At 32.4% G+C, this 144179-nt stretch overlaps 1 protein-coding gene across 1 annotated transcript; it reads right to left on the bottom strand.

Annotated features, from left to right (window-relative positions):
- Positions 1-141198: 141198 nt before the first annotated feature.
- Positions 141199-142593, bottom strand: LOC127541379 (probable E3 ubiquitin-protein ligase TRIML1). Its single transcript, XM_051966665.1, has one exon. The coding sequence runs from the start codon at positions 142591-142593 to the stop codon at positions 141199-141201; it is 1395 nt and encodes a 464-aa protein (XP_051822625.1).
- Between the last annotated feature and the right edge of the window lie 1586 nt (positions 142594-144179).

Raw genomic sequence — 144179 nt, 5'->3', positions numbered from 1 at the left:
TGAATCTCTCCCTAAAGGTAATAGAGGGGCTTATAATGGTGAGCAGGATGAAACATTTTAAACATAGAGAATTACACAAATATGACTTCAAGGATATTATCAAGGCAATATGTCTTCAAAAATGATAAATCATGTCTTGAGTATGAGGTATGAAAGGACAACTAAGTTTCATTGACGTGATGATGTCAACAGAAAACAAAAACAAAATTGTCAGGATGTTAGGACTTTGCATAAAATTTGAGGAGGAAAGGGAGTTATGGCCCAATATCACACAGAAAGATCAGACAGGAAAATGTTATCATGTATAATTTACATTGAAGTGAAGTCTCAGATTAATAAAATAACAATTTTGATAAAATATAGGGATTTTGCAAACCGCAATACATCTACATTACTTGTCATTCCTATCCTATTTTTTTTTTTTTGGAGTAGTCCCATTCCAAAACTAGCTAACTTATTAGAAATTCTGATTTATTAATTGAGGGTTGGGGGAAGGGATCCTCTGTATTTATACAATCAGCTATTCAAATATAAAGGAAACTTGTCACCTTTCTTGAATAACACCTTAAGTATGAGTATTTTAGCTTTAAGCAGTTTCTATCACTACCCATCCATCAACAGGATTTTGAAGAGGATCTGCTATTTATCAAAAAGTAGAAGTAAAAATAAAAGTCACAGATTGTAAATGGAAGTTGTAAAGAGAATTTCAATTCTTAAAGAATTTATTCTTTCACTCCTCTGCAAATACTTTTTAGCCATTGGGGGAGATTAAGATCCATAATCATAAGATTAGTAGAGATTAAAACTTTAATTAATTTTTGCATTCAGTAAAAAGAATATTTAATGCTTATATTATACCTTACATCCTAATATCTCAAAGGAAATAAATCCATGAAAGCAGGAAGCATTCCTATCAAAAATCTTGTAAATAGTATCTTGTTTATTTATATAGTCAGAGTGGCTAGAATTATGTATGATTTACTCCAAAAGATGAAGTAAAATCTCTGAAATTTTAGAACTAAGTATCAGGATTCTTGATTTATGGTAGGCTGTCAACCCAAAGATGAGGTTTTTTAGCTTCTAAGGATTATTTTTTTAAAAAAATTAACTATTATGAGTCCAACATAGTTCATGAGATTATGAAGAATTTTAGAGAGACAACAGGGATATAAAATTTCATATTGAGGAGACCTGATAATTGAGATAATGATTACTATAGTAACTAAAGAAGATAATTTTACAAGTACCTAGAAATCAAGATAAATAATCAACTTTTCCCCCTAAATTATCCAGAGAATAAAAATGATATATACTAATTATTTAGTTATGGTTGATGAGTGAACCCTTGATCACTTGAGTCCCTCAATCTATTTTATTAAATTGTAGGATGTCAAATTATTGAATGCTGATTTGCAGCAAGTAAAGTAATAGACAAAAATCCCTTTCTGAACTCCAGTAGTCCCAGATACATAAATTAAAGGGTAGGTAGAAGAGACAATGACTTGTAGGAGTATACTCCAATCAGATTTGAGATACCGAATTTGCATATGAAAAGAACAGAAAATAGGTTTAATACTGGTAAAGAAAGTAGATTTGTCCCTGGTCCCAGTGATTTTATGTCCATTCATTCAATAAATAAACGAATGGAAGAGCTTGAGAGATTGAAAATGGGAGAAACAGTCTTAAAGGAATGAATCAAGACGATTCTTGAGTTTATTCACAGTTTCTCCTATACGTAAAGGAAAACATACTATTGAGGTTAGGTCAGCCAACCCTAAGAAATTCATGCAAGGGTGCTACATTTTATAAAGTTTGTTACATGCATTGTCTCATTTGATTAGTTTTGTTACTTTCAATAGTCATTGTAATTAGCTCTCTTCATAAGAGAAGCATGTACCGTATATACTCAATTATAAGCTGACCCGAATATAAGCCGAGGCCCCTAATTTTAACCCAAAAATCTGGGAAAACTTATTATATCAGTAGGTTTAGATAGCGCACCGGTGCCCGCAGAGGAGGAGAGCTGGCGCCGGTATACGTATGTAGAGCGGTTGCCAGCATTAGTATACAGTCCGGTTACTGACTGTGATACTACAGGAACAGTCGCATCACCGTAGCAACGGCTGGCCCTGTAGTATCACAGTCGGGGCTCGCGCTGTATACTACACAGCAGGGGGGCATTCAAAGGGATATTTTCATATGTTTTATCTAGTGACTCGAGTATAAGCCGAGGAGGGGATTTTCTGCCCAAAAATTGGGCAGAAAAACTCGGCTTATACTCGAGTATATACGGTATGTATATATGCATTTTGTGTATTTACATGTATTTCATAGGTGAAAAGAAAAATAAGCAGTTGCTTATGTGTGCTTATGATAATGTCTAATATTTGAAAAATTGCTAAAAGTACCACCAAAATTGAAGTAGGTTTGGAGTTCACAACAATTCATTCAGTGCGTGAATCATATAGTAAATGATGACAAGGAGAAAAGCAAATGACTTGAAACAGACTAGGGCAAATACTGATATAATAAACTATCTGTCCCTTTTCTCTAACCCCCATTCCTAGCTAACTGTTATGATAAAAATTAATCCTCAGGTCCTCTAGCTCTAAATCTAAGAATTTTCTTAGAATACAATGTTGCTTTCATTTATCTCCTTTCTATTGTAACACTTGCCTTATAGAAGCTTTGCTCTGTTTTTAAAATGGAAATGAGAGAAAATATAGAAAATTCTTATAAGTAATGGAGTCTCTAAATGATTCACATGATTTCTGAAAATATGTTAATTATCTATAAACTGTTATTGGTGTGGAAAGCTAATTATTCCAAATTAATTTGATAAATAATTGCATATCTATCATAATATATAATATGATATAATTGATAGAAAACTGGCTTTTGAGTCAAGAATTTCTGAGTTTGCATCCTGTCTCTGATACAAACTAGCTGTGTGATTGTGGTCAAGTAATTTATCTTTTCCATATCCTCAGGCACCTCTCTGAATGTAAATTGAATTATTAGTCTTTGTAGATGAAGAGACTTTCTATACTGGAAATTATTAGTACTGATGGAATTTCTAGTCTGAATACCTTAAAATATTATAGAAAAAATTAAATGTTTAACAACAAAAGCAAAATGCTCCATTATCACATAATATTTAATAGGTATTGAATTCCATTGCACTCTTCTAATGTGGCAAAATATTTACAGAAGCTGACTGAAATATTTTAGATTACACTGCATCATCTTGTGAGAGGATGATACAAGGAGACTGAGAAGCCATTGCATTGTCTGACCTCTCTCCTCTTCCCTCTGTTTCCATTATCTCATTCCCAGTCTTCAACATCTGTGTCAGTAAAGGTTGCCTTGCATCTCCTTCAGATGTTATGTTAGTTCACAGCTATGGAGACTCTTGGAGAATTGACCTGTCCCTTAACAAATTCTGATGGACATGTCTCTTCAACAATGAGATGATTAAGGCCTGTTCCATTGACCTTGTGATGAAGAGAACCATCTACACCAGAGAGAGGATTGTGGGAAATGAGTGTGAATAACAAAATAGCATTTTCACTCTTTTTGTTGTTGTTTGCTTGCATTGTATTTTCTTCCTCATTTTTTTTTCCTTTTTGATTTGATGTAACAAGATAATAAGATAGCAAGATGTAACAAGATAATTGTATAAATATGTATGCATATATTGGATTTAACATATATATTTTACCATGTTTAACACATATTGGATTACTTGCTATCTAGGGGAGTAGATAGAGGAAGGGGGGAAATTGGAACGCAAGGTTTTGTAAGAGTTAATGTTGAAAACTTATCCATATATATTTTGAAAATAATTAAAAAAAAAAAGATTTGCTTAAAAAAAAAATGAGGCCTTTACCAGAAACACTGGTTGTAAAATTTCTCTGCCAACTTTGAACTTATCTTTTAATCTGTTGGTTAAATTCTCTTGGTTTTGTAAAAACTTTTTTTTATTGTTAACTTTTTATTTTCAAAATGTATGCATAGATAATTTTCAACATTCACCCTTGCAAAATCTTGTGTTTCCAAATTTTTTCCCCTTCCTACTCCCCACCTTTCCCCTAGATGGCAAACAATCCAATATATGTTCAACATAAGAAATTCTTCTATACATATTTCCATAATTATCATGCTGCACGAAAAATCAGAAAAAATGACCCAAAAAAATGCAAGCAAACAACAATAACAAAAGAGTAAAAATACTATGTTGTGATTCTCACTGAATCCCTATAGTCCTCTCTCTGGGTGCAGATGACTCTCTTCATTACAAGACTGTTGGAACTGACTGGCTTGAATAATTTCATTTTTGAAAAGAGCCATGTCCATCAAAATTGATCATTGTATAATCTTACTGTTGCCATGTACAATGATATTCTCATTCTATTCACTTCAGTTAGCATCAGTTCACATAAGTCTCTCCAAGCCTCTCTGAAATTATCTTGTTCATTGTTTTTTATAGAACAATGATATTCCAAAACATTCATATAAAACTTATTCAATTGATGGGCATCCACTCAGTTTCTCCTAGTGTTTCTTCCCTCCCTTCTATCCATCCCCTCCCTTTTCTTCATTCTTTCTCTTCCTACTTTATAGAGTAAGATAGGTTTTTTCTATACTGAACTGAATGACTTAAGTTGTTTCCTCTCTGAGCCAAAACTGACAAGATTAAGCTTCAGGCAATGTTTACTTCCTTCATTCCCTCTATTGTAATAGTTCTTTTGTGCCTCTTCATATTATCTAATTTATTCCATTATACTTCTCCTTTCCTCTTATCCCAGTACAATCTTTTTTTCCATTCATGAATATCTTTTTATTTGACATCATCACATCAAAGTTCATTACAACCACACCTTCGGTCCATGTGATTCTCCTCCCTGCCTGCCCCTATAACAGATTCACTTCTCAAGAGCTACAGATACCATTTTCCCATCCAGGGATGTGGACAGTTTAACTTTTAAATAATATATATTTTCCTCTGTTTGCCTTTCTATGCTGCTCTTGAATCCTGTGTTTGAAAATGCAATTTTCTGTTTAGTCCTGTTTTATTTTTAATAGAAATTATTGAAATTTTATTTCATTGAAGATCCATCAACAATTCTGAAAGGTGATGTTCAGTCTTGATGGGTCATTAATTCTTGGTTGTAATTCCAGGTACCTTGCCTTCTGGAATATTACATTTCAGGCCCTCTGATCCTTTATTGTAGATGCGTCCAGATCCTGGGTAATCCTGACTATTTCTCCTTGATACTTAAATTGCTTTTTCTGACAGTTTGCAGTATTTTCTCCTTGATATTATAGTTCTGGAATTTTGCAGCAATGTTACTTGGGGACTTTCTTGTGGCATCTCTTTCAGAAGGTGATGGATGGATTCTTTCAATGATTATTTCCATCACTGTTTCTAGAATATTGGATCAGTTTTCCTTGGTGATCTCTTGAAAAATGTTATCCAGACTCTTTTTTAGGTCACAGCCTTTAAGGAGAATGAGATTTTTTTAAATTGTCTCTTCTGGATCTATTTTCTAGGGTTAGCTCTTTTCGCAATGAGGCATTTTACATTTTCTTCCATTTTCCTTGATGTCTCATAGAATTGTTAGCTTCCATTTATCCCATTCTAGTTTTTAACATGTGATTTTCTTCAATTAGCTTTTGTATCTCTTTTTCTATTTGGTTAATTCAACTTTTGAAGGTGGTGTTTTCTTCACAGGAATTTTTTTTTTTTTTTTTTTACCTTTGGCCTGTTATATTTTTTTTAGGAGTTGCCTTCCTTTCCCTAGCTGTTGACTCTCTCTTGCATACCTCTTTTTTTTTTCTTCTATTGTAATGCCAGAGAAATTGAGGCAGGATAGAGATTAGAGAGTATTTAATAATTTATTTAATAGGAGAGATTTACTGGGACCAAATGGATCCATGATTTGGTCCCAGGTCTGAATGAGACTATTGTCTCCAAGAATCCAGCCCACAATGACATTCTCAATGACCTATATACACATGGCTTAGACTCAGGGAGTACACTGAAGCAGAGACAGAATCAGGATGCTGAAAGTGAGAATGGAACTCTGACAGGGTGCTGTGAGCTTCTGGAGATGAAATGACATAATCGGGGGAGGCACCCAGACATGGGGAGAGGCATCTGGATAAGATGATATCTGACATTCTGATAGTTTGGGATGGGGAGAGGCATTCTGTTATTCTAAAACATAAAATATTTTATCCTTATCAAATATTCTGATAAAGAGGGAGGGGAGGTTTTGCAGGACTGACCTTTGAGAAGCAGAGAGACTGAGTCAGGATAATTGGAGAAACTGTCAGGATAATAAAAGAGAATTGTGGCATAACACTACCTCTCGTTTAGTTTTTAAAGTCTTTTATGAGCACTTCAACAAAGTCTTCTTTGGGCTTGAAATCAATTCATATCACTCTTTAAGATTTCCTCTCTGGACATTTTGTCCTCATCTGAGTTGGTCTTTTGACCTTCTCTGTCACCATACTACTTTTCTATGATCAAGGTTCTTTTCTGTTTATTTCTCATTTTCTTTCCTTTTCTTTTGGTATTTCCTTCTTATTTTATTTTTTTGGTTGAACTCTACTCCTGAGGTAAGTGGGGTGCTGTGCCAAGCAATCAGTGCAGATATGAGCCTTGAGACAATTTGTGTTTGCAAGGGGTAATTTTGCTTGCTCTTTCCAGGAAAAGCCCATTTTCGCAGAATTTGCCTTCTGATTTGGGACTGGAGACTGACTCACTGGTCTAGTTCTCTACTGAGCCAGGACTGACTCTCCCTGACTTTCCAGAGTTCATCTGAGTTGGACTGTGTACTCTTTTAACCTCTGTGAGAGGGACCTTTTTCAAGTTTTTTCAATCTATCTTGAATAGAAGAGTGATTTCATGGCATCATACTGTGTTCAGAGGTTGGTTTCATGTGTTTTGAGAGGGAATCTAGGAGAGCTAGGGCAGTTTTCTGGTTTCACTCTGCCATCTTGGCTCCAAGCCCAGATGTCTCCCATTCATTTTAGCATGGGGTTTTCTGTGATTTGTTCAAAAAACTGCCACAAGGACATAAATGGTATCAAGATCACTTACCTTATTAATAGTAAACAATGTTAACTTAAAAGAGCTACAAACAAGACTAAAGTGAGGGGGAAGTTAGTGCATGATTTATTTTGCTCTTAGATGATTGTATACTCAAATGTTGGTTGTGGAAATCTAGAGACATCTCTATCTCAAATGTTCAAATGAACTATTTGTGCCTGACCTGTGGTAAAGTATTTCAAGTTCAAATTGCACTGATCATCCATAGTCAAAAATACTGAATCTTGACCTCAACATCCTGAAATCATTGGGATTTTTTTGAGCACAAGAACAAACAACAAAAATGAGGATTTAACTTGTTTTGTATGTCCTCTAGCACTATAGCAGGTATATGTTGGAAAAGAACAAATTAATAATTTTTCTCTAAGGAAATATTCACTACATTTCTGTTATACTGTTTTGATATTTTATCACCAAATTTTGTATACTTTTGCTTATTTCATTATGTCTATTCCTGACCTATTTTTATTATAGACTACCCCCTGAAATACTCAATAAAAATTTCTAGACATACATTTAAAAAAAATTTACTGAGTAGCAAGTACATCATACAAGTAAAAAAATTTTTATTTTTCCCTGTATCTCAAATAATTTTTCACTTGACCAGATTTTGAATGACAATGTCTGAGCAGTTATTTGCTTGGCTTTAGGTTCATGATTTGAAATACTGATCTTTCAGACAGAAGAAATAATAGGGGGTAAAGTTTGATTTATCTTAGCCAAAATAATGACCTTTCTCATTAAATTCTTAAAAATATGCTGTTTTGTTTTAATTTTTTAACTCTTCAAATGTATGGATTGAAAAGAAAAGTATTGACAATATCCACTATATAACCTTCTAGGTTGCTCATATTAACACAATATTTACCACATCTCAAATTTACTTTTGTAAATCATACAGAAGTTTTACCTATGCAATTACAGTATTTGTGAATGGAGAGCATATCTTTAATTTTCCTCAAATACAATAGACACTTTGATGAATTCAATTGATTACTTGGCAATCATCTATACAGAGTACTCAAGATTGAAGATTCAATGTCTCAGTTGTGCAATGTAACTACCTGGACTCCCAAGACAGCTCAAATATTTCATTCCAATATGATTTAACTATGCTTACATGAACATGGTACATGTTAAATGGATTTGGCAATGGTTGACTAATTTAAATCAGAGTATTGTCGGCCAAAAAGAGAGTTTTAAAAGAAGTGTTACACAGCTTTATTTTTACTTTTCTCCCTCTTTATCCATTACTTTTATGGAAACAAATATGACATATTCATCAAATTTATGAACCAAAAAAAAAAAGATGGAAGATATAACTAATATGTTGGAAGATGAAATAGGAATTTAAAAATATCTCAGCAAAATGAAATAATAAGCTTAATCTAATGCAGTGAAATTCAACTTATGCGTGTTACCCAAATGCTCACAATGACAAGAACAACAAAAACAAAAATAAAAAAGCAGCAACAAAAACGTATTATTGTGAGAAAAGAGAAAATTAAGATACCCTGGGGATATATAGGTAGTCTAATTTGGGTCAAGGGACAACCTAGTGATACAATGGATAGAGTACCTGTTCTGGAATCAAAAAGACCTGAATTCCAATACAATCTCAGAAATTTATTAATTGTGACCATGGACAAGTCATTTATCCCTGTTTCCCTCAGTTTCCTCATCTGTAAAATGAACTAGAGAAGGAAATGGCAAACCACTCCTTTGTCTTTGACAAGATATACCAAATAGGGTCACAAAAAGTCAGACACAATTGAAAAGTTATAAAAAGGAGCACTTAATAGTGTTACTTAGAATCCCCCAAATCTAATTCAGTCAGATGATATTAGCAGGTTTAGAAAATAGGACTCTTCTAGGGTTGTTGTCATTTACCCTAGTCAGTTGATAGCTAGATTATTGTGTATAAGTGGGGAAAGATCTGTATGTAATTTGAGGAATGTAGGTAAAAAGTTATTAATTACATACTTCAATTATAATATGGTAAAGTAAAATTCCAAGATAATAAGCATTATTCTGGTAGTAGCTGCTAGGCAAAAAAAATAGAAATTGAAGAGATTTATTTACCTGCAACAAATAAGCATTCTTGTCTGTTTAGATTCACAGTTGGAGAATAAAAAGTTATTGAAAGATTAGATTTATTTTTGAAAGACCCTAATGTCTGTGCATGTAGGATGGTCTGACTCACACAAGAACTGAAATAGTCCCACAACTCTGAGACTTCTTTTTTTTTCTTCAATAGGGAAACATTAATAACTTTTGTATGAGTTAGCCCCTAACTTCAAGACTACTCTAGTTCCTCTGTGACTCAGAATTACAAATCACATCTAGGAAGCTGAATTAATAGTCTCATTCATTCATTCATTCATTCAGTGGTTTACTTTGCATTGCTTTGGTTTCATTTAGAATTCTCTTTGACTCACATCATTGTCCTGGAAGCTAGAACTGCAGAAATGTAGATTACCCTAAGCCTTTACTTGCTAATATCACAGAGGAAATTTTAAGCTAGTGATTATTGTCTTCCTTACCTTTACTATACATAAATATATCATCTCCCCAGGCCCATTAGAGGTAACCAATATATATATTATTTTTTCTCAGAATTTAACATTACTTTCACAAAATGAAAAAATGTTAAATTGAAAATTTAAATTCCATATAAATTGCCATGCCTAAAATTTTTTAAATGTATTAAAATCTTACGTGTTGCTTGTAGATAAAATTAATTCTTTAACATTTTAGGTCTTCACTTGGGGGTTGATCCTTTTATCAGATTGCTATGCACTTAGATGCTTCTAGAAGGATAAGTGAGGCAGGTGACTTTATACATTCTTTCCTTATTTAAATCCAATTCATTTGTACCTCATGGTATCACATGGTTCCTCAAAAATGAAGGACAAGCAACAACAACAAAAGGAATTATCATAAAAAGTATGGGAATTGGTGAAGTGATTTTTCCCCTCTTCTGCCAACTCTTATTATATATATATATATATATATATATATATATAATATATATATATATATATACTTTTCCTAGTATTCTATTATTCAAAAGTCCATATTAAAGTAAATTTGAATTATTACAGAAGTACAAGATATAATCTGTCTGAATAGACCTACCATGTTGATTGTAGAGTTACAAGTCTAGTTGCTAAACCTATGAGCTTAATTCTTTTCATGATATTGAAAAAGCACATGATTAATTGAGCTGACAATATCTAGTAGATTTTTATCTATTTATTTTTGTTTCATTGCCCTACATAGAATCAGTATGGGTTAGAGTACATTAACTTTTCGACTAAATATATGACACATTGCATTTGTGTTTCCCTTTTTTCTCCTAGTTACACTACTGTTGTCCACATTTCGTTTTGTTTCATTTTCCTAAATCACCCTTTTGATTTGTTAAGAAATCCCAGTGAGAACTAACAATCCCTAATGGATATTTGTTCAATATACAAACCATTAGGTTGTGAACAGAAGGTCAACTCAGCCAGAAGCTACAAATGTGCTGCTCCAATGGATATCATTAGCCAGTCCTCAGAGTTTTGCTGTAATATATATTATTCAATTTATGAGTTTAATGGAAGTATCATATAAGGATCTGAAGTCACCATTTGGTTCAAAAACATATTTTTGCATGAAAAGATTGTAAATAGCTGTGACAATGATAAGTAATTATTTGTATGTATAACAAAAACACAAAATAAACTATATATTAACCATAATCTAAAATAGGGTTTATATGCATTATGAGTCTAAAAGAATATATTTAACTATATATGATATTAGAGATGCTACTAACAGTTTTGAAAATAAATCAGATCTCATTGTCATATACATAATTAAAAAATAGAAAACAAGGCCAATTAGGCAGTATTATTGATTGAAAAATATAATTAACAAAACCAGAAATAATTATCACAATAAACTCAGTTTAAAAGGTGATAGGAAAATTTTACTTCACATGATAAAATCCACTTTATAATATTCTTCATGCATTTAAGCTAATGCTAACAATGAAGATTGATCTAATTCATTAAAAAGAACCAAGTTTAATTATTTTGTTTATTTTTATGATTGCACATAATTATATTATTATAATGTTTTCATATGATTCAGTAATTAGCAGGAAAAAAATAATGTAGTCTAAAAATAATAAGGTGGAAAGATAATTAAAAATCATGTGTTTGAACATCAAGCACCGAGAGATCATTGATAAGGTCAAGATACAATTCCTAGTTTGAAATATACATACATCATAAATTCACAACAGTTATTTGATTTGCCAAAAGTTAGGTTTATTTAGAAGAGGTTACAAACAAATGAAGAGGTAAAACAGGCACCACAAACGGTAAATGTGAAATAGATTTGGGAGAGCAATAGTGTTTCCAATGGAAGGAGTTTGGAATAATCTATTAAAGGAATATGCCATGAGGCCTGAGTATGCCATTGACTGGGAGGTTAAATCCATAGAGGAGTTTAACAGACTAATCGGAATTAGCTTTAGTAAAGAGAAAGGTGTCATAAAAGGGAAGACACAATGTGGGAGAGAGAGAGAGTACCTTATGATTGGCTTATTTTTAAAAAGACTTAAAGATTTTCACCACAAGCACATTTTTTAAAAGGGAAAATGTAACTTTAGGGGGTTATTAGGGGAGGAATTGAAGTACCAGGGAAGAATTTGGCAACTCTAAACAAGCAGGATAGTCTGGGACTTGGTTAAGCCTGATAATAGCCTGCTGGGCTTCTCTCTGACAAGGAAAGAGAATAAGTCCAAAGACCACATTACCATGAAATTCCTGCAGACTCTGCTGTAATTTTCCTCATTTCTCTTGCTTAACCTCCTCATAGAAACTCTATGACCTAAGTTTTTATGTCTATAAAACACAATTTAACTATATAGTGTCCAATTTTCCTTATGATTTTGAAATTCTATAATTCTATTATTATTGATGTAGAGCAAATGATGGGACACTTGACTTCTTTTCTCCTGTCCCAAGGTAAAATCATTTATCTAAATGTAACAGTAGCCTAATGTTTCCATTAGAAACTCAGGCACATTCTTCTACACAATCAGAGTGCCTGTGGGGAAGGAAGACATATTTAGAATTCACAAGGAGAAAAAGCACCATTTTCGAGATGCGTGTGGCCAAGGCAAGGGTGTATTACTAAGGACTTTATAATTAGCTTTGGGAAGAAAAAAAGTATACAAAATGTATTGAGTTTATTCTGTATTTTGAACATTTTATTCATAAGTTTTCTAACTTCAGACAATAAACAAAATAAAACATCTTGCCCAGATAGGTTACATTTGCCAATATCTAACGTATAAATATTTACACTGAAAATTTACAACTGGCTCTCCTAAAAAGACTTCTGCAATACAGTTTGAGATTCAAAAAGTCACTTTTCCAAAAACATGCCCTTTCAGGATAAGTGCAAATTTATTTCTCCTACAATGACATTTTTTTTTCTACAAAAGGTACATAATGTTTGTCTGTTAGTTAGAAATATTTGTATTAAATTCCTGTATCTGATACCAATTTTGTGACCCTGAAAAGTCATTTAAATTCTCTATTTCTCAGCTTCATCCACTATAAAATGTGGATAATTAAATGGAACTTATTTCAAGACACCTCAAGAGTTTATGTGATTCAAATGAATTTCTGCATGGTAAATATTTTGAAAATTTTAAAGTGAAAAGTAAATATTTCATTATTGTCATCACCAACATTATCATTATCATCAAACTTACTAGCATCATTTTTTGGTCAACCTCTTCTCTTCCATTTATTCCATATATAAGAAATATTTGAAGAAGTAGCTCTCCCTGGAGTCCTCTATGTCTCAACCTCAGCATAATTTGAAATTCTTGTCTTTTCATTCCTTCAGAGCTCAGAGAAAGTAGAGAAACATACAGAGTAGGAGGACTGGAGGAATAAGAGATTATAAGATACCTAGATATCACCAGAACATTTGTTTTCTAGAAGAGTATGTGATAAAACATACATACTTAATGCAAATATAATGCAAATATAATAAGTTGTTATGAGAACATATTACCAATAGGCAGAGAATGAGACAAAACTCTGTTTGGGTTTGTTTTTCATTTTACCACTGTGTAAATGGGAACAAGATACATGATAGCCTATTACCACATATAATTGATTTCCTCATTTCCCCACCATAGACTTTGTGGTATTTGTGTGTGTGTGTGTGTGTGTGTGTGTGTGTGTGTGTGTGTGTGTGCGCGCGCATGCGCATGGGTGTGTGCGCTTTTGTGTTGATTGGGAGGAGGGCTATTGCTTAGCTTGTAGTTATACTAATCTTTGTGTCTGTTTATACAACTCTAAAGATAATCAATGGGCTATATAGCTTTTAGTACTTATTATTGCCATCTTTATTTTTATTATTTGTATCATGACAAAAAAGCAGAGAGACTTCAAGAATTGCTTTAGTTAAGTTGAATGTGAGGCAGTATTCTTCTAGAAAATACTAAATTGAATTCAATATATTTTGTTTAAGGTAGAGGTATTTGGATCGTATACACAGTAAATTTTACTCAACTGTACTAAACAGCTCATAATGACTAAAAGATAGAATAATGTATCACATAAGTAAAAGAGAACAAAGCCATTTCTCCTTCCTGTTAGTATAAGAAGTTTAACCTGAAACAATTAAATTTAGTCCTTATTAGGGTAAAATAAAATAAAATTGTGACATATTCCATTATAATCCCCCCGAAATGTCACTGAGTAGAAACTGAAATTTCCATTTGCATAAAGACATACAAAATCTATTTTTCATAATAAAATTCATATTTGACTATTATTGGCTGTGGTCTTGGATAGTTGGGAATTATTGAAGATTAGTTCATATAGTATTGGAATTTTAACCTGAGAAAAGTTTTCAATGAGAGCAAATGTCATAGTTTTAACTGTTGTGAAGGAGAGAAATCTCGATTAATTTGGTCTCCTCCAAAATCAATAATCTGAGTTTCAATTTTCTTAAAGGGAATCTGAATTCTTTCATTTTCTCTCTGGCTAAAGGAATAAACTTCCCTGTATGCTGTCATATGATTTACAGGTTGTTGGCTTGAGACACTGGGGCAATAAGTCAATAGTCTCTTTTGAAAATCCTGCTGAGAATTGGGATCACCTAATGCCAGACATGCAATCAGAATCAATGTGCTATTGAGGATCTGTGTTCCCTGCCTCAGTCAGAATCACCACCCGGGATAATTTCCCCAGAGCTTTTGATAGTTTTCATCAGTGCTCACTAAAAGGCAAGGAATAAAAGCCTTTAAGTCAATGAAGAAGGGTAGATGTATGATATTTTCAATACTTTTTTCTTTAGTGTACAAAGAGGGGCAAGTCACACACAAGAGATGGTTGGAGGTTGTAGATAGATAGTAAAGTGTATGGATCCTGGATCTGAAGAAATAGAGTGAATCATAAAGGAATATGATATTCTCTGTAATTACAGCCACCTCTTTTTAGAACTAAGCATAACACCTTTTAAAATTTTTAGTGTTCTGTTATCATTCTGTACTCCACCCTGACCCTCCTTATTTTCTTTTTTTTTTCATGATTAGAATTCCTTATAGTCAATAAATATTTGTTCCAAGGTTACAGCAGATGGAAGAAGCAAAATGATATCAAAGAAGGATTCAAAAAATAGTACAGCAGCAAGTCACTAATACAGAATCTATCTCATCAGCACCTTCTTCAACAAGAACAAAAACCAAAATTATATAAATAACAAGGTCCTTTCACTCAAATAATTATTTTAAATGTGGTTTTAATAATCTTGATAATTTTATTTCCCAGTCCATAGCATATATGAATTGACAAATTAGAATAAAGTAACTACTAGAGGCAGGGATGCTGGCAAACAATCAAGTAAGCACTGATAGCTGACAAAGAATCAAAGAAAAGAGAAAACTATTTTAAAAACAGACAAAAGGATTGGAAACTTACAATATTAGTTTAGTGTAAGGGCAAAAAAAGGGCAATCATTAACAGAATATTAACATATTTTGTCATAAAAATGCAGTGTGTATTTTTTGTTTGTTTGTTTTAGTGCTAAGTAGGCATCAGAAAGTTCACAAAACTCAATTCAGAATTGTGTTCTAAAACTTCTATTTAAGAAGTCACAAGAATATATGATTCACTTTATAAAGACTTCTATTTAGAAGGTAATATGTTATAGTGCATACAACTGCTGGGAAAGAAATACTGAATTCAAGTCCCATCATTGATATTTATTGTGTGTTCTTCTGTAGGATTATCTGTTTGTATTGGTAGATGGAGTGCCCACAATGGAAGTTCTATACCCTCTCAAAATCACAAAACATTCATGGATTCCATCTAGGGTAATTAAAAAGAAATATTTTCCATCTAGGGTAATTAAAAAGAAATATTTGCCTAAAGCATTAATCCTTTTACTATGTAGAAAACTCAGCAATATAGGATTGCCCCTTGTATGAGCATTTTTAATTGCTTACGTTTTACTGAAGTCCAAAAACTATCTAGATTCTATTAAGTAAAGGAATTCAAAATTTTCTACAGAAACAATTTTGTAATCTTTCTCCATTTTGTTGTTTCTGTTGAGACAGAATGCTCACTGTGTTTGGGTGCTGGACCTGAAGGCAATGAGTTCTGAGTTTGAACGTGGCATCAGACACTGACTAATTATGTGATTCTGAGCAAGATTCTTTTTCAGTCAATAGCTGCATTAGTGACTTAGTTTTCCCACATTCCCTCCAACATCCAACATCCATCTTTTTTTTTTTTTTTTCAAATTAGCTACTGTGTGAGTTAGTGTCTCAGATTAGTTTTAATTTTCATGTCTCTAATCAATAGTGTTCTAGAGCACTTTTTCCTATGACTATGTTGGATTTCTTTGAAAGCTGTCTGTTCATATCTTTTGACCATTTATCAATTGGGGAATGACTTGTATTTTTAGAAATTTGACTCTGGACCAGCCATGAAGTAAGGTGGACCTGAGTTTAAGACCTGACCTGACCTCAGACACGTAACAATTCCTAGCAGTGTGACCCTGGACAAGTGACTTAAGCCTAATTGTCTTAGCCAAAACAAATAAATAAATTTTTAAAAAATTGACTGTTCTCTCTCTATGTGATGAAGCCTTTATCAAAAATGAATTCCTAATGAACATAGATAGGAAAATTTTAAGTAAAATACTAGCAAAGAGATTACAGCAATCTATCACAAAGATTGTCCATGATTACCAGATGGTATTTATACCAGGAATGGAGGGTTAGTTCAATTTTAGAAAAACTATCACTCTAACTTACCATATCAGTGACAAAATGAACAGATATCATAGAATAATCTCAATATATAAGGGGAAAAAAAACTTTGATAAAAGGCAATATCCATACACAAGAGATCATAGGCATAAATGGAGCTTATTTTAAATTGATAAATAATATTTATCTAAAACCATTAGCATACATTATCTGTAATGGGATAAGCTAAATATATTCCCAATATAATCAATGTATAGGTGGTAAATTCACCCTGTTTTCATTTTTGATACTAGTAATACTAGGTTTTCTTCTTTTCAAAAATTGAACTATCCAATGATTTATTGTATTTTAACCATAAAAGCAATTTCTACTTTTATTTCAAAGGTTTTCTTTGTTTCGATTTTATTAATCTCTCATTTGATGTTTTAGGATTTTTAATTTAATTTGGGATTTCAATTTGTTCTTTACCTAGTTTTCTCATCTGTATGTCCAATTTATTGATCTGCTTTTTCTGCACTATTTTGATGGAAGCAATTCGAGATGAAAAAATCTCCCTTTAAGTATCACTTTGCCTATATTCCATAAATTTTGGTATCATCTCATTTTTGTCATTTTCTTTACTGAAATTAACAATTGCTTCTATGATATGTCCTTTTACCCAGTGGTTTTATTGAATTAGATGATTTAATTTCCAACTAATTTTCTATATCTCTTTCTTTTTTCTATTATTGAATGTAATTTTTGTTGGAATTATGATGTTAGAAAAGTATTCTTGTATCTCCTTCTTTGAAAAAATAATTGAAGGCAAAATATTTTCTTGCAGATAGGATTTTTTCTATGTGGTCACTTTCTTGCATTTTATTTCCCCTCAGTAACATATTAAAAAACAATTTTAACATTCATTTTAAAATGTGATTTCTAGATTATTTTTCTTCTTACCTCTTACTTCCTCTCCACATTGAGAATGCAAGCAATTTAATATGCTATTTATATATAGTCAAGCAAGGTATTTCCATAATAGTCATATTGTGAAATAAAACATAACCAAAAAAAAAAAAAAAGTAACAAAAAAAAAAAAAAAACTAAAGAAAACCCAGGCGGGGAAGGGCGGAGAACTAAAGAAAACCAAAGAGAGGGGCACAGTCAAGATAGTAGAGAGCAGACATGACTATCTGTGACCTACTCCAACCTTCTCTCAAACCAACAGCAAATTAAGCCTCTAAACTGGTTTTGGAGTGACAGAACCCACAAAAAATTGGAGTACAACAAATTTCCAGAAGAAGATACTGTGGAAGAACTTCAGAAAATGTCTGTTTCAAGGCAGGGATAGAGGCTGCCAAGCTCAGACCACAGTACAAACTCCAGGGCAAGAAAAGAGGCGGGGAGCTAGGGAGTGGCTTTGTCCTTGCATGAGGAATTAACTACAAGACTTTTAGGGTATCTGTCCTGGTTGCAAATTGAGAGCCTCGGATGTCTGGAAGAATGCAGTTCAACTGTGCTTTCTCAGCCTTGGAAGCCAGTTAGTAGAGATGCCCCAGAGCAAACTAATGCACTATTGCCCCTTTGCCTTGAGAGCAGACCTCAATCTTAATTAATCTACTTATTCAGTGCCATGCCGATCAAACTCCCAAGAAATTATTTTAGAGATCTAGAAAAAATAATAACAAATTTCATCTGGAAGAACAAAATGTCAAGAATTTCAGGGAAATCAATGAAAAAAATGCAAATGAAAGTGTAGACAAAATTAGAAGAGAAACAATAAACTGGGAAAACATTTTTACATTCGAAGGTTCTAATAAGGTTTCATTTCTAAAATATATAGAGAAAGGACAAATTTATAAGAATTCAATTGATAAATGATCAAAGGATATGAATAGACAATTTTCAGAGAAAGAAATTAAAACCATTTCTAGTCATATGAAAAGGTACTCTAAATCACTATTCATCAGCAAACCGCAAATTGAGATACTCTGAGTTACTTCTACCACCTCTTAAATTGGCTAAGAGGACAGGAAAGGACAAAAATGTCAAAGGGGATGTGGGAAAACCAGATCACTAATATATTTTTGGTGGAGTTGTGAACTGATCCAACCACTTTGGAGATCAGTTTGAAACTATGCCCGAAGAGGTATCAAACTGTACATGCCCTTTGGTCCACAAGTGTTTCTATTGGGCTTCTATCCCAAAGAGATCTTAAAGAAGGGAAAGACTGACATGTGCAAAAATGTTGTGGCAGTCCTTTTTGTAGTTGTAAGGAACTGGAAACTGAGTGGATGCCCATTAGTTAGAAAATGGCTGAATAACTTGTGGTTTATGAATGTTATGGAATATTATTGTTCTATAAGAAATGATCAGCAGGATGATTTCAGACAGGTCTGGAGAGACTTACATCAACTGATACTGAGTGAATTGAGCAGGACCAGGAGATCATTGTAAAAGGTAATAGCAAGATTATATGATGTTCAATTTTGATGGAGGTGACACTTATCAACAATAAGATGATTCAGACATGTTCCAATGACCTTATAATGAAGAGAGCCATCTATACCCAGAGAGAGGACTATGGGAACTGAATTTTCACTCTTTCTGTTGTTTGCTTACATTTTATTTTCTTTCTCATTTTTTCCCTTTTTGGTTTGATTTTCTTGTGCAGAAAGAAAATTTTATAGATATGTATGTGTACATTAGACAACATATATTTTTGCCATGTTTACCATATGTTGAATTACTTGCTATCTAGGGGAGGAGGTAGGGAGAAGGAGGGGGAAATTGGAGCACCTTGTTTGGAAGGATTAATATTATATCTTTTGAAAATTAAAAAGCTTTAATAAAAAAGAAAAAAACAAAGAAAAATAAAATAAAAATTATGAATTAATCTACATGCAGACACCATTAATTCTTTCTCTAGATATGTATAATAGTTTTCATTATATGTCTCTTAGAGTAGTCTTGGATCATTGTATTGCTTACATTATTGCTATTACTTTGTACACAGTAAATTTCACTTTGTATCAGCTCATCGAAGTTTTCCTAATTATTCCTGAAAGCATCCTGTTCATCATTTCTTATAATACAATAGCATGCCATCATAATTACATATCACAATTTATTCAGCCATTCCCCAATTAATGGGCATCCCCTTAGTATCTAATTCCTTATCCTAGAAAGAGTTTTAATAACTATTTTCTGCATACATGGGTCCTTTTCCTTAAAAAAAAAAAATCTGGGGGCAACTAGGTGGTACAGTGGATAGAGTACCAGCACTGAAGTCAGAAGGACCTGAGTTCAAATCTGGTCTCAGATGCTGAATACTTCCTTTCTGTGTGACCCTGGGTAAGTAGCCTAACCCCTATGGAAACTAAAGGGAAAAAAAAAAATTTTCTTTGGAACTTAGACCTAGTACTAACATTCCTAGGTCAAAGGCTATGTATGTTTTTATAGCAGTTTAGGCATAGTTTCAAATTGCTCTAAGAATGTTCGAATCAGTTCACAGCTCCACCAAAAAATGCACTATTGCCTCATTTTCCCCACTTCCCCTTCAACATTTATCACTTTATTTTTCTTTTTTTTTTTTTTTAATTTTTATTTTTTTTTATCTATTTTTTTTGAACAGAAACGAGTGTCAATATAAAGTAACACTTTATTTTTCTATCTTATTAACCGATCAATAGATATGTATCAATATCTCCAAATTGTTTTAATTTGCATTTCTTCAATTAATAGTGTTAGAAAATATTTTCATGTGGCTATAAATAGTTATAATATTTTTTGATCATTTATCAGTTAGGAAATACATCTTATTTTTATAAATCTGATTCAATTCTCTTTATGTTTGAGAAATGGAGTTTTTTTTTTTTCAGAGAAACTATCTTCAATTCTTTTTTTTTCCCCCACACAATTACTATCACAAACTATACTTCCCCTTTGTTTATCCTATTTGCTCTTTCTTTTCACCTTGTTTCTCTTTAAAAAAAAATGTGTTGCTTCTGTCTACCTATGTCCCCTTACCTTTTTGCTCTATCACACCCAACCCTTCATCCCCTTCCCTTCTACTATCCTATAAAGTAAGACATATTTCAAATGAGTGTGTATGTTATTTCTTCTTTGAGCCAATTCTGATGACAGTGATGTCTCTCCACTCCAATATGAAAGCTTATTTTTATTGTCCCCAGTTATATGTAAAACAGCCCTCCTTTGGTTATATATGTACATTCATTTTGTACATATTCCCATATAAATCATATTGGGAGAGAAAAATCAGAATATAGGGGAAAAAACATGAGACAAAAAAAAAAAGAAAGAAAAAATGAAAAGTGAACATCAGTCTCCATGGTTCCCTCTCTAGATATTGATGATGTTTTCCATCCAAAGTTTATTGAGATTGCCTTGGATCACTGCCCCATTAAGAAGAACCACGTTTATCATAGTGATCATCACACTATTTTGCTCTTGCTGTGTACAAATTTTTTTTCATATCACTAGAAATCACAATTTCTTCATTTGAAAATAGTCTGTTTATATTCTTTATCAATTGGGGGTAATTTATTATCATAAATTTGAGTGAATCTCTATATATTTTATAAATGAAGCCTTTATTAGAAATACCAATTGTAAAAATTGTTTCCAAATTTTCTGTTTTCTTTCCAGTCTTGTGAATTGATAGAATTATAATTTTCATTATTATATTAACTACCAGTGAGCACATAATATTTTTCCAATTATTGAAAACTGACTTTATCTGCATGAAAAGTTTTTTTTTTGTTTGTTTGTTTTGTTTTGTTTTGTTTTTGTTATTGTTGTTGTTGCTGTTGTTGTTGTTGTTGTTGTTTTGGTAATAGTGTTTTTATAGTCCGGGATTTGTCTTGGCAGATTTTTATTTTATCTACAGTTATTTTAAATGGAATTTCTCTATCTCTTTCTGCTAGGCTTTGTTACTAACATATAGAAGTGCAGATGATTGGTATGAGTTTATCTGATATTCTGCAACTTTGCTAAAGTTTTGAATTATTTTTTTAAAATTTGGTTGATTCTCTAGGATTCTTTGAATTTACCATCCTATTATCTGTGAGTTTTATCTTCATACTAAGTACTCTAGTTAATTTAATTTATGTTTGTTTTCTTATTTCTAAAGCCAACATTTTAATACAATATTCAATAATAGTCATGATAATGGAATCCTTGTTTTAACCTGATTTTATTGGGAATGCATCTAGTTTCTTTCCATTACAGATAATGCTTGACAAATATTCATTCATTTCAAATAGATATTTAGACTTGTTGACATATAATTGAGCAAAAAAGTTATGATTGCTTTAATTTGTTCTTCTTTGGTGGCAAGTTCACCCTTTTCAGTTTTGATGCTGCTAACTTTTTTTTTCCATTTTCTAAAGATCTCTCTCACTCTTTTTTTTTTTTTTAAATAAAACTATTTTATTGATTAGTTCAATAGTTTTCTTACTTTCAATTTTATTAATTTTCCTTTGATTTTCAGGATTCTAATTTAATATTTAATTGGGGGGAGGTTAATTTGTTCTTTTTCTAGTTTTTTTTTTTTTTTCATTGCATGCTCAATTCATTGATCTCTTATTCCTTAATTTTATTCATGTTCTATTTAGAGATATAAAATTTCCCTTAAGGACTGGTTCAGCTGCATCCCATAAGTTTTGGTATATTGTCTCATTATTGTCATTCTCTTGGATGAAATTATAAATTGTTCTATGTGTTGCTTGACCCAGTCATTTTTTTGAATTCATTTATTTAATTTCTAATTGTTCTTTTGCCTATCTTTCCCTGACCCTTTATGAACTTTAATTTTTATTACATTGTAATCTGAAAAGGATGCACTATTTATGACTTTCTAAATTTTATAATGAGGCTTTTATGCCTTAATATATAGTCAGATTTTGTGTAAGTCGTGTTTTCTTATGCGAAAAAAAAATCCCTTTCTATTTTTATTCAGTTTTCTCCAGAAGTCTAGCACATCTCATTTGTTTTTAAAGTTCTATTAAGCTCTGGAATTTCTCTCTTCTATTTTTGTGGTTAGATTTATCTAATTATAAAAGTGAAACGTTGAAATCCCCCACTAATATCATTTTGCTATCACTTTCTTCCTGTAACTGGCTTAATATTTTCTCTAAAAATTTGCATGCTCTACCACTTGGTGCATATATATTTACTATCATTACTACTTTGTTATTTAAGGTACCCTTTATCAAGATGTATTTTTCTTTCTTATCTTTTAATTAGATCTATTTTTGCTTTTCTTTGTCTGAAATTAGAATTGCTGTCCCTATTTTATTTCATTTTTTTTCTTCAGCGGAAGCACAGTAAATTCTTATTCTCTATGTATCTCTGTTTCAAATGTATTTCTTGTAAACAACTTATTGTAGGATTCTGTTTTTTAATTCACTCTGCTATCCATTTCTGTTTTATGGGAGAGTTCAATCCATTCACATTCACAATTATAATTACAGCTGTATACACAGCTCCATCCTATTTTCTCCCTTGTATATCATTTTCCCTTCTCTTTTTACCCTGTGCCTCCTTAGTAGTGTTTTTTTTTTTTTCCTAAGCAACCCATCATCTTAATCTTTCTCCCTTCTATGACCATCTTCTTTTCCCTTACCCCTTTCTCCTTGTATTTCTGCTCCCTTTCTATCCAGCCCCTGAATTTTCTTTCCTCTTTTTCCTCTTACTTCCCCATTGGGTAAGATTAATTTCTATGCCTACTGAATGAATATATTATTCAGTTTTTGAGCAAAATGTATATAATTATATCTTTTATTTTTAGAACCTCAGGGAAGTTTTCCTTGATCATTTCTTTTTTTTTTTGAAAATTGTGTCTGGGCTCTTTTTTTGATAATGGATTTTAAGTAGTTGGATACTTCTTAAATTCTCTTGTATCTAATTTTCAGTTCATTTGTATTTCCAATTTTTAAAATTCTTTTCATTTTGTTTGGTTGCTTTTTAATTTCTCATAAAGTCATTAGTTTCCTATTGCTGAATTTTAATTTTAAAGAATTATTTTCTTTGGTGAGAATTTGTATCTTTTTCCCCCATTTGCCCAATTCTACATTTTAAGGAATTGTTTTCTTCAATGGATTTTTTTTTCCATTTAACCTTTTTTTTTTTTTCTTTTGAAAGCATTCTTCAGTTCATTGGTTTTTTTGCATACCTTTGATGTGGTCTGTTTTTTTTAAGGCATTGTTACTTTTTCTTGTGTGGTTGTGCCATTTACTAAGTTATTGAATTGTTTTTTCTATTATTTTTTTTTTGTATTTCTATTATTTCTTTTTTCAGTTTTTCCTATATCTCTTTTACTTGATTTACAATATCTTTTTTGAGCTTGTCCATAGTCTGAGACCACTTCTTATTTTTCCTGGAGACTTTGGATGTATTAACTTTGACTTTGTTATCTTCTGAAAGTATGTTTAAACTTTCTTTGTCACCTCAGTAACTTTTTATGGTCATAATCTTTTTTTTTTCTGTTTGCTCATTTTCTCAGCTTATAATTTGACTTCAACACTTTGTTAAAGTAGAGCTCTCCTTCTAAGATGGAGGGTATAATGTCCCAAATGTGTTTCTCTTTACAGAGATACTTCTGGGAATCTGTAAGTTTTCAGTTTTTCCAAGATGGTATGATCTAAGAACAGATTTGAAATGTACTCTTGTCTGTGAGTGACTACAAGTGTTCTTTTTTGTTCTGGAGGAAATCCTTGCTCCACTGAAAACTCTGATATAGAGGATTTCTGAGGATGGGGCCAAGATAGTGAAGTTAAACCATGAAGCTGCTTGAGCTCTTTCACATTCCCTCAAAAACCACATGAAACCAAATCTTGGAATAGAGTCTGACAGAGAGAAGACACTCCAGTTCAAGATAGACTGAAAAAAAAAAAAAAACTGAAAATAGGTCAATGTCACTGGGATGAAAGTAGTATTCAGTCTAACTGAGAGTCTGAGAAAGCCAGTGAGATCCTACTCACAGCAGATCAACAACTAAGATCCTTAGGCCTGGCTAAGTAGCAGAGCAAATTAATAAAGAGTTCCCAGTTATAGCACAGAAGGAAAATTTTGGAAAACCAGGATGTTTTCTGGAAAGAACAGAAAAAAAGTTATCCCCTGCACTCAAAGACAAGGCTCAGAGCTGCACAGGTAGCTTGGGACAATACTACCTTCATCCCAGGAGCAAAGCTAGACTATAAAAAAAAAAAAAAAGAGAAGGGGAGGGAGGGAAGGAAATACCAAAAGAAAAGCAAAGAAATGAGCAAGAAACAGAAAAGAAACTTGACTAAGAAACATACAATGGTGATGGAGAAAACCAAAAGACCAACTCAGATGAGGACAAAATGTCCACAGAGGAAGTCTCAAAGAAAGATATGAATTTGTCACAAGCCAAAAGAGGGTTCATAGAAGTGCTCATAAAAGACTTTAAAAAGCAAACAGGAGAGGTAGAATTAAAAATTAGAGGTATGCAAGAGAGAATCAACAGTTGGAAAAAGGAAGGCAATTCCTTAAAAATACAATTGGTCAAAAAAAAAAAGAAAGAAAGAAAGAAAAGAAAAAGAAAATACCTTCAAAAGTTGAATTAACCAAATGAAAAAAGAAGTACCAATATCTGAAAAAATCTAAAAAAAAATATAAAGTATACACAATATAAAGTAAAGTAAAAAAGTATATATTCTATAAAGTAGAATGGAGTAAAGGGTAAACTAGAACGAGACATCGAGAAACAGTTAAACAAACTAAGAATGGAAAAAAATGAAGAAAATGTAAAATGCCTCATTGGAAAAAGAGGTAACCTGGAAAATAGATCCAGAAAAGATAATTTTAAGAATTATTGTTCTACCTAAAGTCCATGACCTAAAATAGAGCCTGGATAATATCCTTCAAGAGATCACCAAGGAAAACTGAACTAATATTCTAGAAACATTGGTGGAGATAATCATTGAAAGAATCTATTCATCACCTTCTGAAAAAGATAACACAAGGAAGTTCTCCAAGTAACATTGCTGCAAAATTCCAGAACTATAATATCAAGGAGAAAATACTGCAAATTGTCAGAAAAAGCAATTCAAGTATCAAGGAGAAATAGTCAGGACTACAAGAAAGGATCAGAGGACCTGAAATGTCATATTCCAGAAGGCAAGGCACCTGGATTTACAACCAAAAATTAATGACCCAGCAAGACTGAATATCACATTTCAGAGGAGCTGATGGATCTTCACTGAAATAAGAGAATTTCAATTATTTCTGTTAAAAACAAAAACAAAAAATCCATCTTCAAACACAGGACTCAAGAAAAGCATAGAAAGATCAACTAGAGGAAAATATATATTATTTCAAGATTAAACTGTCTGCATCCTTAGATGGGAAAAATGGTATCTGTAACTCTTAAGAAGTGTATCTATTACTGGGGCAGACAGAGAGCAGCATCACATGGATTGAAGGTATGGTTGTGAATTGACTCTTATGTGATGATATCAAAGAAAAAAGATGTTAATGGGTGGGAAAAGGATTGCACTAGGATAAGAGGAAAGGGGAAATATAATTAGATAATATTATCTACAAATTAGATAACATGAAGAGGTACAAAAGAACTATTATAATAGAGGGACAGAAGGAAGTGGGGTGAATGTTGCCTGAAGCTTGATCTCATCAGTTTTGGCTCAAAGAGGGAACAACTTAATAATTCAGTTGAATATAGAAAATTATCTTACCATATAAAAATTAGGAGGAGAAAGAATAAAAAAAAAAAAAAAGGTTGGGGCTGGATAGAAGGGAGGGAAGAAATACTAGGAAAAAAAGGTATAAGAGAAGCTGGGATGTGTGAAAGGGCAGGTAGTGGGAGGGGTGAGTTAAAAAACAAAACACTACTAAGTAGGGAAAGATGCAAAGAGAGAACACAAGTATATACACAGGAGTGAATAGGATGGAGGAAAATACAGAGCTGGTAGTCATAAGTATCAATGCAAATAGGATGAACTCTCCCATTAAAATTAAGCAAATAGCAGAATGGATTTAAAAATATAATCCTACAATATGTTGTTTAAAAGAAACACATTTGACACAAAGTGATACATATGGAATTAATGTAAAAAGCTGGAGCAGAATTTATTATTATGCCTCAGCTAAAGCAAAAAAAAAAAAAAAATAAATAAAAAAAGCAAGGGTGGCAAATCTGATCTCAGATAAAACAAAAGTAAAAATAGATCTAATTGAAAGACAGAAGAAAGGGAAGTACATCTTGATAAAGGGTACCATAAACAATGATGTATTAATAATACTAAATATTTATACATCAAATGGTAAAGCATACAAATATCTAGAGCAAATATTAAACCAGGTACAGGAAGAAATTGACAACAAAATGATATTAGTGGGGGGGCCTCAACCTTCCCTTCTCAGAATCAGACAAATCTAACTACAAAATAAACAAGAAACTATGGAGGTTAATAGGATTCTAGAAAACGTGGATATGATAGGCCTCTGGAGAACATTAAGTAGAGACTGAAAGTAATACACCCTTTTGGGGGGCAATTCATAGCACCTAAAAAAAAAAAATTGACATGTATTGACTATGTATTTGGGCATAAAAACCTCACAATCCAATGCAGACATAGTAAATGCTTCCTTTTCAGACCACAATACAGTAAAAATTATATTCAATAAAAGACCAGAGAAATATAGACTAAAAATCAACCAAAAATTGAATAATCTAATTCTAAAAAATGAGTAGGTCAAACAACAAATGGTGGAAACAATCCATAATTTTATCCAAGAGAATGACAATAACGAAAGAACTTGATAATGCTAAAATTCATCCAAAAAACCTACTGGAAACAATATTTTTAGTAAAGTTGCAGGATATAAAATAAACTCACATAACTCATCACATTTCTATATATTAGTGACAAAACCCTGCAGCAAGAGACAGAAAGAGAAATTCCATTTAAAATCACTGTAGACTAAATAAAGTACTTTATGGTCTATCTGCCAAGACAAACCCAAGAACTATAGGGATACAATCATAAAACACTTCTCACACAAATAAATTCAGATCTCAACAACTGGAAAAATAAAATATGTCAATTCTGCCTGAATTGGAAAACTTCTTCAGTACCATAATAATAAAAGTACCAAAAAATTATTCATATACAACTGTAAAATAAATAATGAAATTCATCCTAAAGAACAAAAGGTTAATAATATCGAGGAAATTAATGAAAAGAAAAGTACAAGGGATGGTGACTTACCAGTACCAAACCTAAAATTATATTATAAAGCAGCAGTCATCAAAACAATTTGATACTGGCTAAGAAAAAGTGATGGATCAGTGGAATAGATTAGGTACACATGACAATAAACAAGGCCTGTAGCAATCTAGTATTTGATAAACCTCCAGTCTCCAACTTCTGGGATAAGAACTCACTCTTTGATAAGTCTTGCTAGGAAAATTGGAAAATAATATGCCAGAAACAACACATAGGCCTACATCTCACAATCCATATCTGAGTCCGGTTTACCTCCCTGGAGGCCTCAGAATCAGCTGGAGTCAGGATAAGCAAAAGTCCTTGGTCTTTAGGGGGAAAAGTGAAGGGGATGGACAAAACCATTATAAGCTCTCCACCAACCTTTCTTCTCCTTATCCTTCTCCAAAGTGACTGGATTGTCTTACTCCACCCCCTAATCCCTCTTTTGATTATCTTTATACACCAAAAGATTGAACCAGCACAGAATAGTGAGTAGGGCCATTTTTCCATGCATATGCTAATAGAGTCTTGTCCAATAGGTAATTAGCCTTAAGTGCTCAGGTGTCTGATTCCAGTGCATCTATTCAGAGATTCAACCCTTTATACATACCAATGTATAATTAAATGGGTACATGACTTGTGCATGAAGGATAATACAATAACCAAATTAGGAGAGCAAAGGATAATTTATCTATCAGTTCCTTGGAGAAGGGAGGAATATATGACCAAAGAAGAACCACAGAACAAGAGAACATTATAACAGACCAAATGGACAACTTAGATTACATTAAATTAAAAAAAAAAAAAGTTTTGCACAAGCAAAACCAACAGAAACAAGATTAAAAGGGAAATAGAAAGTGGGGAAAAAATTTTATAACCAGTGTTTCTGATAAAGGTCTGACTTCTAAAGTATATAAAGAATTGTGTCAGATTTATAAGAATACAAGTCATTCCCCAATTGATAAATGGTCAAAGGATATATAATTTTTTTCAGATGAAAAATTAAAGCTATATAATAATTATATGAAAAAATATTCTAAATCACTTTTGATTAGAGAAATTCAAATCAAAACAACTCTAAGTCACCACCTCATACCTCTTAGATTGGCTAAGATGAGAGAAAAAGATAATGATAAATGTTGAAGGGCATGTGGGAAAACTGGAACATTAATGCATTGCTGGTAGAATAGTGAAATTTTCCATCCATTTTGGAGCAATTTGGAACTATGCCCAAAAAGGCAATAAAACTGTATATACCCTTTCACCCAGCAGTGCCATTACTTGGTCTTTATCCAAAGGAAGTCCTAAAGGAGGGGAAAGGGCCCATGTATGCAAAAATGTTTGTTAACAGCTCTTTTTTAGTAGCAAAGAATTGGAAAATAAGTAGTTACACATCAGTTGGGGAATGGCTGAACAAGTTGTTCTATATGATGGTAATGGTATATTATTGTTCATTAAAAAATGATTAACAAGGGGCAATTAGGTGGCACAGTGGATAGAGCACCAACCCTGAAGTCAGAAGGACCTGAGTTCAAAACTGGTCTTAGATACTTAACACTTCCTAGCTGTGTGAACCTGGGCAAGTCACTTAACTCAAAATGCCTCTGCCAAAAAAAAAATAGTAATAATAATGAACAAGATGATTTTAGACAGGCCTGGAAAGATGTATATGAACTGATGCTGAGCAAAACAAGCAGAACCAGCAATACATTGTATAAGGCAATCTCAACAGACTTTGGATAGAAAATGCCACCCACATCCAGAAAAAGAACTATAGAGATTGAATGCAAATCAACACATTCTATGTTCACATTTTTTTTTCCTGTATTTTTCCCTCTCCCAAGGTTTTTTCATTTTGTTCTGATTTTTATTTCCAATTTTATTCATAAAGCAATATGTATTATAAATAAAGAAAATCAAAAAAGAAAAAAAAAAAAAAGAAAGAGCAAGAGAGCAAGAAAGAGCAAGAGCGAGAGCGAGAGCGAGAGCGAGAGAGAGAATTTAGTATAGGTGTTCTCCTTGCCTTGGGACTGCTACTCAGGACTATAACATAGATCTGATTCCAGGAAAAGCAATAAAGCTGAGTTCAGAGCTATATGGATATAGCCTATGTGGGATTGTACTTCACTCTCACCTTGATGAAAACTATCTTTCTTCCTGACTTTCTAAGTTATCCTGGCCTGGAAAATTATTTAACTCTATTTGTGGGTTCTTCTGTTCTAAAATGTGTTTAGTTTCATTATTTAAAGATATTTGGAGGAGTTTGTGGGAGAGTCCAGGTGAATCCCTGTCCTTAATCTGCCTATTTCAAAGTGATCATTTTCAATCAACAACTGTCTATAGATCATTTCAGAGAATGGATAGATAAGAAGTAATTTAAAAATGGCCTGATACAAAAAGAAATCAATTACTTTTTCTTGTGTTCATAACTAAAATATGTCAGAAACAAGATTTGAATTCTTCTTCCTAACTCCAATGCTTCCATTTTTGCCACTACGCAATACTACATCTATCACAAAGAATATATTCATATAATAAAATTTCTTATAAGTTTACATGTATAGATTATTCTTTTTCATAAGAGAAGGATAAAACTATCTTAATTCAATGAGAAATGATGAATTATTGATTTTTCCCCTTTTTGGATAATGAGCAAAACCCTACAAATGTGTCTAAGAAACATTAAGATGTAATTATGAGACTCAGCACATCTAATTGATTATGTTTATTGTCTAATTATGGAAGTGACTAGTCTGGCATAAGTCAAAAGAATCATGGGTTAAATAGACTTAAAATGCCAAAGTTAAAAGCTTTTAGCTTTTTGCACAGAGGATTTGATTCTTACTCAGACTTCAGTAAAGCCATTCTAGATGTATTTATCAGCAACAAATGCTTTCCCCCAAATTCATCAATTCAAGTTGGTTAAAGTAAGTCTATCTGTAATACACCAGGAAAAGTCATTGGTCTTCTGACAGTATTTTCTGGTTTACAGAGCTTGATTAATTTCTTGGCTCTGATATGAGTGAGCTAGCAATGAGTTTGATCCCTCATAATCAATGATCTATGGCAGCTACAAAGGTGAACTATCTAACCTCCAGTGGCTGAGCCAAAAGGCAACTTAGACTGTCATTTATTTGCTGCCTCTCCAAAGAAGCATTTTAATCAATGAGCTCATAACACTGACAATTTTCATCTGACCTTTTAAGAAAATCCCATCAATTGCATAAATCTCCAATTGTAAGTAATTTCTAAAGACTGTCCTAATTATCAGACAAATGAAGTTTACGTGAAAATATGAACTACATATTTAACTATATATACACACACATACACACAGATGGATATCTGTACATTGATATACTTATATCAAGTCTTTTTCAAATATGTTTGTACATATGCATATGAATATGTTTAATATATATGAAAGATATTTGAATGATTATATAAAATAAAATATATATTTATGTAGTCATTCAATCAACCTTCTTTATGTACAAGCATATCTATATTTATGAGGATAACGATAGGTACCAGACTTGTGATTTCATTGGTATCAGAAATCACTAGATGATAAATTATCTTTAGTAATATAACTTTGAGAGACATCTAGGTGGCACAGTAAATAAAGCTTTTGATTCAGGTCAAATCCAACCCTGTGTAGTTATTAGCTCTATGACCCTGGACAAGTAATTTAACACTAATTGCTTCCAAAAACAAATAGAAATAAACAACAAAACAACAATATTTTAAGTTTTCTTCTCTTTTCTTTCTTTCTTTTTTTTTCTTTCTTTCTTTTTTTTCCCCCCTGAGGCAATTGGGGTTAAGTGACTTGCCCAGGGTCACACAGCTAAGAAATGTTAAGTGTCTGAGGCCAGATTTGAACTCAGGTATTCCAGACTTCAGGGCTGGTGCTCTATCTACTACACCACCCAGTTGCCCCTGAAACATTTTCTTAAAGAGTTTTCTAGATCACTGAAAGCTTAAGTAACTTGCCCAAAGTCAAATGGTTAATATTAGAGGTAGAACATGAAGTCTAGTTTCTGTCTTTAAGGCCAGATCTCCATTTGCTTTTCTACATTGCTTCTCAATTATCTCTATGTGCTTCAACTTCAAGTACCAGTGAATATGGAAACTTATAGCCATGGATATCGGTAAGGACTCTCTTTGACATTTGTCAATCTTTACGATTTTATCACCTTATAGTCCATCTGGATGATGGATGTCTCTGAATTTAGGTGCATTGGTCTTTTGACAACAAAGAGATTGTCATTTGGCCCATACTCAAAGCATATCCTGGTTTAGGGGATCTAATAGACATTGGACTCCATAGTCACTGATAGTTGAAATATTGAAGCACAAAATTCTTGAGAATCCTGAATTATTTCCATATTATGATGCATCTGAGAAGGGATATTGGTCAGAGTATACACATGCTCAGTATCAAAAATATATAAATCAGAAGGTCAAAAAATTTGAAGTCACATCAAATTCAGAAGCATCATAGTTTCATTTTTTTTTTTTTGTCTGATCACTATATAGCATATCTGGAGATATAGGAGGAGTATGTAAGTGTGTGTGTTTGTATGTGTATGTGTATACACATACATATACATACGCGCATGCATTTACATATATACATACATATACCGATATATACATAGATATATAGACATATAAATATGTACAAAATACATATATATGTTCATACATATTCACACAAATATATGTACGTTTATATTTGTGTCTGTGTGTATAAAATCTATAGTCTTCATCATGATCCACATCTTTCAGTGTCCCTCCTATGACAGTAATGAGTTCATTTCATCAATTATCTCTAAAGCAAGGACACATGTTGTAGTGCAACTCAATTTCAGCCAACAAGCATTTTTTAAGTGTTTATTTATTACCAATTTGCACTGATCTCAGTTCTGAAGATACAAAGACAAAAAAAAAAATCATACCAACTTTTTCTCTCAAGGACCAATCACAATTCTAGAAGAAAGCAATATGAATCCATATATTTCATTGTTTATCAGACATGACTGACTGTGACACCATTTCTTGGTGAAGATACTGAAGTAGTTTTTCATTTCCTTCTTCAACTCTTTTTACAAATGAGGAAACTGAAGTAAACAGGTTGAAATGACTTGCCCAGAGTAAATATACACACACTTGAACACACACGTATATGTATGCCCATTTACACATGTATACAGTGTGCATATACAAAAATGTGTACATCTACATTTATTTGCATGTGTATACATATATATTGCATGTGACACACATGATATGCACACATGCCCATATATCACCCTTTTATTTCCTTTTCAACAACTCCTTATAGCATATCAATCCTAGTCATTTTTGACCTCTTGCTATGACTAAATGATTTTATTTCTTGCATTGCATGACTTTTGGAAAGCATCCAACCAGGAAAGTCAAAGAACCAAAGATTTCAAGATGGTCTAGAATATTATAGGTAGATAGATGCATAGATCATTAGAGATAGAGATTTTGTTATGGGCCAGAACTCTGAACTTGAAACAAAGGATTCTTACAAAGTGGTAGGTCAGTGGAATTGATAGAGACAACCGTTATCTAGTTTAGGATGGTTCAGTATGATAGATTTAATCTTACAACAAATAATGGTTTCCTAGTGATATAATGATTGGTTTATACTCAGTGTAGAGCATAGCTGGGACTCAGAAAGCTTTCAGAGACAGAACCTGAGAAGACAAAGGACTAGTGGCAGGAGCTTAAGTTCTCAGAACCAATGGGAGAAATTCAATTCGATCTTCGATCTTCCTGGTAGCCAGCCTGGACTTCTGCACTTCCCCTACTAAGACCAAGGCCAGACTGAAAGGCTCTCTAGAAAGCTGCCCAGCATCAGGCAAAGAGTTATCTTTTTAAAGGATTTGGACTTTAACCCCTGGCTACTCTTCTGGTGATGACTGAAATGAAATGAAGGCTACTCCCAGAGATCCCAAGAAAACCAAACTAAGGAAAACATTACAAGATTTTATTTACATATATATTTTATAAAATCTCTATCTCTCTATATCTATATATCTAAATACCCACACATCCATACATATATTCAATAACACACATATAAACACATGTATATATAATATTCACCCATGTACACATGTACATTTATACATGCACTGTGTACACACAAATATGCATCCACAAAATTATGTCTGTATATATGTTTGTGTGAGCATACACACACATACACACACACATATATATTAGTCCTTTCCCCTCGTAAATTAGAAACCTATTGTTCTCTTTATGATACAATCATTTTTAATGGTCATAACATATATGACATGTGATCAGACTAGTCAAGGGCTAAATTGGAGTCAAAATACATTCTGAAATTGGAAAAGGGCATGTCCCTTTCTCTTTGCCTTTCCTAAGGGCTGATTCATTCTTCAAAGCAGCATCACCTGAATATCAGAGTGTGTTTGCTGTTTAGCCCTTTTATTCTTTTGAGTCCAGATTCATTACATCTGAGTATAAAAGGAAATTTAGATCAAAAGCAAAAGCCATCAGATCATCACTGCAATCAAATACAGACTTGAGCCTAAGAAACTATTTTTCGCCTTTCTAAATTTACCAAGAAAAAAGATTTAGAATGGAATTGGGACCAACTATGGAGAATGACTTCAGTAATATTTTCTGTGGGTTATATATTTATACTTAAAAAAAAATACCACCTGTATTTTCAATGTTGCTAAAATATGCATTTTATTTAAGGCCTATGAGCAGAATTCAATATATTCTCAAGTACTGAAAAAAGCATTGCCCACTTTAAAAACATCTATCTTTCATAAGGAAGGGCATCATGATACCAATTAATAAAACATACACATCTAAAACTTTTTAATTGACAATATATCCTGCTTTGGTTATAAATAGTATATATGTATTTTTTCCCTTTTAATCATGTCTCATTACATTTTGACTAAGATCATTATCATATGAGTGAAATGTAATCTTTTTGAGGACAAGGACGGTGAATTTATAAGTGCTCCCCTTCCCCCTCTGCATGTTGGGTCTAGTAATACAATCTAATTGAATGAGATTAGATTGGATTAGTTGAGGCTAATAGTTTGACTATTGTGACACAATTAATCAGCTCATTTGATTAAATGATTGACTGAATGGTCTAGCATTTTATGGTCTTCAGAATCTAACAATTGCTCTCTTTATATAATCCATTAGTCAGCTTTTGTATTTTGATATAGACAAGAAAATTTTAGGGTTGCAGGCAAAAGACCTAGATTTGAATAATAATCACAGATATGTGACCTTGAACATAGCATGGAGCCTTCCTGAGATACTATGCATCTTTAAAACAGGGGAAAATATCTGTACTGCCAACCCAACAGTTATTATGAGGAATGTTCTTTTCAGAAAAAAAAAAATATATATATATATATATATATATATATATATATATATGTATGTATGTATGTATGTATGTATGTATAGTGAGGCAGTGTGTATACCATCATAGAAAGAGGAGGAGACCTGGATCTGAGATTTTCATCAAGACTTACAATCTTTGTGAGCATGTGAAAATGATTTCATGTCTTTGGAATTCTGTATCCTTTTCTGTAAAAGAGTTTACATGACTTCTTGACTCCCTATGGTACTAAAAAAGAGATTGTGTTACTCTAATAATGCCTCATTAGACAAAAAAACCGAGATAGACAGACAGAAAGAAAGACAAATAAAGTATATTGTGATGTAAACAGATGGGCATCATTCAGATGGAGTACTTGAGTACTTTAAGCAGATGAGAGGCTGAATGGTCAGAAGATTAAAAGTGATTGTGATTGATATCAAACTAACAAATTGAGAGTTTAAAGAGACCATGCTGTTTCCCATGGTGGTGGAGGAGTTTGTGTAATGTAAAGGTTACTGCCACTCATTTAAACAAAATGGGCATTTTATGTACCTCTGCTGTCAGATAAAATACAATTGAGCAATGCTTTTGTTGAACACTGAAAGAACATGAATGATGGGGGTGGGGCGGAGGGAGGAGGTTGGGCGGGGAGGGGGGGGGGTGTGCTAAGGAAGAAGAGGAAGAAGGCTATTTTATCTATTGATGGTCATTTCACCAGATCCATTCTGTTCTGTTCTGGTCTATTCTCTTACTGTCTCTCTGTCTCTTTCTCTGTCTCTCTCTGTCTCTCTCTCTGTCTGTCTCTCTCTCTCTCTCCCCCCTCCCTACTTCCCCCTCTCTGGTTCAATATTAAGTGATGATAGCATTTTATCCTCAAATGAAAATCTTTATAATGTGAAGAATTCAATAAGGGGTATGTATGTGTGTGTGTGTGGGGGGGGTAGTGGGGGTTGTATTTCACTATCCTTCGGCTAGCCTCAGTAAAAAGGCATCTGACATATCTATATACTCAGTAGCCTGCACAGCTTAGAACATATTACAATCTTCAGTTTGATAATTGGTGACTAATGATAATCTTCCCAACAGCCACTTTACAAGGCAGATTGACTGTGATTTCTGCTTCTGTGGCTTAAATGACAGAAAAATAGGAAACAGGAATTAATCCTTTAGTTAGCTTCCTAAGAGTTGCACAGTATTTTTAAGGCTATTAGTAAGGTTAATGTTATTTCAATGTTATAACATAAATATCAAAGATTGTTTCAAACAAACTGCTAGCAAGTATGTTATATGCTTGTTATGTGTTTGGATCTGTGCTAGACTCTGTTTTATTAAAAAAATAATATAATGGACAAACTTTAAAATAGAAAGAAATTTTCTTGTTTACGAAATTTATTTTTATAATAGAAAAAATTCTTATGTCTGACCTTGATCTACCAGACTTAGCTGGCTTTAGATCTATAGATTATTTCATTTTTTCCCTCCCTTTCTCTCTCTCTTTCTTTCCTCCCTCCCTCCTTCCCTCCTTCTCTCCCTCCCTCCTTCCCTCCCTTCCTTCCTTCCTTCCTTCCTTCCTTCCTTCCTTCCTTCCATCCTTCCTTCCTTCCTTCCTTCCTTCCTTCCTTCCTTCCTTCCTTCCTTCCTTCCTTCCTTCCTTTCTTTTTTCCTTTCACATGGGATGGCTCACTATACAGAGAAGAGTTAAGATTATATTCAAAAATGAAAATAATAAATTATGAATAAAAATTAAATCTTATTTAAAATTAGATTGAAAATTGACCTGTAATGTCTTATCTTAGTAACACATATACACTAGTCTTCATGCTTACTCCCACAAGCAATGCCATCAGTTCAACTTCTGGAAACTCCTTAACATATATTTATTGCAGTAGATCTCTAATAGACTATCTGTAAATCTTGTACTTGAAAAATTTACTGTGCAACATCACCATAATAAGTGAATATAACACCCAATGACTATGTGAACTCAAAACCTAATTAGTTAAAGTTTCACTTTTTTATTAAAGCTGATCACTTCATCTGTCTAACATGAACTCAATCAACTAAATAGTGCTTCCATCATTGGTAAAGCCAGGTTCAGGAATTTGTGCCAAAGTAGAAGAGAGGTTATTACTTTGTGAGAAGACAAAAATATTCTTATCCATGGTGAGTTTCTGTTCTGGGCATATGGCATATTTTGGCTGCCAACAAGGAATGCATAAGTATCAGATTTCTGACTTTGAATTGTATTTCAAAAGTGCTCTGTGTGGGGTATGTTGGGTGAGCTGTAATCACTTTCCATATCAGATGGGTATCTCTAGGCTTATACATAGTTATAGCTACTAGGACAAACAAAAACAAAAACAAAAAAACAAGCTGTGTAATAGATGGGCACAGTTTTTGATGGAATATCCTTTTTGTTCATAATTATGAGAATCATGATTTAGTAACCATGCAATTTTTTTTCCCATTTGGATTTAAATACCTTTGTGGAATATCTCTTTCTTTTCCAACTGAGGGAAGCATTAAAATGTATCAAATAAATTAAGAACCATGCATACATATATCTATAATGTATAAATATGTATAGGTGTGTATGCTATTGAAGTATACCATTAAAAATGTTTGCAGACTAATGTTCTTAGTTTGGTTTTCTGGCGGGCTATGGGCAGCCTTCTTTTCATCAGATTCACTGTCATAGAGTAGCCACGGGTTAAAGTCCAAATCCTTCATTATTTCTTTCAAAGTCTTGTCTCCTTTCTTGGAGCCTAGTTAGCTTTCTTAAAGGCCTTCCAGAATTTTGGTTTCAGTAGAGAAAATGCAGGAAGACAGGTCTGCCACCACAGGGTGTAAGATGGGATGAATGAATCTGAATCCAAAGTCCTGTGTTTCAACCTCCAGTCCACTTGTCTTCCCTAACTCTGAATCTGGCTAAAGCTCCCAGCTCATATGCTTTACACTGGGTGTAAACCAATCATTATATCACTAGGAAACCATTATTTGTTGTAAGATTAATTCAATCATACTGAACTTAGAGAAGTATTAAGCACCATGCTAAACTAGATAACCACTGTATCATCAATTCCACTTAGTTGGTACCTTGTAAGAATCCTTGTTTCAAGTTCAGAGTTCTGGCCCATAACGGGAGACTTTGGTCTATTTTGAAGAAAACATTGATTTCCCCTTCATTGAGTATAAATCATAACTTTATTATTGTTATTATTAGTAATAGTAGTAGTAGTAGTAATAGTGGTATGTTAAGTTCAAAGAAAAAAATAGTTCATTATCTTTGATGTTTTTGTATTTGTTCTTGAAACAATTGTTTGTATGTAAGGGATTTAAAAAAAATAAAGAAATTTGTTTGTTCAGGCTTGATCCTATCCATCTCTGAAATGAAGCAATAACTTTTCATCTGTGTCATCATGCATTGATGGTTATAAATTTGTCTACAAAATTAGAGAAATTAATTATTATAGGACATAAATTATCCTTTGAAAATATTGTTGTAAAAGATGAGATGATCTTCAAACAAATAGCAAAGTCATAATTAAAGTGACAGGCCTGGAGTCCTAAAGATCTGAGTTCAAATCTAACCTGAGACATTTAGCATCTGTGACTCTGAGCTTAACTGTTTGCATCAGTTTTCTTCTCCTACCTAGAGAAAGAAATGACAAGAAACTTCATTATCTTTGTCCAAAAAACCCCAAATGTGTCATGAAAAGTTGGACATGACTGAAGATGGATGAACAATAGTAACAAATGCTGCAGTGTGAAAAGTGTTTATTTAGGCATTTGAAATCAAGATCAAAGCCCTATCTTATGAAATATTATGGAAGAAATAATCTTAAAGAGATCAACAAGAATGAAAATATTTCCTTTTCTTGGAGAATGTGAGAAAAAAGAATATGGAATCTATCAAATACTAGGCACCACACTAAGAACTTTAGAAATGTCTTATTTAATCCTCACAACAACCCTATGAGGGATGTACTCATACTCATGCTACAGTTGAGAAAATTAAGGATTAGAGATGAAAAGGGACTTGTCAAGTGTCTGAGTTGGATTTCAACTTAATTCTTTCTTATTCTAGATCCAAGATTCTATCTGCTTACTACATAGCTTCCAAGAAAGAGAATTTTTGAGATAATTACTAAACTTATATTAGGCTATTTGCCCTAACTCTCAATGTCATTTAAAAAAACTTTTTTTCCCTTAAAGTATGAGAAGATTTTGTAAAATTTATCTGTTTTTTTTATGTCTACCTTATATGGTATCACGATACAATATAAATGTCATTGAAATTCATATTCAATAATTGGATTTTAAACTTATCAGATATCTGAAGATGAAATGACTTGTTTTTCAGTATATGTATCAGCATCAGATATGCAATAATCTTTCCATGTAATGTACCATAAGCATGGGTAAGAGAATATGATTATTTAGTAAAGCCAGCTAATTTAGAGCACATCTATTAACACTAAGAAATCAGGAAAATAGGAAAGAATGGGAGAAAGACAAGTTCTAGAAGTTGTGAAGGTAGATTCAATATTTCAAATTTCAAGAAAGAAGTTTCTACTGAATCAGAGGGAGACGTCTGTCAACATGCCTTACAAAAATACTTTCTGGGTACTAGCAATTGAATATTAGTAAGCGGAAGTGATGTTAGAAATCCCTGAGTCCAGTGATCTCTTCAGTGTCATTTTCCAGATGAAGTAGATGGAGATTTGAATGCTTAAGGTGCTTGCCATAGTTCACATACCTAACAAATGTTGGATTTAGAATCCCCCTGGACTCCAGTGGCTATTTCCACTAAAAGGTAGACTATTTCAAGGATCAAGAATAAGGGATCATTCGTATAGGAACATAAGTATTAGTCTATTCAACATTTAAGTTGTTGCAAATGTGGTCTGGTTATCATTATAATTACAATATACTTATCCATCTTATTGAATATTCTTGGAGATGGAGATGGTATTATATTTCTTTACTGTGGAGAATTAGTCTCATTGAATAATAATATCATTATTGCTTAACAATAATAATTATTACTGAATAATTAACATTGAATGATTTAATTGAATATTTAAAACTTAATTGAAAAATTGGATAACTAATTTAATATTAATAAGTATTATTGTTATCCTTTATATGGCATCTACTTTATATCAGACATGATATTGCTACAAATATTATCTTTTTTGATCCTCTTAACCATATATTTTTACCCCCATTTTGCAAGCAAGGCTTAAATGAATTGCACATTGTTAAACAGTAAGCATTGAAGCCAGATTTGAAGTCATGTTTTGAATCAAAGAACAATCGCATTCTTTGAGCCACTTAGCTATCTCTTTAAATTTAAAAAAAAATTGTTTATAAAAATTCATTACATGAAGAACCTTGTGATAAGTGGAACAACCCAAATCTCATTCAATAAATAATTCACTTAATATTTTACTCCCTTTTACCTCACAGAGAAGTGTTTCACAATTCTCTGATGAACTTATAAGTTGTTTTTTACATTTAGGCATGTATGGGTGTTTCTCAAGATACTTATAAACTTCATGAGATTAGAGGCTAAATCATATTATTTAGAAGTAAAAATTGTCCCTTTGGGGGTATTTTGAAAAACATTGATTATTGTATGGCTTATATATTTTTTATTCTTTAATATATTTGGAGTTTATTGAAGTTTATATGGTTAGATCTTGTAATACTATTTTTCACCAAAATGCTGTTTAGTTTTATCCCCAATTTGCATAAATAGAAAGAAATAAGTTCTTTGCCAAATAATTTGTGCTGTTAGCTTTACTAAAATATTAGTCTGCTGCATTGATTCTATACCTTGCTTATCAATAGCCTATTGATTTATTTTTTTAACCCACTAATGTATATTTTTTGTTACTACCACTGTGTAATACATTTCTGTCATTCCTTCTTCCTTACTAATGTTTTTTCCCCTGTTATTTTAATTCTCAAAATTTCACTGATCTCCTATTCTTCCTTATGATTTTTGTCACAATTTTGAACAATTCCATTTAGGAATAGATACATTTATGTATACAAATTCTAAAAATTTTAATCATTATGGTATAGTGATGGTGGAACATTTCCTTTAAAATTTTTAATTGAATTCAAAGGATATTGATTAATATCATATGTGTATAGATTATTTTTGTCATATTGTCATTTTGATTGGATGACTCAGCTAAACCATAAATACCTGATTAACACCCGATTTATTTATTTATTTTTCTTGAAAATATTGAAGATATTTCCAACTATTTTGATTCTACTTCTGTGAAAGCTGTTTTGAAAATGTAATTATACGAGTCCTGTGTGTATATGGATATTGGTAGGTCAATTCCAAGAAATGTAATGCATTTTACTGTTTTAAATTACATTTTTCATTCTCTGAAGTCTTTCTTTCTCTGTTGATAATATTAGAAAGGCTGATTGTGTGTGTGTGTGTGTGTGTGTGTGTGTGTGTGTGTGTGTGTTTGTGTGTGTATTTCCTGCAACTTCATTTGACTTGTCTATTGGATTAGCTTTTCTCATTTCTTGGACTTTATGAGTAAATCACCTATAAACAGAGATATTTGACTGTTAAGACTTATGTCATTAATATCCTTTTCTTATTGCTATAGGTAGTATTTATTGAGCTATTTTGAATAATATATTAATGCTCAAGGAGGAATGTTTTTTTTTTTTTAGTTTTTTAAACATAACTATTTTGTCTTGTATTGCTGAAAATTTAATTCTATACTTATTGGTACATCCACACCAATTAATTGTTTTCTCTAAAAATAATAGGGAACATTTGTGTAATCCTTTATGGTTAGCAAAGCTTTTTACAAATATTGTCTAATTTTCTCTTTACAATAACCCCAGGAGCCAGATGCTATAATTAATTTCATTTTATAGAAGATAAAACTGAGTGTAAATTACTTGCTCAGAGTTCTAAAGTTAATAAGTGTATAAAAGTGAGTTTGAATTTGGATCTTTCTCATGTCAGTTCTGTTGCTCTATCCATTGTACCACAAAATTGCCTCTATGCTAAATATCTTTTTTATACTGAATCATTATTACACATATGATATAAATCTTGTTTATATTAACATGTCATTGATCTATCAATCTAATATTGCTGCCAATCTTTCATCTAACATTTTTGCAATGATTTTCTTTAGAGTTAAGAGATCATGTAGTGTTGGAATCCTTACTAACTGCTAAGTAATTAGAGTTGATCTAATCTTACAAGAAGTTGTTTTGGCCAGAACTTGAAACAAGGTACTAAGTAGAACTAATCAAGACAAGGCTTGTGTTCCCACCTTTACTCAAAGTCCACACCTTAAAGCTCTTTGGGCCAGAGAGCACTATGGGAGAAAACCCATAATCCCATTCTCTCAGAAGGTTCACATATAAGGCGAGACAGCCATTCCAGAATACATTTTTCCTCTTGGCTGGCTGATCACGCTAGACTCGAGAGAAACGACTCTGCTGCAGAGAACACTTTTGACGGACTTCAGTGGAGCTACGCCAGAAGCCCTCTCTCCGCGGCAAATTGGTGGCTGGGCCCCCCAGAAGGAGATAAGAGAGATCTTCCATCTCTGTTGGAGGCAGAAGAAGGCAGAGGCAGAGGCTGAAGGACAGAACCTTTGGATTTGGAGACATCCGAAGGGCTCTAAGCCTCTAAACCAGCTGTCCTCTGAGAACAAACTCCAACATTTGAACTCTTAACATTTGGCGCCCAACGTATATCATCCCAAAATTAAAGTTTTTAATTATCATGTACTGTTATCTATGACAGAATTTGTTTTGGTTATAAATAAAATCATCTGAGGTTGAATAGAAATGAAAAAAAAAAAAATGAAAAACCAGCAAGAATCATTGGGCTCCCTGAGATGAAAAATTGTTGATGAGACTTTTTGCAGTACTTCAGAGCTTACAGGATTACAGTTGGGAAGAATACAGGCCTTTTAAGACAATATCCAATGCAAACAGCTCCAATGTAATTACCAGATGATGAGGAGAAATCCCAAATTTGGTAAATAGAAGGGAATTAGATTAAGAGGATCTGCTTATATTTCCACTGATGAAGAAAGAATCAGATGGCTGACAATGAGACTGTCAAAAGGACTCTTAAAATCTTCAGAAATCTTTGAATTTCCTAACACAAGATGAAACTATTTCAGTTCCTGAAAAACCAGCAAGAATCATTGGGCTCCCTGAGATGAAAAATTGTTGATGAGATTTTTTGCAGTACTTCAGAGCTTACAGGAATTATTAGATTCCTGGCGCATGAACTAATGGACAATGGATCCCTTATGGACTATTTCTAGGACTTATGGACATTTGTAAATTTTCAGGTCGATTTATGTTGTTACATTACTACTAGCCTGTGTTATATTACTATGTGCTTATGTATTTTAAGCAATTGCAAGAATCATTGGATTTCTTGAGATGAAAGATTGTTGATGAGACTTTTGCAGTAGTTAAATTTTCATGTTGATTCATGTTATTTGTTACATTACCACTAGCCTGTGTTATATTGCTGTGTGCTTTTGTAAATTATGTATAATGCCTCCCATATTGATGGATTTATGTATACCATGTATATCTGTTACAAAGTTCTGGCCTATATTGATGGATTTATGTGTACCCCCTCAGGAACCCCCTATGTTTTAAAACAAAAGAAAGGGGGAGATGTTGGAATCCTTACTAACTGCTAAGTAATTAGAGTTGATCTAATCTTACAAGAAGTTGTTTTGGCCAGAACTTGAAACAAGGTACTAAGTAGAACTAATCAAGACAAGGCTTGTGTTCCCACCTTTACTCAAAGTCCACACCTTAAAGCTCTTTGGGCCAGAGAGCACTATGGGAGAAAACCCATAATCCCTCTCTCTGGAAGGAGCATAAATAGGCCAATGGGCCAGTCGGAGAGTTCTAGAGAGGAAGACTGGAGCTGGCTGGAGGCTGAAGAAAGCAGAGGCAGAGGCTGAAGGACCAGACCTTTGGATTTAAAGACATTTGGAGAGAGCTCTTGGAACCAAGCAGAGAGATAGGCCGAACAGGGACCGACAAAATCCTGATTCCAGGGAAGGCACCCAGAGAGAACTTTTATAATATTTTATAGAAGAACAAGAACCCCACATTTGAACTCACAACAATGTAGCTTATTGGCTAAAGGATTAAACTTTGTGTCAAGAATGTTTATATTTAAAAATCATTTCTGATACTTTTCTAGCTAAGTATCTCACTTTATATTTCTAATCCCCAATTTTCTTATCCATAAAACATGATTTAAAAAAAAATTAATCATACATTTGTAATACTGGCATAACTAGTTTTTTTGGAAACTATGGTTTGATAATGTAGCTAAAGCATGTGGCAAACTTAAAAGCTCTGTAAGTACATCTGAGTCAATTATTATATAGTTTGGAAGCTTTTTTTTTTCTGCTTAAGCTGACTATTACTACAGGATTCCTTCTCTCCAGTTGTCGACATAATCATCCCAAATCCTTCGCTCTAAAACAGACACACACACACACACACACACACACACACACACTCACACACACATTTAACCCCAAGAGTTTGTAACACACACATACTTAGACAAAACACACTTAAATCTGGGATTCTGTTCCTAGTACATAGGGTTTGATAAATGAACAAGATCTTTCAAGTGAATTCCAGATCATCCCCTAACCATGTAGCCACTTACTCCCTGCTCATTACAAGGTGTTTCTTCCTATTTGAAAATTAGGTCCTTGAAGGCAAGACCTCTCACTTTCTTGTATTTTATTCCTTTTACTCATCATAATCATGCAGTAAATGAGACTGTATTAGTTACATATCTTAATCACTGTGATTAGAACTGGGAATGAAAAGAAAAACAAAAAGATGATCCCTGTCATCATAGAGATAACATTTTAGTATTAAAGATAAGATTACAAGAAGGGAAAGATACATACATAGATAGGATAAATAATGTATAAATAGATGATAGGTAGGTAGGTAGGTGGATATATAGGATAGATAGACTACTAAGAAGGAATATACACATGCATAAGGAATATACACAAACATAATTACATGCATATGTAATTATGTATGTTTCATGTTAATAAGGAATATTTTATAAATATATCTTTGTACATAATGTTTTTATGCTTATATATCACATGAATATGTAAGCATACATACAAGATTTGTGTGTGTGTGTAGTTTAGTGTAGTGTGATGTAGTGTATATAGAAGATGTTTTAGAGGGAAAACAGTGAATTTAAGTTGAGTCTAAAGAAGCCAGTAAAGTTAGTAGGGAGAGGTGATGAGACCTGGCACTCAAAAGTAAAAGACAATTAATAAAACATCACAGAACTGGGAGATGGAGGGTAGAATCCCAGGACATGAATAAATAGTAAGGAGATTGGAAGTATACTTAGGAGCAAAGTAGGGAAGGATCTTGAAATTCAAATAGGAAATTATATATATATATATATTTGATTTTGGATGTAACAGGGAGCTATCACAGTTAAATGAATAGGCATATAATGGGGTCAGACCACTACTTTTTGGGGAAAAATAAAACAAACACTTCAGCAAGAGAGTAGAAGATAACTTAGAAGAGTAGACTCATGTCATAGAAACTAGAAAGCAATGGTAATAAATCCTGCTGTGAGTTAATGAAAGGCTGTACAAATACAGTGACTGTGGGAGTAGAGAGAATGTATGACATGTTGTGAAGGTTGAAATGACAAGACTACGCAATGGCTCAGATATATTATTGTCTTGGGAATATTTGCTTTGAGATACCCAGGAGACAACTGGTGATCTGAGACTGCCTCACTAAAGGAGACTATACACACACCCATACCCACACCTCCCCCCAACACACACACACTTAGAGAGTGTATCTGAGTGCTCATAAAGTCATCAAACAGGAAAGCATAGGCTAGAGGCTTAGAGAATATGTACATTTTATATTAATGACCTGGATAATGATAAAACAGGGAGGATGAGAAATGTTCAAACTGGTGGAAGAGAAAGGAGAAAATAATACCCTAAAACCTAGCACATGGGAAATACTTGTGAAATGTTTTTATTTATGTATTTCTGCTTTCTTTCATTGGATTGGAAATCAGGAGTGAATTTTTCTCACAGAAATAAATAATTGACAGCAATGTTATCAATGTCTATTTCTGAAATAAGAAGTGTGCAAATCGGTGTACGGGGTCCTAAGCACCCAGGTAGCTCAATGGATAATGTCCCATGCCTGGAATCAGGAAGACTCATTTTCCTGAGTTTAAATTTTCACTCAGACATTTACTAGCTATGGGATCCAAGTCAAGTCATTTCAACTCTGTTTGCCAGGAAAAGCACAAATAAGATCTTGACAAGTCATACATGACTGAAAATAACTGAGTAACAACAACAACAAAATATGGTTCTAATTCTTTTCGTCATGACAATCCATTTCAGGCATCTTCATTTTTTTTTCTGAAATTGATTTGAATAGATTATCTCTTACTTGCATTGTAAATTTCTGTCAATTATGCATCTGTAGCTGCTTATCTAGTTAATTCTTAATTTTTTGAAATAAATATAAAAATATTAGTTTTTATACTTCAAAAAATTCTCTCTGTATTATGATTCCTCCTTATCTAGCTTTGTTTTGCTAATTTGGTTTTAATATCTGTTATAATACAATTTTCTACATCAATTATATTTATCTATTATTAAAATAGTTTAAGTTGACCATTCCACATATATAACAATTACAAATTTCAACATTTTTGTGACATCAATAACCATTTTGTTTATATACATAAATCTATCAGTTCTGATGGAGGAAAATGAAAGGGTAATATTAATTCATATAGTCCATCTCTTCATTAGCAGATGATTTTTGTTATCTTTACTCTTTTGTTATCTATACTCACTTTTACTGTTAAAAGTGTATATTAGTGTATGATATTATTAATTACAGTTTTTTTAAAATATTGTGTTTGATTTAGTTTCCCTGTTTATGTCTATTTTTAAAATTTATTTGCATTAGCAAACTTTTTTTTTTTTAGAATAATGATTGTTATTTTTAATTTGTTCACCTGATTGAAGCATGGTAAATGTTGTTTTAAGTTCTAACTTTGAAATTATGCCCTTTTCTTTTCAGATTTTCTTTGGGAAATACATTCGTTTAGATCTTTTAAAATAAAAATTTATTTTGAAAAATTTCCATGCATTTTCATTTTTATTTTGAGTTATAATGTTGGGTTTGGATTTCTTCCTAACTTTCATTGTTTTTTTGTTTGTTTGTTTTTACCAATATTGGGTATGATACCTGTAATTTCACCAGTATCATTTTCAAACTTTGCTTTCCAAATATTCATCCATTTTCAAAGACCAGCCCTAAACAAAGATAAATAATTTCAGTGAGTCAAATAAGAAAAACTTACCTCCCCCCCCCAATTTCTATTCTCTTCCAAACATACAAAAATACATACTTCAGATAGGAATATAATTTAAGGTTAGTTCATTTATTTTTATATTTTTATTAGCTTGCTTGAATTTTGCCATTTGTCTTCATCATTTGAGTATAATAATTCACCTCCTTTCTTTTTCAAGGTCCTTCCTTTTCATCCAGTTCTAGTAGATTTGTAAATTAATCATAATTTTTTTCTTGTATATTTCTTACACAAGATAAAACCTCATAGACAGCACATTTACTTTGATGTATATAAAATATAATTTCTTTATTTTGACAAGATTAATAAAAAAGACTGCTTCATCATAAATTTCAATGTTAGGAATGCCTAAAAGCCACATGATGAAGGAAAATTCCATCTTTTTCCTTATGAAAAAGCAATCTGGAGTAGCATGTTGATTGTCCTTGTTTTTCATTTTCCTTATTATTATTTATTTTTAACACACATTGCTTTATGAATCATGTTGGGAAAGAAAAATCAGAGCAAAAGAGGCATTGGGAGAGATTTTCCTTGTTTTCAATAGCACTAAATTTCCTTTCATTTTTTTTTTATTCTGAAAGAGAAAGTATGTGCAAATAAATAATTGACAATTATAAAGAGATTTAAGTATTGTGTCTTTCTCAGTCACTCTGTCTCTTTCTGTGTTTGTAAGTGTGAGTATGTTTGTGTATATGTGCATATGTTGGGTACCAAATTACTTCCTTCTGTATACTTGAAAGATTCATTCATTATCACAGAAACCCTGGAGTCTGATAACTAAAATTTTGAATTACTTTAATTTCATATTTACCTCTATTATCATTCTATATATTTAAGAAATCTTCATTCTGACATCTACTTTCAATATTTTAGGAAGTTTTCTTCAATCGTTTCTTGGAATATGCCATTCATGTTCTTATTTTTCACATATTTCTAGGAGACTGAAAATTGTAATGTCACTTCTCTGAAATCCACTTTCAGTCTTTATTATTTTCATTAGTAGTTCTTTCAAATCATCATTATTCATTATTTTTGATTTTTTTTTTCTCTTCCAACAATTTTTAGGAAGATTTTGCCATTGCTTAGTTGAAGTCAAAGGCAGAGATAGTAAAAAGTAAGGCTTGCCAGATTTAGTTGTCTGCAGATAACATCAAATGCCAAAATATTACAGTATCTCATAAATGAGAATTGAACTCAGGTCTTCTGACTCAATTCATTTTACTTTCTACAGTTTTTGAACAGGATGGTCAAATTTACATAGTTTTCTATTTTCACATTGATGAGATAACTCATGTTGGAGTATTATACTATAAAAGCCAACAAAAAATCTTTAATGGTTTGACTAGTTCACTCAGTTGATGAAAGTATTTTACTAATGAAAAGAAATCTATACTATTGATCCTGAATGTATCATTTGGCTTATTTGTTCCATCATCACTGATATCACATCAAATGCTATCTAACCAATAGTCAATAATAATCATAATGAAGGCTGAATGAAAGACTTCTGACTGAACCATACACATAAATCACTAAAATCCTAATGAATACATTTAAGTGATCTTATTTTCATATGCAAAGAACAACACAATCATGTACAAGAAAAAGATACAAAGGATGGTGGCTTAGTAGTACTAAATCTAAAACTCTATTACAAAGCAGCAGGCATCAAAACCATTTGGTACTAAGAAAGAGTGTGCTTGGGGCAGCTAGGTATTGCAGTAGATAGAACACCAGCCCTGAAGTCAGGAGGACCTGAGTTCAAATGACCTTGGGCAACTTAACTTAAACCCAATTGCCTCAGGAAAAAAAAAAAAGAAAGAGAATAGAAATAGAGTGCTTGATCAGTGGAGTAGATTAGATACAAATGACACAACAATCAAAGTTTATAGTAATCTATTATTTGATAAACCACCAAACTCCAAGGTTCTGGAATAGGTAATATCATCATATCATCTGCAAAGAATGATAGTTTTATTTTCTCGTTGCCTATTCTAATTGCTTTAATTTATTTTTCTTTTCTCATTGTCAAAACCAATATTTCTAGTACAATGTTGAATAATAGTGATGATAATGTTTCAACACTGATATTATTGGGAATATGTCTAGATTATTTCCATTGCAAATAATGCTTACTGTTGGTTTTAGATAGATACTGTTTATTCTTTTAAGGAAAGTTTTCATCATTACTATGTTCTCTTATGTTTTTAATAGGAATGGGTGCTCTATTTCATCAAAAGTTTTTTTCTGTGTCTATTGAGAGTATCATATGATTTCTGTTGGTATTGTTATTGATGTGGTCTATTATGGTAATAGTTTTCCTGATACTGATCTATCCCTCATTCTTTGTAAATTCATTTTCCTGCTGAAAAGTTGTTGTAATCTCTTTGCTAATATTTTATTAAAGTTTTTTTGTTTTGTTTTGTTTTTTGCATCAATAGTAATGTGTGAGATTGGTCTGTAATTTTCTTTCTGTTTTGACTCTTCCTGGTTTAGGTTTCAGTATCATATTTGTATCATAGAAGGAATTGGGCAGTATGCCTTCTTTACCTATTTTTCCAAAGTGTTTATATAGTATTGGAATTAATTGTTCTTTAGATGTTTGATAGAATTGACTGGTGAATTCATCTGGCCCTGGAGATTTTTTCTTAAGGATTTTATTAACAGCTTTTTCAATCTCTTTTTTGAAAATGTGATTTTAAGTAATTATTCCTCTTCTGTTAATCTCAGGAATTTATTATTTTTTCTAAATTTTCATCCATTTTGATTATATTGTCTGATTTGCTGGCATACAGTTGGACAAAATAGCTCCTAATTATTGTTTTAATTTCTTTGTCATTGTTGGTAAGTTTACCCTTTTCATTTTTGATGCTGGTTATTTATATTTTTCTTTCCTTTTTCTTATCAAATTAACCAACAGTCCATCTTTTTTGTCTTTTCCATAAAACAATTTTTTTTAATTTTACTTATTAATTCAAAAGGTTTCTTAAGTTCAGTTTTATTAATTTCTTCTTTGAATTTCAGATTATCTAATTTGGTTTTTAATTGTTTTTTTTTTTTTTTTGTTCTTTTTCTAGCTTTTTTAGTCACATGCCCAATTCTTCAACCTCCTCTTTCTCTATTTTATTCATATAACTATTTAGAGATATAAAATTTTCCCTAAGAAACTGCTTTGGCTGCATCCCATAGGTTTTTGGTCTCGTTATTGTCATCCTCTTGAATGAAATTATTGATTATTTCTATGATTTGCTGTTTGAGCTATGCAGTTTTTAAATGATTAGATTATTTAATTTTCAATTGATTTTTAGTCTATCATTCCCCAACCCTTTATTGAATGTAATTTTATTGCATAGTGGTCTGAAAAGGAAGTATTTATTATTTCTGCCTTTCTGCATTTGATTGTGAGATTTTTATGCCCCAATATATTGTTGATTTTTATGTAGATGTCATGTGCTACTGAGGAAAAAGTATATTCCTTTCTGTCTTTATTCAATTTTCTCCAGTGGTCTATCATATTTAGATTTTCTAGGATCCTATTTACCTCCCTAGTTTCTCTTTTATTTTGTCTGATTCTGAAAGGGGAATGTTGAGGTCCCTCACTAACATATTTTTGCTTTCTATTTCTTCATGTGACTATCTTAATACCTTCTCTAGATACTTGAGTGCTCTACCACTTGATGCACATCCATTTAGCATTGTTACTACTTCATTGTTGAAGATACCCTTTATCACGATGTACTTTCCCTCCTTATCTCTTTTAATAAAATCTACTTTTCTTTTGCTTTATCACAGATCAGATTGCTATTCCTACTTTTTTTTTTTACTTCAATTGAATAATAATAAATTCTGTTCTAGCCTTTTACCTTTATATGTGTCTCTTTGTGTCAAATGTGTTTCTTTTAAACAACATACTGTAGGATTCTATTATTTTTTTCCTTTTGTAACAAACTGTGCTATTTACTTAATGTTTTATGGGAGATTTCATTCTATACACATTCACAATTATGATTACCAGCTCTGTATTTCTCTCCTTTCTATTTTCTTCCCTGTACATACTCTTGTTCTTTCCACCCTGTCCCTAGTCATGTTTTTGTTTTTACTTACCCCATATACTACCTTATCTCCTGTCACTCCTCCCCCTTCTTTTAGTAGTGTTTTTTTTTTTAACTCACTCCATCTATTACCTTATTTACTATTACCCCTTCCCACCTTCTCTTATCAGTTTCACTTGTGTTTCTGCCTTCCCTTCTATCTTTCCCCTCACTTTTCTTTCCTCTTTCTTCTCCTACTTCTATATAAGGTTAGATAAATTTCTATATCTAACAGAATGATTAAGTTATTATCTCTTAGAACCAAAATAGATAAGATCAAGCTTTCAACAATGCTCTTCCTTTCTCTTCTTTCCCTCTATCACTCTGTGTCTCCTCATGTGATCTTATTTTTCCCATTATATCTCCCCTTTCCTCTTTTTCCACTGCAGACATTTTTCCATCCCTTAATGTCTTTTTGTTTGATATCATTGCATCAGAGTCTATCACAACCACAGCCTCAGTCCAATCACGTCCCTCCTTTCTCTGTTCCTCTGACATATATAGTTCTCAAGTGTTACATATATTATTTTCTTATCTAGGGATGTAAACAGTTTAACCCTTAAATAATGTATATTTTCCTCATATACATTTCTATGCTCCTCTTGAGTCCCTAAATTGTAGATTGAAATTTTGGTTTAGTTCTGTTTGTTTGTTTTTTTTCCAATAGACATGATTGAAAGTCTCTTATTTGATTGAAAATCCATCTCTTCCCCTGAAAGATGATGTTGAGTTTCACTGCATAGAAATTCTTAGGTATAAAGCCAAATCCTTTGCCTTACAAAATATGATATTCCAAGTCTGCTGATCCTTTAATTTAGAAGCTGCCAGATCCTGAACAATCTTAAATGTTTCTCCTTGGTACTTGGATTGTTTTTGTGTGGTAGCTTGCAGTATTTTTTTTTTCCCCTAAGATTGTAGTTCTGGAGTTTTGCAACAATGTTCCTTTGGGTTTTTCTTATAGGATCTCTTTCCAAAGGTGATTGATGGATTCTTTCAATGAATATTTCCCCTTCTGTTTCTAGAATATCAAGGAATTTTCCTTAATTATTCCTTGAAGAATGCTATCCAGGTTCTTTAAAAAAATTTTTTTTTGGTCATGGCTTTCAGGTAGGCCAATTATCTCTTCTGGATCTATTCCCAGGTAAGCTTTTTTTTTTTTTTCCAATGAGGCATTTCATATTTTCTTCCATATTTTCAGTCTTTTCAGTTCATTTGATTGATTCTTACTGTATTACAGAGTCATTACTTTCCATTTGCTGCATTCTAGTTTTTAATGTGTGATTTTGTTTAGTTAGCTTTTGTATTGCTTTTTCAATTTGGTTAATTCAACTTTTTAAGAAATTGTTTTCTTCAGACATTTTTTCCTTCCTTTTGAACACTGTTAACTCTCTCATCCATTTCCTTTCTCATTTTTCTTCTATCTCTGTTCTTTGCCTTAAAAAAAAAAAAAAAAAAATTGAGCACTTCCAAGAAGCCTCTTTGGGCTTGAGACCAATTCATATCACTTTTAGATTTTTTTCTGTGTATATCTTGTACTCGTCTAAGTTGGTGTTTTAGTCTGCCTCATGGTAACTTTCTATGGTTAAAGTTCTTTTCTGGATAATGACAAATGTTGGAAGGAATGTAGGAAAACTGGGACACTGATACATTGTTGGTGGAACTATGAATGGATCCAACCATTCTGGAAAGCAGTTTGGAATTATGTGCAAAAACTTATCAAACTGTGCATATCCTTTGATCCAGCAATGTTTCTACTGGGGTTATATCCCAAAGAAATCTTAAAGGAGGGAAAGGGACTCACATGTGCAAAAATGTTTGTGGCAGCCCTTTTTGTAGTGGCTAGAACCTGAATGGATTCCCATCAGATGGAGACTGACTGAACTAATTATGGTATATGAATGTTATGGAATATTATTGTTCTGTAAGAAATGACCAGGAAGATGATTTCAGAAAGCCTGGAGAGACTTACATGAACTGATGCTAAGTGAAATGAGCAGAACCAGAAGATTATACACGGCAGCAACAAGACAATACAACAATAAATTCTCATGGATGTGGCTCTCTTCAACAATGAAAGGATTCAAATCAGTTCTACTTGTTCAGTGATAATGAAGAGATCCATCTACACCCAGAGAGAACCGTGGGAACACAATGCGAAACAGAACATAGCACTCTCAATCTCCCTGTTATTTGCTTGCATTTTGTTTTCTTTCTCAGTTTTTCTTTTCTTTTCTTCTTGATCTGATTTTTCTTGTGCAGTCAGATAACAGTTATATGTGTGTGTGTGTGTATGTATGTATGTATGTATATATTGGATTTAACATATATTTCAACATTAGACTACCTGCCAGTTAGAGGGGTGGGGGAAGTGGGGAAAATTTGGAACAAAAGGTTTTGCAAGAGTCAATGTTGGAAAAATTACTCATTGAATAGGCTTTGTAAATAAATCAATAAATTAATTTTAAAAAATATAAAAAAATATAAAAAAATAAAGTTCTTTTCTGTTTCTTATTCATTTTCTTTTCTTTTCTTTTGGTATTTACTCTTTTTATGCTTTTATATTTGAGTTCTGCTTCTGGGGTAAAGAGATTGCTGTTCCAAACTACTTCTTTAGCTCTGAGCCTTGACTTTTAGTACAGGGTACTCTTGTGTCTGAAGCGGGTAGTTTTGCTTGCTCTTTTCAGGAAACAAGCTGGTTTCCCAGAGTTTCTCTTCTGAGGTGGGACTTGAAGCTGTCCCACTGATATGCTCTTCTATTGAATTAGGACTAAGATCTTAGTTACCGTTGCTGTGATTAAAACTCTCTCATCAGCTTTTCCAGAATCTATCTGAGCTGGACTGAGCATTCTTTTCACCAGAGTGAGACTGACCTTCCTTGAAAATTTTCCAGTCTACCTTGAGCTGGAGAGTGATTTCATTTCATCCAACTGTTCAGAAGCTTGATTTTATGTGGTTTTTGAGGGAAAATGGGAGAACTCAAGCAACTTCCTCACTTTACTCTAGCATCTTAGCTCCATCCCTGGAAGTCCCATGATTTTCTAAAAGTGAAACTTTCATCAACCTGTAGCTAACTTGGTTTTGACCATCTTCAAACTTACTGAGCCTGGTCTTTAAATGGCAGAAAGATATTCTGTTTCTTGGATCATTTTAAAATACTTTCCAGATTTATAGAACCTTCCAGAGTTTATAACCCAGGATCACTTTCATGTCACAATAAAATGTCAATTAATATGATGTGCCAAATAATATTTTCGTGTGCTTGGTTGCTGTTGTTGTTGTTGTTGGAGTCTTCAGTGATTTAGACATGTCTCCCTTCTTGCCCTGCTTATTCTCCTTTTAAGATAGTATTGCTGTTATTTCTCTTGCCTTTATTTCTATTTGTGCTGTGCAAGGATTAGTTTCCTATAGTTATATTTTCTTCAAAGAAAAGAAAATCAGAAATATCTCTATAAATTCATGTTGTTGTTGTTGTTTTTTTTTCCTGATAAATAGGAATGGGTCCTCAATTATAGTCTAAACATGATTCAGATCTCTGAAATCATAGACAGCATTTGATATTTGTCCTCATGCAGACCATTTCCTCCACTTTAAGATAAGTGGCAATCACCAGTCTTTATGAGAATCCTTTTAATCACATCTGAGGGCAAGTTTTATTTATCTAAAAGGAAGGGGAAAAAATGTAGCATCTGGACTAACATCAAACAAAACAAAATAAAACAAACAAAAATATTTCTTATTCAGGGCTTTTCAAAGAAATCATAAATCTTTCCAAAAGTGAGGGGAAAAGAATATACTTAGGGAAAGAGAATTTTAAAATAAATAAACAAACAAAAGTAAAAATCTGAGATAAAGTGAAAGTGGAAAAATACATAACTAATGCCCTGGATATCTTTTAAGAAAAAAGAGCACAGCTTAAGGAAGCCTAAGTCCTAAAGGAGTTTAAAAAATCACTTCTTGTTTTGCCATGCACTCTTCTGGGATTTCTACAAGTTAACATTGTAGTTATGCAACAACACAAGGCCTCTAAAGAAAAATCACTAAATTGTTGAGTGTGTTCACTATAAATGTGTATTATGTGATCTCTCTAAGGTAAGGTAATTCTTTTATACTACAATTTAGTAGCTCAGTGGATGGAACACCGATAATAAGGAACACCTAAATTCAAACTAAGCCTGAAATATTTATTGTGTGATCCTAAATAAGTCACTTAACTACTATCTGCCTCAGTTTCCTCAAATATAAAATGGGGATAATATTATCATTTTCCTTACAGAGTTTTTCCTCCTCCTTTTCTTCCTCCTTCTTTCTTCTTTCTTCTTTCTTTTTCTTTTTTCTTTTCTTTCTTTCTTTCTTTCTTTCTTTTTTTTTTTTTTTTTTTGCTGAGACAATTGGAGTTAAATGACTTTCCCAAGGTCATACAACTAGGAAGTGTTAATTGTCTGAGGCCAGATTGAATTGTGTGAGGCCACAGCAATCAACTAGTTGCCCCAGAGTTTTTCTGAGGCACAAATCAAATGAGATAACATTCGGAGTGATTAGCACAATGCCTGGCTTTTGGTACTTGCATAGGCACTTACTAAGTACTTGCTACCTGTAACCTTCCTTTCCCTCTAAGTACCTTATGGTCTTCTCAGAAAAGCAATTTCCAAACCTTTTCATCTCTCTTTTAATCTTTCATAGATTTAAGTCATCCTCTCCACTAGGCCATTTACTGAAAGTCTCTCTTTCTCCATTCTCATCATCACTCAAATGTTTTCTGATTCCCTTTTCTTTTTGTCTCATAAGAGGAGGTCGCCCTTCTCTTTGCCAAGTAATACTTCTGAACATGCCCAAGTAATCATCCCACTTCTCTTATTCATCTTTAGAATCTTTCTGTCAGGAAAAAAATAATGATGAATTATGTTGGAGAGGATGTGGATAAACTAGAACACTGATACATTGTTGGTGGAGTTGTGAACTGCTCCAACCTTTCTGGAAAGCAATCTGCAACTCTGCCCAAAGGGCTATCAAAATGTGCATACCCTTTGACCCAGCAGTGCTTCTACTAAGCTTTTTTCTCAAAGACATCTTAAAGGAGGGAAAGGGATTTACATATGCAAAAATGTTTGTGGCAGCCCTTTTTGTAGTAGCAAGAAACTGGAAACTGAGTGGCTGCCCATCAGGTGGAGAATGGCTGAATAAATTATGGGACATGAATGTTATGGAATATTATTGTTCTGTAAGAAATGACCAGGAGGATGATTTCAAAGAGGCCTGGAGAGAATTACATGAACTGATGCTGAGTGAAGTGAGCAGGAGATCATCATATAAGTCAACAACAAGATTATACAATGATCTATTCTGATGAACATGGCTCTTTTCAACTATGAGATAATTCAGTCCAGGTCCAATGATTTTGTAACAAGAGAGCCATCTACACCTAGAGAGAGGACTGAGAACTGAGTGTGGATTAAAACATAGCATTTTCACTCTTTTTGTTATTTGCTTGCATTTTGTTTCCTTTCTCAGTTTTTTTTCCCTTTTTGATCTGATTTTTCTTGTTCAGTAAGATAATTATATAAATACATATATATATTAAATTTAATATATATTTTAACATATTTAGCATATATTGGCTCACTTGTCATCTGGGGGTAAATGGAAGAAAGGAAGGGGAAATTTGGAATATAAGGTCTAAATGATCCTTTTCTTTCAAATCTTAAATTTAGGTCATAACTTCATTCATAACTTCTTCTAGATAGATATCCCCAAGCTCTAACCTGAATATTCTCATCTTCTCTCCATTTTAGAGAAGTGATTAGTGATTTCATCTGCTTCCGTGGATTCAATTATCATCTCTATCTGAAATCTGCTATCCAGTCTTAGACTTTCTACTAATGTTCTGATCTTCAATTTCACATCTAAATTTGTGCTTAATGTACATCTCAAATGAGATATCCTAAAAATATGTCATCAAATATAATTCAATCCAATTCAATCATTGATTAAGTATATCCCTAGGACACTTTAGTGCTTGTCTATCTTCTTCATTGTTTTGTATATATTTTATATAGTTGTGACAAATGCTGCAAACTGGCAATTAGTTAAATCTACAGTTAAACAGGATGGATTAGACTGCTTTTGAAAAAAAATGAATGACTATGTTAATGACCTTAAATTTCTGCCTAAAACAAAGGCCATTTTTTTAATGACAACATTTTTTTAGCTTTGTTTTTTGACTAAGTATTGCAGAATGCTACATTCCATAATGGATTAAAAGTGAAAATAAAAACATTCAAAGACCAATTGAGAGACACATGGAAGCCCTAAATAGCTTTCAAAGTGTTGCAAAGAATAGTAAAGATGTAAGACTAATGATATAAAAGAAATATATGAGTAAAAAGATGACTTAGGAACATGGTTATCAGAAAATCTAGTACATAATTTTCATTGATACTCTCATGATACCAGCAGAAAATGAGGAAGACCTCATATTGTTGGGCTGAGGGGGTTGGTCATGAGTTACACAATAAAAGAAGCCATGGATTGATGGCCATTTGCTTCATTGGAAGGAATAGCAATAATGGCGAGTTAACTGATCCATGTGAATAGTAAGCTCCTTTTATGGAAGGAAGCTATATAACAAAAAGAAGATAGGATAGGGAAGCTATATATTCCATTTGATAAAATTGGAGGCTAGTTGGGTAACTTTGGACATATGTTAATACCTTAGTGCATTCAGCAACTAGTATTAAGATTTAAATATATGGAAGATAATGACAAGAAAGTAGAATATTAATTTTCCACTACTAACACCTGAACAAAATATTTTTTTCCCTGGGAAAGTGCTAATGTGACATTAAACATGACCTTTTAAGCAACTGATTGAAATGCAACTTTAAAAAAAAAGATACCTAAATAATGTCACATGAAACACTATATCAATTCATGTTGGTTTCATTAGAAAGAGCAGATATTTCATGATTTAATGGGATATTAAGTTAGATACAAAGTTTATATATAGATTTTAATGATAGTTCAAATTTTGTAAAGATATTTTCTTGAATGAAATATTGGGCAATGAAGAGTATACAATTTAGAGACTAGTTTCCTCAGGCCAAATACTTCATCAAATCAGGATGCAGGAATACTTTCAGACTTAATCTCGCAGACCTAATTTTAAGAAAAAAAAGATAGACAAAGGAAAAGGGCACATTAATCAGGAACCTAGACCATGACATGGGCATGGGGCCTTTTCTTATCATTAATTAAAATAACTATTCAGCAATCTAAGCACATAAGAATATGTAGGGGAAAGATACTAGGAGGTAATTAGAAAAAAAGGTTGTCATTGAGGAGAGAATTAGAGGGGAGGTTTAGATGCATATTTGGTAGATATTTTCATATCCCAGAAAGAGTCAGGGAGCTAAATCAAAGTTTAAACATTATGTACTAAACTAATCATTGCAATTTGTGCCTGTTAATTTAGATATTTGAAAAGATTCATATTTTGGTATCTCTTGATTTTTAGTGACCTCATATCCATATATTTTCTCAAATTAGTGTGGTAACCATATAAAGCAAATTTAAAAAACAGCATGGAATAGGTATCCTATTAGATAGAACAATGAGAATTTATAAAAAATAGCAAATGCTGTTTGTTATCTCCTTGAGATGTCACCCATGACATGTCCTTCAGTTGAAGCTGCTTTTTTGCATCATATGAGCCCCCATATTTGGAAACAATTTGCAGACAGTCATTTGGATATGAAAAATGTAAGATCATTACTCCAAATTCAATCACTCTTATCTTCCTCTCTTTAATATTCTAATCATTTTCACATGTAAATAAAAAAAAAAATAAAGGTTTCATATTTTCCATCATATTGATACTGTCCATTTTAATGACATTTATCATATAGCATAATATTTATTTTTATTGAGGCATCTATGTGGCCCCTAATAGAGAGTGTAAGACTTTGAATCAATAGAACCTCAGTTTGAATTCCATCTTAAACACATATTAATTGTGTCACCCTGGTTATGTCACATATCTTATCTCAGCTTCAATTTCCTGTTCATAAAATGAGTTTTGGACTTGATCACCTTTAAGTTTCTTTCTAAATCCATGCTTACATGGTTTGATGGTCCAAAACCAATTAACATTAGAAGTATAACAAAACATTGTTTGATATACCCAATCAACAATGAAAGAAAAAATCGAAAAGGCAAGGAAAAATAAGGAGTTGATGAAGCATAAAAAACAAAATAAATCATTAAATATGTCAAAAATATACTACTGTATATTTTTCTAATATAAAAGTATTAAGAAGTATAGAAATTACAGAGCTCAAACTCCCATAAAGAAAGAGGGTTATACAATGACTATAGAAAAGGAAAATGAAAAAAAAATAGCACCTACTAGACACCTAAAAAGACAGTCAGGTGGTTGGATTTTTTTAATAAATTAACAAATGAGAAATTCTGCAATAAAGAATACATATCCTAAGTGTCCTAGAGAAATAAGTAAATAAATATATCAGCTTCTCATTATATACAGAATTTCTAATGACTTTAGATTGATCAATAAAATTAATTATGCTTTAAATCAGTTACTATTTCAAATATTCAATCTGCATAGTAGATGCAAGGAAATGTTTATGAAATGTAAAAATTTAATCAAAGAAAGTTAAACCTTGTGGAAATAGGACAAGACACATGATATCCTTGCCATTCTGACTGCTATTAGATTTGTACTGACCCAGGAGCAGTGTATCCACAGAACATATTCATAAGATTTTATAACTGAAGCTGAAATTAACCGAGTTCAGTATCTCTTATTTAGACATTCACAACCCCTTTTTAATTTTGGCAAATGTATATAACAAGTTTCCATCATAATTATAGGCATCTTATTTAATGTATTTAAAAAGAGTAGTGTGAGAAAGATTGACTTTATCAGACTAGTCCAATATGGAATATTATTGTTCAATAAGAAATGACCAGCAGGAGGATTTTTGAAAAGCCTGGAGAGACTTACATGAACTGATGCTGAGTGAAATGAACAGGGCTAGGAGATCATTATATATTTCAACAACAATACTATATGATGATCAATTCTGATGGACGTGGCTCTCTTCAACAATGAGATGAACCACATCAGCTCCAATAGAGCTGTAATGAATTGAACCAGCTACACCCAGCAAAAGAACTCTGGGAAATGAGTGTGAACCATTACATAGAATTCCCAATCCCTCTATTTTTGTCTGCCTGCATTTTTATTTCTTTCACAGGCTAATAGTACACTATTTCAAAGTCCAATTATTTTTATACTGTAAAATAATTGTTAGGACATGTATGTTTATATTGTATTTAATTTATACTTTAACATACTTAACATGTTTTGGTCAACCTGCCATTGGAGGGAAGGGACAGGGGGAAGGAGGGAAAAATTGGAACAAAAGATTTGGCAGTTGTCAATGCTGTAAAATTACCCATGCATATAACTTGTAAATAAAAAGGTATAAAAGAAAAAAAGTTATGATATATGCATGTTATGGAATATTATTGTTCTATAAGAAATGATCAACAGGATGATTTCAGAAAGGTCTGATTTCAGAAAGGCCTGAATTGATGCTAAGTTGAATAGGACCAAAATAACTGTCCACAACCACAACAAGAATATGTGATGATCAATTCTGATGGACATGGCTCTATACCACAATGACATGATTCAGGCCAATTTCAATAGATGTGTGATGGACAGAGTCATCTGCATCCAGAGAGAGGAGTTTATGAATTAAGTGTGGATCACAAGATAGTATTTTTACCTTTTTGTTGTAACTTGCTTGCTTTCTTTTTTTTTTCCTTTTTGTACAGCATGATGATTTTGGAAATATGTAAAGAAGAACTGCACATTTTACAAATATTGGATTACTTGCTGTCTAGTAGACAGGTAAGGGGAAAGGGTGGAGAAAAAATTGGAACACAAGTGTGGTGAGCTTCTTCTTCTCAAAACGCAGCCAGGTGATAAAAGTTCAGTTCTTTTATTATCTCCAATATAGCCCGGTTAGTTTAGAGGTCTATCTCTCTGCTTGGTTCCAAGAGCTCTTGCCGCTTTGTCCTTTGCTTCTGCCTCTGCTTTCTTCAGCCTCCAGAGCCAGCACCACTCTTCATGTCATTCCAGTGAAATCTGACCGAGAGCCTCTGTCTTTCTTTTATCCAAGAGGGAGGAATTGTGGGATACGAGAGAGAGGGATTATGGGTTTTCTCCCATAGTGCTCTCTGGCCCAAAGAGCTTCAAGGGAGGTGTGAACTCATTGAACTCCAATGAGTAAAGGTGTGAACACAAGCCTTGTATTAATTAGTTCTACTTAGTACCTTGTTTCAGGTTCTGGCCAAAATCTTCTTGTAAGATTAGATCAACTCTAATTAGTTAGCAGTTAGTAAGGATTCCAACATCTCCCCCTTTCTTTTGTTTTAAAACATAGGGGGTTTCTGAGGGGGTACACATAAATCCATCAATATGGGCCAGAACTTTGTAACAGATATACATGGTATACATAAATCCATCAATATGGGAGGCATTACACATAATTTACATAAGCACATAGCAATATAACACAGGCTAGTAGTAATGTAACAAATAACAAGAATCAACCTGAAAATTTACATATGTCCATAAGTCCTAGAAATAGTCCATAAGCAATCCATTGTCCATTAGTTCATGTGCCAGGAATCTAATAATTCCTGTAAGCTCTGAAGTACTGCAAAAAGTCTCATCAACAATTTTTCATCTCAGGGAACCCAATGATTCTTGCTGATTTTTCAAGAACTAAAACAGTTTCATCTTGTGTTAGGAAATCCAATGATTCCTGAAGATTTTAAAAGTCTTTCTAACAGTCTCCTTGTCAGCCATCTGATTCTTTCTCCATCTGTGGAAATATAAGCAGATCCTCTTCCCCAAGCAGTTAACCTATCTAATTCCCTTCTATTTACCACTTTTCGGATTTCTCATCATCATCTGATAATTACATTGGAGTTGTTTGCACTGGATCATTTTGTAAGGCTGAATACTGAAAACTATCATTGCATATTATTTTGAAAATAAAAAGCTATTATTTTTTTTAAAATGAAGAAAAGGGGAATTTTCTACTTCTCCCTTACTTAATACCTAAGACCCTTTGTACATCATTCTCCATTATATTCTTTTTCTTTCCATCTCCATTTTTTTTTTTGATATCCCTTCTAATTCATCCCATTTAATTCATCTCTGTTGATAGTTTCTCCCTTCCACGTTTTGTTTTGTTTTGTTTTTTTACTCTCATCCTCAATCAATCCTTACCTAAATATGTTACAATCAGGATCTCATTTCCATTTTCCTTCAAAATTTCTTATAATCTGGCTTCTGTTACTACTATTTAGTAGAAAACTTTTTTTTCAAGGTTGGGCCTGGAGACAGCAAGGCCTGATTTCTACCCTGGCCTTATTCATGTGTTAATTGTGTGATCTTGGGCAAATTCCTTAATCAATAGAAGTAATATTTGTAATGTCCATAGAGCTATAATTTAATATTTAGAAATGATATATAAATGCTTGCTCCCTTATCTACTCAAGGTATTCCTTTATTTCTTATAGCTGTAAGGGAAATTCCCCTCTGAAGACTCCTTACAAACTACTTAGTGACCTAAAGAAATGTTTTTATTTAGTAGTCTTTCATAATGCATTAGAAAGACAAATGGATAACCAGTCTAGCATAGAATTATGAAATAAATGAAAAGAATACAAAGTTGAGTGAGTAGGAAATAGTAGCTAAGTTTTGATAAGATTCTTGAAACAAGATACATAATAAGCAGCTACAATTTTGCAAGTAAAGTAGAAGGAAATTTCTCTATGGTAATTTCTGATAGTGCTTCATGATAGCAATATTAATTTGCCTATGACCCTTTGCAATAATACCAAGGTTGCTAAATATATATATATATATATATATATATATATATATACTTGGAATTATAATTTTAAAGGTTTATCAATAATTTTTAGCTGCTGGTTCTCATATAAATATATTCATCCATAATTTTTTTCTTAAGCTTTAGTCTTACATAACTGAATTTTTAGTATATGCCTCCACCTATGTGTCCTATAAATATCTCTCAATATAACTAAAGAACAGTTCACTTTATTCCCCCAAAATATGACTATTCTTCAAACTATTATTTTTCTTATTGATTCTGGTACTTACAACTTTTATAATTATACAGGTTTGCCACTTTAAAGCATTCAAAAGTCTTTCATTTCACATCCCTCATATTGACTTACTTTATAAGTTTTGTGAATTTCATCTTAGAATATATATGTGTGTAGGTATATATATACATATATATGTATATGTATATGTATATGTATATGTATATGTATATGTATATGTATGTGTATATGTATATGTATATATATCATGTTCTTCACTCTATTTTCCCTCCTTTCCAGACAATGATCACTAGAGTACAAAATCATATCCCTCCTTTTAAAAACATTAATTTTTACAACTTAATGCAAAAACAATATTTAATATTTGCTATAAAAACCTTTGACTTTCAAATTCTTTCCCTTCTTCCCTCTCATGACCCTATTCTAGAATATAACAAGCAATTTAATATATATATATATAATATAATATATATATAATCATGAAAAATATATCTCCATATTAATTGTGTGAGAAAAATGACCAAAAAGAAAAAAACATCTCTAAGAAAAACAAAGTGTTTTTTAATGTATGTTTTGCAACAAGATCATGTGATTATCAATAATAATAGACTTGGCTCTTCTCAACAATGTATTTATTTAAGACAATTCAATTAAATTTAGGCTGGAACAAGCCATCCATATTCAGAATAAGAGAGAACCATGGAGACGAAGTGTGGATTGAAGTACAGCATTTTCAACTTTTTGGTTTGATTTTTTTTTCTGATTTTTTTTTCCTTTTTGGTCTGATTTTTCTTGCACAACATGACAAATATAGAAATATGTTTTAAAGAATTGCATGTATTTAACCTATATCATACTGTTTGATATCTTTGGAAGAAGGGAGGTAAGGAAGAAAGACAGAAGAATTTGGAACACAAAATCTTAACAAAAATGGATGTTGAAAATTATTATTAGAAGCATTTGGAAAAAATAAAATATTACTGAACATTAAAATTTAAACATTTTTTAAAAGTATATTTTGTTCCATGTTTAGACTTTAATTCTTTCTTTGGCAGTGATCATAGTCCCTGCAAAATTGTTTTGGATCATTGTATTGCTGAAAATACCTAAGTTATTCACAATATAATATTGCTGTTACTAAGTACTTTTTAATCCTGGTTAGGTTAGAGTCAAGTCTTCCTGACTTCAAGGCTGCTGCTCTATCCAGTGCACCACCTAGATGCCCTTAAAAAAAAAAATCATATTGAGATACAGACTTAATAGTTGTTTATTGTCCTTTGTTTTTGAAATGGAATGGTAACTTTATAGGGTGATATTTTGATTCATGTGTGAATCGGATTTATGTGAAACAGGATTGTACAAATTTGTCAAACTCACTATGTTTTTCAGATATCTTGAAGTTCAATGGCAGGACAACAGTTAAGAAGACAACAATTGAGGCACACATAGTGAGTGACCTTGGTATATTCAAAGTCTGAACAAACATTAAGCTTTCCACAGTTCCTGCTTCAGCCACATCATGGTTACTGGAATAAATTGCTCTACCATTCATCCAAAGGAAGTCTTCACATACTAGGGGTAGACATCCCCCTAATTCAGCAATGTTAGAACTCTTACAAGGTGCTAAGTCAGTGGAATTGATAGAGACAATGGTTGTTTAGTAGGGTGCTTAACAGTTCTCTAGATGTACTTAATACTTACTACAGTTCCACAAGATTCACACCTTTAAGAGAGCATCTATAAGCTAGGAGCCTCAGGCCAGCATTCGGTCCAGGAGATTCACAAGTCAGAAAGCACAAGCCCACTCTTGGAGGCCGAGACAGATTCATTCCATCTTCCACCTTTGTGCTAGCTGGAGGCTGAAGCTGGCAGAGGCAAAGGACTAGCGGCAGGAGCTCTTGGAACCAAGGAGAGAGATAGGCCTCTAAAAAAGCTAACTGGCCTAAGGAAGGAGACAATAAAGGATTTGGACTTTAACTCCTGGCTGCATTCGGATTGTTTACTTTGAACTAAAACAAAGGCTGCCTCCAGAAGCCCCCCAAGAAACTTGCTCCCAGAGAACATTACATTTTAGAGAAGAACATTATACACCAACAGGTTTTAGATTTGTTGGTTACACTCAAATTGGGTTAGCCTGTATGTCAAAAATTTACCAGGATGTGGCTGCTGCACATGCTATAGTTTCTTGGAACCACAGCTGAGAGTTGAGTGAAGGTGGACACCAAGTTGGTTATCCTTTCTGAAGACCCTACACACTGCCCTTCCCTATAGTAATCGTATTGCTGGATCAAAAGGTATGTATTGTTTTATTTTTATTATTATTATTTTTTGAGGTTAGATCAGTTCACAACTCCACCAAACAATGTATTGTTTCAATTTTCCCACATCCATTCCAACATTTATCGTTGTTTTTGTTTTTTTTTTTCTTTTCTGTTACATTAGCTAATTTGATAGCTGTGAAATGGTTCCCCAGAGTATGCTAATTTTCAATTCTCTAATCAATAATGGTTTATTACATTTTATATGACAATAGTTTTGAAGTTTTGTTATAGATAGAAAACTTCTAGAAAACTTCTTGTTCATATCTTTTGAACATATGGTAATTGGGGAATGAATTATATTCTTATAAATTTTACTCAGTTTTCTTTGTATTTGAGGAATGAGAACTTTATCTGACACACTTTCTGTAAAATATTATTCCCAGTTTTCTGATTTCCTACTAATCATAGCTGCACTGATTTTGCTTATGTAAACAATGTAGCTAGATCATGCAGGAGAAAGCATGCTGGTCGGCAATCAGAAAGACTCATCTTCATTACTTCAAAACTGGTCTTAGACATACAAAAGTTATTTAATCCTGCCTGCCTCAATTTCCTTGTCTGTAAAATGAGCTAGAGAAGGAAATGGGAAAATACTCCAATACTGATAATATGGTATTCTTTTTTAAAAATCAAATTAGCCAGTAGTTTAAATATTTTATTTTTCATAAAATCAGCTCATAGTAATATTAATTAGTTCAATAGTGTCCTTATCTTCAATTTCACTTATATCTCCTTTGTTTTATAGGACTTCTTTCTGTATCTCTTTATTTATCTCTCCTCCCCTGAATTTAAATACACAAGTGGAGGCTCTGTCAATCTGTGTATGTTTGTGCATAATAGAAATGAATAAAGGAACTGATACCAGGAACTGAGTAAAGAGTAGGCTATTTGAAATTTTATTATTATGATACTTGGTCCAATGATGGTTGCATTGCTTAAAACACATTTGCAATTGCATTTGGAACTAGTTTATGGTCCATGAAAAGAAACTGATCTCATCATTTTATAGTCATATTTTATTTTATGGTTCAAAGCGAATTAACCAAGTTTGATAATGCACATTATTCAAAAGATTTGAATCTGAATGCCTTTTTGCCCTTTAAAAAATTAGCATAAATCCAGGAAGATTATCCACTACTAAGAACACTCTAAGGAATTTTCAATATCAAGGAATTCCAAAACATTATGAACAAGGAAGCCATCATTGGAGTAAATGTCTTTTCTAAGAAAATTACTTATTTGAAGGAATCAACACTCATTTATACTGCAATACAATTTTATGTAAAAGGGATTTGGGAATATATAAGCATTCTGGGATTCGTAGTTCAGAGGCAAATGAATTATTCTGTTAGCCCTGAGGGTGATTTAAGACTATCTCAGTCTTTGACAGAAATATAATAGACAGAAATGAGATGAGGTGTATTGATCTTTAAAGGGACACCTAGATTTTGTGAGAAAAACCAAAGAATGAATGAGAAACAAGTAGTAACAGTAGTGAGAATTAGTCTTTTCAGATCAATTAAGGACTTTTAATACCTAGTCAAAAATAAACATCAGCACAAAACAACAAAGGAAGTGAAAAGGGGGGCATTACAGTCACCCACCCACAAGCAAATATACTCACCTATATTGGAATAGAACACTGAAGCTAAACTTTCAGGTTATATCTATCTCTTCAAGGACTGAGGGTAGATCACACAAAAAGCTTATTACCCAATTCTTTCTATGCCTCTACAATATCAGACACAAACTATTAAGTAATCAAATATACCCTAATACACTGCCTAGCTAGTATTATATACAAGAAGAAAAAAAAAATGAAAGGACTATTTCTAAGCAACCTAGATCTAGTGGCATTAGATCCCACAGATTAATCTTTTTTTTTTTTTCATTAGCCTAAATAGAGAATTATAAATCAACCAGACAGTTACTAAAAGGTTACTGAGAGATAGATAGATAGAACATTTAATAAGTGCTTGCTAAGTATTTCACTTGTAAATATAAATACAGGTTTGAAATTTGAATTTTTAAGTAAATAATTCATAACAATTCCAAAATTAAGGAACTTTTGTTTTAGTATTCCTGATTCAATTTTGGAAAAGTCAGAATTGGTAGATATATAGGTAAGTAAATGGACAGATAGATATGTGTGTATGCATGTATGCATATATGTATGTATTCTTTTGCATTCAATGTGGTAGGTATCTCACTTATAATACAGAAAGAGAGCTTTCCCAAGGACTTTTGGGACTTACTCTGAAAGGCACTAACCTATTGATTGACTAAGCTGGACCCTTATTGAAAATAAGTCAAATTTTGATCTATGCAGTCACTTGCTGACCTTTATAAATTAAAGAACAAACTGTACTCAAAGATTCCAAAGCATATTCACACATATTCACACACACACACACACACACACACACACACACACACACACACACACACACATTCACTGAGTGGGAAAGAGAAGAGAAAAGCACTTGAAAGAACTGTTAATTCTATGACTTAAATAGTCATGCAATGAAATAATAATCAACAGATTCCTATGTTGTGAAAGAGCTAAGAAATATAAGTGAAGATTTACTAAACTAATTTTCTATGAGACATATGACTAGTCTGATGTCCAAAAGCAGCATCTAGTAGTAAAGAGTTACAAGGATAGTGAAAAACTACATTTTATCTGTCCAAGGTTCCTCTGGAGCAAAATAAAATATATCTTTAAAAACTATGTAGTCCTGGATTCTCTTGTGTTACCTTTTTAAAGCCAACTCAGATAGATAAATAACATGAGAATTAAGTTGTCATACTACCTACACTCAATACTCGTTTGATGGGTGGCAATGGCAATGTAGTATAGTGTAAAAAGCCAAGCGCTTGGTGTCAGTATACCTCTTGTAATCATTTAAGCTCTACCACTGGGGGATTTTATATCATTTCCCATTTTTGAACCTTAGTTTCTTGATTTTAAAAGTAGAAATTAAAAAAAAAAGAAAAAGAGAAATAATAGTTATGCTACTTAATTCAGGGTTTGGTGATTAAATTTAATGCTGTGGATATGTGATTATGTTAACTGTAAAGTGTGATGAGAATATGGCCCATGATAAAAATTGTTTTGTATCATTAGTAACTATTATATATATGTGTGTGTGTATATATATACATATATATACATACACACATATATATAATAGTTACTAATGTATATAATATATATACTAATGTATATAATACATATGTGTGTGTGTGTGTGTGTGTGTATACAAAGATAAGCTTTTATTCCTTTGTTTTAAGAATGTAGTTGATTTTGTTGGCAAAGGGCAATATTTACCTCTGTGTGTATGTTTACATATATATATATATATATACACACACATATAAATGCATAAATATGCTCATATATTTGTGTATTTATGCATATATATTTCTATATAAAGACACACATATATATATATACACACAAATATTATATAACCATATATAGTCACTGAGGCATGGAAGAGATCTCAATGGGAGAAAGAAGGAAGACTCACACAGACCAAAATCAGAGATCATTAAATAAATGAAAAAGTCAGAGGTTTTATGGTTATGCCTTACTATAACAAAAAAAAAAAATAATGTGTATAATTGACTTTGGATTGTAATTTTTATATTATACATCACACATTCTATTTGCCAGTACAGTTAAATTTGCTTCAGCTATTAATTCCCTATTATTAATAAATAGTGATTAAAATTCTAGCATATTTTTCAAAAATATTTTCCCTGACTATAATTTAGAATTTTTTTCTAGCCAACTAATTTTTTCTTATAGAACTTGATTACTTTTGAGTGATGGAAAATAAATATATTTGCTTTCTAAAAACTATCAGGATCTTCTCCAAGTATAGGGTATCATCCTACTGTAGGATATCACCAATAAAATTTGTAATAATTTAGTCTGGTGTTAGTAGAAAATAATGTAATGGGCAAAATCTTGGAACATGTTAGTGAATACCCTGAGCCTTCCTTGCTGTGTGTATCCTAGAGGACTATAGAGGAAGTGTGGTGAAGAAGGCAGGTGAGAGAATGAATTTTTTTAATATGCATGTTCTATTTTCAAGAATGGAAGTCACTCTTTAGTATTATCCATTATCCATTATGTTATCCCTTTGTCACACTGAACACTATTTAGGAAATTTTCAGAACAAAAAGTGTTATTAGGAATTACTAAATTGAAACTAAGTGACTTATTTAAGATCACAAAACTACCACATATGAGAGGGAGAATTTAATGCTGGGGGCTCCTAATTCCAAAATCTGTGGTCTTTCTATTATTTCTATTCAATTATGTCTTTCAAAGAACAACTATGTTATTATATAAAATTGACCACATAGATGGATGGAGTAGTGTACTGGCAATGTGATTAGAAAAAGATAATTTTACATAGTTCCCAATATAGCCTCACTATAGTCTTATTTATAAAAAAGTCTAATTTTCCCATTTTTCTCATATAAAGTTTGGTAAGGTTTTTTTAAATTGCAATAATAAGTTCAAATAAATATGGAATGTGAATTAAAAAAAAATCACAAAATAGTCTTTGTATATGTATCTCAAAACTCATAATTAGACATGTTTGTTAAAACTATTTTCTAATATTTCCTTTTATCTTGATATATTCAAACATAATGAACAAAATTAGTTAAGAAAATCTTTTCCTCAACAATTCTGGTTTATACAATAGTTGCTTATTGATGGATGTTATGGTTTCAAAGTAGTTCAGGCTAGGAAATTAATGATCAATGTTGTACCTGCTTGGCATCTCAGAGTAAATTTAGATTGGTCCAATGCATTGACATCAAAACCTTGAGGTAATCTGCAAGGCTGGACTTGTATTTTTAGTCCGGGATACAAAGTGATTTTTGATGGAATTTTCAAGATGGTGTTGTTGAGACTATATACTTTTTTTTTTAGTTAGCTAATTAGTGAGGGTTATACGTGTGTGAGACAGAAACACACACACATACAGACAAACAGATAAAGATAGAAACAGAGACAAAGAGACAGACAGAGATGGAGACAGAGAAACAGAGAGATAGAGCAGAGACAAAGACAGAGATAGAAACAAAGACAAATAGGGAGATAGCAAGAGAGAGACAGCCAGAGAGACAGAGACAGAGAGACACAGGAGACACAGAGAGAAAAAAATGATTCGTTTTTTTTTTTTTTAATGAAAATTTATTAAGATCCTAACATGTTCAAATAAATATTTATTAAATGCCTACAATATGTGTGATTTGGTTCTAGGTCCTAGGGATCAATTTGAAAACAAGTTCCTACCCACAATAAGCTTGCATACATCTGGGAAATATAGCACATACATACATACCTTCATATGCAACATATATATATATATATATATCTCACAAACACATAGCACACATCTATACCTATATTCATATATGTATGTATATATGTGTAATCTAATAAAATCTATTTTACATTTACTATGTTCTATATCTTTTGTTAATTCACAAGCTGCTGACATAAATAATTCTAATAAGTAATATGTTTCATGTTCTTCAAATTCTCTTGTAATAGCTCTTCTCCAAGTTTTTCCCCCCTATTTTTACCAAATAATGCATTCTTATCCCCAAATCTTTAGTCAATTGTGAAATACAAGGTTACTACACTTATTTAATACTGTAAATTGTATTTCTTCTGTGTTTTATTGATCCAAATTTCTATTTTTTTAACCAGAATAATTATGATAACTACTGATTTTTAATATAATTTAAGATCTAGTACCCTTAAATTTTCTTCATTTGCTATTTTATTAGATCCATGGATATTCTTGACTTTTTTGCTTATCCAATTGAATTGGTTTTTTTTTTTAATTTTGATAAATCAATTGCATTGACATTGAACATATAGATTAAATTGTCACTTTACTAAATAACAATATTTCCTTGATTATTTAAATTTGATTTTATTTGTTTAAATTTTTAAGATATAATTTTGTTTATACAACCCCTGAATTTCTTTAGGCATGTATATCCCTAGGTATTTTATGCTGCCTAAAGTTATTATAAATGGGACATCTCTTACTAGTTCTTTTTGTATTTTTTTGTTTGTGTTATTTAGAAATACTAATGATTTCTGTGGATTTACTTTTTTATCCTACTCCTTTGCTAAAAGTTTTATTCCATCTAAAGTTTCTTAAAAAGTCTAAAGTCCATTGACTTCTACTGAAATTCCAGAGAGCTTTCAACTCCAAGATAGCTTTCTCTTGGGATTAAGGAAAGCATTGTCATGAGAGACCAGGCTGTATGCCATTTTGTCCATCCCCTGTGACTCAGGTTTCCTTTAAGACTGTTGGTCTCTGTTCTATATACTAAGGTTTATCTCAAGCACAAAGAATTTGATTCTGCTTGAAATAAACTACTAAATGTGAATTCCAGCAAGAAACCAATATAAGGTATAAGGCATGAATAAATGAGCCAACTTCCTAAACAGAATAAAACACAATAGAGTCTTATAATTAATCTTTCTTTATAAAATTATTAAACTATACCTATTTATTAAGAGACTTTCAGGGTAAGATGAAGAAATTAGTAGAAAAACTTCAAAGAGTTGTGTGGAAAGGAGATAGCTTGTACTATATCAAATGTGTTTGTTTATGTTTGTAAATGCTCAATAGAGATTTTCATTTGCCTAAGGGCACTTTCAAGGAATTATTCAGATGACAAACACTGAGGAGAGTAGTAAGTCATGAAATCAGTGTTTTTAATGTTTAAACTATTTTTTCTGGATGTCTATAAGCCAGTGTGTCACTTTATTAAGTATGGAGGATTTTGGATTGGAAGAAAATAAAATTAGAATAGAGAAACATTCACTGGAATCAAAGCATCACAAATAAATATATCTTTGCTAAGTGTTTGTTGAAGGCAATAAGTCACACAGCATCTATTGTTGAAGCCAGTACTTAATTTCCCCCATATGTTCAGTTTGCGTCTGTCAAAAAGATTTGAGGGTTTTAGTGAGTGACAATCTCAGCTTCAGTCAAGAATGTGATGTAACATGCAAGGTATCTCATGCCCTTAAGATAGGTGTAACATATGGAAAGGTAGAGCTAATAGCTTCACTATTCTTTGATTATGTCAGCTCTTATTTGAAACATTGTCCTTAGTTTAGTGCACCATATTTCAGGAAGAACATGATGAAACTGTGGCATATTCAAAGTAAGATAAAAGAGATTATGAATGACTTTAAGTTCCTTCCATTTGAAAATAAATTAAAGGAAATCAAATGTCTAGTCTGGAGACAATCCTAACGGGGACCTTAAATATTTGAAAAACTGCAATATGGAGGAAGAATTAGTCCTGTTTTTTTTTTTTCTTTTGAAGGGTAGAAATTGGAATAGAAGACAAAAATTACTAAAAAGGGAAAATTCAGGTTTTGTATCAAGAAAACTAAATTCCTAAATGGAGTTAAGAAATAGTTAAATGGACTGCCATAATAAAAGTAGTATGTATACATACATTAGGAGTCTTCAAATAAAGGTTGGATATCTGTTTATAAGATATTTTGCAGGGAGGGTGCTTTTTAATTATGATTTGGGACACATGACTTGCATTCCCAAAAAGAATTCATAGAATCGAAAAAAAAATTAAAAATCAAATGAAAGAGAATCATGGAATATTAAAAAAGAACAATCCAAGAAAAGCAAGAATATTATGAAAAATAAGTCAACCAATGTTGGAATTTTATAAACTGCTAACTCATTAGAGTTGATGTTTTGGGCCAGAACCTGAAACAGGGAATTAGATAGGGTAACTGCTTGGGGAAGAGGGTCTGCTTATATTTCCACAGGTGGAGAAGGAATCAGATGGCTGACAATGAGACTGTCAAAAGAACTTTAAAATCTTCAGCTTTCAGTTCCTGAAAAATCAGCAACAATCATTGGATTTTCTGAGATGAAATAGAAAAAGAGAAAAACTTCAAAACAGAAGAGATTTAAGAAACATCTCTTCCTTTTCACCTAGTAAAGTTGGCACTTCCTCCTGCACTTTCTTTTTCTTCATTCTAACACTTAAATAACTTCTTATAGCCAATTGTATTAAATTGTATGTATTAAGTATGTCTTTGGAAATTGAGTTAAGTCCATTTTTATTATAGCATTGATAAAGATCATCTCCTACTAATTGCCACTCGTTTAGATCCAATTCCTTTTCCAGAGAGAAACAAGGACATATGTGCTTTACAGTTTGTAAAAGTTCAGTAATCTGCTGTAAAATTATAATTAAACCTTGGCTTTCCATAACTTTGACAATGCTCTCTAAACATTTTCCTTGAACAGAAACAGAAGGCTGTTTTCTAAACATCTGTCCCATCTTAGATGATATTCTACTTTAATTCTTTTAACAAAATTTCTTTGTTGTACTCACCCTAATTTCTGGGTTGAGGAGACTTTTCCACTGGATCAGGATCAGAGGCTTTTCCACTGGATCAAGATCTGAATCAGTCCCATGTTCAGGGTGCCAAAATGTGGATGATTTTCTTCTTTAAAATATAGAAAACGATGGATCTTTCTGGGAGAGAGAACAGGTTTCTTGGGGAGGTTTTCTGGAGGCAGCCTTAGTATCAGTTCAGATCAATAATTACCCCAAATGTAGCCAGCTGGTAAAAATACAAATGTTTATTTCTCCTTCCAAGTCTTGTCTCTTTCTTTGGGCCCGGATAGCTAGATTCCTAAAGGCCTATCTTTCTGCTTGGTTCCAAGAGCTCTTGCCACTTTGTCTTTGGTTCTGCCTCTCCTTTCTTCAGCCTCCAGAGCCAGCACCAAGTTGAATCTGTCTTGCCTCTGAAAGAGCCTTCTCAATCTTCAGCTGAACTTTCGACTGGAAGCTTCTCCCTCTGAAAACTCTTTCCCTCTCTCTCGTATCCCACAATTCCTCTCTCTCATATATAAGAGACAGACAGAGGCTCTTGGTCAGATTTCAGCTGAATTATGCCAGAAGCCCTTTCTCTGAGGCAAGAGAGATCCATTCCATTTTTCCATTTGGCTGCCTGGTGGCTGAAGAAAGCAGAGGTAGAAGCAAAGGACAACCTGCAAGAACTCTTGGAACCAAGTAGAGAGATAGGCCTAAGCTAACCGGGCTATATTGAAGACAATAAAAGATCTGAACTTTTATCACCTGGCTGCATTTTGGGGTAATTATTGATCTGAACTGATACGAAGGCTGCCCTCCAGAAAACCTCCCCGAGAAACCTACCTTCTCCCAGAGAGAACCATCTATCCTATATCATTGAAAAGAAGAAAAAGAACACCACAAACCAACTAGAACAAGAGATCCAGAGACTTAAGGAAGAAAATGATTCTTGGAAAATTAGAATTAACCATGGAAAAAGCAGCCTAACATTCTCTTCTCCTTCCCCATTCCCAAAGTAACTTTCTATAGATGGATTTCTTATCCTTTGACTGCTAGTTTTTTTTATTGATTTATTTATTTTTTAATTAAAAGCTTTTGTGTGGGCGGGGATCAATGATATTTGAGGCCCCAAGTCTTCCCTCAGTTCTCCCCTGTGGCCTAGGGCCCCAAACCAATAATTCTACCCTTTGGTAAGCATCTACAGTAGGATCCCTACCCTACTGCTTCTATATTCACCAGGGTGTATGTTGGTTTCTTCTCAACCAGGGTCAAATCTCAGCACTACAGCTCAGCCTAGAATCTCTTATCAGCAGAGATTTCCTCAGTCTTCCCATAATCACATGACTGATTCCCCACCTGTCTGAAAGTATTTTTACTTCACAGTATTCAAACCTCCATCCTATGGTCTTTCTTTTCCAGTTGTCCCAGGAGGACAACTATAATGTTCCAACTCCTATTTATTTTCAGGCATTTTGTGCTCACCATAAGATGAAGTTGTTTCTTGTTTGTGGGGGAAATTTGAAGAGCTTGGAATTTTCTGAGCTACTCTGTCATCTTCCCACAATCCTCTATCTGTTCTCTTAGCCCATGAGTTCCCTAAAGATAGAGATTATTTAGTTTAGTTTGGATTTTCTTTTTCTTTTATTTGTATCTCCATGAATTAGCACAATAACTATGTACCAAGTAGAATGTGTTAAATGCTTGTTGATTGAATTTGAGGTTCTGTGATTCTGTGAGACTATTGAGAATTGGAAACTGAATTTTGATCAATTTTAACATTAAGTCAAAAGGAAAATGAGAATTTTGGATTGTATGAATTAATATAAAGGAAAAAAGGATAAGACTCCTGCTAAGGTAAAAAAAAAATACAATCATAGGAGATGATGGTGGAGTTGTGAACAAATCCAACGATTGTGGAGAGCAATCTGGAATTATGCCCAAAAAGTTATCACACTGTGCATACCCTTTGATCCAGCAGTGATACTACTGGGCTTATATCCCAAAGAGATATTAAAGAAGGGAAAGGGACCTGCATGTGCCAAAATGTTTGTGGCAGCCCTTTTTGTAGTGGCTAGAAACTGGAAAATGAATGGATGCCCATCAATTGGAGAATGGTTGGGTAAATTGTGGTATATGAATGTTATGGAATGTTATTGTTCTGTAAGAAATGACCATCAGGATGAATACAGAGAGGCTTGGAGAGACTTACATGAACTGATGCTGCGTGAAATGAACAGAATCAGGAGATCATTATACACTTCAACAACGATACTGTATGAGGATGTATTCTGATGGAAATGAATTTCTTTGACAAAGAGATCTAACTCAATTTCAATTGATCAAGGAGCACAGAAGCAGCTACACCCAAAGAAAGAACACTGGGAAATGAATGTACTGTTTGCACTTTTGTTTTTCTTCCAGGTTATTTATACCTTCTGAATCCAATTCTCCCTATGCAATAAGAAAACTGTTTGCTTCTGCATACATATATTGTATCTAGGATATACTGTGACATATTTAACATGTATAGGACTGCTTGCCATCTGAGGGAGAGGGTGGAGGGCGGGAGAGGAAAAGTTGGAACAGAAGTGAGTGCAAGGGATAATGTTGTAAAAAATTACCCTGGCATGGGTTTTGTCAATAAAAAACTATAATTATTAAAAAAAATCATAGGAGATGATGAAGAGGTATTAAAACTTCTTCAGACTTTCAGCCATCTACTTTTTCTACTCATCTTTCAAAATCCTCATATTCCACAAAGTGATTTTTTTCCCAGAATTCTACCACTTTGAATTTGTGACTAATAAATATACAAATACATACAAACACAAACACACACACAAATGTATATATTTTATATGAGTCATAATAAAAGACAATTCACTTCAAAAGTTACTAACATGAAATAAGTGACAGTAAGGACCATGACTTCATATTATGGTAGTTGACATTGAATTGATATGTAGGAGAGACATCCTTAATAGCATATGTGATGATATAAAAGTTGCTTATTGATAATTTTTAGCATGTTACCATATTAAAGAAATAATATATTTGTTACATTTCTATTGAAAATAGGTGATTTAATATGATTTGTCTAGCCAGTATTTAATATAGTTTTTAAGAGTGTTTAAATATAGATAAAAGCTTCAGGGATAGTGAAAAAATGAAGACAATAAAAATACATTGTAAGGTGCTAAAATTATATTAAATACTTCTATTCCTTTATAGTTCTATTTTTGTTTAATATGATTTTAATTATGTTGAAATTAAATTTCTAATTTTTGTTTATATATTGGCTGAGAAATATTTTAATATATTAAAAATGTTCTGTTCAAAGAATAAGAAAACTTGTATATGCATCTCAGTTCTTCTGTATACATTGTGATTTGGAAAAAGTTATTAAAGAATCATGTGCCTTTTTTTTTCTGTGAAATAAGAGAATAGCAATGAAATTTTTTTTTGCAAATAATCTTTATTATTTGCTAACTTAAAAGTAATATATCAATACAAACAATTTATGTCATCTCCCAATTGTAGATAGACTAGCCATTTTGCAGGACAGACAGGGTCACTTGGCCAATAGCATACATGTCTCTCTAATTTTCACACTATCATTTTGGTTTTCAAAACTAATTACCTTACTTCTATTCAAAACATAATGAATACCTGGAGATTTATAAAGGTCAATCATTGAAAAGGAGTTTATTTTTATTTTTTCTTTCAGGAAATGTGTAATATTATACTCTAAAGCTTCAAACAGATTCAGCTAGAGAATTAATCTGTCTCCTATAATCATACTTCAAAGCATTATTTTTCCACTAGTAAACACCATTTAGCCTGGGAATGTTTCATGAATGGGGATACATTTTTTAAAATTTGAAAATAATAGCTTCCATGGACAACATAGCAGAATCTCTAGTCATTTGAGCTAGATGGTATGATCAATTACCATCTCAAGTGGCTATATACTTTTTTTTTTTCCATTTTTGTCTTTCTTTTGTTTCAACTTGCTTTTTAAAAGGACCATTCTTTCCAAAATGCCCCCGCTTTTCAATATAGTCACTCAGAACCTTCTAGGGACTTCTGTGTACTCATTTAAGTAAAAAAAAAAAAAAATCTGTTTTCTATCAAATAATCAACTACCAAGAATTGATTTCTGGTTAAATGAGGAAGTAGATCTGCTTTCTTTGTTTGCATTTGTTTTGTATAGTTTTTGTCTACATTTTCATCTACTCATTCATTCATCTCTTCCATTTCTACCATTTCACAGGACTAGAGACTGACAGATTTAGAGATGGGAGTTTTCTTAAAGACAACCACAAGACTTTTTAACCGTGTGTGTGTGTGTGGTGTGTGTGTGTGTGTGTGTGTGTGTGTGAGATAAACTCCTTTGACAGTCTGGTGAAACCTAATAAACCTCCATTCCATGATATAATGGTTTAAGTACCCAAAGGATTTGAGATCACAAAGCAAACTACAAATAAAAATCAAAATATTTTGAAATAGTTATTAAAATTTACATAATTTTTAGAAGTTTGTAGTCCCTAGTTTTAGAATCTTTGACATTTCTATGCTGAATTCCTTATTCTTTATTGTGGTTACCTAGTGTTATGAAACCTATCCCCCACATGTCCCTGAATTAAATATGAGTTAAGGCTAGAAGGAGAAGAGCGAACTTTGATTAAGATATACATTTATATTTCCTTCATTTCTATTGTGTATATGTGTGGGGAAGCTGGGGGGAGGCTAGTGTGTGTGTGTGTGTGTGTGGTGTGTATATGTGTATGTGTGTATGTCTTATATGTAGGGAATCTATTTTAATAAGCACATTTGAAACTCATTTTTAATTGTTACATTTTTGAGATTGACTTATGTCTTTGATATATAAGGTAATCAATCATATGAAATGATAGGAAACATTATTTTCACGTTGCCTTTTCAGAATTTCTTGAGGAGCTATAAGATCCTTAGTTTCATAACAATCTGCTTAAACTCCTCAACCCCAGTTGTTCTTTCTCCTTAGATGAACTTATTTGTGGTAAATAGGTTTAAGAAAACCTGATGAATAGCTTTCAACATCTAATTTGAAATAATTTTAAAATATTAATATTAAATGTGCTTCATTGCTTAAACTGTTTTGACTTACTATTCTGTAACCTATTAGAAACAGGATAGCATAGAAAATAGATTAGGATTAACTAAGATAGTAGGAAAATATATGAATAAAGCTTGGAAAAAAGAAAACATGATTAAATACCTATTTTTTTTAAAGAAGTAAGTGTTCTCCTTAATAAGGGAGACAAAGTTGTCAGTGATAAAATGGTATATAACAGTGGGAAGAGGGTACAGTCACACCAGTAGGATGGATTGTTATGACACTTTACGGATGAATGGATGAAACTTTTATGAAAAACTGGCTTCATTGAAAGCATTGAATTAAATTCTAGGAATAAAAATTTAAAAGAAAAACATATTTCCTGCTCTCAATGGGCTCATATTCTACTGGGGAAGCAAAACATATCAATAATAGCATTATCCTTAGGGCATAACAACAGAGCAGATGATAATTTCTCTTCATAAATGTCATTTATTCAGATAAAATGTATCAGTTTCTGATATTTATTCATATGATAGTACCAAAGAATTTTTGGTGAAAATTATTTGGGGAGGGGGGATTCAATAAATCTAGTTACGCATCTACAAGAATGGGCCACATCTCCACAAATGGGAGTTGCTATAGTTTGCTTCTGTGGATTATGGCTGTAGGTAATAGGTTGGGAATCTAGGCATTCCCATGACTTTTCAGTTCTGGTTCCTCTGCTGTTCCCATCATTGACTAAAGGGAGATGGTCATTAAGATAATTATATGGTCTAACTCTTTTTCTCAGAGTGTTTTAAAGCTTCATTTTACTGTTATGCTCTTTTAGCTAGGCTGGCTTGCCAGTTCTGTATGTGAGAGTTGGCTGACAGTTGATGTGACAACTGTTTTTTATTTTATAGGAGATATATGTTCTGATTCTCTCCCATAGCTCTAAGATGATAACTATGAGCACTGGGAGAGAATTAGAACAAGTTAACTAGGTTAAGAGTTGGGATGCTTCCAATTCCAAGGATTTTACATGCCTATTAATTGCAGTGAATCAGAAACTTTGAAAGGAAGCGGGTCTGATATTTCCCTAAGATTCAAGATCTGTTTCCATCAAGATTTGAGGGGAGGTAGAGTTAAGGTAATAGTGAGTTGAACTGCCTGGCACTTGCTACTTCCTCTCTCTCCTTAATGATGCCTTTCAGTTGTGTCAATGTAAGGCAGAAAGGCTGTTGATTTGTTTTGGTTATCTAGTCCCATTTTTGCATCAGGAGAGCTTTATTCTTAACTTCATTTTGATATCACAAAGTGCTGATGAAGATGTTTTCATCTTATATTTGATGTATTCTATGTTGAAATTTTCTGAGATTTCAAATCTAACTTCTTCAATGTAAACATAAATATTGTGCAACTATGTATATTGAAATTACTTATAATAAGGGGTATGTGTAATATACTCTATATACTCAGATGAGATACTCAAATCCAAGCAACACTACCAGCAATGTTTACCATTTCTGCTAAAGAAAACCATAATGATTTTAAACACGCACAATATTATGCATTTATGTAATATTATATGTACATTTATATATAATTTTATTTACTTATATAATTGTTTTTATTTATATTATTCTATAACTTATCAAAAGCACTTTCAAATACACATAAGGGAGAAAAAGGATTTAAATAAAAATGTGTTTGTAGAATGTTAATTAATGAAAACAAAAAAAAAAATCTCTCATCAAAGCTTCAGAATTTAAGAAAACTGAGGAATTGAAGAAAATGAATTTTCTTTCTTAAGTTCACTCCATACTTTTTTAATGGCAAATTGGATGTTAGTCTACATAAAATAGATTTTGAAGGGTGAGTAGGTTGAAGTAAAATCTACAAATATCCAAGATATATTGAAGCAGAACACTCCTTTTTTTGTGTGTGCTAGTAATTTCTGCTACCATCTTTCAGGGACCTAGATGAAGAGAGGGTTTTTTTCAAATTTACCTTGGGCCAGTAGACTAATTTTCTATTACATACACTTTCTTTATTATAATGAACCCTTTTCAGAAAACTTCCCAAAATTATATGGGTTATAATGGATTTTCCCCTTTTTACATAGCTATTTTATTATTTTTTTACAATGTTACAATTTATGATATATCTAATTCTTTATCTGATTTACTCCCTCTCTAAATTGCATGAATCTTGAGGGCAGAGAGTACGTCTTATTTCATTTTTGCATTAGCATTTTACATTGTAGTTTAAAAAAAACCTTAAATTTTAGTGAAATATATGATGAATTTAATGATAAATCTGATTCATGTAGTAAATATATATGCAAACATATAACAGATATACAAATATAAAATGTATGTAATAGAGATATTATATATATACATTTTCATATATATATACATGCATAGACACATACTTTTGCATTTTAAGCAGTATTTATATCATTGAAAGCACTAAATTGGCTAAGTACCAACTGTTATTTCCCAGCTCCTTGCATATCAAATTATTTGTACAATTTCAACCTTTCCATCAATGTTAGTAAGCACTTTATAGTTTCTCAATTGATATGACCTATACTGCCTTCCATTTCAAGTGAAGTTGTTTTCTCCCCATTATGCATCCTTCAGGAGAGGTTGGTGCTGTCTCTTCATAACAAACCTCTTTACTTTTGCATGGCTAATCTCCACATTAAATATAGAGCACTTAACTTCAGGTTGTCCTGCCAACTCAGACTGCAGAGGCTCCAGGAGTGGGCGAGGCTAGAAAAAACATTATCCTAAAATACTGAATTAAAGGCAATCATAGCTAGATAGATACAACTATGGGTTCTATGCTTCTACTTCCTAAATACAAAGGAGTATTTTTTTTTCTTCTTCTCAGTAATCAATATAAAATAGATAAATCATACAAATGAACACATTCCAATATTACCACATGCATTAATAAAATTTTAGTAATATTATATACTGGCAGAGTCCTGAATATTGAATCTCCAGATTACTCTGCCAAAACCACAAACTGTTCTGGACAATTAACAGGAAGTTGTACCCATGATTCAGAAACACTGCCATCTTGTGACCAAATTCAGGTGAAAAACATATCTAAATTCTTTGATACACAAGGAATGCATTTTTAAAAAACTAATTAAGTATATTTAAAATATTATATTTAGAACAAAATCTGTAAATTCAAAATATATATTATAATATATATAAATCTGAGAATCAAGAGAGATGGAATAAAAATTAATTAATAAGCAGCTATTTCAAAAGAAGTGAAATTGTAATACACATTTCCTTCATCTCACAAGTATTTTGATATGAGACATCCCTAATAACATATTCAAAGAGTCAATGTTAGAATCAACTGAGCAACATGCTTTTAATAAGTGCATACTAGGTATCCTGCATTGTGCTAGGTATTTGGGATCAGTACATAAAAATGAAATTCCCTCTTTTCTCAAAGAGATTATATTTTATCAGAAGAGAGCACAGCATATTATGAGTAAGTATACAGTTTTAGAACTCAGAAGATGTAAGTTATAGCCTTTAAGTTCTTAGTTTTCTACATAGTGTATGACCATCTTTAGCTTCTTTCTTTCCTTCTCTTTCTTTTTTCCTTCTTTCTTTTTCTTTTCTCTCTCTCTTTTCCTTCTTTCTTTTTCTTTTCTCTTTCTCTCTTTCTTTCTTTCTTTCTTTTTCCTTTCCATATTTCCTTCTTTCCTTTCTTCCTCTCTCTATTCCTTCCTTCCTTCCTTTTTTCTTTCCTTCCTTGATTTCTTTTTTTTTTCCTCTTCTCTCTTTCTTAACATTCTGCTTGCAGAAAGTCATTAGCTGTGTAATCTTAAGCAATTCATCTCTTTTTGCTTTGGTTTCCTGATCAGTGAGGAATGAAATAATGATGTTTCTCATCTCTCAGGGTTGTTATAAGGAACAAAATGATGGTAACATGTTTAATAAAGTGATTGGCATATGATAAATACTATACAAATACTGACTATTATCATTTTAAAAATAAATTATAATTGCATACTGTGCTTTAAATGTGTATTAAATACCAATCTGTCTTCAAAGCAGACAATATCTCTAGGATCCTATTCTCCTAAGACTGAAGATGTGGACTGAGTATATGGCATCCCTGCTAAACCAAAAAAAGCATTTGGAGGTTTCTTTTGTTCCTGATTTTCTATATCTATGTCTTATCGTTACACTATCTTATTGCTACATCTGTCTATTATTTGGCTGTCCTTGGCCACACATCTGGCAATGTAGTTAATAAGCTTATGTTTCATCAGATTTTACTTCCTGGGAAAGGGATAGATCTTAAGATGAATCTAAAAAGTGGGAGATGAGTACCCCCAATATTATGTGTTTTATATCAATTAACTTGCCAGATAGTTGAACTGTATGCAGAGCTAGCCTGTTTGCTAAAAGGAGCCAATCAGGAAATGTTTTTGTTGATGTTCAATAGCTGGCCTTCTCAAATTGTGCACTTCAAATCAGCTTAAACTAGACAGATCACATTTCCTTATTAGCAAATTTGGGATAATAAGAATTGTCCTCCATGATGTTCTACCCAAATGCATCATAGTGGCATGGAGCTCATCTTCCTTTCTCAAAACAGCTATCTCTAATACGAGCATAAACCCTGGATTGTTCTACCAAAAAGATAAGTTTTCATGCACAGATTGGTAACAAACCAATTCTGTCTTCTGAGGTTAAAGTTAAATAATGGCAGAAAGGCATATCTTTACTTGATGATTGCTTGTTAATGAGTAATTATTATTATTTATTTTTACCATGGAAATCCATTAAAAAAGAAAATAATTATAATTGTTTTCAACCCTATATGTTATATTTGTTCATTGCCAGAAAGATTAGCAGTGATAGAAATTAGTCTACAAGATGCTCAAAAATCAGTTTTAAAACTTTAATTTTAACATAATTTGGGAATCAATATCAATGTGCAATATGTGTATGTTGGTGGAAGATTGGGATTACATCATTCTTGATATTCTATTTTTAACAAAGGCCAGTAGAAAGTAATTGCTATTTAAATGATAGATGAATGATAGCAATTACCTGCAAGGACAAAAAAAAATAGGTTTCAACACATACTAAAAGGTCACAAGAAACATGTCATGAGATATTGAGTTATCCTATATTATTGCGCCAATGATAAGTATTTGCAAAAAGACCACCAAGAAAATAGTTACAATTGATAAGACAGTATTGTTTGTAAGGATCTCTGAAGGACATCTCCAGAGAAAGAACTGATAAACAGAATCACTCATAATATGGTATATCTATATCTATATCTATGTATGTGTGTATATATGTATGAATATATGCATATATGTATGTGCATGCATGCATATATGTATGCATGTAAAGAAAAAAGGGGAAACAGTATAGTTTGTGCAAAATGAATTTATAGAGATATTGTACAAAGTTCTTGATAAGAACTTTCAAATTAAGTCAACACACTTTCAGATACCTGTTGATTTCAATGAAAATGGTAAGGACAGAGAGAATTATATAGTAGAATAAAGTTCAGGAAGAAGCAATAAGAGAGGTCAAAGGCCTACTAATTATAAAGATGCCTCTATATATCATGAACATTTCTTTGCAAAAAGAATTGGCATATCCTTGATATGATGAGCACAAAACATCATAATGAATGAAATAGATTATATTTTAAAAGCCAGGAAAAAACCTCTTACTGATGTTTGAGTTATTCATGAGTCAGCTTTCTGTGTTCAGTCAGATCATTGACCTTTTAGAAATAAGATCAGTATTCACAGAAAATAAGAGGACAGAATACTAATGATAATAAGATGTGCAATACAATTGTAACAACTTGACCCCAAACAATTTTAACAAGTAATTTAAAATTTAAAAAATGGGAAATAAACATCAATGACTTTCATGATAGCTATAATAATTTTATCCAGAAGTTAAACTAACACAAATTAATTGCCATACTTAAAACAAAAAAAAAAATCTCAGAAAGCACATTAATCAGCAAATATTTGACTCATTTGGTCCAAAGTGAGAGATGACTACCAAAGTCAACACAAATTTATGATATAAAAATGTTTGCAAAATCTTATGAAGAAAGATGATGGATGATTATGAATAGTCCTGTCTCTTAAGGGAGAGAAAAGCATTGAAGGGCAAAAATATGTTTAATGAAAGTTTGGCAAGATGTGCAACTAAGCAAAAATCATTCCATGGGCATTCAAGGATGAAAATGGAAAGATAACTACAAATAAAAAAATTGGAAACAATTTGCACAAGTAATTTTAATCAACTGTTTTCTTCATTAAGAACTATAGAATCACACTTCTAATATTCCATTTCTGGATGGGCTTATAAAGAAGGTTGAAATGTCACTAAAGATATCTAAGATAGGAAAAGTAGCTGAATTGACCTAAGTACGAAAAAAGAGATTTTACATTAGTGATGACTATATTGTGAGTTCATTTAGGGACTAATATGCTAAGTACCTGAAAGGAAAGGGGGATATCCACAAAAGGGAAGGTAGTTTATTAGTACTGAAAAAGGGGACCAACAGAATATTAATAAATAAGAAATTATATGCTTACTTTCTCATTTATAAAAAGTCCTAATGAACACTATCTGTACACAAACAAGGGGCATTCTCTACACGGATATTGGAAGAGTATAACAGATACAGCAATGGAACATATTTTCTTTTTGTCACAATTAACTGAAAAATCTTGAGAACATAATATTAAAGTGCTTATGTAGCACTTTAAGGTTTATGAATCACGTTTCACATATCATTTCATTTCATCCTCACAACAATCCCATGAAAAAATTACTAATGTAATGTCCTTTTTACAGGCAGGGAAACTGAACCTGAAAGGGGTTTACTTAGTGTCTTACTTAGTTCCACTAAACTGATGTGTCTAAAATAGGTTTTGAATTCTGCTCTTCCTGAATCCAAGTTGATTACTTTAGACACTATTCCACTTAATATCCTCAGGTTCCATTTCCCTTATTAGTTATCATATAATAATAAATAAAATCAAACATTAACAATCACTCAATTGTTATTTTGTGCCTGCAATATTCTAGGAGTCTGAGTTATTCTTGGATATGTTGAGACTGATGATTATATGTCAATCCAATTCAATTACTATTTATTTATTGTCTACACAGAGTAGTGAACTGCAAGATACTGAAAGAGGCAGAAAAAAAATTATATGACATGGATCCTATCCTATTGGATATTATTGTCAATGAAGTAATAAGACAAACATAGATAAGCATGATAGTTTCAAAGATATAATAAAAATAAAATTTTATAAGAGCAAAAGGAAGCTTACTGCAGTAGTATTTAGCATCAGAAGATCTAGATTTATCCCATTTCTGATATTTTTGCTTTCAAGCCCAAGGATAAATCCCATTTTCTAGGCCTTAGTTTGTTTATCTTTGATAGTTTGGGTCAGAAGTAACACACCATTAAATATTGTCCAACAAAATATAATTGGGAAACTATTTCAAAGTATAAATTAAAAATACAAAAGTTGCTGTTTTCTGAGTCAGTTTGCAGAGGTTGGGATCCTTATTGGTCTTTATTTCTATTTAAATTTGACACCACTTTCTTGAAGGGACTTCTTCCAGGTTTAAGTCTCTGAATCTACAACTCTATGATCTAATAGGCTATTTGTGACAGTTGGGATTTGCCAAAATTTTGTGAAAAAGTTTTCATTTCATTTGAATTGCATTTCAAAGAGTGGACAATAGGTTACAGACAACTGTATTCAAAAGTAATCATAAAAGAGGGATAAAGACTCATATGTGCAAAAATGTTTGTAATAGCTGTTTTTTTTTTTTTTGTGTGTGGTAGAAAAGAATTGGGAAATGAGTAGACGCACATCAAATGGGTAATAGCTGAACAAGTTGTGATATATGAAGGGAATGGAATATTATTTTTCTCTAAAATGATGAAAAAGATGAAAAGGCCTGCAATGATTTACATAAACTGATGTTAAGCAAAACAAGCAGAACCAGGACATTGTAGACAATAACAGCAAGAATGTGTGATGAACAACTATGAAAGATTTGGTTCTTCTCAGTGGTTTAGTGATCCAAAGCAATCTTGATAGACTTTGGAAAGAAAATGCCATCTGCTTCCAGAAAAAGAACTATGGAGACTTAATTTAAATCAACACATGCTATGTTCATTACTATTTTCTTTTTTTCTCTCTCTCATAGTTTTTCCCTTTTATTCTGATTTTTCTCTCCCAACATGATTTATAAATCAATGTGTAATAAAAGTAAATTCTAAAACAAAAAATCAAGTAACACAAAAGTGAGAGGTTGTTTTAGTAATAGGGAACACCTAGAATTCAAGTACAGGTAACTGAGAATATTAGGGATGATTGGTAGAAGCAGAAGAAAGGCTAAAAATGATGGGGCAATGTGAGCTTGTTAACAGTACTGAAATAGACAAAATATCGAATTAGAAAATCCGTATACCTCATTATAAAGAATAAAGATATCAAGACAGAAAAAGATTGAAGCTCAATCCTGACTGTCTGGTTTTATGATATATAATTCATGATATTACATGATATGTACAGCACCCTAGGATTTTAAAGTTTGCTTCTGGTTAATATACTTACCTTAAGACTCATGAGCACTTATTTTTATTCTGAATTTCCTTTGAAAAGACCAATTGTTTACTATCAATTACAAAACACTACACTGAAGGACAGGAAAAATGCAATTGAAATAGGTAGACAGATAGATAGATACATGATAGATAGATAGATAGATAGATGGATAGAGATAAATGATAGATAGAATAAATATAAGAAAACATTGATAGCAAACTTCTTAATGTTGTTGCTTAGTCATTTTTCAGTTGTATACAACTCGACCCATTTGTGGGTTTTATTGACAGAATTATTGAATTCTGTCATTTCCTTCTCTAGCTCATTTTATAGATAAGGACACTGAGCCAAATAGTGTTTAGTGACATGTGCAGGATCACATAGCTAAATTTGAACTTAGAAAGATAAATCATCCTTATTTCATTGCACCACCTAGCTTCCCAAATCTTTTAATAGAAATTAGTAAAAAATAATGACTTCCTAACATCTAAGAATGGGATGTTAAAAATTCAACCCAGTACTGTGGGTATATAACAATGTTTCTTGAATCACTGTAAAAGATACTGAGTCATGTTTACTTCTCTGATTTTGCCAAGAATCTGGAATATGATGTATTAGACATACATAACCTGCAGGAAGTGGAGATGTGAGACTCCATTGTGTTCCAAGCCAGGGTTCAGCAAAAGTGATGAAACCTCCCATTGTTTCACCAACACTGTTCCATAAGTATTTATCATCCAAACCCAAAAAGAGAAAAAAATCTCAATATCCAAATAATTGCTTCCATCTCTGAAAATATACCTTAACCGTCAGGAAAAAAAAAAAAAGTAGCATGCCATTTTATTTCTTTTTTTTTTTTTTTCTCCTCAGCACCTAGTGTAGTGACTAACCAATGCTTGCTGAATGATTGAAAAATTCCTGCTTCAGAGCTATTCCTTTTATGGACTCAAGCTTCCTTTTCATAGACAGGAAAATCCCTTTGAAACTAAAGCCTTATAGGATCATTGTGAAGTATCATAGTAGAATATATAAATGTGTGAAAGGTGAATGCAGAAAAACCAAATGAGAATGAACATTTTGGTTTTTTGTTCATTTGCTTTTAATCATTAAATTACCTTAATTTATTAACTTAGGATAAAATATTTGGAAGGGTCCATAAGACACTACCTTCCCAGAAATATTTCAACTACCTTGCCTGAAAACCATTAATGAATTAAACAGCAAAAGCATTATTTACTAAAAGCTATTGTTTGGACAAGATGGCTCAGTGGATAAAGTTCTGGGTCTGCAGTAAGAAAGACATTCTCCTCTTCCTGAATTCAAATCTGCCCTCAGACATTTATTATCTTTGTGATCATTGCAAGTCACTTCACCCAGTTTGTTTCTCTTCTGTAAGAATGAGCTGGAGAAAGAAATGGCAAATCTTTCAGTATCTCTCATAAGAAAACCTCAAATAGGATCATGAAGAATTATATACAACTGAAAAATGACTGAATAACATCCACAACTACTTGGGTCCTTCTATTCTTATACTATCCAAATATATAGCATTGACTTATTGATCAGATTACCTTTTTTTTTTTTTCAGATTGTCTTTTATTAAACTATTGAATCCTTAGAATTAGCCAGTTATTCCAGAAGAAATATAAAATCAAATACTGGAAATTCAGTTTTTATGTGGGCTTATAGGCTAGGGAGAGTCAAAAGTGAGAAATTTTAGAAGATTCAGGTGATGGACGAGGAAATTGAAGGATAAAAAAAAATGGATGACATAGTAAGTTACTTCCTAGTCTTTTTTTCCCCCTGAGGCAATTAAGATTAAGTGACTTGCCCATGGTCATACAGCCAGGAAATGTTAAGTATCTAAACTCAGATTTGAACTCAGGTCCTCCTGACTTCAGAACTGGTGCTCAATCTACTCCAACACCTAGCTGCCCCAATAGGTTACTCTCTAAAAAACATTTCAATGATGAGAAAGCTTGTGATTGGAAAGAAAAAGCTAAACTATATCATAGAGTGTCAAAAGCAAATGTAGAGAAGAGCTCTAGGCAGTAATACAAATTAAAAAAAAAAAAACTGAAGGGGGAAGAGCATTGTACTTGGTACTAAAGGTTAAGGTTCAAAACCCAGCTCTAAACCTTATTAGCAAATAAAGAAAAAAATGTGGGATTGAATTTCTTAATTTATTAATGAGTATTATAATCCACTAATAGCTATTTTACAATATTGTTTGGAGAAAATGTTGACTTTACAATTTCATATAAATATGAGTTAGCATCATTATTATAATTATGAAAAGAAATTATAAAAAAAGTATTTTCCCTCTTAAGGTCCTCTTGCTATTGGTTTGCTTATCTATGCTGATTCTCAATATCAGAATGCAGGAAAGAGAAAAAGTAAATGCTTTAAATATAAAGGGGAAAAAAATCTATCAACTAAGCAGAAGAATGTTAGGAAAAGAAAGCAATATAAAATGGACCAATATACCTGTAACAAATCAAAAAGAATGCCATTGAGTTTGCTGTATAATTTTTGTTTTGTTTTGTTTTTCTTTTACCCAAAATAGCATGTGAAACAAGATAAGGAGTAGACAGAAGTGAAAGTCACAAATAAGGTGAGAGAAAGTCCAATGAGTCATTTAAGTAAATGTTAATGATTTGTTCTGATGTACATGTAGCCGCATAAGGTACAATGTGTTTCTTCTACATGATGCTGACCTACTCATTCAAAACAGGAATAAAAATTCCTCCCACAAAACAATAGTGTCACATTTAATTAGAAATGGCATAAAGAACAGATGAAAACCTCCATGCTCAGTATGAAGTCTTAGGAGAATTAAAAAAGAAAGAAAGAAAAAGATAAATAAATCTTTCAGGAGCAAAAAATAAAATATCTCAGAGGAAGGGCAGATTAGAATGACTTCAGAGATGAATTCTAAAAACACTAAAGCTCAGTATGTTAGAGATGATGAAAACCATTAGCTTTCTATGGACAGGAAACAATTCCAAAGGACGATATAAGCAGAGTAGAAAATCCTACGGGTTCTGAAACAAAGCCCTTCTTTCTCCAAAGCTATTAGCCTCATTTAAACCACTGTGCCCTTTTCACCATATTCCCTGCCTTGACATGGTTCAATGGCTTGAAGTTCATAGAGTATGGTGAGAGAATGATGCAATTACATCTGTACTAACCAGTTGTACCTTGAAGGAAAGCAAAGAAAAGAATGAATATCTTTTGAGAAAGAATGTCCTGAAAAGGTTATAAATATCTTTAACCTGAGACCTATTACTTAAGTAGTAGTTTGTAAACTTTTACAAGTCTTGAGATTTTTCTTCCTTTTTTTTTTTTTTAAAGATAACAAGTTTTACTTGTATTCAGTATAGCTGGATTTAATCTGAAGGTATTTTCTTACATGTTCAGGTCCAAATCTCATATTATTCTCTCAAATGAGCAAATAGCAAGATCATCATTCAATTAAGGAAAAACTTCTAGGAGATTTGGGGGTGATTTTCTTTAAGTCACTGAATAGAAAACTGTGGAATAAGTCATAAAAGCCATTATACTAAAAAAAAAAAAAAGAAAAAATCTACCAAAAGCTTTGTACTAATTAGAAGTCAGAAATATTGGATCCATTTCCTGAGTTTTTCCTTGGGCTTGTTTTCAAGGTTTCAGTATATCTTCCAAAATCAATTAAATAAAACATTTGTATATTCCTTATAAATTATTTTGGAAAATATATTTAAATTATTTTGGTGATAGATAGATATAGATATGTGTGTGTGTGTACATATATACACACACATACACATTTGTATATATACACACATACATGCACATATACACAAATGGAATTGTATATAGGTAATAGATATGACTAAAATGCTGATATGTGTTACAAGCATATATGTGTATATATATTGTTTGTATTTCAATATATACATCTCTCTGTCTCTGCATATCTCTGTATGTATATGTATAATACATATATGTGTGAATGTATATATATATAATATGCCTGTGCACACACACACACATACACACACATATATATAGATAGATAGATAGATAGATAGATGTGTATGTATTTATGTGTATATATATATATAGTTATTTTGTGTGATTTGGGAAACTTTCCCTGTGCCATTCCTTGTACAGCAACAGCCTTTCCCTTTTACTATAACTCAATGCATTTTAAGGTTTAAAGCATTGACCTCACAATAATCTTATGAAATGGGGTAGTACAAGTATAATGATCTCCATTTTGTAGATAAGAAATTGGGATACAAAGTGGTTGAAACATTCACCTATAGCCATGTGTCTAGTAATTCTTCTGAGAGGGTGGATTCTAACCCATTTCCTGATGAGAATATAAGGATTCAAGATGACAACAAAGTCATGGGAATGCAATAGGAAAGGGAAATATTCTCTCTATTGGCAATCATTCAAACCTAATCTTGAATTAGTTAATAAGAAAAATTTCTATTGTGGCAAATAGCATAAAACAGGGGACTAAGGTAACAGCAATTTATACAGAAAGTGTTAGTAGTGAGGAGTGGAGGTGGGGAGGAAAAAAAGAGAAAAATGCTTTTGGAGCATAGGGCCACTATCTAGAGCAGGAAATATTAGATTTAGAGAAGATATTATAGTAAAAAAAAAAAAAAAAAACACAAAGCAACAAGCCTAGGAGCATCATAATGTCAAGAAGGGGATCTTCCAGAGTAAAGCATTTTGTAAATGAACCAAGAAACACATATGTGTGTATATATACATACGCACGCACACACACACACACACACACACACACACACACACATACACACACACACACACACACACATATTTTCCCCCTCCCCAAGACGACACTTCCCAACTTGGGGATATTTATAAGGCATGAAACAACATTGCTTTTTTCTTCAGTTGCTTCAAATAAAGGAATCACCATCACCAGCACAAATGGTAGTAATAGTTAAGGTTCACAAAGTGTTTTACAAGTGCTCTGTCATTTGAACCCACAATAACCCTGTGGAATAGGTGCTATTATCATCCCCATTTTAGAAATAGCGAAATTAAGGCTGAGAGAGGTCAAGTGATTTATCCTGGCTCATACCCCAGGAAATGTCTGAGCTAAGATTCATAGCTGGGTCTTCCTGACTCCAAAGCTAGCCCTCTATCCACTACCCTACCTAGCTAGTTTATAAACTCATTTTAAAAGAATCAATAGCTTGATTTTAATTCTTTCTGTTACCATTCTTGAGTCTCCTTATTCTTTGTCATTCCTAAACACACTTTCCCATATTGGGTTCTGCCCCTCGCTACAAGTAAACTATCCTGAGGTGGCCCAGACACTCTGGGGCCTCTAGGTCCCTGGCAGTGTTTCTTCTGCCAATAAGGTAGAATACTGAATTGAATTCCTCTCCACAAAGTGCTGAGATGTCATGGCAGTGAGCCCTATGTAAATAATTAATAGAATGGAAAAAGGTGCTCTTAGTCTCAACTACTTCCCGAGAATTCATAAACAAGCATGTAGCAAGACAGCAAGTCTTCAGGGTAAAGCCTAAGTGAACTATATAAGCTGAGAGGAGAGAAATTACTCCTTCAAGCAATTAAATATAGAATTGCCAATTAAGACAAGGATTAAGTAAACCAAATTTTTAAATTTCTCCATTTAAATATGGTATATGTAGCATGGGAAGAATGATGTAAGATGAAGGGAAAAAATAACTAAGTGATATGGATAAACTTGGCACTGAAGCTAAATAGTCTATGATGTAATTCTGACATTAATTTAGATGAAGTTCTTTTAATTAAGAAAAAATCCCTAAGGAATCAAAAGTGAAAGGAACCAAACAACAAATGAATGTTCCTCTTATATCAGGTTTCCATACAGCTCTTCAGCTGAACAAATAATAATACTCATCTGCTCCACCAATTTACTTCATGTTACTTAATTACTTTCCTCATAGAAACTATTCTTTGACTTTTAGGAATTTTCCCTAAAGATTTATTTTCAGGCTTCCAAAATCCCTTTTCAGTTTACCCAAATTGGCCTACTGAAAAAGAAAAAAAAAAGTATTGGGATAATTATTCTAAAATATATTACCCTACCAAATAATAAATTAAAAGATAAAAAAGTACTTTTCAATGATATTAATTAGGAGACTGGAAAAAAAAATGTGTTGATCATGATCTAGCACTAGCTACCAAAACCTAAATGGAAAGAACAAAAGATTTACCTTAATCTCTCTAACACAATCCTATGAGAGTTCTCAGCATTCACTTACATGAGAGTTGAAAAAAAGGAAATTCAAAAGTTCTAACACCAAACAGAAAAGCTAACATAAATGAAAATACCCAACTGGAAGCAAATCCCAGGAAATTATCTTGTTAAACCACAGAACTTTAATTGGTCCCAAGAAATACTTACAATTCAATCAAAGCAACAAACATTTGTTAACTGTGTACTCTGTCAGTCTGTGAAAGTTATGAGGGATACAAAGATAAATGTTAAGTACTTCCATCTTTCAAAGATGGAAGTGAAACAGACACAACTAAGTTTATACAAAATACATACAAATTAATTTGGAGAAGAGCTCTCATAGTTTCTTCTTGGGGAAAGTCTTAAAAGACACCAGCCTTAATGGAATAGGAATAATTCTTTAAAAAATTACCTAGAGGCTTGGGAAGATTCCAAGGATTTAAGCAAAAGTTGATGGTGAAAATAAAAATAATTATTATCATAGTTAGTATTGATATTCTGTTCATGACCCCTTTAGAAGGTTTCTTGGCAAAGATACTAGATTAGTTTGTCATTCCCTTCTCCTATTCATTTTATTTATGAGAAAACTGGAGCAAAAAGGGTTTATTGACTTGCCCCAAACTACACAGATAGTAAGTATCTGAGACCAGATTTGGACTCATGAAGAGGATTTTTCCTGACTCCAGGCCCAACAGTTTATCATTACATGATGTGTCTGCTTTGGATTCAGGAAAACCTGAATTTAAATCAGTCCTGAGTCACTTAATAAGAGTAATCAGGGGAGTAGAACTATGATTTTAGGAAGGTAGGTGGCTCAGTAGATAGACTGTTGGGTCAGGAGTTGGGAAGATTTCAAATCTGTCCTCAGAAATTTACCCTGTACAAATTACTTAACCCTGTTTGCCTAAATCCACTGGAGAAGAAAATGGCAAACTAATTTAGGAACTTTGCCAAGAAAACTTCCAGACAGTATTGGTGTACTATGGTTAACAGGATAGATGGTGAGATTTCAAGAAGATCTAAGTTCAAATTCTATGTCAAAGGCTTTTTAGCTGTGTTACTGACCTTTGTTAGCAACAGTTTACCTTTCTTCATTGAGGATAATAATTTCACCCAAGTCACAGATTTCTTGTGAAATCTGGATGAGATAATATAGGTAAAGTAGTTTGCAAAATCTTAAAGTATGGTATAAAATGCCGTCAATATTGTTTTGAAATTTTTTTTTATCTTTACCACTAGAAGGAATACACACATTGATGAGATAAAGACCATTAGAATCTTCATTATTCTTTAAAGTTTTATCATTAATATTATACTCACTATGACCCATGCAGATGGTTTTTGTTGTTTTGTTGTTGTTGCTATTGTTTTCATTGCTATGGGGAAAGATATCAAATTAAGGTTAAAGAGTCCAGTTCATATATGTATCTTATTCCCCCTCAAAAAAGGTTTTTCAGGAATTTTTGTTTTGTTTTGTAGTGATAGTTTATATAAAGGTCCCTAGTTATGTCCTGGAGGAGGATGAAATGTTCAGAGCACATTAGATTTTTAGTTGATTTCCAAGTGCTCAATTTTATATCGATTGAAGTAACATACTTGACAGAGTACCTTTAGCAACTTAATTTTAACGGCATTTGTTTCAAACAAGATACAGTCATCTATCTCATAAAAATGTCCATTTTAGAACTGTTCATTTCAATAAAAGTGGTTTGGTTTTTCTATTTATATTTCATTGAGCCAATACATTCCAGGCATTTTTAGTGTATTCTTATTTACAAAGATGAAATAAATTTTTTCCTTGGTTTCTTCTTTAATCTACTATTCCACCTATAGGAAAGTTAATCTAATTGGAAGGTGCCAATACATTTGATGAGCTCTCTGAGCTCCATTGATTCTTCTATTTCTTTCCTGTAATCTATGGGCAGTGCCACATAGGAACTATAATAATTCTGTCATTCTTTCCTATTAATGTGAAATCATAAAATCATAGATTTAGAAATGGTAGTAACTTTAAAAGTTGGCTAGTTCAACCTCCTTATTTTTGGTTCAAGGAACTAAGATAGAGACAACTGGTAATAACCTCAGACAAGATTATATACTTATTAAGTAACAGAGTCAAAGTTTGAAACCGGATCCTCTGACTTGAAACTGGGCATTCTTTCTGCTTCACCCTGCTGATTTTTATAGATTGCCAATTTTTCCTGCCAGTCTTCAAAGGTACTCAGGGAGGACAAAAGTAGATGGAAGCTTGGTGTAGTCAATAGCAATAGTATCAGAAGACCAATGTTTTCACTCTGACAGTCAGTTATCTCTGAAAAACTTTGTTTTTCTGTCACATGTAAAGTGAGAACGGTGTTCTCTGTCCTTCCTGCTATATAGACACCTATTTTTTTTATAATAAAGCATTATAGAACTACTCAAATGTTATATTAATCATTCATTTGTTTTATATTATACTCATGCTATATCTTATATACAATATTTATTTTATATTATAAAATTGTAGACAGTATTTATAATTTTTCATAAAAATAAAACAAAAATGACTCTTTAATTTAATTACTCCTTCCTAATTATTCTTGGAAGGAGAGTAGGACATTTTTCCATTGCATGGAAAATGGAAGAACTATCTGATTTATGGGTCAAAAATAAAGTATCTGCTACCTAAAATGCATTAGGGTTGGTTAGCTTTTAAAATAAAAGACTAATATGGCTGTATAAAAAGCACATTCAATATGTAGTCAGAAAACCTAGATGTCAATGCTGGCTCTGTTAGTACCTACACAACTTTAAACAATTCACTTAATCCCTTTCATTTTCAGTCATGAATTTTCATTGGATAAAGTCTAAGATTTCATCTAGCTCTACATCTATCATCCTAAGAACTTTGTACAGATCTAGAATCTTCTGACTCCAGGATCACAATGGCTGAGCTATAAATATGGGCAAAGCCGATGGATGTTTATCTATGTTTCACAGATTTTGTAAAATCTTCCAAGGTCAGCCTAGTACTAACCCAGGAGTAAGTTAAAATATTTGATCTTAATTGTTTGGTAAAATATTGCACTTCATCTAATGAGCCTCCATCTAATGTTGTGGCCTGTGAAGATCTTTTAGGATCCGGATTCTATCACCTACTATATTACTTATTCCTCCCATTAGTATAATCTGCAAAGGGGCTAAGAATGCACCTGCTCTTTGAAACAAATAACTGTTAAAAATGTTAAACATCATAGCCCCAAGCAAAGATCCTTGGGGCACTCTATTAGATAGGTACCTACTTCCAAGCTGATATCTAAATATTAATGACTACTCTTTGTATCTGGCCATTCAATGAAATCCCCACAACTGAATTATTATTTACCCCACTTTTCTGTCTCTTCCACATGAATAACAATTTTTTTCAAAACTTTTTTGAACGTTTTTTTTCTAAAATTCAAGACAATTTTAGCAATTCCAATTCCCTGGCCTATCATTCAAGTACTATTGGGGAAAATAGAAATGTCTTTAGTCTGGCATGATCTCTCCTTGAAGCCAGGCTGAGTATTTATAGTCACTGGTTCCTTTTCTAAATATTCACTAATGAAGCTTTTTACTAATACATTCATAGTTTTGCCAGGAATTGAGATGAAATCCTCTGGCCCAGAATTGACTTATTCCATTCTCTTTCCTTACGTAGAAAAATCAAGGTATTTAACCTTCTGTTACCTCTTAATATTGGTTAAAAATCATCTTTCAGGTACTTTTTAATACTATTAATTAACTTCCAATTAGACTGAAAATATTTAACTTATTGAAAAATAGAAAGAAAAAAAGCCTATCTATAAAAAAAAATAGCAGCTCTTTTCTTGGGACAAAGAATTAGACACCTACGGAATGCCCATCAATTGGAGAATGACTGTTCAGCATACCAATTGTGGTATGCAATTATGATGTATTATTATTGTGCTATAAGAAATGATAGCAGTATGTTCTCAAAAAAAAAAAAAAAACCTTGGAAAAATGTCCATGAGCTGATGTAAAATGGAATGTACTATGTAAAAAGTTACAACAACATTGCAATATGATCAGCTATGAATGACATAAGTATTCTCAGTAATACAAGGATCCAAGACAACTCTGAAGGAGTTATTATGGAAAATGGTATCCATACCTAGAGACAAAAATGATGGTGTTTGAATGCAGATTGAATCATTCTTCTTTTTCTCAATATTTCTTATTTTTGTTGATTGTTGTGGGAGTCAATATCTTCTTTCATAACACTAGTATTATGGAAGTGTTCTGCATTACTATGCACACATGACCTATGTCTATATATCTCAAAGTTTTAAAAATGAATATTTAAATTGCTTTTTATATATAATTGGGGAAAATAAAATAATAGATTTTTAAAAAATCTCATTGGATAAAGCTAATTGCTCTCTTTCCTATCTTGGTTATCAACTTTCTAGGAGATATTTTTTTACTGTCCTCTGTAATATTTGCATTAATGAACAAACAAAAAAAAATTAATTGAGTAGGTTTGCCTTTTTATCCTTGCTTCTACTTCAAATATATGATGTTGCTTTGATCTTTTAAGTTTGCTTATTTTTAATACATATTGTCTTATGAATCATGTTGGAAGAGAAAAATCAGAGCAAAGGGAGAAAACCATGAAAGAGATTAAAAAAAAAAAAACAGAAAAAAGAAGTGAACATATCTTGTATTGATTTATATTCAGTCTCTTTAGTTCTTTTCCTGGATGCAAACAAGAGTTTTTGTCTAAAGTCTTTTGAGATTGTTTTGTATCATTGAATCACTAAGAAAAACCAAGTCATTCACAGTTGATCACTACATATTCTTGCTGTTATTGTGTACAATGTATTCCCGGTTCTGCTTGTTTCCCTCAATCTCAGTTCATGTAAATCTTTCCAGACCCTTCTATATTAAAATTCTTCATCATTTTTTATTGAATAATGGTATTCTATTACCTGCAGGTGCCACAGCTTATTCAGCCATTCCCAAATTTATGGGCATCCACTCATTTTCCAATTCTTCGCTACTACAAAAAAGGTTGCTACAAACATTTTTGCACATGTCAGTTATTTTCCCTCCTTTATGATTTCCTTGGATACAGATCCAGTAATGGCACTGCTGGGTCAAAGAATATGCACAGTTTTCTAGCCTTTTGGGCATAGTTCCAAGTTGTGCTCCAAAATGGTTGGATCATCTCACAACTCAACCAACAATGCATCAGTATTCCTGTTTTCCTATATCCTCTCCAATATTTATCATTATCTTTTCCTGTAGTTACACCTCTTCAATCTGAGAGGTGTGAGATAGTACCTCAGAGTTGTTTTATTTCACATTTCTCTAATCAGTAGTGAGATTTGATTCTTTTGAACCTCCCTGCCCTGCTTAAAATAGAAACAGACAAACGACGACAATCACAAAAACATTTTAGGGTCTGTAATATTTTTAGTGTAATAGTGGGCAGAGTGCTATCGAAAGAGTGCAGTTCCTGTCTGAAATTTACTAATTCTGTGAATAGAGCCAGTCCACTTAATTTTGCTTAACCTGGGTTTTTCACATACAAAATGGGAGGAGATTAAGCAAAATGACCTCCAATATTCTTTCTAGCTCTTATCCAATAATTCTTTGGTTCTTCTGAGAATATAACAACTATGACATGACATAGGATCTTCCACTACCTGCTCTTTCTATTTTCTGTTTTGTTATTGCTTTAATTATTTGATGAATGTCCCATGTTCTCAAACTGATCTCTAGACAGTTATATTTTCCCTCCTTGGAATTATTTCTTCTAAGATTATAAGAACTTCTTTCTTGAAGGCTTCCTTTCAATTCTTGGATTGATGTCTCATGGAGAATTTTAAGTCATTGAAATGCACCACTTTGACATCTATTTTTCTAAAATCTAGATTTTCTATTTTTCTTTTCTGTCTGTTTCTCCATCAGTCTCCTCTCTAGATTTCACTGTTTTCTCTCTCAGTAAGACAATTAGAGTTAACTGACTTCTCTATGGTCATATAACAGGTGTTAAATGTCTGAGGCCATATTTGAACCAGCTCCCCTCCTCTTCTTCCTCCTCTCCCTCCCTTTTCTCTGACTCTTTCAATATCTGTCTCTATGTTTCTCTGTCACTCTGTGTGTGTGTAGTTGGTCTTGCTGTGTTTTTGTCTTTCACTGTCTCTCTGTCTGTATCTCTGTGTTTCTGTCTTCCTGTCTATATCTGCATGTCTTTTTCTATGTCTCTGTCTCTGTCTCTCTCCCTCTCTGTCTCTCCACAACTCTATTATATCTATCTCTGTGTTTCTGTTTGTCTGCCTCTCTCTTTCTCTCTCTCCTTTGTTTCCTCTATTTTTGTCACATATTTTGAGGAGGGTCTTAACGTAGATCATAGATTCAGAGTTGGAAAGATATGTACACTCTCTGCTTCCACCTATCATGGAAGATAAGAAAAATGAAGTCCAAGAAGTATAAATTGCATTTCTTGTTCTTCCATATAGCCAATATCCCCATATTTATTTTTTTTTAATCTAGCAAACAATTTCTCCTTATTGGTAAGAAGCCAATATACATAATAATAGCTTTCCTTGTCAGTTCCTCTACTCATTACAGCAGGGATTCTTAATCTGAGATCCATTAACCTTTAAAAAGGATAATAATATTTAAATATAAATGGTTTCCTTTCCAATGCTGTGCATTTTATCAATTAAAAGCATTATTTTGATTTTTTTTCATATTATTATAGGGTTCCTATATTATAATAGAAAGGTCAAGAACTGAGTTTAAAGGATACATTATCATTACAGCAAGTCAAAAAATTGCTGTTGATGGTGGGGGGAAATTTTCCATTTATCATAGGATAATTAAATTCTCTCTTGGAAGTGTGAAATTTTACTTCTGCTTTTGTTATGTTGAATCAACCTCTAATATTACTTATAATATATGTTGTATATTACATTATACATCAAGCAAGTCACTTGACCCCTCTTGAACTTATATGGAAAATGACAATCTTGAACTAGTTGGTTTCCAAGTTGGCTTCCATGTCTAGATCTGTTACTCTTTAATTGTCACTCAAATTATGTCTACTCTTTAGTTCCCAGATTTCATCCAATTTTACTTTTTTATGTAATTGTATTCCATCCTTCTTTTATTTATCTTGCTCCTTTTGAATAAAATGTCTTCTTCTGCCCTGCCATTACCATTATGGGTATTATCTCTCCTAGCAGTAACAATAGCCAAGAAGTTAAATTTGTATCCTTGCATTCAGATCTTTAGTTCACCTTTTTATTTAAACTCTCTGTGTTCATGTATATGCAAGTAAGGCTGTAGGTTTTTATTCCTCTCTCCTTTCTTGGATGATTTCTCCTGTCAAATTTTAGATAACTACTGCTTTTCTTCTTTTTGTATTATAACTGCTCACTATGGCATGCAGCTTTGTGGATATGTATAGGCAGTTTTCACTTTGCCCATTTTGAGTTTAAAGTCCAAGGATTAGATTGTTAAGTATGGGAAAAAAAAATCTTTCCAGCCCTTGTTAGTCTCTTTGTGTATCTTTCCTGCTATGCTATCTCACAGCTGGGGAAGATTCCCAGAGGGTTGGTCTGTATATGTATCTTCTGGAGTATGACAGTGGAAGTCAAGCTTCTTCTTGTCTGTCTGGAATTGTGGAGGCATATATTGCAAGCATTCGGCAAAGTCAAAATCAGAGGTAATTGGACAAGATTAAATAAATACACATAAGCTGAGCTAACTACTTACTGCCTGTATGAAATGTTCTATTAGATTCTTTACACTTGCCTTGAGTAAGTGCCTTACTCAAAGATCTTACCTTTTGGAAAATCAAGAAAGTAGCAAGATATATAGTAATAGTAGTAACAGCAGCAGCAGGAGAAGGATAAAGAGGGAGGAAAATGAAGAGGGAGGAAGAAGAAGAAAGAAGAAAGAAGAGGAAGAAGAGGAAGAAGGAGGAGGAGGAGGAGAAGAATTAGTATCCCTATCATTGTTTAACTTCCAAAGTGTCCTGATGAAGTATAAGAGTTACGTGAAAAAGCATATGTGAAAGTACTTATACAAATTAAAGTAAAGAAGTAGACATTTAATATGAGGTCTCTAATATAAATATTCATAGTCTGTCCCCCATGCATACCTATATGGATGTGCGTGCACATATTTTGCTTCTTTAGCTACTGGTAGCTTCTCTTCTATAATGAGCTTACATCTGTTCTATAGGTATTTTGTATATAATATGTATTCATATGTTTTCCTTCACAAAATGCAAGCTCCTTGAAGGCAGAAAGTCTCTTTCTTTCTTTATATCCCTAGCATTTAGCACAGAATGTAATATAATGAGTTCTTAATAAATATTTCTTAATTAATTGAGTGAAATGGACTTACTAATTGAATGAAAATGAATTAATGATTTCAGATAAACCAAGATTCTGGATTCAATAGCTCAAGGATCATTTGTTATATTCAATCAGAAGTTAAGTATTGTGATAATCCTTACAGTGTTTATTTATTTATATGTTCTCTTTATAGAATCCCCCAGGGATACTCGGAGCATATTTTATCTTACATGTTTGTGGTTTCAGGTCTTGAAAACAGCAAAGGGATTTATGGATATTCATTGTTCTTAGGAGAGAATTTGAAAGAAGATCAACCTTCCCCAGAAATATGGATAATCTTATCTAGCACATTTTGACACAACCATGGGGCATATAATGTACCAGTATCACTCCTAAGAGCTCTTGGGTTTTCATAGTATGGCACGTTCTTATAAACCTTTAGAAAAAAAGTTCAAGTCAGCCCTTCCAAATGATTCCTTTCAAACTATATATGATGAAGTGTTTAATGCCCCATAAGGAAAAAAAAAAGTTTGAAGAAAAATTTGTTTAAAAGCATTTTAAATATAAAATACTCTGCAGATTGTACCATTTCATTTTTAAAACAAGAAGCAACCTTTAGAAAATCCAGTCTTCACTTTGCAGAGTAATTTCAGCAGTTTAACTGATGTATTTTTTTTTTTTTTTTTAGTTTAAAAGCATGTGCACCTTTTTGAACATGGTATTTAGTTCTAACAAAATCTCTGCAAGTTGAAATACTGAAAAAGTCCTGTTAGAAAAGATAGAAACACTGAGACCTGAAGTGAAATAATTAATGTAGATTATCAAGGGATAAAGTTGGGAATATTATTGTTTTCAATCATAGTCTCTTACTATAATAGTATCACTCTAATACCAAAAAATCAGTCAGATCAATGAGAAAAATCAAAATCATAGAATTTTGGAAAGTTCCAGCAGACTATTCACAGTGGTTGAAATTTGGCAATTAGGCAAATTATTTTTAGTCTGAGGGGTAGACAGACAGACAATTGACAAATATACCACAGAGAGGCCACAAGGGAGCTGTCTGGTTTTTACTGTCAAATAAAGAATTCACTGCAGCAAAGAAAGTTTATTTATACCCAAAGGAATTTGATTCAGTTTGTAAAAGGAAATAGCCTGGACAATACCTGGGTAGAAAAAAAAATAAAAGAAAAACTGTCATTACATGCTTCTTATTTATCATTATTATTATTATTTTACTAGAGTTAGCACTATTTGAAGTGCTCATTTCCTCATTTCACTGCCATGTTCCATGTTGGTCCCAAAGCATTCCCTCCCTCATATCATTAGATCAGGGGTCTTAACTTTTTTTCTGTACAGTCTGACAAAATTTAGGGACTCCTTAGGGAAGAAAAGTCCTTTTAAATATATAAAATCACAAAGGAAACCCAAAGTTTAGAAAAAAGATATAAATAATCTTTGCCAATTCAAATATAATGACACCCCTAAATCTATTCATAGATAACCTGATGGTCTGTAGACCCCAGATTAAGTCCTCAAGGAAGAGAACATATTTTCTACTTTTATTTATTGCAGAATGCTAAGAATGATATAAATACAGTTGCTCCAATAGTATATCAATTAATTGGTCATCAGAGATGTTTAGGTTACTGATATTTAGGTACTTATATATCATTTTCAAAGAGAGGCAATGACCTCACAGGTTTATGTCTTGACTTGAATGAATTAAATTTAAGTGAGACAGAGCTGTACAAATTAGTCAGTCATTAAAGTCCAGTGGCAAGATAAAAATAAAGATGACTAGTGATGGCCCCATATGCAATGAATGACCATGATATCTTCAATGTCTTTAAAACACTATGCAAATTTGTCAGTTTTTGTTTTTTAAGTAATAGTATCATTGTTAATACAAATTATTCATAGAGGGACCAATGCTTGGGAATTCTGTTTGGTCAAATTTCAGTCAACTATACCTATTAAAAGTGTATATGATGAACACCTTCACCATGGAATTTCTGAAGATGCATAGAATTTTCATTAAATTCTTTAATCTTCATTAAAAGTAGAACTTTAAAAAATCATGTCATTCATTCACATAGAAATGTGTAAATTAATTCACTACAGAAATAAGATGAAGTGTATACATGCAAACAGTAAAAAGTTCAAATTAAGGAGGGGAAAGCATATATATATATATGCATATATATGTTTCAAACAAATATATATGTAAATATATTATATATAATAGTGCAAATAAATATAAAATAAAATATAATATAACATAAATATAAATATATAACAATATGTATGTGAATACCATTGCAAACAAATAATATGATTGTAGAGTTCATGTTAGATTTTTATACATATATTTTGGGTTTGAAAAAAGGCTTTTTGGATGAAAACTTCTAATAAAAATTGGTGTCAAAGTTCTAACTTTAAAAGTTTGCTATTATTAGTTTCATGTTATTGCTTAACAAAAACATTCATACAACACCTTTTTTTCTTTTTATAACAATTCAGACTCTCAAAAAGTAAAAAAAAAAAAAAAAAAGTTGTATCAAGAGACAGAATCTTGAATTCAAGGTTATGTCAAATTTGCTTAATTAAATTTAATTAGATAACAAAAATGAAGAAATAAAAATTAAATCTAGAGGCTTAGTGATTACTAATGAAGTAGTTATGGGAAACATCTTTATCTAAAATGAACCTGTTCACTGAGGCCACATTTTAGATATTGGATTTAGATATGTGAAAGGGACAGATGATAGGACAAAAGTGGAGGAGTATCAGAACGATCCTAGATCCTTCAGTTTTCTGGCAAAATGACAATACTAAATAAATCCTTTAAAGAATCACTGCTCAAAAAGAAGATGTGAGCATTCTCCCTTTCTTGGGCACACCAGCTTCTCCAGATCATATATAAATGACAGAATTATCCCTTCATGAATAATACAATTTTGGGAAACTAAGAATATCTCTCTGACCTACTAGTTAAAATGTCTCAAATTCTTTTAATTGGGGATGAAGCCCTTGATCCAATACATAAGGAATAAAATGAAATTTTCACTAAATAATATAAATACAGTTTTCTTTTAAGGCTTTAAGACATTTGCAGAAAGAAACGCCGATTGAGATGTCAATGACTAACATTGGATCCTTTCCTGCCATGCTCTGACAAAACTGCAAATCTATCATCTCATCCCTAGATTACTGCCATAGTCTTCTGGTTGTTCTCCCCACTTCAAGTATTTTCTAGTCCATCCTCCTCTCATCTGCAAAAGAAATCTTCCTAATGCAAAGAATTATGTTACTTCCCTACTCACTAAATTCTACTTCCTCCCTGGTACCTCCAAGATCAAATATGAAGTCTTCTGACATTTTAAGTCCTTCACAAATCTACGTTTCCTGTCTGCTTCAAATGTATTTTCTTCCATATTCTTTAATACAATAAAAATAGGCATTTTTGTTGTTTTTATTACACATTATTATGTCTCATCTCTCTCTTTACTGAATGTCTCTCATACCAGAAGTACTTTTCCTTTTTATTTCTTCCTTCTTAGAGGCAGCTAATGGTGCAATGGATGAAGTTCAGGGCCTTAAGTCAGAAAAAAATAGTTCAAATCCATCCTCAAACACTTAACAACTATATAATCCTGGACAAATAACTTAACCTTTGTTCTCACAACATTAAAATAAGAAGCAATGATGGCATTTAAACTATTGTAAGGATCAAAATAGATGCTTAAAAAAAAAAGATTACAAATAGCATCTGGCACATAGTGGGCTCTATACTTACTTATCTCTCCTATTCAGTGTTCTACTTTCTTTCAAGATTCACCTCTGATTCTACCTTCTTTAGGATATCCTGTCAGGCTTTATCCCCTATCCCAAACTAGTATTTGAACCATATAACTACGCCAATATTCCTTCTTTATATCTTGTTCGAACATAGTTATTTGTATGCTGACTCCTTAAAATGTGAGAACTTTGAGAAGGCATATTTTTTTTCACTCGTATCTTTTTGCAGAGTCCCTGGAATATTGTAAGTTCTCAATAAATGCTCATGGATGTATTATTGTTTTCTGAGAATATATATGTATATATATATACATATATAATGTATGCACATACACACATAGATATATATCATATGTAATATATACATTCTTATTTTTACCTTAAATTGTTCAGGGCAGAAATCTGGACTGGAATATCTCCCCAAATCTTCCTAATTTGGATCAATTATACATCTATATTCCATCAGATCTGTGATCACATTGTTGTGGTTATTCCTTATTTATTATATTCCTTATATTGTGGTTATTCAGCTTAGAATTCATCCATGTCCTTGTATATCTATTTAGTGTGCTTTATAGTTTATAAAGTGCTTTCCCTATAACAATCTTGTATAAGAGAAAATACAGGTAATATTATATACATTTTATAGACATTCCGAGTGGTTATCTGACTTGTCCAAGATCATTTAAACAGTAGGTATTAGGGTCAGGATTTAAAAATAGAGTAAGAATTGATCTAACATGGATTCCACTATATATAATCCCTGGTTAAATGCTGTCCAATTAAATCATGCAGCACTTATTTCATGAAGATACATTACTTTCTTCGAAGAAGTATTGTTTTCTTTTGGAAATAAATATTATTCAGTCTCCTAACAAATTATGATTTCAGCTGACTGTGGAAATCAAATTAGAATATACATAAAGTTGTATATGAATGGAATATTTTTATTTCATTTTTGGCAACTTGATTCTGATCTTAATTCCAACCATGAATTTTACCCTAGTATCCTGTTGATGTATTCAATTTTCTCTTACCTTTTTAATGAACTGATCTTGGAATATTTGGTGACTAATTTGACAAAGTGGAAGGAATCATTTTCCCTGATGATACTGGAAAGAAAAGAGAGACTATATAGTTATGCTAAAAGTACTGATCATGGATTTTGCTCTGATGTAAATGCTCTTCTTATTAGTGGCAGAAAGATTATCTTTGTGTCCATGACTTCACAATACATAATTCATTTCACATGACTTATACAACTTTTAGCTAAGCTATAAAGCAACGATTCACCTACACGATAAGTGAAGAGTTTTAGATATTTTGGTAACATCCAAATAACAGACTAATATCCAGCTCCTTTTCTGCATACTGGTGTTATGTAGACTAAGTTTTTATTGAAATCTAATAGCTATAAGAAATATTAAATATGTGTGTATGTGGAAGATACAGGGCAGAAAAAAGTATTCTTCTTTATTATCTTGAATCATTTGTGCAAAATAGATAATTCATCTTTGGACATGGGAGATTTGTCTGGGAAATTGGTTTTATATATATTTTTGGAGTCACTTTGAGCTTTAAGGATTTAAAAATACAGTGTGATCAGAATTAACGAGCCCTAGTTGACAGAAGCATCCTCAGTGTTATGATATTCTTTTATGAGAGACATGAAAATTCCAAACATCCTGTACTTCACTAAGGTTCTATCTAGCCAGGGATTACTATGAGACACCTTTATGGGCTGTCTGAAAATTTTCTTGCAAAGGTCAGTTCCCTGCAGAATTGATATTAGTAACTGGTTCAAAAGCAAAACTACTTCTACAAACTGTGTTTCTTCCAGTCTTAAAGTTTGGGAACCAAACTAATCTGCAACAAAAAATAGGAGTTTCAGTGATTTTTATGTAGAAGAGATATTTATTCTGAACAGATTTTTAGGGTAATATGATGTCAAATCATCATATAGTTTTGAAATATCCTTGGTGAGGCAGAGCCCTTCCTTTGTGTGATTTATTCATTTTTTAAAGTTAAAAACTGGCTTTTTAAAAGATCTTGTTATTTTCTTTCCTCTGTTAGCTGCCATATTCCTAGAGACAAAACTATGTCTGACATCCTTTGTGACAAACTCGACAGGAATTTCAGAAATTTCAGGCCTCATGGTCTATCTAAAAGCTGATTTAAAAATCAGAATAATCCATATTTTAGATAAAATATATAAACAAAAACAGTGCTTAAGACAAGACTGTTAAAGCTATCCGATAAATTCAGAAAAATGCACATGACTGAATTCAGCCTCTTTGGTGGCCAAAACAGTCAAATGATTGGAGAGCAAATTTTAGAAGAAGCTTTTGTGTTTATTAGTAATGATGATAAAATCATGGGTTTAACATAATATGGAAAATTAAGATAGTTTCAATTTTTAAATCTTGGAAAAACATATGAGAGTTTAAAGTACCAGGAAAGGCAAAGAATAAAATAACAATACATGTGACTGACTCCATTATCTTCCATCTCATCACTGTCTTGGGAACTTCACAAAGATCACTGAACACATTCTGAAAATACTTTCCTTTACATGGGGCAGTTTTATTTTACATATACACATATCTCTGTGTGTGTGTGTGTGTGTGTGTGTGTGTGTGTATACTTTAATTTTTCTCCAATTACACCTTTAATTTTTTTTTCTGTTTTGAGTTCTAAATTTTATCCCTCCCTCTCTCCCTTTCCTCCTTTTTAAGATACTAAGCAATCAGATATAGCTTATACATATACAATCATGTTAAACATTTCATGGGGCAGTGTTTTAAAATATATGTAGCACTCCAGACTCCATTTTGTAACCTCTATGATTTAATATGATCCTCCCTTCAAATAACTCATTAAGGAGGAATATACATATATACTCATAGCATTAATAATAAAATATAAAGGGGTTGTATTATAATCTTTAATTTTCTTCATCCTTCAATGTCCTATATTTCTAAGAGTCAGAAGAAAAAGACAGAAATGAAAGGAGAAAGAAAAGAGATGAGCAGAAATATGTTAAAGAAATAGGGAAAAGATTGAGTGAAAAGAAAATTGAAGACATTTCTCTTGGTAATTGTTGTACCTCATAATTATGACATTGAAATAATATTTTTTCCCCAAATTGACATAAATACCTAGAACATGTAGATGTTTCAAGGAGTAAAGGAATTTTAGTTGCAGAAACCACCTTTCAGGTCATGTTGTCCAATGTTCTATCAAATGCATGGTTGCTCTGTAAAATATCCCTGGCCAAGCATCACTCAGCTTTTTCTTCACCACTTCTAGAGAGTATCTCATACTTTAGCTATATTGCTTGTTTATTGATCCCACAATTTTCATTCTTTCTTTCCAATCTTCTATCCCTACATGTTTGCTCCTGCCCTGTTTCTTATCAACATGACCAAATCCTTTCATAGTGAAAATCCTTGAAAAGCTTTCTATACTTACCACCTTTACTTCTCTCAATCATTTCTCATCACTTTACAATCTGTCTTTTGATATTAACAAAGATACCATTGATCTGCTACTTGACAAATCTGTTGACCTTTTCCTATCAAATCTCATTCTTTTCAACCTCTGCAAGAGGATACTACTGAACATCTCTTTCCAGATAGTCTTTCCTCCCTCTTTTCCTCCCTCTTTCTCTTGCTCTTGCTCTCTCTTCCTCCCTCCCTCCCTCTCTCTCTTCCTCCTGCTCTCTCCCTCGCTTTTTCTCATATTTTTATATGTATCTCTTTCTAGTTTTTTCTATTTATCTGACTGCTCTTTCTTATTTTTCTTTGCTGGTTCCTAATTTACACAATTTGCCCTGGACCCTGGGTTTACCTCAAAGATTCTCTCCTGAAACTTCTTATCTTTTTTGTCCATTTCTATACTCCTTAATGTTGTCATCTCTTCATCCTTCATAGATATTGTTATCATGTATATATGATATGTATAATATAATACATATAAATGTACATATATGTATATTTATATAAATCATTTCAAAAGTTATGGTCCTTTGTCTTAACTATTTCTTGAATGTCTGCCATGCTTCTCTAACTCCTTATTAGAACTTTCACACTTGACAATACTCCCTAAACTAATCTATTTATTTAGTGCTATACCAATCAGACTTCCAAGAAAATACTTTAATGATCTAGAAAAAATAACAACAAAATTCATATGAAACAATAAAAAGTCGAGAATCTCAAGGGAATTAATGAAAAAAAAAAATCAAATGAAGGCGGCCTAGCTGTACCTGATCTAAAATTATATTATAAAGCAGTAGTCACCAAAACCATTTGGTATTGGCTAAGAAATAGATTAGCTGATCAGTGGAAAAAGTTAGGTTCACAAGACAGAATAGTCAACTATAGCAATCTAGTGTTTGACAAACCCAAAGATCCTAACTTTTGGGATAAGAATTCATTATTTGATAAAAACTGCTGGGATAACTGGAAATTAGTATGGCAGAAATTAAGCATGGACCCACACTTAACATCATATACCAAGATAAGATCAAAATGGGTCCATGACCTAGGCATAAAGAATGAGATTATAAATAAATTAGAGGAACATAGGATAGTTTATCTCTCAGACTTGTGGAGGAGAAAGAAATTTGTGACCAAAGATGAACTAGAGACCATTACTGATCACAAAATAGAAAATTTTGATTATATCAAATTAAAAAGCCTTTGTACAAACAAAACTAATGCAAACAAGATTAGAAGGGAAGCAACAAACTGGGAAAACATCTTCACAGTTAAAGGTTCTGATAAAGGCCTCATTTCCAAAATATACAGAGAACTGACTCAAATTTATAAGAAATCAAGCCATTCTCCAATTGATAAATGGTCAAAGGATATGAACAGACAATTTTCAGAGGATGAAATTGAAACTATTACCACTCACATGAAAGAGTGTTCCAAATCATTATTGATCAGAGAAATGCAAATTAAGACAACTCTGAGATACCACTACACACCTGTCAGATTGGCTAAGATGACAGGAAAAAATAATGATGAATGTTGGAGGGGATGCAGGAAAACTGGGGCACTGATGCATTGTTGGTGGAACTGTGAACGAATCCAACCATTCTGGAGAGCAATCTGGAATTATGCCCAAAAAGTTATCAAATTGCTCATACCCTTTGATCCAGCAGTGTTTCTATTGGGCTTATATCCCAAAAAAAAATACTAAAGAAGGGAAAGGGACCTGTATGTGCCAAAATGTTTGTAGCAGCCCTGTTTGTAGTGGCTAGAAACTGGAAATTGAATGGATGCCCATCAATTGGAGAATGGCTGGGTAAATTGTGGTATATGAATGTTATGGAATATTATTGTTCTGTAAGAAATGACCAGCAGGATGAATACAGAGAGGCTTGGAGAGACTTACATGAACTGATGCTAAGTGAAATGAGCGGAACCAGGAGATCATTATACACTTCGACAATGATATTATATGAGGATGTATTCTGATGGAAGTGGACTTCTTTGACAAAGAGACCTAACTGAGTTTCAATTGATAAATGATGGACAGAAGCAGCTACACCCAAAGAAAGAACACTGGGAAATGAATGTGAACTATCTGCATCTTTGTTTTTCTTCCCTGGTTATTTTTACCTTCTGAATCCAATTCTCCCTGTGCAACAAGAGAACTGTTCGGTTCTGCAAACATATATTGTATCTAGGATATACTGCAACATATCTAACATATATAAGACTGCTTGCCATCTAGGGGAGGGGGTGGAGGGAGGGAGGGGAAAAATCGGAACAGAAACGAGTGCAAGGGATAATGTTGTAAAAAAAATTACCCTGGCATGGATTCTGTCAATACAAAGTTATTATTAAATTTAAAAAAAAAAAGAAAAGAAAAGAAAAAAAAAAGAACTTTCACACTTGATAACTCAAAGTCATCACAAACTCATTTTATACAAAACTAAATTCATTATCTCTCCTTCCAAACACAGTCCTCTTCTGAATATCCCTATGGTTTTTTGACATATTTACCCTCTGGCAGATTTAGTCCTTGTCATTATCCCTGATTCCCTTCTTCTATCCCATATAACTAAGGAGATGCCAAGGGCTTCTGTATCCACATCTCTTACATTTGCCCCCCCCCCCTCTTTTTTTTCTATTGACATGCCCACCAAACTGCTTCATCTCCTTATGACTGTGATTTTATGATGTTTCCTTATTTGTCTCTCAGATTTAGATTTATCCACATTATAATCCATTCTCCACACAGATGTTAAAATGGTTTTCCTAAAGTCAGAATCTTAACATATTATCAATTTCCTGAAAAAACTTTGATAACACCCCATTTCCTGATGGATAATAAATAATTTTTTGGACATAATTTTTTAAACCTTTGCTCATTTTGACCCTAAACAAACTTTCTAGCCTTTTAATGTATTATTCCCTTTCCCATGTATTATGATTCATATAAACTAGTCTTGATGTTCCTCCCACATAATATTTAACCTCCTATCTATTTTGCCCTGGCTTTCCCAAACCTGGAACTCCCTCTTTTCTCCCTGACCTTTTTGAATCTCCAGCTTCCTAGAAAACTCAACTAAAATGGCATTGTTTTTAGAAGTCATGACAATGACTCAAAGAAGACATGACAATAATAACAAAAATAAAGATTTTGATTCTTAAAAGTTAGTCTTTGATGAAAACAATAAGGCCATATTTGAAATACTTACAAAGTAATGCACTATTCTGGTGTCAGGCTTCTTTGTCCATGAATTTAATCTTAAGTGCCTTAAAAAATCAGAGAATTAAGAATATCAGATACAGTTTTATCTCCATAATTACAAGTAATCAACTATATATTCCCTTCCAAAAATATTTTTTTTCACTATATACTCTTGAATACTTCACTGACCACTTAACTTTAAACTCAACCTTCATGCCAACTAATAAACACACTTACATTTATAGTCTCTAAAGTACAAACAATAATGCTGAAATGATTCACATTTCTCTTCTGGCAGCAAGCTAGTTACAATATCATGAAAAAATACCTTATTAATCATGTGTATGAGCTTAGAGTCCATTAAGCAATGGACTTACCTAATAAATATAATAACATTATAAAAATGAGTTAAAAGTGTGGCAACCAAATCATCTTCTTCCTTTTAAAAAACTATAATGAATTATGTGGTTAAAGAGATAATTTAATTAAAAATTGGGCTAGTTGGGTAGGGTAGAAAAGATGTAAAGCTCATATTATGTCAGGAGTAAATTTGCTTTGATCCTGAAAAATGAGAGACAATCAGGAGTAAAATGAATAGTATTCACAGGAGATGTATAGAATGTTCAAGGAGGAAAGTGATTCAACTGAAATTTTAAAAGTCTTTATATCAGAGATTTGTGTTTTATAATTCAATAGAGAGCAAGCAGCCTTTGAAATATTGCAAATGGTGGTAAAAACATCTGTTTGAAAAGGGAGTGAAATGGGAATTGGAGTATGTAAAGGATTTGAATATGTTCAAAATATCCCTAAGGTATATGATAAAGTAAATACTCACAAAAGTTGTTTGTAAGAGTTAAATATTATAAATTTAAAACTAGAAGTATGATTAGAATCTATTGAGCATAATCCTTTCATTTTACAGATGAAGAAAGTAGGGCATGTGACAGTTAAATATATAAGTTCAAATTATTTAATTGATAAATAATTTGAGACCCACCATTATATAATATGACATACTTTCCTCTTAATATTCCAGAAGTAAGCTGTCCAAATGACCTATTTTTCTCTTTGAAATAGTCACATACTAAGATCATACACATATTTGTAATAATATTATCATTGCTTAAAACAATCTGAAACAGATAAGCTGCCTACAGAATACACTTTCATATTGAGCATCAATTTGGAAAGTACACAAAAGAAGTCTGGAATTAAATTAGGAGAACAAAGTGGGGGAATCACCCTTAATATTAATATTTTCATTAAAAGTCTGATCCAGTTGAAATGTGATAACATAAAGTAAGCTTATATGTAGAGTGATAGTCAAAAGGAAGTCCCCATTTAAAGTCCACAAATGCATTTGGATTCTATATACCTTAGACAATATCCTAACAAACAATGGAATTACTATCTACCTCACTTTTATCATTTAAAATTTGTGTATTGGTAGTATTTTCTCCAGAATTTCTATTAAAATAAAGTGTGATATTTTTCAAAGTGCTTCAAAAAACTTATAACATTATATAAATGTTAAAATTTTTATTATTGTGTGAAACAAATGATAACATGCATATTACAGCAATTTCTAAACAATGCTCAAAAATAATTTTAATTAAATTTTGTGGTATATGTGGGACATAGGATAGGGAATAGTAGATGAGAGGACATGAACAATTCTATTATGCCAATTCCAAAATCAAATAAATCAAATTAATGATAGAGCAAAAGGAAGGTATTCTCCTTTTGAAATTTTAAAATATTTCTACCTAACAATAACAAACCCATTATCTTTTTTCTCAAATCCATTGCTTTTCTAAACTATCTGTTTCTTTTAAGAATATAACCATCAACCCATTCATCTAGATTTAATATCTTGGATTCAAGCTTGACTTTTCTTTCCTCATCTAAAATTCTGTTATCCATCATTCTTAACCCAGCATCATTTATATTCCTTCCTTCCCATTACTCTGATGGCCAATACTAACTCAGTACCACATTTCTTCTCTTTTACAACATCCTGTTATTATCTTTTGACTCTATGCTTCCTTCCAGTCTATAAAATCCAAACTCGCTTCCACATATCTTCCAATTGATACATACAAAACCCAGATCTAACTCTTTTATTGCCCTATTCAAGAGTTTTCTGCAGCTCTGTCTTGTCTTTAGATTATAGTAGAAACTTCCCAGCTTGGCATTTAAAATCTTTCAAAACCTGGCTGTCTTTCCAGGATCATGTTATGTTACTTATCTTTACAAATGCTAGACTTTTAATAAAATTTCATATTTGCTAATTTTTTGCTGCTCCATTTCAGTATTCCATTTCTTGCTTGTGTGTGTATGTGTACGGTGTTTGTATATATTCCCTCAGAGATATTTTTTTTTCCTTATCTTACTCTCTGGGAATCATATACTCCTTTCAAAGTTCGATTCATGTGATTTCCAAAAATGATTAGAAAAAAAAGAAAAAAGATCAGTATGTTCTAAAATATTTATACCACCTCCCTTTGGGTGAAAAAGAAACAGAAATTGAACGATTGTCCATCAAGTGCTAAATGGCTAAACAGATTGAGTTATATTATTGTGATGGAATATAATTGTGTTATAAGACATGATGAGCTCAGTAAACTTAGAAAAAACATTAAAAAACTTTGCTGAAATAATGAACAGCAAAATTAGCTGAACCAAGACAATATTTTAAACAGTAAAAGCAATATTGTTTTAAGAATGATTTAGAGCAAATAAATCATTTTGATTATAAATATCCATTTTATGAAGAAAGATGGCAACTGCATACAACAAAGGAACTGATAAATAGAAGTATGAACAGAATAATTTTATATAAATATATATGTGTGTATATGGATATATAACATCTATAAAAATATATATGTAAAACAAGAGAAAAAAGTTTAAATTATAATTTTATTATATATTTAAAAGGAATTGCAAGTTGTACATAAGAGATTTGAAGTTTCATTTCTAATTATTTTTTTATTATACTGTTATGAAAATGCTTGTTTTATTCCATAAATTTAAAAAAAACCTAATTTCTTGATTTCTGTTCCCCTAGTTAGTGGTCTAATCTTTCTCACATTATCATTGTGTTGTGAGTGTGTGTGTGTGTGTGTGTGTGTGTGTGTGTGTGTGTGCGTACTAGTCATATTAGATATACTTTATCTACCAGTAGAACATAAGTTCCTAGAGGACACACACACACACATATATATATAATTTTATCTTTGTAATCCCAGTACCTAGCATAATGTGGAGATATTATTTATTCTTAATTATTCATGAGATTAGAAAGACTAATATATTTTCAAATTATATACCTGAACAAAGAATATATTCAGTTTTTAGAAGAAATTCAAACTCTCAATATCCATATGAAAACCTGTTTGAAATCACACAAAAAAACCCCAGAGAATAACAAATTAAAGCAATTCTGAAAAATCATCTCAATTTACCCAATAAAATGACAAAGATGATAAAGATGAACAACACATTACTGGATGGGATGTGTGTAGACAGGCAGGCCAATTCACTTTTTGTGGAGCTATAAATCGGTGCAGTGTTCTGTAAAGTACTTTGGAATAGTGTAAGAAATTACTAAATTCTCATAGTCTTTGAGTCAGAAATTTCTTCAGTTTATGCCAATGGGTGATTCTGATAGGAAGAAAAGTTTCTCTATAAAAATATATATGTACATATATATTTATAGTAGCACTTTTTTTAGTAGCCCTGTTTTAATAATAGAAATTAGACAAAAAAAAAAAAAAAAAAAACCTGTAGTCAATGACTGAACAATTGGATGCATACATATGTGTTTGTGCCTATGTAAACCATTTATATACATGTGCACATATTTAATATAATAATTTTTGTTTCATAAGCAGTGAACTTTGGCAGAAGAATCAAAATGACAGAATAGATAAGCTGGAGTCAGATGATTGATGTTCAAATACTATCCTTAATGTTTACAACTTGCATAATTTTAAGTAAGACAATCTTTCTGGGCCTAAATTTCCTTATTCGTGAAATTAAGAAATTGGATTCTGTAATGTTTTGGTTTCTTGGAGGTCTTTGGGGGTCTTTGGGAGCAGCCTTCCTTTCAGTTCAGTAATCACCAGAAGAGTAGCCAGGTGTTAAAGTCCAGATCCTTTATTATCTCCTTCCTGGGGTTGGGCAGCTTTCTGAAGAACCTTTCAGTCTGGCCTTGGACTTAGTGGAGAAACTAAGGAGGAGAGCCTGCCACTAAGGTGGTGTGAGATGGGATGAATGGATGTGGCTGTGAGTCCCCAGGCTTGTGCTCCAGCCTCCAGCCTTGTCTTCTCTGGCTCTCCGAATCTCTCTTAATCCATAGGTTTGTGCTTCAGTCTCCAGCCATCACAAAGGTGGACTATGGAATGAATCTGTCTTATTATATACCCCATTATCATAGGTGTGAATCTTGTGGAACTATAATAAGTACTAAGTACATGTACTGAACTAGAGAACTATTAAGTCAATTCCACTGACTTAACACCTTGTAAAAATCCTTGTTTCGGAGTTCTGTCTCATAATAGGATTCAAAAATCCCTAGTATCCCCTATAGGGCTAATTCTATGATCCTGTCTTTTACCATTTTTGAAACTCAGTGTCTTAATCTATAAGTGAGGAGACTGGATGTGATAACTCTGTTCTAGCCTTTAAATTCTATATATTTCTATTACCATAAATTTATTTAATCAGTAGCAAGAAGTTATGACCAGTTTCCTTTTTGCTAAGTCCTCTGATGAGGTAATATGTCTTTAAAAGTTGCAGATAAAGAAAAAAAAATCATTAGCTGTTTTCTAGATCCTCAAACATGGTAAAAAACAAAAATTCAAACAACACATGCATACACACACATACGTATGCACACATGAACTTGGATAGTCTCAATTTTTTTGTATCCCCAAGACCTAGCAAAATGGCTACATCAGTATATTAATATCTATATTATATTGATAATAATACACATTTATCTATATGTCTATATCTATATATACAAATAGATATTTGCATGTCACATGACCTAACATTTGCTTATTACCTTGAACTATTTACTAATACTCACTATGTAGTCAAGATAACAAATATTTATTAAGCACTAAATTCTGTATGATTATGGTGAACGATGTCTGCAGAATCAGGAGGGGAACCTATAGAGAAATGGAGACTTGTCTAAAGAGGACACTTTCCTGAAAATGAGAATCTTGGAGGAATTGACCAATCATAATAAACAGAATCAATACTGGAAGGTAAAAGGCCAAGGGCTGAGTGAGTTCCCATGGTGAATAGGCTATTGTGTCAACATGGGAAAAAGCCAGTCAGAAGCAGAGCTCAGAGAAAAATGACTATGTGTTAGTTTGTTTTTTGTTTTTTTTTTTTTGTTTTTTTTTGTGGGGGGAGGGATTTTTCTCCTTCTCTTTTTAGCTGATTTTTAGATAACTGATGGCTGATGCGATGTTTTTTTTTTTTTTTTCTTTTCCTTACAGTTCTTATATCTCATTAGTTGCATGTGAGGGTCCTTTAGGACAGGGACTTCTTTTATGTACTTGTTGTTGTTATTGTTACTGTTGTTATTGTTTTTGTCATATCCTCAGTGTCTGGAAAAGTTTCTTATTCTTATAAAATACAGGAAAAAAAAATACTGGTTGGATTGGATTAGTATCATGTTGACTACATGAAAGTTACTAAAAAAAATAATAATAGGATCATAGATGTCAATATGGAAGAAAGTTCAATGTCTATTTCCAAGAGTTGCATCATTTTACAGATGAAGTAACTGAAGATTAAACAGTTTAAGTGATTTATTTGCCTAAAATCCTACAAATAGTAGATAAGAGAAGCAGGATTTTAATCCAGTTCCACTGATTTCAGAGCCAATTAGTTGTCCTTTTGTTGAAAAAGAAAGGAAGAAAATATTCAGGAGTGAAGCACCATGGAAAATACAATGTAGTGCATGGTACATCTGTGCATTTACAACTGATTTAGCACATAAGGCTCTTCTTCTAAATATGTTGTCAATTAGTATACAATACTTGTATGTACTTAACAGTTTTATATGTCTAACAGCTAATCCATTCATATTGATTGCACTCTGGTTTAATCAGGATGTAGAAAAACAGATGGCATAAAAATTACTCTATTAATAATCCATTGCAAACTGTTCATTCACAAGGGTAAAATATTTTACCATCTTTTTTCTCTAGTTAAAATTTTCTTATGTCATGCAGTTTTCTATTAAATTGTATTTCTTGTGTGAGAACAAGAATGGAATTCTTATTTATCTTTTAATAGATGATCTCTTCATAGATTCAAAGTTCTTTCTAATATAATTATCAATCAAGATAAAATTTCTGTGAAAATATTGCTGCTTTAATAATGGAGAAGAAAATCTAAATATGTAAGGTCATCATTATTATTATTATTACTATTATTGTTTTAACAAAAATCATTTCTCTGACCCTCATTTTTAGAAATTGGGATTATAAGGTGTCTATGAGTAGGCAACATATCTTTGTTCCTTTTATATTTTTCCATACCTTCTGTATCATTAATAACAGTGTTTTCTTAATAGCAAATTTTTAATAAATTCTTATATACAATAATTTTAATTAGAAATACAATGATTATAAAAGGAGGTTTATTAATGATAGGTTTTTTAAGGAGATTTGAAGGAAACATGGAAAATATTCTTATCAAATTCTCATATGATGGACACTTTGAAATTATGGATTTTCTGTTTCCTCTGAACCCCCTTAGCATAGTGAGTTTATAAGTAGTCAGTATAAAGGGGAAATAGCAAAAAAATAAGGTGTACCTAGAAGTCATGTACAAACTGCACCAGATATCAAAGACCTTGATTTACCAATTGTAACATAAAACAACCAAAATTCAAAATTCATCTCCTGGTATTATATGATGAGTTCTCAAGAGTAATGCAGATGCTGCTGCTAGGGTTCTGGTTCTATGATATCCAAATTCCAGACCTCCACAGCTCCAGACAAGCAGAATCCTATAAAGATTAGCCCTCAAATTCCTTCCACTTAGTATTCTTCCACTTCTATCAGGTCCAAGCTTCCTAGTGCTCTCAATTGTAATCCATGTTTTGTTGTTGTTACTATTCGGTTATTCCAGTCATATCTAACCATCTGTAATCCCATTATTAGTTTTCTTAGCATTAGTGGTTTGCAATAGCCTCCAATTCATGAAACTGAGGTAAAAAGGGATAAGTGACTTGCCCAGTGTCACAGAGATAACATCTCCAGTGAGTTAATTCTTCCTGATTCCAGACCCAGGATTCTATCCACTGCACCACTTAGCTGCCACAATCCATGGCTACATGACTGATGTTCTATGTCTCTCCTCCCATCCCCAATCTTTTCCTCATATGGCCTCTCTTCGCCATCCCATTCTCCTTTGTATCTATATCCTTTGTGCTTTATTAGAGTGGGATGCTTGCCCCATTTCCTGGTGAGTTCCCAAAGATTAGGGCTTGCCTGCCCCATTTCATAATTTCATAAATTATCATTTTAGTAGGACATTTAAAAAGGTTGCTAATGATTACTTAACGCCATAAACATTCTTATCAGGCTAGAACAATGGACCAAATTTAACAAGATTAAATTTCAGAATAAAATGTAAGGTCCTTCACTTGACTGCAGATCAACCTCATAATTATAACATAAAATAAATTTGTCTAGACAGCAATCCAGAATGAGGGAGGTGAGCATCACACTGCAGTACACCATAATCATTTAATAAATGATAATTGTTTACTAGTGGGCAACCCTATATAGCTCATAGCTTCTGAAGGTATTTGTGTCTTAGATAGTAATTTTTGTTCATACAAAGAAATGAGAATACATGCTGAATAGTTTAGATTTAAAATCAAAGAAATCAAGTTAAAATATGGTTTGGACTTTTGAACTAATTGTTTTATGTCTTTTTCTAGGCCTCTGCAATATATGTACGTTAGACTCATTAATCTTTAAAAAGTATTTATGTTTAAATCTACAACCTTAATGTCCCCAAATCATCAAATGTATTAATGCTTCCCTTTTAAGGTTTTTGTTTTGTTTTGCTTTATTTTTTTCCTTTTCTGATACTTAAAGCAATGAGTTTAAATTATCAGAAAATTCTCTTATATGGAAGACCTCATATGTAATAATTTTATATCATAGTCAAGTCAACAAGAATTTATTAAATATCTATTATATGTTAGGCACTGTGCTAAGCAATGGGACAGAAGAAAGGTAAAAACAGTTTCTACTCTCAAGGGTCTTACTAACAAATCAGTAAGACTCTTCCTTCTAGTTTTGTCTTATGTATAAATTGATAATGTGATTCCTCTTATTTAAGATTGGTATTAGCGACAGATTTTTTTCTGAACTAAGGAATATCTTAAATTCATATTTGTAATATAAAAATAATTTATATTTGTGATATAGAAAATAACTTAATCTTAACATTTTGTGGTGTTACTATATTAAATTGGCCTATGTAAAATGATGAAACTTTTTAAAAAATATAATAAGCTTCCACTAAAGTGTATTAACTTCTATAACCTATTTAAACTCCCCAAAATAAACAAAAAAAAAAAGAAAGAAAGAAAAACAAACCGAACAAGGTACTGTTTTACTCTTCTCATGGTTTGAACCAGGTTGATTTGGAAACAATTTTTTTTTATTGAATTGGGAAAAAAAGAACAGAAAGGGTTTCCACTATTGAAAGAGATAGACTAAGAGATCATCATTTCAGTCCCCTGACATATGTAATTAGAAAAATATTGATCAAATGCTGTCCTAGTACATAATAATAATAGCATGAGGAAGAGTTCTGTCTTTGCTATTAATGGAGATTGATGAGAAAGGATTTATTTTTACATTCCTTTAATTTTATCTTCATGATATAGACAATTCTGAGTTTGTGTGAGAATGGCAATCTGCATTTCTTATATAGAGAACTAAGTTCCCTAATAATTCTTTGAACTATAATAAGAGGGAGGGAGAGTAGAAAAAGGAAAGGGAGAGGGTGAAATATATATATATATATAATCTTTTTTTTTCCCACAGCAGGATAAATATTGTAAGAATTATTAATATCTAAATTATTTAGGAGGATGTTTGCCAGTCATGTGCTAAATAATGATGCTATATTGGATAAGTTTTCTATCAATTCTTTTAAATCACAACTAATTATAAAAAAATTTATATCTGAAGTTTTATACCAGATCACTAAAATGCCTAGTAAAGATTTTGAAGAGACCTCTTTAGATAGTAGAGTGCAATCTAGGAAAATTGCATAGGTCAGAGTGATGTATTATTAATTCTTTAGAATCTCCTTCCCTCTCACCCCCTAAAGAAGTGGAAGCAGATGCAAAAACTCCATATGAGTTCACACTCTGATACAGAAAAGAGAACAAGTTTTTTATATTCTAAAGTAAACCCTATCCTCCCTTCAGACTTCTGTTTGGCCTGAACCCTTCCAGTTTATAGTCTTCCTAGACATGTGCTCCTAGGTATGTTCCTCCTTGATCATACATTCTATGTTCAAAAATGGCAACTATATCAACCCTTGGAATGTGTCAAATAGCATGCAATGAGTCTATTAAGCAAGCCCAATGAAGAAAAGCCTTCTCTTGGTCATTGACCCTGGCTTTTTAAAGCCAGTTTATAGCCTAATCCCCTTTATCATCACTTTGCACACATTTACTTTCTTCAAAAGCTGATTGGTCAGTAGTACTTGTTATCTTATATCACTTTGAAACTTGCAAAATCTTGTGTTAACCTAACTCTGAGTATTTCTAACAATAAATGACTTATAGAAGCATAGTCAATAGAACAGTCTTATGGATCTTTAAATCCTGGAAATAGGTCATAGAATTATGAGATCATCAATTTCTAGCTGGAAGGGATCTCTGATGTCATTTACTTCATTTATGTGACTTTATATAGGAGAAAACTAACCTCAGGAATTTAGGGGATTTATATAAAATTATACAGGTGGAAGATAGGAAATACCAATATGATTCAAATGGTTCTGGAAATTAGTGGGAATCTATGTCATTATAATTATCTTCTATATAGCATCACAATTTTGTTTAAATGTTATTTTGTAGCTAAAATTCATATTCTTCCATCATCATGTAACCCTGTTTGTTTTATCTATACTTAAGATCACCAGAAATAGAATCCCTTTAATGAAACTCACAAATGTTCTGTTATCACAGAAATATTATCCATTATTATTATTTATACTTTCTGTCTAAAAGACCTTTTCTTGATGATTTTCCACAGTCTGCTGTTCTATCATGTCCCTGGAATAATTTCTCATGTTAGTGCATAGTAAAATGTTTTATCTGAGAGATGGGGGTGGGAAGGGGAAAAGAGTAGGAGACCATTCTGAGTATAGCCTTTCATACTTGAAATTGACTTTGAAATTCTGCAGTAAAACTATGAACTTGCAAGGTATTAACAGCTTTAGTTCCTATTAAGGTAATTTAACTAGTCTAATTAATAGATTATGAGATTAATCACATTGAGCTTTCTGTTTAGCTTCCTCATTCTACTCTAAGAAGACTGATTAAGACTGAGAGGGTCTTAATAAAGAATATTTGATGAGCCTACTAGAAGGACTACCCTCAGGCCATGAATGTACATAGTGAATATGGAGGTAGGGAGGGGTGGAGAACTCAAAGGAGAATTATAAACATTCAAACATGGAAAGAAATACAGGAACAACTCTACAACTTAGCCTCAGAGTGAAAATGGAATCCTCAATAGAGTGGTTTGGTAAATAAAGTGCAACTTTTATTTCATATACTTTGGATTATTATAGCACTTACTGGAGCTGGTGATGAGTATAATGAGTTCATTGGTTATTCATTGCACTTCTGCAAATGTTCCAATACAATTTGTAATGGTTAATGGGTATTCACAATAACATGATTCCTCTATTTGTTTTCCAATTATATAAAACTGATGATTGTCTTGCCTGCATCTTGCCCTTTATATTACCATTGGGGATGGAGGCATTTAAACTGCTTTCAGATAATATATTCTGTATCCTCTTTCTATAATTAGTCTTAGGCATGTGATCTTTTGCCTCAGCCATTTTTCTTTTAATCATGTGATTTTATATACCATTATATATGTTTCTCTATGATGCCATCATATATTCTAATTTTATTAAATGGTTGTCATTTTTGTGAGTATTAACTTCTTTGTGATGAATGAAACAAACTCTTGTTCAGTTACTATTCTTTGGTAAGTGCATTGAAAGAAAGCTTTTTATCCATTACCAGTCCCTTTCTCCTACAGAAATCAATTTTTATGTTCTTTAAGAGTTATTAAAGCCTTAAAAATGCTTATGAACAAGATGTCTTTCACACCATCTTCTTCAAGAATCTTATGATTAATTGCATTTTTGAAAAAAAACATTTTTGTTCAAAATTATCTAAATCATTTTTTTCACTTTTGTTTCAAACATTCAGTCAATTTAATAAATATCTCTAGTATTAGGACTAAAACTTCATTTGATTACATTGCAAATCTTTTTTTTTTCCTTTAAATATTGATGTATTATAATCATCCATTTTAAAAACATAACTTTTAAAGTTATATTAAAGACACAGCTTAAATTAATTTTAGTTGGACACAATCTAGTCTATGATTTAACTGTTATTGTCACAAGTACAAAGCATTTACTAATGAAAATCATGCTAATGTCAGGAAAGGGAGTGAGGGGAAAGAAACTACTTTGCGGGAACAGAAGATTTTTTTAACTTTTTGTTTTCACAGTATGCACTTAGCCAATTTGCAGGATTATTAAATGTGGCACAAAATACGGATAATAATTAATCTAGAACAAGGATAGCTTAGGGATTTCTCATTGAAAAGATGTATGTGGCACAATAGTAGTAATATTAATAGGAGGAGGAGGAGGAGGAGTAGTAGCAGCAGCAGCAGCAGCAGTAGTAGTACCTATCACTTATAGAGTATTTTAAGACTTGCAAAATGCTTTACAAATATGTTCTGCTTTCATGTAATTAGAGCTTTAAATGTTGCAAAGTCATTTATAAAAAGTATTTTATTTTATCCTCATAACAACCTTGGAAGTTAGATGCTCATAATAGTTCTAGCTTACAGATGAAAAAAGTGAACTAGACAAAGGTTCCTTGAATGTCCAGTCACATGTTTATTTCATCAACTCCCATGGATTTAATAAGCATCCCCAATGATGGTTCTCAAATCTACTTCCCTACTATTTGCTGACCTCAAATCTCTTTTCTCCATTTTTTTTAACATTTAGAAGTAGATGTCTATTAGATATATTAAAATCAACATATTCAAAATTAAACTCATTACCTTTTCCCCTGAAAGTATCCTCCCTTTTGTTAAGGGTACCACCATCTTCTCAGTCTCTCAAGCATATACCCTAGACAACATCCTCAATTCCTCATTATCACTCACTGTTCCTCCCTTCCCTCCAGCATGTCTGCTGCCAAGGGCTATTGGTTTCAACATATTCTCAAATATGTTCTTTTTTCTCTAATGATAGCCCCATCATCATGGTACAAGTCTCTATTATAGAGTTAGTCTCTATGATCCTGGGTTCTTCAACGGTGGCTCTTGATTCTCAGATGGGGGTCTCATAAATTAGTGTAGGCATCTTGAAATTATGATTTATTGATAAATATTTAATTTGGATTTCTATTTTATATACCTATAAACTTGGGTTATGTAAAATTTTCTCAGGAGAATAAAGATTACAAGTAGAAAAAAGTTTTAAAAAATCCTAATACACTTTATTGGGTAATCTGCCTGATACAAATCTCTCTTTATTTAATCCTTCCATTTGGATTCCAAATTCATTTTTCTAAAGCACAGTTCCAATCATGTTAACCCCACTTCAGTGACTCAGTATCCCTTCCAGGATCAAATATAAAATCCTTTGTGGGGTATTCAAAGCCTTTCATAATCCAGCCCTATTCCTTAGTTTTCTCATATTCTCCATGTCATCATTCTCTGATAGTCTTCAATACAGTAAAACTGGCCTCCTTACTGTTCTACAAACAAGACATTCTATCTTTCTCCTTTGCCCCTATGACTGAAATATGCTCCCTCCTCAAATTTGGCTCTTGGCTTTTCTGGTCCTCCTTCAAATCACAATTAAAACCCCACTTTTTACAACAAGCCTTTCCCAGTCCTTAAAATAGTCTAATGCATTTCTGCACTTATTTCTTATTTATCTAACACACATCCAGCTTGTACACACTTTTTACATGTCACCTCTCCCTTTAGATTGTGAACTACCTGCGGTATGGATCTGTCCTTTGTCTTCCTTTGCATGTCAGATGTTTACCATGGCTCCTGACACATTGAAGTCACCAAATAAAGGCTTATGCATTAACTGTTAATCTCAGTTTCATTCTTCCTATTATTAAACCAACAGTAGCACTACCTAAAAATATAAATATAAGATTTCAGTATATGTTTGGGCCTATAGCAATTGTTGCTATGCAACATATCAACTGTCATTTGATATGAGAATTAGTTTGATGTAATGGAAAGTGTACTTGATTTAAATTAAAGAATTAGGTTCAAAATTGACATCTGCTACTTATTATCTCTGGCCCTCAGGTTCCTCATTTCTAAAATGAGAAGATAGATTTAGTATCCTATAAGATCCCTTTCAGCTTTAGACATAATAGTCAAGACTTTATTTTAGGTTTCTTTTATCCTTGAAGAAAGTATTTAAAAGGCAAACAAAATGGTGCAATATGGGCTGCAATCTCACTGAATTCTCCCAAACAATTTTAAAATAATGCTTCAAATTAAATTTCAGAGAACCAAAGCTAACAAAATGTGGGCATCAGTGAACAATAAGAGGTCTACAGGAAATGTCTGTAAGACTATCATGGGAGTTAGTCCTAAGCAAGATAGCAATAGCAACAACAGTAACATCTTCAAGAATTCTGGTAAGGGACCCAGACAACTGGTCCAAAAGAGATTACAGGGGAACTTTGCTGGCACTAGGAAGAAGAAGGCACAGTCAAAGGACCTAGGGTTACAAACAAGAATTAACTCCACAGGAGGACTTAGCATCATCTCTCAGGGGAGATCATGGAGCTTCAATGAAGTAAGAGACTTTCAATCATTTCTTTTGGGGGAAAACCAGAAATAAACTGAAATTTTAATTCACAGACACAGGACTCAAGATAAGCATAGAAAGGTAAATAGGAAAATGTATATTATTTAAATGTTAAACTGTTAACAGAGTGGAAAGTGAAATCTTAACTCTTGAGAACTATATCTGACCCTGGGGCAAAGAGAGGTGGTACATCACATGGAGCGAGGGCATGATTGTGAATGGACTAAGATGTGATGATATCAAAGAAAAAGACATAAGGGAGTGGAAAGATATCTGTACTGGAAAAAGAGTAAAGGGAAGGTATAATGGAACAAATTAGATTACATGAAGAGGCACAAAAGACCTATTAAAATCCAGGGAAAGAAGGGATGGAGATGAGCATTGTTTGAATTAGAAATTCTAAAATTCAAAAGATAGATTATTAAAATTGATAAATTAATATTATACATTATGATAATATGATAATAATAGATAATATTATAATAAAATTAAACCAAAAAAACAAATAAAGAACACAGAGTTGGTTTTATAAAAAAAAAAGATTAAGCTTTGATTAATTTGATTAGAAAAAGAATGAAAAAAATTACAAGCATCAAAAACAAAAAAGGATGAATGGATGACCAATGGAAAAAAAAATTAAAGCTTCCACAATTGATAAATGGTCAAAAGATATTGTAAAGGGCTGAAACTCTAAACAGGTGCACTTGAATCAGACAACCAAGTATGTAAGGCTAATTATCTATTCAGAATAAGACAATGATTCTATTAGCATATGTTTGGAATTGCTCTTCTCATAGTTAAAGCTGGTTCAATGTTTGGGGTTAAGAGAATTGTAGGTAAGCACTAGGGGGTTCGGTGAGAGAAGCAAGAGAACTTCACTTTGCAGCAGTATCAGGAGAAGAGAGGTTGGTGGCAAGCTTTGTGTGAGTTTGTCTGTCTCCTTCACTTCTCCCCTTAAAGACCAGGGACTTTTACTTATCCTGACTCCAGCTATTCCTGCATCCTCCAGGGAGCCAGCCCAGACTTTACAGGATATGAAGAGATAATTTTCAGATGATGAAATTAAAGCCATTTGTATTTAAATAAAAAAAAAAGTCTAAATCACTATTGATTAGAGAAATGCAAATTAAAATAACTTCTCAGATTGGCTAAAATGATAGAAAAATCTGATGAATATTGGAGGGGATATGGGAAAACTGGGACACTGATACATTGTTGTTGGAGTTATGAACGGATCCAACAATTCTAGAGAACAATGTAGAACTATGCAGAAATAGCTATAAAATTGTGCATACCCTTTGACCCGGTAGTGCCATTACTGGGTCTGTATCTCAAAAAAATAAAAAGGGAGGAGCAAGGACTCACATGTACAAAAAATGTTTGTAGCAGCTCTTTTCCTGGTAGCAAAGTATTGGAAAAAGAGTAGATGATCATCAATTGGGGAATGGCTGAACAAGTTGTTTCCTATGAAGGTTATGGAATATTATTCTATAAAAATGAACAAGCAGATTACAGAAGGTTTGGAAAGATTTACATGAACTGATGCTGAAACAAGCAGAATCAGCTATACACTGTACATAATAACAGCAAGAATGTTCTATGATCATCTATGAACAATTTGGTTTTTCTCAGTGGTTCAGTGATCCAATGTAATTTCAATAGACTCTGGGGAGAAAATGCCATCTGCATCCAGAAAAAATCTACAGAGACTGAATGTAAATGAAGACATGCTATGGTCACTTTTTTCTGTTTTTTTTTTTTTCTTCTCTCACATAGTTTTCCCTTTTTGCTCTGATTTTTCTTTCCCAACATGATTCATAAAGCTATGTGTATTAAAAATAAATAAACTTACCACAATAGAGAGAGAGAGAGAGAGAGAAGAGAGAGAGAGAGAGAGAGAGAGAGAATGGGAGAATAGAAGAGAAGTGAATATGTTAGGATAACAGAACAAGACCTGTATGCTCATGGAAGAGAAGGTCTAGCTGAGAGAAATTTCTGTGAGTTGGAGACAAGGGAAAATGAATACTGGGTCAGGAAGGGCTTGCATGACTGAAAACATAGTAATGTTGAATTTGAACCAATACTTCTATATATACGAAAATACTTCTATAAAGGACTTTGGATCAGTGTGGGATGAAATGAATGAAGACCCTCTCATGGGAATATGATCTTAAATTATTCTCTAATTGTGAGGAGATTTTATAATAACAAGTTGAGCAAAAGCTAAAAAGCAGCAAGTGTTTATCCCTTCCTGTTTTCTACAATCTCTTAATTAGTATTTAAGTAATTCTTTTAAAGGCAATTTATTCATTTTTTTCTTCTGGGATAGATTTCCCCTTTAGAATGTAAGTCTGTACTTCTCCAAACAATAAGAGAAAAAGTTTTAGAGAGGTGTGGGGAGGAAAGAAGGGCTTTTACTTTTAGGCTATTTAATCTTCTGTTTTGAACTTTTTGCTTTGCACTCTACTGATAAACACCCTGTCAGATGAAAGATGATATTTCTTGAGAGATGGTAATAAATGTCTTTTTTGCTTTTTCTTGCTATTTTTTTTTAAAAAGGAAAAAGAAAAGAAAATAAATTAAAGCAATAATTCGGAGTTATTTTGCAAAATTATGAGGCAGGAAACCTGAAAATCTAACTGAATTGAATGAATATTTACAAAAATATAAATTGTCCAGGTTAATAGAAAAGGAATCAAATTAATTGTATAATCCAATTTTAGAAAAAGTAATTGAAAAAATCATTAGTGAACTCTGTAAAACATTCCAGGAACAGAAGGATTCTTAAGTGAATTTTACCAAACATTTAAAGAACAATGAATTCCAGTACTATATAAACTATATGGCAAAATAAAGAATAAATATTGTCAAAGCCCTTCTGTGACACTGATACCTAAACCAGGAAGAACCAAAACAGAGAAAGAAAATCACAGACCAACCTCCTTAAAGGATATTGATGTAAGAATTTAAAATAAAATATTAACAAAGTGATTACAGCAAATTATAAGTAGGATAATACACTATGACCAAGTGGGAGTTAAACCAGAAATGCAGGACTGGCTCAATATCATAAAAACTATTACTATAATTGACCATATCAATAAGAAAAGAACAGAAATGATATGATAATCTCCATAGAGGCCAAAAAAAAAAAAACCATTCCTATTCAAAATACTAGAGAGGATAGGGATAAAGGGAGTTTTCCTTAAAATAATAAGCAGTATCTATCTAAAACCAATAGCAAGCATTATTTGTAATGGAGAGAAGCTAGATGCATTGCCAAAAAAAATGGGTGAAACAAGGATGACCAGTATCACCACTATTATTCAAAACTGAACTGGAAATGTTGGTGTTAGCAAAAAGAAAAGAAAAAGGAATTAAAGAAATAAAATAGGGAATGAATAAGTAAAACTATTATTCTTTGGAGATAATATGATAATTTACTTAAAGAATCCTGGAAAATCATCCAAAAATGTTCTGAAAACAATTTACAGCTTTAGCAAAGTTGCAAGATATACAATAAACACACACAAATCATCAGCATTTCTTTATATTAATGATGAAGCCCATTAGCAAGAGATAGAAAGAGAAATTCCATTTCAAATAAAATATTTTGGTATCTATCTGGCAAGACAAACCCACGAACCATATAAACACAATCTCAAAACACTTCTCACACAAATACAGGCAGATCCAAACAATTGGAAAAATAGCCATTGCTCATGGGTAGGACAAGTTAATTTAAGAAAAATGAAAATTCTTACTAAATTGGTCTACTTTTTCAATGTCATATCAATCAAATTGCTAAAAAAAAGTTCTATTATAGAACTAAAAAAATAATAATAAAAGTCATATGGAAGAACAAAAGGTCAAGAATATCAGAAGAATTAATGGGGGAAAAATACAAAGGATTGTGACAGCAGTACCAAACCTAAAACTCTATTCTAAAACAGCAGTCATCAAAACCATTTGGCATTTTCTATGAAATAGATTGGTAAATAAATAGAATCAATTAGATATAATACAATAATCAAAGCCTATATTAATCTAGTATCTGATAAACCACCACACTCCATCTATTTGACAAAAATTGCTGGGAAAACTAGAAAATAATATGTTTGAAACTCAGCACAGACCTACATCATATACTCCATACCAAAATAAAGTTAAAGTGGGTATGTCATTTGGGCATAAAGGATGACATTAAAAATGAATAAGGAGAAAAAGGAATAATCAAATCCTCTTGGAGAAGGGAGGAATTGATTACCAAAAAAGAACTAGAGAACATTATAAAATGCAAAATGGACAGCTTTAATTACATTAAATTAAAATTGTTTTACACAAGCAAAATGAACAGAAACAAGATTAAAAAGGAAGTACAAAGCTGGGAAATAAATCTTTACAGCCAATATTTCTGATAAAGGGCTCATTTCTAAAACATATAAAGAACTGTGTCAAATTTATAAGAATACAAGTCATACCCCAATTGATAAATGGTCAAGGATATGAATAATTTTCAGATAACTAAATTAAAACCATCTATAGTCATATGAAAAAAGTGCTCTAAATCACTATTGATTAGAGAAATGCAAATTAAAAAAACTCTAAGGTACCACCTTACATTTCTCTGATTGGCTAAGGCGATATGAAAAGGTAATGTTGGAAGGGATGTAGGAAAACTGGGGACACTAATTCAATATTGGTGGAGTTGTAAAATGATCCAATCATTCTGGAGAACAATCTAGAGCTATGTCCAAATGGCTAACAAATTGTGTATACCCTTTGACCCAGCAGTGCCACCAATGGGTCTGTATATCAAGGAAATCATAAAAAAGGGGGAAAGACCCATATGTACAAAAATGTTTGTAACCACTCTTTTTGTGGTAGCAAAGAATTGAAAAAGGAATAAATACCCATCAATTGGGGAATGGATGAACAAATTGTGGTATGTGAAGGTAATAGAATTTTATTGCTCTATAAAAAATGATGAACAGGCTGATTTGAGAAATGTCTGGAGAGATTTACATGAACTGATGCTAAGTGAAATGAGTATAATAGGAATACATTGTTCACAATAACAGCAATAACATGTCATGGTCAACTATGAAAAATTTGGTTCTTCTCAGTGGTACAGTGATCCAAAGCAATCCCGGTAGACTTTGGACAAAAAAATGCCATCTGGATCAAGAAAAAGAACTAAGGAGACTGAATGTAAATCCCCACATGGTATGTTCATTTCTTTTTTCTTTTTTTTTCTCCCATGTTTTTTTTTTCTCTCTCTAATTTTTCTTCCCCTACATGATTCACAAAACAATGTGTATAAAAAATTCAATACGTTTTTTAAAATAAAAAAAAAGAATAAATCTTGAAGGGGAAGACTCTCAGGGTATCTGGTTGAAGCAGAAATGAGTATTTGCATTCAATCTGAGTCAATGAACCCAAATAATGACTAAATGGGTTTTGACCTAGGATCTGTTGTGATCAATTAGAATCAGATTGATTTTGTTTTAAGGCCTGGTCCTTAGCAAAGAATTCTGACCAGCAAACTCCAAAATATCTTAGGAGTGCTCAGGGATCCAAAAGTAAAATTAAAAAAAAAATAAAGCTTTTAAGAACATCTGTAAGGAAGGGTAATATACCTTTTTTTGGAAAGAGGGAGGGAAGGGAAGGAAGGTAGGAGGGAAGAAAAAAGGGAAAATAGGAACAGCACTTTTGAATAATATATATGGATTTTCTTTCTCTTATGTATTAATCAAAAAACTTATTTTTCTAACATTTTGAAAACTATTGTTATCTGATTTTGCCTTTCCTTTTATGCCAAATATATGTTGACCTTTATAGAGGATACTGTCATGTTCTTCTTGAACATTCTCTACTTTTCCCTACAATAAAGATCAGCAAATAAAGTATAATTAACATGATGCTGTACCTTTTAATATATACTCATCTTGAATGCTCTTAGATCAAATGTTCAACTACTCCATGCAATATTTTTTGGAATATAACGAAAATTGTGGAAAAGATTCATTTTCTTTTTTTCAGAAAAATTCGTAAGGAGCCTCTCCTTTAAGATGAATCTTTTTTTTTAACATCTAAAAGTTTCATTTATAGGAAAACATACAGAAATATGTAATGTAATGCCTTCAGTATTAGAGCAGTTTGTTGAATTTACAATACCCATTTTGTGTATCAAAGTCTAAAATTAATATTTACATATAATCTAAGATCTATAAATTTCAGTACCCTTTTATCCCTTTAAAAAACAAACATTTATTCATTTTTTTTAATTTTGTGGTCACTTTCCAAATTTTCACTTCTATAAACAAACCAAATAAACAAACAAAAACTATCAACCTGCATTTTAAAAAGTTATTAAGTTTCAAGTGTGACATTGTATTATCACATCCCTATAATCACCTCCCATAGTGTAAGAAGAGATTACTCCTTACTGGTCTTCTGGGGTAAAGACTTGTCTTTGCTGTGCTGATTTCAGATATCTATTAATATAGTTTTCTTTATATAAGCATGATTTGTATATCTATGTAGATATACATAAAAACACACAATTGAAATGTGCATGTGTTTGCATGTGTTTCTCTTTATTCTGATTATAAACCTTTGCTTCAGTTGAAACAAATTTTCATATGTTATATTGAATCTCTGATATTCATCTGTCTTAGCATAAAGATATTATAAGTATCTCAATTAGCTGAACCATTCCCAAATTTGAGGTAACTAATTGTTATTGTCTTTAATTTTAGAGGTTTTTTTTTGGGGGGGAGTGGAGCATTTTTGACTACACTAAAGTTTTTGATATTAATATTTTGTAACATAGAGAATAGTTTCCATTTTCTACAGCTTACTTCAGGTATATGCCAAGTAATAGAAATGCCCAATTTCATATATGTCACAAAGAAGTATCAGAGTATAACTTTTCTGAGGACTTTTCCTCTCCTAATCTTTCAGTGAAAGAACATTTCTATTTCCAAGATGTCAACAGACAGATTTTATGATGTCATAAATTTGCTATTCTATTTGTATTGTTATATAAAAAGGTTAGGAGATTTTGTAGTTCATTTTTGTAATATCCTTGTTCTATTTTTTTTCCCTTTTGGTTCCTCCATGGTTTGAAATAAATGTTTCCTCTGATAGGATTGTAAATAGTATAAATCAGAAATAATAAATGCCACTTACATCAAAGATCTCTTATGGATGGCTAATGCAATACTCATGACATCATATGTTTATTAATAACTCTGTTAAAATGTGTAGTTTGTAATGAAAATATGATGTATCATCATGAGAAAAATTAATTTAAAAATCAGTTATAGCCAAAGCTTCAGAAATCTGCACAAATAAAAATCCTTTTGAGATATTAGCTGCCTTAATTTTTATTGGTGTAAATAAGCCATAATCCCCTATAGCTAGATACATGTATGCATTCATACATACATATATACATACTTAAACCACAAAAATCCTTGATCATATATTTGAATGCAAGAGACAAAGTCTAAATGATTAAGTTTTATTTTTATAACCTTGCATGATGAAAATCTAATTAAACTAGCTTCTTATCCCTGAGGCAGGGTTGAAAAGAGAAGATGGTCAGGTAAAAGAATTGCATTAAACCTGGATGCCAACATATTTCTTGCCTGGGTGAGATTTGAGTTAGCCTGAAAGCTTTGCATCCCCTTAAGCAGAATATAATTCAGGGTCAATGGATATTCAAAAACAATCTGCCCATTTTAGAGTCTCCTGGGAATTTTCTACATATTGGGAAAGAAGAAAATATTCACATGTTGATTATCAAATGAATTTTGCTTTTTCTTTTCACAGATAAGGAACTTTAAATTTATCCTTTTCATGCTTTAAATATGAAGAATTTAATTGCTTCCATTTAATGGACCTGAAACAAACAAATATGGAAGGGGATTAATTAATTTGTTTGAAATCAGAGTTGTATTTTTAAATCGAGTGGAAGGGAATCAAGCAGCAAAGGGGAAACAGCTTGATCAGCATGGTGCAATTTTAAGAGCATTTGCTAATTAGATTATAAACTGGGTAGAGCCATGTGAGCTTGTAGAGGTCTTTAAGCTCAATGGTAGAGTAATAAGCAGCCACGGATGCCTAAAAGTGTGATTAACAGGTTTTTTTTTTTTCTTTTCTGCTTAAAATAAGCTTTTTGACTAAACCAGTATAATTTCAGATACCCTATTAGCCACAGATACAGAAAGCACAGTGGGTATTTGAAGATGCATTCTCAGATCTCTGCTTACTTTACTTTTGATTACAATTTTGAATAATTTTCTTTTTTCCTGTCCTGCTCTAAGACCATGAAGAATGTTGTACTAATAGAACACAATGAATTGGATCATAAAATTAGAAGCCTCTCTATAGGCAGAGAAAGCAAGAAAGAATAGTTTATTTACTCATTGTTGCTTCAATTAGCATTTTAAATATTCTGATATGATTTTGACAACTGATCATCATGACCAAAGATCTCCTAAGTTACATGTAAACATGACTATGCCTCTTGAAATCAGGCCAAACAGAAATGTCAACAGACATTTCCACATATACCAGATTTTATTTTTATTATTATTGTGAATCTTAGATTTTGATCTTCTTCAGAATAATTTTGGGTCAGCATCTTTATTTGCAATGTGTTTGTGTGAGTGTATCTGTGTGTTTGTGTATGTGTATATGGATATGTGTGTGTGTTTGATAAAAATTCTTTTTAATAATCAATGGTTTAGGGAGGGTTTAGATTTTCTCTTTTCCTTAATCCTCATTCAAGAGTAACTCTTTGAAGGTTGAACTAATGTTCTCCTCCACCAGAATCCCACCTAGATGGGGCAGTCATTGTATTCTCCCTCAGATTTGGCTGGAGTATAAAATATTTGACTAGATTACCCAAAACTGGGGATAATTTAAGAACCAACTGACAAAGTTCAGATCCAACGACTCATTATAATATTCATTCTCTCATTAGTTACTAATCACACTCACTCTTCCAAAAACATAAAAACTATGAGCTTAACCACTGATTTTTTGGGGGTAAAAGAGAGTCAAATGAATATTATTTTATTAAAATGCTGGCATTATTAATAAAATGAATTACCCAGATATTCTCTCTCTCAAACTTTGTTTATGCCATAGTTACAGGGAGCTTATTTATAATAATTCCATCTTTGAAAAATTGTTTAATCCATATTTCAAGCTCTTCTTGTTCTTGGTTTTCTTTCTCTTCCTCTTCTTTCTCCTCCTCCCTCTCTTCCTTTTCTTTTTCCTTTCCTCCTTCCTCTTTCTCTTTTTCACCTTTTTCTTCTTATTGTTCTTCTTCTCCCTCTTCATCTTCTTCTTCTTCCCAGAGGGTTATAATGCAATCTTTGTTTAATGTTATTTCTTTTATCTAAAACATTGATTCACATATGAGACAGTATTCTCAAACAGGATAATGAGAAATACACAAGATCAACAGCTTCAGTCTTTTCCTAAGTGGAAGTTCTGAAAACTGATTTTATGGGGGAACAAGTATAGTTTAACAGAATGAAAAGGCATTTCTGGCAATTCATAACACTCTTAACTTATCTACTTAATGAAAACATCATAATTAAATATGAAAAATTAAGATATTTGTACAAATGACAATTTGTCGGTAGCTTCTATAGACATCTTTATAATGCAGCTGAAATCTAATTAGAGTTATTTTTACCCTCCCCTCAATTCATTTATGGTAATATATTTATTGTACCTAACATTTGTTACCTGGTATCTACAGTCACAATTTAATCATATTTCATCCCTAATTAGGGGGTCTGTCATTTTTTGTTTCTTTGTTTCAGGAAAATATGTTTCTATATAAATGACTAGCTACAACTCTATTAAGTTAGGAAAACATTTAAAATGATCAAGACTAGAAGTGTCATACCCTCCCCAATAGCCTGTGATCCTGATTAAAACACATTTGGGAAATATTTAATAAAATAAATAAAAATAAAATATAATATTACCTTTCATATTTTAAAATAAGTTAATATGTGGCTCATCGCGATCCTTTTGTGATGATTAGTGATCTGATTTCTCTGTAGGTTTGATACCATTCTACAAAACCAATAGTTTTGCTAATATTTTAGCTGTCCAACTATAGCTTCTAGCAAAGCCTTGGGTAAGGTGAGGAATGAGCTGAAGTTGTCTTCCCTCTTCCAGGGCACTCACTTTAGATTATAAAACACTCCTGAAGATTCAATTTAATTCAGTGTTACAAGTAATGTTTTCTCAGTCTGCATTTTCCTTGACTAGTGCATTGCTTTTCCCACTGTTAGACATCCCTCCTTCCAATATGTTTTCCTCCCTTGAATTTGATGACTGTTTAATAACTTGGTTTTCCTTTTACATAAACATCTCTTATTCTCAATCAGTTTTGTTGGATCATCAATTATTTCCTGCCTGCTAAAAATAGGTGCAAATCTCTTTGCACCTCTCAGAATTCTTTCTTTAAAACATAGGTCAAGGCAAACATCAGTTTTCTCATCTGAAAAAATGCACCAGTTTGAACTAAATGACTTCTATAAACCATTTCAGTTCTAAATCTGTGATCTTTTTATTTTATAAACATTTTTTGTATGCAGCCTGCTATGAATATCAACTTATTTCTGATTGAGTCCACATTTTTTTCTCCTTACTTATTTCTGTATATCCAATAGCAAATCTTCCATACAAATGATAATCAATTCCTTGATTCTAGAGAGTGCTTAACAACCAAGGATTGTTAATTTTTTCTCTTTATAGCATTAGGATGTAGCACTTAGTATATACATACATACATATGTATGTATATACATATGTATGTATAATTTAATTTCAGAAGTTCTTTTTTAAAAATTTCTAACAGTAAGTGCTCTTAAATTTCTGCTCTTAAGGGCCCTTTTGTCTAGTAGTGACATTTTTTTGGAATTATATTTTTAAAAATATGAAATAAAAGAAATAGGATAGCAAAAGAAATGATACTAAAATGAATTTATTAAAATATTCCAAAAGAAAAGTTTACTAATTCTTAGTGAAGAATTTGTGGTCAAAAGGGTTTACTTTTTTGCTTACTCTTGTTATTTTTCAGACATTTCACTCATGTCTGCTTTCATTTGGGGCTTTCTTTTTAAAGATATTAGAGTTGTTTCCCATTTTCTTCTATAGTTCCTCTTTATAAATAAGGAATTTAAAACAAACAGGTTAAGTGGCTTGATCAGGGTCACTTAGTTGTTAAATGTCTGAGACTGTATTTGAACTCCTACCTGCCTAGCTGCTCTTTTTTGCTTAACTAATACAAAGTAAAAAGTAATATATCAGAGAAAAACCTAAAATTCTATGGCGGTAGTAAGCTCTAAACAGGATATTCTCTCCTGGCAATGAAAAAATATACATATGTGATTGCTGAGTTGTATTTATTAAGCACTAAAAATTCATGGGTAGATTTCCATGTCAATAAACTGTAAAAGGGCAAATCTTTTAATTTAAAAATAAAAAAGAAGTGTCAAACCAGTCTCTTCATTTTGATCCTGACAATGGTTAAAATGATTTATTTTGGGTTGGACCCTGAATTAAGAAGAAATCATATCAGAATAGCCATATTTATCTAGACTATATCTTAACCCTTTCTTACTATCAGCTTTTCTCCTCATATTCTAAAAAGAATAATTAAACCAATGTTTTAATTGCTTCTAGAAAGGATGGGATAATCAAATGCTTTTGGGGGGCTCTAGTCTTTCCCTATGATTTTCCAATAAAATCTTTCCCTGGCTACTTCCCTAATTCCCTAATTTAACAATTCTGTTCAACTTCCCTGTTATAATGTAAGTTCCTTAATACCATGCACTGCCTCACTTTGTAAATTATTCTTTAGCACAGTGCCTGGCACAAAATAGGTGCTACCTATCTATGCATCTATCATTTATTCATTAATTCATTCACTCATTGAGATGTGTACATTATTTCTGGACACAGAAAAATAATTTCATGAAGCAGCTCACAATATGCTTATTAAAAAGCCAGAGAGATATGGATTAGATTTATAATTATTCAAATTTAAGGATAGTTGAAGGACTGAATCCAAATACTGGTGATTAATGGAACAATGTTAACTAGAGGGAACTCTCTAGGAGTGTGCCCTGGAAAATTTGTTTTTGATGCTATTCGGTTGAACTTTATTATTAATTACAAAGATGAAAGAATTTGTAGACTTATAGATTTATAGATGACAAAGATCTGAAGGACAGTTTATACATTGATATAATAAAAATATGAGAAAAAACTCTAAAAGAGCAGACTCTCAGAACAAATCTGATAAAATGAAAAACAAGAGGGATAAATGTAAATCTGAGTCAATCTAAGTTCGGTGAGTCAACTAGCAGATCAAAAATGGTGGAAAAGGAATAAAAAGCATAACCTCTTTCTGTACATAGTTCTGGAGAATGCAAGAGACAGCCCTGATTGGGAAATTCAAGAGGAAAAAAAAAAAGTGAGTCATTTTTCCATTCTTGGGACACATTGGAGGCTACAGAAAGAAAAATCTGAAAACACAGGGAATGAGGATTAGCAGAAGCATTTATGTGCAGAGCATTCAAGCACAGGAATTTAAAGAGAGCCTTCCTTGTCACTGTGCATCAGGGCAAGATTCCAAGCTTTATATTTTTAAAGGGAATAGGAAAAAAGTGCTAATTAGGAGCTGATACTCATGCCCCAAAACTGGATAACAGCACCAGGGCTGTCTAAGAAGGAAACCTGAACCTAAGACTGGAGGGTCTGGCCTAAGCTTTCTTCATACTGAACAAAGAGTGGACATAGAAGAAAATAGTAGTTGTGTGACTTTGTGAAGTGGGTATAATAACCAACCATCTGCCCTATATAAAGTCTGAAAATTAATAGGCATCAATAGTAATGTTACCCAGAACCTGAAAAGAACTATTATGTGTTAAGAGTTCAAATGTTGGAGTTTGTTCTTCTCAGAGCACAGCCGGTTTAGAGGCTTAGAGCCCTTCGGATGTCTCCAAATCCAAAGGTTCTGTCCTTCAGCCTCTGCCTCTGCTTTCTTCTGCCTCCAACCAACACAGAGATGGAATGTCTCTCTTGACTCCTTCTGGGGAGCCCAGCCACCAACTACAGTGGTGTGAGATGAAGATGAATCTGGTTGTCCACTGAACTCTCCACTCGTAGCTTTATCCTCTGAAAACCCTTCGTCTGCCACCAGAGTCGCTCCTCTCGAGTCCAGCTGAACTTTCTTCTGCGACCAGCCAGCCAAGAGGAAATAATGTTTCCCTACCAATCACCCAATAGGAATGCTTTAAGATTGTACATTGTGATCTGTATCTGTAATACGCCAAACATATCTTAGGCCTGGAGCTGTGTCCCTTAGGGAAAAAAAAAAAAAAAAAAAAAAAAAAAAAACCTAGGAAGAGGATAACTAGGTGGCAAAGTGGATAGAGCACCAGCCCTGAAGTGATACATGCTTAGATATTTACTAGCTGTGTGATTGGACAAATCACTTAATCCTGCTTAAGGAAAAAAAAGGAATGGTCTGGAAAAAAAGCTATTTCAAATATACTTGAGGGTCATTGGAATCCCAATCTCTTCTCTTATTGGAGGACAAGGAGAAAAGAAAGGTTGAAGATGTGCAGGGGAGGGGATGTGAGGGAACTGATACATGAAGCATTTCTTGAAAGTGTCATAAAATGAGACAGACCCTTCATCACAGTTCAGCAAAATCCCAATGCTGAGGATAGGACCATGAACATCATGAGTGAAGTTGGGAGGAGTAGTCATTATAGTATATTGATTTCCATTCCTAATACATGAAAGAAGGAATATATCCTTAGCAGAGGGGACAGGATCTCTCCTCAATGATGCCTTACATACACCAACTGTCCATTGCCTACTGTCTCCCACATTAACTTCCCAGTAGTGGATTCCAGATTGAAAGACTTGAGTCCCCAAAATGATGTTCTCTTTAAATCGGTCAGGTGTGAAAGTTACAGCCTGTTGGTAGCCTCTATGTACAACACTTTTCCGATTATCTGACACAATGAGATATGGACAGGCACTTTCAGGATCCAGGGTCACATTCTCTTTGAAGCTTGTCAGCATATCACACATCATAGTGTAAGAAAAGAACATCCTGGGAGTGGTGACAGTTTCTGGACAGGAATCCAAGAGTGATTCACACCTGGTCTGTATATTTTCTGCCACCTGCAGAAGCTGGATATCAGGTTTCTGATAATTTTGTTCTATGAGCACAATTGCTTCTCTCAAGCTTTGAAGGTACTTGGAAAGTCTGGTCCCATTTTCTCTTATATACTTCAGATGATCATATTCCTTCCTGGTCACCAAGTGAAGATGATTCTTCTCTTCTTCAATCAGCAATTCATGGCATCTTTTATATTCAGCCCTCAGACTTTCCCTCTGAACTTGGCCCTTTTCCTTCCAATTATACTCTTTCTCTCTCTCTTTATTCAGCAATTCCTCAATTGTCTCGATTTCTTTCCAGCAAAGATGTGAAGCCTTTTGGAGCTTGTCCCTAGAATCCTCTGCAGCCTTTTCTATAGATTGTACTGTATGCCTCCTATGCTCTGGAGTTTGAAAGCAAAATGCACAAAGGAGAGTTTGGTCCTCCTCACAGAATAGATTTTGCTCTGCCTGGTGTCTGCTACATAACGTACTTTCCTCTTTAATTGTCATCAAGTGGGGTTTGATGTGCCTGGCCATGTTGGCCAACTTTTCTAGATTATGATTGTACTCGAAGTCTCTCAACTGGAAGATTCTTTGGCACTCGGGACAAGGGCAAGGTTGGTCAACTGCTCCCCAGGTCTTGAGGAGGCAGAAGCGGCAAAAGGTATGGCCACAGCTCAAGGTCACTGGGCAGTTGAAGTAGTCCTTGCAAATCGAGCAGGTCAGCTCTTCTCTGAGGTTTTCAGCTAACTGGGCCATGGCCATGTTTCTGAACAGGAACAAAGACTTGCAGTCTCCCAAAGTGATGAGAATGGGTTCTCAGCTTGTGCTTATTTATCTCCTCTAGCCACTTTCAGCTTCTCTCCTTTATTGGCACAGGTCTAGATTTCCTTTGGGATCTTCAACTTCAGAGCTCAACGTCCAAGAAGTTCAAATGTTGGAGTTTGTTCTTCTCAGAGCACAGCCGGTTTAGAGGCTTAGAGCCCTTCGGATGTCTCCAAATCCAAAGGTCTGGTCCTTCAGCCTCTGCCTCTGCTTTCTTCAGCCTCCAGCCAGCTCCAACTCTTCATGTCATTCCGGTGAAATCTCGACTTGTAGCGTCTTCCTCTCCAGAACTCTCCGACTGGCCCATTGGCCTATTTATGCTCCTTCCAGAGAGAGGGATTATGGGTAGTTCTACTTAGTACCTTGTTTCAGGTTCTGCCCAAAACATCTTCTTGTAAGATTAGATCAACTCTAATTAGTTAGCAGTTAGTAAGGATTCCAACAATTATGATCAAAGTCATGATTAAGAAATATAGCTATAAGAAAATTACTTTAAAACATGAACAAGCAAAGATAAATGCAACTTATATTCATGTTTAATTAGAATTACTGAAAGGAAATAAACATTTAAAAATGATTTTATAAAAGAAAATGGAAAGAGAGAAAAGAATTAGGGGGAAATGAGAATCAACTACAGAATGACAACACCTTGGTACAGAAGATAAAAACAAACAAACAAAAACCTAATCAATGAGATCATTGAAAATTAGAATGGATTAGAGATGTCTATAATTGTAGAGGGCCAGAATTCTGAAAAGGTATGACTCAGTATGATTGATGAGATAATGATTCTCTAGCTAAGTACATACTTAGTATGATATTTAATGTGATGTAATGATATAATAATGCTCTATAGCTGGCGCATGCTCAGTATGATGTAGTGCCTTAATCATACAGAAGTATTTAAAGGCTTGGGGGAAGGACATAGAGCTCTCTCAGCCACAAACACAAGAGAAGATGCCAGATTCCATCTTTGACCAACTACATGACCTTCCTTCACTCCTCCACTAAGACCAAGGACTCAGGCTAATCCTGAGGTCCTCCAGAGAGCTAGTCCGGACTTTACATATAATGTTATGAGACAATAATTAAAAACAAAGTAGAATGTAACATAGACAAAAAACTTTAAAGCATCTCATAGCAAATAGTACTTCCAAACACACAAAGGAGAGAAAATTTAAGAATCCAGACAATCACAACATCACAACAAACCAACAACAACAAAAGCCCTTATAACTTTTTAATATTATAGATATTTTATCAGGAACAATTAATTCTAAATATATAAATGAAAACTATGAGAATTTAAAGCATTGTTGGAGCAATGAGCTTTTCTACTCATTTTGGAAAGTAATTGAAATTATACCCCCCAAATTTTAAAGAGTGCACACTATTTGTTATAATGTTACTATTGAGAGTATACCTCAAAGAGATCAGTGAAAGCAGAAAAGGCAATGTATGTACAAATATATTTATAGTAGTGGTTTTTGAGGTAGGAGAGAATTGGAAAAAATACAGTGTATGAA

Source organism: Antechinus flavipes, chromosome 6 (genome assembly GCF_016432865.1).
Source record: "Antechinus flavipes isolate AdamAnt ecotype Samford, QLD, Australia chromosome 6, AdamAnt_v2, whole genome shotgun sequence".
In the NCBI taxonomy this organism is placed as follows: Eukaryota; Metazoa; Chordata; class Mammalia; order Dasyuromorphia; family Dasyuridae; genus Antechinus; species Antechinus flavipes.
Note: the sequence above shows the minus strand (reverse complement) of the source record. Positions and strands in the feature narration are given on the sequence as shown.

Coding starts and splice junctions, on each gene's coding strand:
- LOC127541379 (XM_051966665.1), bottom strand. CDS start 142,593: ATGGCCATGGCCCAGTTAGCTGAAAACCTCAGAGAAGAGCTGACCTGC.